We start from the raw sequence: 144179 nt of genomic DNA on the forward strand, positions 1-144179 counted from the left end.
GCTGTATGCCTATGCCAAAATAAAGTGGACTCTATTATGTTGTTGTTGCTTATTTGTTCAGTCGCTTTCGACTCTTCTTGACTTCATGGACCAGCCCATGGGAATATATTATAGCACTTTTTAAAATGTAATAACTAATGAATGGCATACAAATCTCCTAAACATCCATACACAGTGGTTCAACAGGTACATAATTTGGTGATGTCTCTGTACATATGTATTTATTTGTGTAAATAATTTGTTTATTACCTCTCAATCAATCAGAACTTCTGAGGTGATGAACTTTGGATGAAAACTGTTAGAACATTAGGTACATTTAATATTGTGTCCTAAATTCAACTACAGTAGAGTCTCACTTATCCAAGCCTCGCTTATCCAAGCCTCTGGATAATCCAAGCCTCTGGATAATCCAAGCCATTTTTTGGTCAATGTTCTCAATATATCATAATATTTTGGTGCTAAATTTGTAAATACAGTAATTACAACATAACATTACTGCGTATAGAACTACTTTTTCTGTCAAATTTGTTGTATAACATGAAGTTTTGGTGCTTAATTTATAAAATCATAACCTAATTTGATGTTTAATAGGCTTTTCCTTAATTCCTCCTTATTATCCAAGATATTCACTTATCCAAGCTTCTGCCGGCCTGTTTAGCTTGGATAAGTGAGACTCTACTGTATTAGTCTGAAGTAGAAGAAACATGTTGAATCAGTATTTGAATGGATAGTCAACACATCTGTAAATCCCACTGATTCAATGGGTCTACACACGCTGGAACAACCAATTGGAGTTAGCCATTATATCTATTGTATCAAGTGGGGGAAAAGCATATGATTGCATTCACTGCCCGTTTCTATATTTAATAAAGGAACATTTTTTAAAAAGTTTTGCCACACTTTAGTTTTAAATGTCACTTTTTATTAGTTCCACTTTGAACCTTTGCTCCTTTTTAAAATCAAGTGTAAACATTTTCATTGCACATTGCCTTCAACATATGCTAGGTGGAAGGTGAAATTTTATACATTCAATAAATAAATAAAATTGTTCTCTGTCAATAGAAATAGTGAGAGGAACATCCATCCATCTTGTTCATTGTCTGGTTTCCCTATTCTCTTCTCCTAAACAGAATGAATGATGGAACAATATGCTTTCAGTGTGTCTTTTTCAATTTACCTTTTTGTATATTGGTGAAATGATGCCCTTTAAAAGGTGAAATGCCATTCTTGCTAGTTCTCTTTTTCTTCTTCATACCCCAAGATATATGATCATGCCTTAAAAGCAAGGGATAGCAGTGGGGAGCTGGCTTCCCCGTGACTCTACCATATAATTAAATCATAAATGGGATTAAATGGTTTTCCATGGGAATCTCACACCTTCTCTGTGGGAGCATTTTGCTTTCTCGCAGCCAGCACTGTATGCATGTCGCTTTTTATTAATAAATGTGCTTCTGTTTCAGATGCTAAGCACACATGTCTGTGTTGCTTGTCACACTTTTTGTGTGGCTGCTTTTTATTCTGGTGTCTTTCTTTGCACTATTCATTTTACATTTATTCTGGGCATATTATTGCCAGGTGCTCATGCAAATCTAAAAAGCTAATTCATATATAAATTTGAAATGGGTTTCAGAGAGCACACTGGAATACATTAAAATTAACATTTTCTTTTTATAAACAGGAGGATGTTTATGCCATGGAGCACTGTGATTTCTTAGAACACTCAATTTGGAAGTTGTCATGAGGATTTTGTCAAACAAAAACTTTAGCCTAAGCTGTTATGCTTTCCTAATAGATGATATGAGAGATATGATTGTAAAACTGTTGAAGTTGTATATTGATATATGTGTGTGTGTGCACATGAGATAAAGAGAGATTCCCCATTGGTAGACCATGGGATTAGAAGTATCATCACATTAAACTCTATCCCAATAAAAATTGCCATTCAAAAAGAGCAATTATCTATAAACCAAACAAGCATCCAACTTCAAGTGGCCCATGTTTATTCAGTGCCACAAAATAAAATGAGACAATGTGCCCATGTACATGTACCATATACTCCCAGAACTGATTCAGAGTGGGATACTGTGGATAAGTGCTAGGACGGTCCATACAGCCAGCTTCTGAGCTAGATCGATGGCTGGTGGATGCCTACAGTGCACGGCACTTTCTCCAGTAACTCTGATGCTCTAGTCAGCATTACTACATGTGACAAGCAATGACCACCAGCAATTTCACACCTGATGGTCACCCCTAAGTCAAGGACATGATGGGGACAGTAAGTATCATCCCCTATTCCTGGACTATCTGATCCCAAGGGAAATGGGATGGCCATGTAAACTGCCCCAATTATTCAGACAGCCCCAAAGTGCAGCCTTGTCCTTCTACTTTGTTTAATGCAGAACAAGGCATAGTCAAGAGGCTCTGGTGGGCATTCAAGTGGTCTTGTGTGTCGTATAGGCACCAGAAGTCCATTCATCCCCCTGCCCCCAAACCATCTCATTTGGCCCATGCAGATGGACCTGATGATAGACCTCTGGAATAGGCTAGGAAAATCCAGCAGAATCTAGAAGGTCAACCACCTTTGCTCTGCAAACCATGGAGTGGTTTCAAACGCTCTGAGGATGAGAATGTCACTTGCCATGAAATCTTTCAGAACCTTTTTTTTCTTCTTTCATCACAGAGGACTGCACTGGGGAAAGAGGAAGAGACTTCATTTTGTAAAACTTTGGACAATGAATAACATTCTTTGTAGTTTCAAAGGATGAAATTGATGAAGCATGGTCTAATCCAACTATTTCTTGCAGATGTGAGGCACTAAGCACGCATGGGCTTCTTCCATTTGCTAGGACATGTGGAGATGACACCTCTCTGTATGTATCTTGTACTCTGGATTGAAGTGAACCAAGAAGCCTGATTGTGCTATGCATTCAGAGCCTGTTTCTGGGCTCGGATAAAAAATGTCATTTAAATAAAAATAACAAACTGAGTAAAAAAATAAAAATGCTGTCATTCTTGCATCAGGACACAAGGATGTTTTCTTCCAGCATTCAGAAACTTGATGTTTTGGGGTTTCATTCTCAGTCTGAAGATTAGATCTAACTACTACAAACAATCTTGAAATTATTTACAACTGTTCTGCAAACAAAAGCAGCTACTCATGCTCTCTTCCCTATCTATTTCCAAGCCCTGCTTCCGATTATTGTTAAGGCTTTTCCTGTATCTTATTTGGCAAATCAAAGCCTTGTCCAGGTTCGTCAAGGGTAGGAAAGAAGAGTGCCTCTGTCATTTTCTGTGCATATGTTTTAAAATCATCTGTCAATCTAGAGCAAGTTCTTGAATGCCTTTCACGTATTTTGGAATTCTAATTTTTATGACAAGTCCAAATCTGTTTGCTGGTAAGAACAAACAATTTTTGCCATAAAATAGAAAGGAAGAATGGAAAGGAAGTTATATATTATTTGTATAACTGTAAGTAATCTATTATTGCCTGACATAGGATATAAAAGGTAGTACATATTTATCAAAGTTCATAGGTAGAAACAATAATGTTATTGTTGTGTGCCTTCAAGTCAATTCTAACTTCCACTGACCCAAAAGTGAAGCTATTGTGTGGTTTTCTTGGCAAAATTTGTTCAGAGGGGGTTTGCCAATGTCTTTTTCTGAGGCTAAGAATATCATTTGCCCAAATTCACCCTTTATGGCTCAGCGGGGATTTAAACTCTGGTCTCCAAAGTCATAATCATCATAATCATAATTTGTATTTATGCGTGTTTTATTGTAAGCCGCGCCCTGAGTCCCCTGTTGGGTGAGAAGGGCGTGATATAAATGTTGTAATAATAATAATAATAATAATCATCATCATCATCTCATCATCATCATCATCATCATCAAATGCTCAAACCATTACATCATGTTACCTCTCTTTTTTGATATACAGGATTTCGTTGTAAATAAAATCTGTCAATCCATCATTACATAGAACTCCCCTATTTGAAGTCTGGGTATAAAATAGAAAAACTATGAAACAGAAACAGGAATGATATGTCCATATCCAAAATTATTTGTTATTAAAATATCCTGTGGATACAGTGACTCGTAACACCAACAAACATGTACAGGATCAGACCAAAACCAAATCAATTACAATCTAAACAGTAATAGAATGCTTTGGTTTTGGTTTCACACATAAAGCAGAGCTTAGAAAATTACATATACTATGGAAATTAAAAACACATGTAGTTTTTTTTCGTGTCAGGAGCAACTGGAGAAACTGCAAGTTGCTTCTGGTGTGAGAGAATTGACCATCTGCAAGGATGTTGCCCAGAGAACGCTTGGGTATTTTGATGTTTTACCATCCTGTGGGAGGCTTCTTTCATGTCCCCACATGGGGAGCTGACAGAGGATTCAAAATGGCAACTTTCAAGTCAGCAACCCAACTTTCAAGTCAGTAGTCCTGCCAGTACAAGAGTTTACCCATTGTGCCACCGGGGGCTCCATATGGCCACAAAACATGTAGTGTCCATACGTTACTAAGCAGTGTTACTATTATGTCAAACTGAGAATGTTGCTACAATCCTTGATCAAGCCAGATGACCCAGTAACAGGAACCTAGCATTAGAGACATATGACATTAGTAAGGAAGGTAGTTAGATCAAAGAGAGAAGAAAAAACAAACAATAATTTCCAACCAACTAAGGGAAGGTTATAGCTTTGCCTACCTATAGAGCAGATTAGTAACACCCTTAGCAAGGCATTACTTGCATTGTATTCATGTGTTATAACTTTCTAATGTCTTACAATCAACTCCCATGTTGGCAAGGGAATTCTGGAAGTTGCCATTAAATATATATATATATATATATATATATATATATATATATATATAACAAGTTTTCCTTAATGAATACACTTTCTGTGTTATATGGATGGACAGTGTTACCAAGGTTAAATTTGGCACCTGTTTTCAGTGGTAAGATCCATCTGTAATATATCTGAGCCCAGCAAAGTACATTTTCATCACCTATGAATAACTAACTATGGCTGTTATTCCCATGGAAAATATAATAACATAAAGACATGGTGTGTAACAGAAAGGAAGGACAGTGTTTTGTGTTATATCTGAGCTGTAGTACCTGTTCTTTAAGCACTGATATAATTTGAATTGCAACAGCTCCTACATCACAAATATAACCTGTAAAGTGCCCCCTAGCCTTCATCCATTTCATGGTGTGCTATATATTTGGGCTTCAAATTTTACTGCTTGATAGAGCTGCGAAGAGACATCTAACTGCTCTTTTACATTTACCAAAGACTATTTTTGCCTAGTAATAGATTCCTATTTCATTTTAATGCATCAGTGACTTACTGCTGAAGTTAGACACCTGTGCAGTAAATGAAAAAGTATAAAATGAGATATTCTAACGAAAAGAAATCCCTTGCAGTTTTCCACAAAAGCCATCAGAGTTTGGCACGGATGTAACAAGTCTATGAGAATCCCCCCACTCCTACCTTTGCACCACTGTAAAATTGAAATAAAGGTAGTTATCTTCCTTATCAGTGGTCTGTGCAGCATTTTAGCATCATTCAAAACTTTCACACAGTGAAAAAGAAGAAACCTCATTAAAATTGTTCAATGCATTAAAAAGACATGGATAGGCAAAAACCCAAACACTGCATCAGATTACTGCACTTAACACCTGGCAAAGAGAAATATTATGCCCCTAGATTTATCTACCTGCTGGATAATATGATAAAACCCAATTTCTCTCTTGTTTAAATAATGGAGCTCAAACATGTGTAACACCTTGAAACTTCTAGACTACTAGATTTAAATTCCACAGTTTATTGATTCGGTTGTATTTCATGGAATATTGAATGCTACCCCAGTATGAAGTCCCATTTATTCAACAGGTAAGTTAAGCTATCTTTTGTATGTCTATATGCTATCCTGTCTCCATTTGGAATCGGGGATCCTTCACCCCATCATTCTTTTAATTTACAATGACAAAATAGTATAGCCAAGATCTAATCAGCATTGGTGATACACTTAGAACATTAAACATAGATTTAAAGTCCACTAACATCATCAGTATTTACAGTACTTTAACACACGAGGCCATGAAAGTAGGTTCTGGCATCACAAACACATCCTTATGACAGCCAAAACATGCCAAGATAACCACTCGTCTTCTCAGACTGGTCTTTGCTGAAAACACTTTCAATGACACTGGCCAACACACATCTTGGTGCCTCAAATGTTAGCCCTGATGTTGAGTATATTTGAACTGCTGATTCCAAAATTGGCACCCGTTTTCCCCTATTAGCTCTAGTTTTTGAGATAAAGAACATAGTTTTTGAGATCTAGTTGCCATCTGCTCACCCACAAAAAACCATGATAACCATATTTAAGAAACTAGAGTTAATGCAGTCTATCCGATGTAATTTTCTGAATCAGCATCCAAAATATCCCAGGCACAGGACTAAAAACCAAAACACCAAGGTGTTTTTTGTTGAACTATGTAATCAGAAAGCCCTTTCCCCTTACCACAGCAATTCAGCCATAGCTCCTCCCAACATATGCATTGCCCCTATTTGTTCTACCTCTCCTTTTACACAGAAAAAATGTACCTTCAAGATTTGACTTGATCTTGCAAGACTTCACCATTACATCCCTGTAATTCAAAAGTTGTTTCTTTTTTAATCAATGTGCTTAAAATGGGAAAAGAGTGATAGGCGTGTGAGTCAAATTCAGTGTGCATTAAATCCTTTGAATAATGACCAAACTATAGAGAATAAGAAAATGTTATCCACTCACCTTATCAAAAGCAAAATACTGATTTGCCAAGGAAAAAACTTTTAAAAAAATGTTCATATATCAAAATATACTAGCAATTGATTAGTTAAATTCACTCACTGTCATAGGATGAAACATGTTTGTAAAAGTATTTGTCAAAAGTGTTTGTCAGGAAGAAATGCTCCATGGATTATCAGATAAACTTTCCTGCAAACCAGTTTATCTGAAAGACTGATTAAAATATGCTTGTGCAGAACTGCCTGGGAACTATGTTGCAGTTAATATAAGGAAGCATGTCTGCACCAATGGCCTTGATACAAGTGATTCATAATTTCCCACAGAAGGGTTTCCTCTTTAGGATAGAAAGCAAACATGTAAAACAAGCCACATGTAAATATTATGGCATACATATTTGTTCACAAGCTGCCAATTGTCAACAAAGCCAGAGCAGTAACACAGACAAATTCTGTTGCCTCTTGTAATTGAGACACCAATCATTTTGCTTTGATAGCTGGATGAGAAAGTATTTGAGCAGATTTTCTAGCATAAGAGGACTCAGTCAGATGTTGCATGGCAGTTGTGTGTAATGACAACCCTTCATTGGGCGTTAATATATTATTATTTTAGAGAACCTTTGTTGGATCCTGTAAATTGATGCTGATGTTTGATGTTTATGTTTTATGTTAGATATAATTTATTTGATAGGTTATGTTTATTTAATTTTAGGTATTATGTTATAGCTTGCTTTTATATGTTGGATTATTTTGTGCAATCATGTTTGTGAAGCTTTTGCTCTGCCTTTTCCTCTACTTTGCTTCAGTTCCCCCTGTTTATAGGTTTTCCCAATAGTGTAGATACCTCACTTTGTATTAGTTTTTGGGTGGAGCATAAAATCCCCCTAGAGGCCATCCTTAGTCGGTCAATTCCATTTGCTAGACTCCTCCTTTTTCTGCAGTACAGCTATAGCACTACAGGCGCTACAGAGCTACAGGCCTGGTTTTTGTCTGGAAATCAACCTAGCAATCCGAAAACAGGCAAAATTAGCACCATATACACTGTATCTAGCAGTATTCTTATACCACAAGTCCCAGAAACAGCAGAAGCCTTTGACCAACTTAGGCTTCACAAAGAAAGAAGATTGAGACAGTCTTTAGGCTCCAGCTTGTGAACCATTGCTTTACAGCAGATACAGAGGACTTTCAATGGCTCCAGAGAGATGACTGCAATCAGCATTTTCTCCTTTTGTAATGTATTGTTATAAGCTATTTTTCAATAGCCCAGGGTGGAGTTATTCATCTTGTTTTCAGTACAACTCATTTTGATTATCTTTTCACCTTGCCTAAGGGTCTTGATTTTAACAGAAGTTATACAGATATCCCCCCCCCCCCCGCCCCCCGAGTAAAGCCAGACACTATAGTTTTTACCAAAGGCTTGGGCATGCCATCACAATGTTTGTATTTGTTGTTGTATTGAATGTTTGCCTTTTTTGCTTGTTGGAATATGCTCTGAATCCCCTCGGGGAGATAAGGTGGAACATAAATAAAGTATTATTATTATTATTATTAGTTGTAGTAGCAGTATTCCGCTTTTTCTCGCTAAAAAGAGACTCAAAGTGTCCTTCAATATTACCCACACTTAAGCTAAGACATTTTTCCTAGAGCAGCAAATTGTGGGCCCAGCAACCTCTGTTAATGTATCCAATATTAAAAACTACACAAATTATTCTGGTGCATGTGGCACAAATCCTACAAGCAACTCTCCCCATAGCTGTTAATATAAGCACAACAAGCTCAATAATTAGCAATTTGCTCTCCTTTTATGGGACTCAGTTTCTGTTCCCACACTCCACCAAATCACAGGATCATTTGACCCCTGTGTGGTTTCTGTGATTGGCCTGTAACACAGCTAAAACTGAAAGCAGATTTAGGGATTTCAAGGTGACAAGGAAAAGTCTTCCTTTCTTACCATTTCAAAGAACAATGTGCTACTATCTGAGATGGTTGTCCTCTTTCACTGAACATACAACCACTTCCGAAGTACCAAGACCCTTACATAGGATCATATATTTTGCTTTTCATACTTTTTTACTAAGGCTTTTCATGTTCTAACTTTTATACTAAGTAAGTAGCACTTGCTGTGACAGATCTTTGCTAACAACAGTCTGGATAAATGCTGGGAAGCTGGGAAGAGCAGAGACACAAACAGGCATTGTAGCCATTAATTTCTATCTTCTTGGCAGACTGAATTAATTGGCCCTTATGAAAAACTGCCTCTGCCAACTTCCTAATATTGATATTCTCCAAACAGTTCTAGATCTTCCAGCGCCACATTGGACTGCTTTCTATTATCATTTTAAAACTGCCTGTGGACAATTTATGGAGCCAATGCGTTTTCAACATGTGCATTGCACGCCATATGAAACATGTGGGGGACACATGTTGGAGAAGCCACAGTGAGTGGTAGCTCATTCTTCATGCCAACTTTATGTTTAGCAAAATCAAAAAATAACCTTCAAGCAAGGCAGTATGCCCATTGGCCCAGTGGCACATGGTCTTCATGGCATGCTGCAAAACTAAAAGCAAGTTGAAGTTCTATGGAAATGAACAGCAAACCCCTTGCATCTGCCAATCTTTCTTTGTAAGTCACAAGGCTATAACTTTCCAAAACACAGGAAGACAAGACTGCATTTTATTAATGATGATAGCCAGAAGGGGAAATGTTAAACAGCCACCTCCATGACCTTTTAAGAGCTTCTCATATCTGATAGGGGATTAGAAAAATACTTGGCAGGTTTTAGAGATCACTGTATTGCTTCTCTTTTTATGACTGGGACAAGGGAGTAATGAAGTCATGGTGAAGTCATTCAGGTTTAGCTTGCTGCAGCTGCATCTGTAGAATATTAAATGCACTTTCCTCCTTTCTATTTTTTCACCATACCATTGGCGAGCCTTCTTCAAGCACTCAGGGCCAAGTTTAGATTAGTATGGAATGTTTCCTGTTTAGATTACACCAGACTAAGAGGGAGAAAAGACATGGGATTCCCATTTTAGAGATTCTATTCTTTTTATAGCACCAGTTTTATCCCTGAGGCTTATCTGTTGTTAGCCTGCCATAATAAATACCATTATTCTTTAACACACTGCAAGAAAATGGGTTGTTGTGCATTTTCCGGGCAGTATGGCCATGTTTCAGAAGCATTCTCTCCTGACATTTCGCCCATATCTATGGCAGGCATCCTCAGGTTGTGAGGTATATTGGAAAACTAAGCAAGGAAGGTTTATATATATAAACATATGGTTACATATATAACCATATGTTTTATATTTTTATATTGTTTTAATTGTTTTAATTGGATTTTCATTTCTATGTTTTAATTTTGTGTAGGCATCAAATTGTTGCCAATTGTGTATGCCTCCCTGAGTCCCTTCAGGTGAGAAGGGCAGGATATAAATGTTGGAAATAAATATATATCTGTGGAACGTTCAGGGTGGGGGAAAGGACTCTTGTTTGTTGAAGGCCAGTGTGAATGTTGTAATTAATCACCTTGATTAGCATTAATAGCCTTGCAAGCTTCATTCCTATCTGGGGAAATCCTTTGTTGGGAGGTGTTAGCTGCCCCTGATTGATTCATGCCTGTAATTCTTCTGTTTTCAGAGTGTTGTTCTTTATTTACTGTACTGATTTTAGAGTTTTTAAAGAGTCCTTTCCCCCACCCTGAACCTTCCACAGATATATAGACCTCCCTTGCTTAGTTTTCCAATATACCTGACAACCTCTGAGGATGCTGCCATAGATGTGGGCGAAACGTCAGGAGAGAATCCTTCTGAAACATGGCCTTACAGCCTGGAAAATGCACCCCAACCCAGTGATTCTAGCCATGCAAGTCTTCAAAAACACACTGCAAGAAAATATATTGCCCAGTCTGTAGTGGTGAGATCAGGAGATAGAACAGCAAGCACCTCTCCATATTCTGCTTTGGAGCACTGGATTTAGATCTGGGCACCACAGTTTACGAAGGATGGCAGAAAGCTAGAACATGCCCAAAGAAAGGCACTTAAGTTGATAAATGTTCAAGCAAGCATAATCTATGAACAGTTGAGAAACTGGGTGTGTTTAGCCCCAATACTGAGTAATACTATAACAGTAAAAGATAAAGGTTTCCCCTGACATTAAGTCTAGTCATGTCCGACTCTGGGGATTGGTTCTCATCTCCATTTCTAAGCTGAAGAGCTGACATTGTCTGTAGAAACCTCCTAGGTCATGTGGCCGGCATGACTGCATGAAGCACCGTTACCTTCCCGCAGAAGCGGTACCTATTGATCTACTCACATTTGCATGTTTTTGAACTGCTAGGTTGACAGAAGCTGGGGCTAATAGCAGGAGCTCACCCTGCTCCCCAGATTCAAACTGCCACCTTTCAGTCAGCAAGTTAAGCAGCTCAGTGGTTTAACCCGCTGTGTCACCACGGGCTCCTGGTGATAATATAATGAACATCTTTAAATGTTTGAAGGGGAATGTGGAAAAAAATTGAAGGAGAAAGCTTTTGTTTCTGTTGCTTCAAAGGACAAAGACACAAGAAAATTGATTCAGATTACACGAAAGAAAATTCCAACTGGCCAACAGTGGAATTGACTTCCCATATGTGGAGGGTCTATATATTCACTCATTTCAGACAGATCCAATTGGAGCAGTTTTTGCTTCCAAAAAAACCCACATCTTGAGTTATCTTAGTAAACATGAAATCTTGCAATCATGCTTCGGTCAACTCTTGAGAACATAACAAGTGCCAGCAACCACATTAGAATACTGATACATTAATATCTATGGAAGCAGCTGAATAGGGCTCGTATTTTTCAGCCAGAGTGCAGACATGAACCTAGTGGGCAAGGAGTGGATCAAAGGCTACTGTTTTCACAGAAACATCACAACAGTTGAGTCAGGGAGCTTTCTATAAATAATTCTTTTTTCTCATGTTGTTATAGCCACTCAGCATGACTAGGGCTTAGCTAGCATGAAAGCAGCAATTTTGGGATGACTTCCTCTTCTAACTGGAAATGTACTGCCATCTGGCGGCTGTTCATATGCAGGCCACCAGAGTGAGAAGCTATTTCTTTCTTTCAATTAAGGTAACTGTTCATATCCCAGGTTTTCAGTTTAGAGAGAACTCCATATAGATATATTTGTTTCCTAATCCCAGAAGCCTTTCAATCATGAAGAGGGAGATGGAATATTCCATTGTTGTTCATACTACTACTACTACTAATAATAATAATAATAATCGATTGAATAAAGATAAAAAAATCAGCTAATGACCCAAAATACAGACTGCTATAAGAAAATCGCACAGACAAACAGAGGCACAACTATGTGGCCCAAATGATTCATTGGAATTTATGTCACAAATACCATCTGCCAGCAGTAAAGAACTGATGGGATCACAAACCTGCAAAAGTAGTGGAAAATGAACACACAAAAATATTGTGGGACTTTCGAATGCAGACTGACAAAGTTTTGAAACACAATACAGTACACCAGATCTCGCAGTTGTGGAAAAGAAAAGAGTTTGGATTATCGATGTCGACATACTGGGTGACAGTCGAATTGACAAAAAACAAGAAAAATTAAACCATTATCAGGACCTCAAAATCAAACTGCAAAGGCTCTGGCATAAACCAGTACAGGTAGTCCCAGTGGTGATCGGCACAATGGGTGCCGTGCCGAAAGACCTCAGCCAGCATTTGAAAGCAATAAACACTGACAAAATTATGATCTGTCAACTGCAAAAGGCCACCTTACTGGGATCTGCGCGCATCATCCGAAAATACATCACACAGTCCTAAACACACGGGAAGTGTTCGACTTGTGATTTTGTGATATGAAATCCAGCATATATATCTCGTTTGTTGTATCATACTCTTATTATTATGATAATGATAATAATAATTTTATCCTCTCAAAAGAAATTAAACTCTCCCAAAAGAAATTAAAACAGTTTCTTCCCTTTCTACTTTCAGGAACCAGTTATTAAAAACTTTCCTGTTTAAACAGGCCTTTAGTGAAGGCAACTAAGCTGGAGTGATAAGAAACACCATAATGTTTATAGACTGGAACGAAGTGCAATATGATCTGACATGTAAAGGAATGTAAATGTATATTATTGTTGTTTTAAACTGTTTATTTTATGATGTTTTATACATTTATTGATGCATTTGGACTGTTGTTTACATGATTTTAATACGTTGTAAGCCGCTTTTTGTCCTGTGAGGGAGAAAAGTGGGATATAAATAAAGATATTATTATTATTATTATTATTATTATTATTATTATTATTATTAGCCTCTCCTCATGACTCAAAGTGGGTTACAACACAGCTAAAAAACATAATCATAAACATTATATAAAACCCACATATTAAAATGTATTTATACATATTACCATACATATATTTAAATATACAGAACAAATATTAAAATAATGAACACAAGATATGAGTTTAAAATTCATAGCTAAAACTGGCTGGGTAGGCCTGCTGGAAGAGATGTGTTGTATGCTTTCAGGTCATTTCTAACTTAGGCACTGCAGTAGTGCAATGGGTTAAATGCTTGCGCCGTCTGAACTGCTGACATGAAGGTTGGGTTGCTGACCTGAAGGTTGCCAGTTCAAATCTGTGAGATGGGGTGAGTTCCTGTCTGTCAGTTCTATCTTGCGGGTACATGAGAGAAGCCCCCTAGCAGGATGGTAACACATCTGGGCGTCCTCTGGGCAATATCTCTGTAGACAGCCAATTCTCTCACACCAGAAGCGACTTGCAGTATGTTCTCAAGTGGCTTCTGACATGATAAAAACAATCTAACTTGTGGCAACTCTAAGGTGAACCTATCACAGAGTCCTTTTGGTAGAGTTGGGTCAGAAGGAGTTTGCCATTGTCTTCTCTGAGACTTGGAGAGTGTGACCTACCCAGGGTCACTATGGCTGGATCTACACTACCTATAATTCAATTTAAATCAGATAATCTGGATTCAGAAACTGGATTATATGGCAATGTAGATGAGGCCTCAGTGGGTTTCCATGGCCAAGTGAATTTGAATCCAGGTTTTCTAGTATCCTAATCCAACACTCAAACTACTAGACCAAGCTGGCTCCCAGAGTACTCAATACTCAGTTTTAAAAGAAAACCTAAATGCAGTAGACATTATGAAATCTGAGCAGGATAAAAAAACAAGAGTTCATGGCCTATACAAACATTGAGCAGTGGGGTATACTGGGTTGATGTAACTGTACATGAAATATGGCACAGTGCCAAACACATTTGAATCCTCAGAGTGGTTTGAATCCACCACCCACAACTCCATAGAATATTTGGACAGTGAAAATAGAGACTGCCAAAGTGATTTGTTATTAGAGGGATAATATTGCTCCGCGGGGCAAAATCCTCTGGTTCATCTTGCTGTGAATAATTAAATCAAGGGGATATACAAAGGGGGAAATGTTGCAGTAATGGTGACTTCAAGCTACTCCACAAAGAGACTGGATAAATGTTTGTTTTGCTCAAGACATAGAGATAAACATTCTAGATATACTAGAATCGCTTAATAATATTAGGCCATGGAACTCATTAGAGAAAAGACGACCCTGGTTATTATAGGAAGCAATGCTCAGGACATAATGCCCTGTGAATCAACTGCACACATTAGTCTCAGTGCTCTCAAATTCAATTCATGTGGCATACATTGCTAGGGAACTCCAGCATATTTGACATGGGGGCGAGGGGGTTTGAGGAGATTAATTTAAAACAGAAGTGTGAGATGGTCATATTCCTCCAGAGTGCTTCGAATTACTTAAAGCAAGCCATCAAACCAAGAGAGTAGTTAAGAGCTGTTTTTTGGTGAAACATTAATTTTGTCTCAATTAGGAAACAGATGAGGGGGTGACTGAAAAAGTGAGAAAGATCCTCTATGTATTCTCTGAGAAACCTAGCTTTAAATCTTCCATGAAACTTATGTCTTAGGTTTTGCTTGTAGGTTTCCCAATGACCTTGACAAAATTCAAGGTTCTTAACGGGTCATTTGTCTGAAAGGGCCCAGGTCTTTTATTTCTTTTTGTTTTCCAAAATTCAGTGCCTCAAGATACATGTACAGTCTCATGGGTGCTCCTAGTGCCAATGATTTTTTTTTTTTTTACTGCAATACTACCAGCAGGCAAAGCTGTACCACTCCACAGCCAATCATACACAATGCCATAGTAATATAGTGCCTTCTGTGTGATGTATTGCAAATGAGTCATTCACTCAGATAACTTTTCCCACCTGAGAAACTAGAAATCGTATGTCAAGAGAGAATGTAAATATGCCCATTCATAAAGACATCCATTCTGTTTTCCATTGTATAAACACAATTGGAATTTAAACTGGATAAATGGTAACATTTAAGGAGACAGAAGGAAGGAAAGAAAGTCAACATATAATAACATATAAAATAAATAATGCTCTTCCTTACAAGCGTAGAATGCAAATCACTTGACAGCCTGCTGTGAAGAATTTGTAAAATAGTTTGCGAATAAAAGTGCGCTGACTTGGATACTCAATACAGGTCTATCCAGTAATCTTGGCTCCTATTTGATCTCTGTTATTGGACTAGTATTAAGTTAAATTAGGTTGTGTTATCCTGTCAAATGTGTTTTGATGTATTGTCTGTATGGTTTTCTTTACGGCTATTGAATGTTTGCCTTATATGTTGGAAACCGCCCTGAGTCCCTTCGGGGAGATAGAGTAGTATACAAATAAAGCTTTATATTATTATTATTATTATTATTATTATTATTATTATTATTATTATTAATGGAGAGGTGAAAACCACCACATGCATAGTGGACTGATGTCCTTCCTGGTTCATGAGAGCAACCAGAGGGAGAATGGCCCAATGGGTGAATGAAATGGTGAATGCTTCTCTGAAGCAAGCCTAGGCCCATCCTTTCTAAAGAGGGCAGTGTGAGGCCTTTACTGGAAATAACCTCTCCCCTCAACCCTGCCATACTAGATAATGTACAAATTTCCAATTTTCCTTTTCTATGCAAGATTCTGGAGGTTATGGTGGCCTCTCATACAATAATTGTGAAAGGTTCACCGTAAGTCAGAAATATCTTGAAGGCTCACAACAACATATACCTACACTTTGTATATGCTTGTACATACTAGATACATATAAAGCCATTTTAAATCTGCAGGATTTCCCTTTTTACCTGCACAATTGGCTTCAGGTCTGAGTTATTCTGGCTCCCAGTCAATTAGATTTAATAATGAAAATTTATTTTTTATATTATTTTAAAATTTTACATGGATAGTCTTCATTTTAGCACAGATTAGTTTTTTTCTTTAGTTTCAGTCAAAAATTTGGTATCAGTAGTTTATGGTCCATGCCACAATCTGCTCCTGATCTTGTTTTTGCAATAAGAATTTAGCTTTTCCAACTTTTTTTTTTTGCTTTCAATGATGTAATCTATTTGATTTCTATGTTGACCAGCAGGTCATGGCTATGAATACGGTCCCCTCTTGGTTGCTTGAAGAGTGCGTCATGAACAAACTGTTGGTCTCACAAAATTCAGTCAGTTGCTCCGCTGCTTCATTTCTTTATCTTAGGCTACATTTTCCTGAAGTCTTTGGTTCTATTCTGTTTCCTTCTTTTCCATCCTAATCACCTATGATTAACAAGAAGTCCTGTTTTGGTGTATGGTCAATTTCCTCCTGGACTCCATAAACTGAAATTATAGCTTTCTCTGAAGTCGTATTGATATCGCTAAGGTACTATATAACTGCCATATAATCCAGTTCAAATCAGATAATCTGGATTTTATATGGCTGTGTAGATGGGGCCTAAGACCTATTGAAATATGGCTGTTCTGTTCTGATTCGGATTTGCATGTTGTTGTTTCTTCAAATAATAAGTAATAATATTCTCTGTTTTAATAAAATAATTCTGAAACAACGCTACCATTTCCTGGCTTTTGTTTTATTTATCTCTTCAAATCATATGGTGCTATGCCTTGCTTAGCTTCAGTAGAACTTCGACTAATCTGGGGATCGAGGGAAAGGTTAGGCAACCCTCACTTAATTCTTCATGTATCCTTCACATTTTCTGCCTATGTGAATAAGTTTTTCAAGTGTATAAGCTTGAACTAGTCAGTTCTAAAGAGCAAGCCCAATAAAGGGACTGCACAAAGTAGAAACATTATGCAGTTACTCTTTATCAACCAATTACTTGCTGGCATTGGTGGCTTGGGGCAACTTTCCAGTGAGCCTGATAGCTGGCACCATGACATTTTACATGGCAAGCTTGGCTGACCTCAAGCAAAAGGCTATAACAAGACTTCATCTGCAATTTCCAGACAAAATACAATGCAGTTGCTTGTATGTGAATTATGGAACTAGGCTAAAAAAGGATATGTGAGGAGGTGGAGAAAAGGGCTATGCTATAACAATGCTGGTATTTGCTTTGGTTGTTTCACAAAAGGACCAAAGTAGACTGTTGAGGCCTAGCCAATTGTTCCCTGACTCCTACCTTAGCCACATTCATGTCTCTGTACTAGGAATTTACAGGATTTATAGGATTTGCAGGCCTGATGGGGAGGGAAATAAAAAAAAATAGGGAGGAGGCAGCTTTTGTCCTGTAACCCTTCATCACATAACTTAAATTCCACTTAGTTCTACACTTAATATCTGGTATACCACTGGTTAAAGTGCAGTTTTTTAGTCTTTTAAATGTTGAGGGCAGCATTGTTTTCCTACATATCAGGAAGAGGTGAGGAAATGGATTTTTCTCAAAACTCTGGATGTTTTTACCAAATTTCTAATGAAGCAGCACTCATTGCTCTCAGGTTAGGATCACCCAATATGTGGGAGGAGAAACTGGGGGAGGAGTCAAAATAAATGTTTTTGGGCAATTTCCTTTTGCTCCCCAAGCAGGAAGATTTGGTTGTAAGCTACCTCATAATGCTTCTACTTTGCAAAAAAAATTAAATTGCCTTTTAGGGTACGTTTATTCCTTATTTCCAAGATTTGTCTGTGTCCTGTCGTTGGAGGGCCAGTGCTGTTGCCTTTCCAAATGGGTTTCCCTCCCATCCCTTTTCTCTCTCTCCTTCCCTGCTGTTGGAAATTGTGGGAGTTGCAGTCCAAAAGACCACCAGAGCCATTGCTGCTGCCATTCCAAATGGGTTTCCCTCCCATCCCTTTTCTCTCTTTTCCTCCCTGCTGTTGGGAATTGTGGGAGTTGAATCATAGAATCATAGAATAGTAGAGTTGGAAGAGACCTCATGGGCCATCCAGTCCAACCCCCTGCCAAGAAGCAGGAAATCGCATTCAAAGCACCCCCGACAGATGGCCATCCAGCCTCTGCTTAAAAGCCTCCAAAGAAGTAGCCTCCACCACAGTTCGGGGCAGAGAGTTCCACTGCCGAACAGCTCTCACAGTGAGGAAGTTCTTCCTAATGTTCAGGCGGAATCTCCTTTCCTGTAGTTTGAAGCCATTGTTCCGCGTCCTAGTCTCCAGGGCAGCAGAAAACAAGCTTGCTCCCTCCTCCCTATGACTTCCCCTCACATATTTGTACATGGCTATCATGTCTCCTCTTAGCCTTCTCTTCTGCAGGCTAAACATGCCCAGTTCTTTAAGCCTCTCCTCATAGGGCTTGTTCTCCAGACCTTTGATCATTTTAGATGCCCTCCTCTGGACACATTCCAGCTTATCAACATCTCCCTTCAACTGCGGTGCCCAGAAATGGACGCAGTATTCCAGGTGTGGTCTGACCAAGGAAGAATAAAGGGGTAGAATGACTTCCCTGGATCTAGATGCTATTCCCCTATTGATGCAGGCCAGAATCCCATTGGCTTTCTTAGCAGCCGCATCACATTGCTGGCTCATGTTTAACTTGTTGTCCACAAGGACTCCAAGATCTTTTTCACATGTACTGCTGTCTAGCCAGGCGTCCCCCATTCTGTATCTTTGCATTCCATTTTTTCTGCCAAAATGAAGTATCTTGCATTTGTCCCTGTTAAACTTCATTTTGTTAGTTTCGGCCCATCTCTCTAGTCTGTCAAGATCATTTTGAATTCTGCTCCTGTCTTCTGGAGTGTTGGCTATCCCTCCCAGTTTGGTGTCATCTGCAAACTTGATTATTGTGCCTTCTAACCCTTCGTCTAAGTACCAAAAAGCACTGAGAGGGATGGTGGGCGGGGCCAAATGTCTGCAGTGTGGAAACCTCTTCATTGAAAAATATGCAAGACAACTGAGTGCACTAAACAGTGTGATTATAAGGTAGGGAAAAACTCCATTTTATTACAAAATGGAGTTAGACTGAACTCTCTTCTTCTGAACACTTCTGAACACTTCCCAGCATAATTTGATGAAGTTCTTAGTGTGATGAAAGCTTGTCCCCCCCCCCCGACCCTCAATATATTGAATAGTAAATACCGCATATGAACTATGTCACAACAAAAAAAATTAACATAGCATATTTTGAACAATTTTCTGTAACTATTTTCTGTTTTTCCAAAGGTATTTTAAGATGAAGATCATAACTGTTTTCAGGCTTCAAATATTTTGCTGAAGATTACTGCTCAAAGAAGAAAAAGTTGTCCAACGATTTTTCTTTTTTGTTTTCATTGTAAGTGGGTTATTCCTAGTTGGAGAAAATTCAACACAACCTAAAAATACCTGTCTGTATTAGGGCATGGCCAACATAATCCAAAACCTTGAAAGAAGAAGCTGTACCCAAACCCAAAATCTGTAAACATATCACAGACGCTAACAAAGTTCCCTACCATATTGTACATTCTGTCAAGCATCATGTGGCAAGTTACGATAGATTCTTTGCATTCACATCAGGCTTCCATTTGGGGTTTATTTCTGAAGAGAAACAAGGAATAATGGTGCATGGCTAACTATTGGTAGCAGTTTTATAAACTCGGGATAGAAAGTGATTAATGCAGCTTCTACAGGGCAGTTACTACATAACCTAAGATGCACATAATAACCCTTGAGATTTCCCTGGAGCAAAAATGTTGTGTCTTGCATGCATTTAAGCAAAGAACTAGAAGAGGAGCGAGGCATGAACTTTCCCCATGTGCAAAATGCACTTCACAAAGTCATCCAGAAGAGCTGGCAGGTGACTGAGTGATTGCGTCCTCTACCATATCCTAATGCGCAAACACCTCACAGGAGTTAGACACAGGAGTAGACAGGTAATTAAATAGACTGATAGGCCTTGGTTTCTTAGAGAACAACAGTATCAGCAGAGACATTAAGTCTGAGAAATTGGATTCCATTCCACATCTCAGCAATAAGGACAGAGAGGCTTAAATGCCTCATGTTGAAATTTTATTTGTGAAGCCTTGGCATGAAAGGCAGCTCCTTTTAAGCCAGCTGATAGAAAACTGAAATCAATGGGGTTACTGGATAAAAGGACTGGCAGAATCAACTACAGAGCTGAAGAAATTTCAGCCACTTTATTCCAGTCATTTTAGACTCTAACAAATAACAGAACTGTGAAATTAAAGGGAAACTAACAGCATATTGTTCCAAAGCGAACTACCACTACAATCCATGTGAGCTATTTTTGAGCAAAATAATGTCTGAAATTGCACTCTAAATGGTGTTATGAGAAGCATGCAGTAGTTGCTTGTGGCTTCTATGTCAGTGTGGTGGTACCAAGCTACCAAGCATCACAAAAAGGTTTAACGTCTTAGATAAATGCTATGAAGCTGTCGAAAACCTAGAGTGGACTCACCACTCAACTAACATGGGAGCCACTATCTTTCACTGGGAATCAGGGCATGGTTCCCAACTGGATTTCAAGCCTATAAGGCATTTAGATTTGGTAGGCTTCTGTACAGAGTTCTTTGAGCAAAATACAAGATCAAATCAGCATTCTTTTAAGTGCCTTTGTTGTTTTGTATGGCCCCCAAATGTGCGAAGGTCATTGCAAGACTCCCTGTGGCTACCTGAAACTGTGGATAACAGTGACCCTATCTTTTGACTATATTTAGGCCAGAAGGATATCATAGAATTTCACTGGAGGACCTAGTGAAGCTCGTCATCACTTCCAGGGATGGAGTAGGTTGGAGCTTGCATAAGTGGTACCATGAATATCAAATCCATGGACAAGGGGGCTGTACTGTTCTAAAAAAGTAATCTAGAAAGTAATGTTAAACCTAGCAACTTGTTTCCTCGTCCAATCTACATGGCATTCATGCTCATAATCTGAAACTTCATCACAACTAGGAGAAATAATTGACAGTCTCAGGTGGCAATCCATCTTCTCCTTCACTATCTGAACTTTCCCTGAAGATTTTAGCATAGCAGCTACACAATCCAACCTAATGCCATTCCACGTATTACCACTTTGTTCTTCTGTATGAATCAAATTGTTAGCCAGTAGTTCTTCATGAAGTCGGGACAGCAGCACAGGTTTTGAGAGATTTCTCCATTCCTGTGATTTGCCCTTGTGTTAGAAAGGCAGGATATATTCCCTTTCCTTCTCTCTAGGTGGCTTACAGAACCTATTAAATGCATAGAATAAAAAGAAATTTGGACATTCCACTGGGGTAAGTCACAACTGACAACTGAATGTGATCCAGCAACTAAAAGATAGAAATTGGGCCTCAAATCAAAAGCAGAAATTGGAGAAGTGAAATGTTTTTACCCAAAGTCACAGCCTGGACAAGGATTCTTTGTTATAACACTCATGTCACCATTCATCATCTTAGGTAAGTAGAGCACCCTTGTAGCTGGAAATGCTTTACTGTTCAGGAAGAATATGTCAACCTCCAACTTGAGTAGTTTACTATGTAGAGGAGATATGATAGGGCCAGCATCTCTCCACCAAGTCCTAATAAATCTTTGTTTATTTATGTAAACTGGAGGAAAGCAATGCTCAACTAAATGAAAGATAACACAAAATATGTATTGGCGAAGGCTTTCATGGCTAGAATCACTAGGTTACTGTGAGTTTTCCAGGCTGTATGGCAATGTTCCAAAAGAATTCTCTCTTGATGTTTCGCCTGCATCTATGGCAGGCATCCTCAGTGGTTGAGAAGTCTGTTGAAAACTAGGCAAGTGGGGTTTATATATGTGGAATGTCCACAGTTGAAAGAATCTTGTCTGTTTGGGTCAAATGTTGATGTTGTAATTGGCCACCTTGATTAGCGTTGAATAGCCTTGCAGCTTCAAAGCCTGGCTGCTTACTGCTGGGAGAATAATTTTTCGGGAAGTGTTAGATGGCCCTGTTTGATTTATGCCTGGAATTCCCCTGTTTTTCTGAGTGTTGTTCTTTATTTACTGTCCTGATTTTAGAGGGGTTTTTTTATACTGGTAGCCAGATTTTGTTCATTTTCATGGTTCCCTCCTTTCTGTTGAAATTGTTCACATGCTTGTGTATTTCAATGGTTCTCTGTGCAGTCTGACATGGTGGTTGTTAGAGTGGACCATTCTAATATTAACACTTGCCTCAAACAAACAAGTTCTTCCTCCCACCCTGGACATTCCACAGATATATAAACCCCACTTGCCTAGTTTTCAACAGACCTCACAACCTCTGAGGATACCTGCCATAGATGCAGGTGAAATGTCAGGAGACAATGCTTCTGGAACATGGTCATACAGCCCAGAAAACTCACAGCAACCAATGATGTCAATCCTCAAAGGAAACAGGTCTTGGTAGTAGGTGACTCCCTCCTTAGAGGAACGGAAGCCATCATTTCCAGACCGGATGGGATGGCTCGAGAAACATGCTGCCTCCCGGGGGCAAAAATACACCATATCACTCAGAGGCTCAGCAGGCTCCTAAAGCCCCATCACCCTCCCCACCTTATGTTGATTCATGTAGGTACCAATGACACCGCTAGGCATACTTTTCAAAAGATCACAAATGATTTTCGAGCTCTGGGAACAAAGCTAAAACTGTATAATGTACATGTGATCTTTTCATCCCTCCTCCCCGTTGTAGGACATGGCTCTACAAGGGCCGGAAAAATAGTACAGGTCAATAACTGGCTCAGAAAATGGTGTCAAGAGGAGCATTTTGGCTTCCTTGACCATGGTCTACTCTTCCAAGAGGATGGACTACTGGCAAGCGATGGGGTGCATCTCACACAAGTAGGAAAACATCTTTTTGCACACAGACTCACAAACCTCATCAGGCGCACTTTAAACTAAATCCACTGGGGGAGGGGAACAACAGCCTGGCGAACACTATATTACCCACGACCACAGGGAACCGCCGTAAGGCTAAACGGAGGGCTGCACAAACACAGCAAGGACCAAGTACAGAGAGCACAATAATCCCAAATAAACAGTTCGAGGGGAGGTCACAGAGGCTTACATGTCTTTACACTAATGCTCAGAGCATGGGAAATAAGCAAGACGAACTCCAACTCCTAGCACAGCACCACACATACGATGTCATAGGCATCACTGAAACCTGGTGGGATGACTCCCATCACTGGAATTTAACCATTGAGGGCTATAACCTCTTTCACATAAATAGAACAAAGGGGAGAGGAGGGGGAGTAGCTTTATATGTCAAAAACAGTTACGTTGCAGAAGAAATGCAAGACTGTAATCCGGGAAACCAGCTTGAAAGCATCTGGATAAGAATCAAGGGAACCGGGACTCAAAAAGATCTTGTCGTGGGTGTCTACTACAGACCTCCGAGTCAGGATGAAGGACTTGATGAAGCCTTCTGTCAACAGCTGACCAAACAGGCACAAAGAAGAGATATAGTAGTCATGGGCGATTTCAATTATCCCGATATCTGCTGGAAAACAAACTCAGCCAAGAGTACAAAGTCCAACAAATTCCTCACTTGCCTTGCAGATAATTTTATGGTCCAGAAGGTAGAAGAGGCAACAAGGGGATCAGCAACTCTTGATCTAATCTTAACAAATGTGGAAGACCTGATCAATACAGTTGAAGTGGTTGGATCCTTAGGGGCAAGTGACCATGTGCTCCTGCAGTTTGCAATACAAAGGAATGCTGAAACTAAGACAAGTCAAACACGCATTCTGGACTTTAAGAGAGCTGACTTCCAAAAAATGAAGGAATTACTGAGCGGCATTCCATGGACGCCGATATTAAAAAACAAGGGAGTTAAGGATGGATGGGAGTTTTTCAAAAGTGAAATACTCAAGGCGCAAATGCAAACAGTGCCAACAAAGAAGAAAAATAAGACAAGTGCAAAGAAGCCAGAATGGATGTCCAAAGAACTTCTAACTGAGCTAAAGCTCAAAAGTGACATGCACAAGAAGTGGAAAAGGGGAGAAATCACCAAAGAAGAATTCAAACGTATAGCCAACTCCTGTAGGGAAAAGGTTCGCAAGGCTAAAGCGCAAAATGAGCTCAGGCTTGCCAGGGACATAAAAAACAACAAAAAAGGTTTTTTTGCTTATGTTGGTAGAAAAAGGAAGAAAAAGGAGGCGATAGGGCCACTGCAAGGAGTAGATGGGGTGATGGTGACAGGGGATAGGGAAAAGGCAGAACTGCTTAATGCCTTCTTTGCCTCGGTCTTCTCACAAAAAGAAAGCCATCTTCAACCTCAGCAACATGGAATGGACGAAGGATTGGGGGAAATCCAACCCCAAATAGGGAAACAAGTTGTCCAGGAACACCTGGCCACTCTAAACGAATTCAAGTCCCCAGGGCCAGATCAGCTACATCCAAGAGTATTGAAGGAACTAGCGGAAGTTATTTCAGAACCACTGGCAATCATCTTCGAGAGTTCTTGGAGAACAGGAGAAGTCCCAGCAGATTGGAGGAGGGCGAATGTGGTCCCTATCTTCAAGAAGGGAAAAAAGAACGACCCAAACAATTACCGTCCGGTCAGCCTCACATCAATACCAGGCAAGATTCTGGAAAAGATCATTAAGGAAGTGGTCTGCAAACACTTAGAAACAAATGCGGTCATTGCTAATAGTCAACACGGATTTACCAAAAACAAGTCATGCCAGACTAATCTGATCTCTTTTTTCGATAGAGTTACGAGTTGGGTCGATACAGGGAATGCCGTGGATGTAGCATATCTAGATTTCAGTAAGGCCTTCGACAAAGTCCCCCACGACCTTCTGGCAAACAAACTAGTAAAATGTGGGCTAGACAAAACTACGGTTAGGTGGATCTGTAATTGGCTAAGCGAACGAACCCAAAGGGTGCTCACCAATGCGTCGTCTTCATCATGGAAAGAAGTGACAAGTGGAGTGCCGCAGGGCTCTGTCCTGGGCCCGGTTCTGTTCAACATCTTTATTAACGACTTAGACGAAGGGTTAGAAGGCACGATCATCAAGTTTGCAGATGACACCAAACTCGGAGGGATAGCTAACACTCCAGAAGACAGGAGCAGAATTCAAAACGATCTTGACAGACTAGAGAGATGGGCCGAAACTAACAAAATGAAGTTCAACAGGGACAAATGCAAGATACTTCACTTCGGCAGAAAAAATGGAAATCAAAGATACAGAATGGGGGACGCCTGGCTTGACAGCAGTGTGTGCGAAAAAGATCTTGGAGTCCTCGTGGACAACAAGTTAAACATGAGCCTACAATGTGATGCGGCAGCTAAAAAAGCCAATGGGATTTTGGCCTGCATCAATAGGGGAATAACGTCTAGATCCAGGGAAGTCATGCTCCCCCTCTATTCTGCCTTGGTCAGACCACACCTGGAATACTGTGTCCAGTTTTGGGCACCGCAGATGAAGGGAGATGCTGACAAGCTGGAAAGCGTCCAGAGGAGGGCAACTAAAATGATTAAGGGTCTGGAGAACAAGCCCTATGAGGAGAGGCTTAAAGAGCTGGGCATGTTTAGCCTGCAGAAGAGAAGGCTGAGAGGAGACATGATAGCCATGTACAAATATGTGAGGGGAAGTCATAGGGAGGAGGGAGCAAGCTTATTTTCTGCTGCCCTGCAGACTAGGACACGGAACAATGGCTTCAAACTACAGGAAAGGAGATTCCACCTGAACATCAGGAAGAACTTCCTCACTGTGAGGGCTGTTCGGCAGTGGAACTCTCTCCCCCGGGCCGTGGTGGAGGCTCCTTCTTTGGAGGCTTTTAAGCAGAGGCTGGATGGCCATCTGTCGGGGGTGCTTTGAATGCGATTTCCTGCTTCTTGGCGGGGGGTTGGACTGGATGGCCCTTGAGGTCTCTTCCAACTCTACTATTCTATGATTCTATGATTCTATGAACTTACAAAACAGGCAGGACCAGCTGGTTTCCACAACACTAGCCATACTCCAGAATTTATTAGTAAAACAAAATCCATTGATTTAGAACTTTATTTAGAAACTACTTCTCAAAAGAAGAAATCTACTTTGTTCCATGTGCTTGGGAGACTCCTACATGACAGATGACTTAGTAAAGATGATCCTTTGAAACTGGCTGAATACATGAACATTTAGTGATTTACCAGTTTCTTTTCCATAATGTCAGGCCAGTATGCACATAAATGAAGTGTTGTCTAGATGGCAGTCTACGTGGTGAAGACAACCACATCTTTGAATACTTCCACAGGTCAGAGCCTCCCTACACATAGTAATTTGCCCATGCAAAACGTCTGTACACATAGGAAAGATGTACAACAGTAAATTGGCCAGACTTCTTCCAGATAGGACAGCCTTCTGTGGGCAGGTGCATTTTAAAACAAGTCAGAAATCAGTAAAGCAGTCTGTGATCTGTACTATAAGGTAGTTCAGTTCCAGAAGGTTGGTGACATTTTCATTTTTGTAAGGTTCAGATTCATCATTTGTATTTGTTTCTACCTTAAAATGTTGAAGCCATTCTACAAAGGAACCAACAGAGGGAAGCACATCCTAGTTTGTATTATCAATTCGGGAACTTGCTGTTATCACAATTATGTAATACTAGCTTGGGGACCCAGAGGTGCCCAGGTTATCAGAAGAAGGCATTGTTTGTTTTGGGATGTTAGATAATATCACTGAAGTTTAGTCCAGATCCATTGTCGAATGGGTTCAGGGCTCTCTGGATAAAGGTGAACAACAACTCCCAGATCTGAGGTCAATCACCCCCAAACCAGGCCCGTATGCACAGTTGGCCATGTTGGGTCTGTGTGCCAAGTTTGATCCAGACCTGACATCAGCTGGGTTCAGTGCTTTCTGGATGCAGGTGAGCTATAACTTCCAAATCAAGGTCCATTCCCACTAACCTCTACAGTATGTTCTCTGAGTCAAGTTTGGCCCCAGTCCATTGTCGGTGGGAGTAACAGTTTCTCTGGATGTAGGTGAACTATAACTCCCAAAATCAATCCCATTGTTAGTGAAGGTACTACAAGTTCCATTATCCATGGCAAGTTTGGTCCAGATTCACTGTTGGTTGGATTAACAGTGCTCTCTGGATGTAGGTCAAGTACAACTCTTGTAAATTATGAATTCTCCCCAAACCTCTTGTTCAGTTGCTGATCAATTTCTCTGTTAACTGTGTGCCATAGGAAAGGGTAGGAAAGGGTTAAGGGTTAAGGTAGAAACAGTGGCTGGGGTCATGCAAATTAAGGAACAGAATATCTAGGATGAAATTGTTCCTTCATGAAAGCCTTCACTTGGGTGGAGGGGGGCAGAATGGTGTTTGTGGAGGACAATTGAAGGGTTTGAGCTACATGTTCATGGTGCTCACCATAACCTGCATGTAGTGGAGGGAGGGCCATTGGTGTTTTCTGCTCAGTGGGAACGATAGGTGTTTGTGGAGGTGGGAGGCTGCCTGTGTAAGTGGACACCTCCTCCACATACACACATACAAATTTTTCACTTTTATTATGTGTATAGATATGTATCCCAGAACATGGGATCATTATGTTTATGTTATCAGTTATTGCTGATGGCATTTATTTATTTATTTACTGTACCTATACCCCCCCCCCCCCCCCGCCCTTCTCATCCCCAAAGGGGGATTCAGGGCAGCTGAAGGAACGATAAGCCTTTCTCTTGTACAGACTCTGAGAGTTTACCTCGAGGTTCTGGGAGTTATAATCCTAAAAAGTAACTTAAAATAGCAGCTAGCTTTCCGTATCTGGGGATTCTATTAACATATTGATAATATTTTTTAAAAGTAAGTGCAGGACATCTCATTTCTCCTCTGTCCCATCTGGTGTCCTCATGAAAGAAGAAGCTGTTCTGCTGCAATCCTCTGCTGAGGATGAGGAAGCTGCTGATCTGGGGTGGAGAGGAAGAGAGAGAAGCTTGATGGGAGGAAGAGAGGAAAGAAAAAAGAGAAGAGGGCACTTGGTGCAGAATACCAGCAATCTTAAAAATAGTTGGTGAAGGCTGCAAAGTCACCAATTAAAGTAAAGCTGAAGAAGAACATTAACTCAGTTAACCTGAAGAACATCCCTGTAGAATTTAAAGATCATGTACAAATAGATTTGCGATGTAATGCCTAATTGACCAAGTGTTAGATGAACTCTGGAATGAAGCTATAGACATTGTCAGCAAAGAATACAAACAACACTATTTGCATCCCAAAAAAAGAAACAACCCAGTAGATGACAGATAAAAATTTTCTAACAATTCAGAACGGACAAGAAGCAAAACATTGTGACAGAAATAGGGTCAAGATCCTGAAAACAACTGTTCAACGTGTGGAAAAGGACAAAGAGAACTATTATAATAATCACTGCAAAGAAATAGAAGATGACAACAAAACGGGAGACCTCATTTTCCAAAATCTGAGAAATCAAGGAGAAATTTAAACTGAAAGTGGGAAGACTATATAAACAGCAGGAGATTATTTTGTAATGTATCTTCATTACACACACACATAAAATAACTACCTGAACTTTCCAGTGAATATAACACAGTTTTCCTATCTGTCTATGCCAATGTTATCAACATGTAATAATATAATGGCATGCAAAATGTATGATGCTGGAAGATCGCATGAATTGCATTTCATAGTTGTGCTGGACATCATTCGTATTGTGTTACAGGGAAGGGGATTAGGTATTATCAGAAAATTAAGTATCTAATCATTTGCTGCTTTGAATCTTCAACATTAATTGAATTCCAGATTGGTTAAAATATTGGCTCAATTTATTAACCATCAACATGCCATTGTTTGTGTTGGGCCAGGACCTTTGTCTGTGAAACAATGTCCAAATGTGATTCGTATTTGATGGATCCTGATGGAGCAAACTAATTGTTTTTCTCTCAACTTCATTTATTGCTGCACACTTTGTATGTTTCAGCTACAGGTTTGCGAAGAAATCACAGACACTTTTCTTTGGATATCACCATTCCGCCACCAGGAAAGACTCTGAAGAGCGTCTTATCAGAAGATGAAACATATGTTTCAATTTTTTCAAGCTCTTTTCCCCCATGACACAATGCCATCTTAAAATGTGGAGGCAGGAAGATCACGTAATAGTGTAGTATGGATAGTTTATAACTTTTTTCTTAATTGATTCAATGGCACGAATCTAGATTTTAAAAAGAGGATTTAGACTTTATATCAAGTCTGCCGGGTTCAATATTATTAGGCTGTACTGGAAACAAATGGCTCTTCAGGGTTTGGGAAGGATCTTTTTAATTTTTCCATTAGGTCTCTGGCATTTCCTGGTGGTTTCCATCCAAATGCTAACTAGGCCCAATCCTACTAAATTATGTTTCTATCATGGAAGAATGATTATATAAAATAGGCTACGTGTTAATAGGCTGAGATAGCTTCAAAGACATTGACTTTTTAACCATACTATACTTTTTGCAATTCTAGAGCAACAAATCAATCACTAGCAATGTTAGCTCAATCCATTTTGCTAATCAATTGATTTTTAAAGCAATAGAATACTCTCATTAATGTGTGAGTATATCTATATCATCTATTTATATATAGTGCATATAGACATATGTGCACTTGTATACTTCTTCCATGTATTAAAAAGAAGTAAGTGGTTGTGAAATCAGTTCAATTATTAATTTTCTACTGCTTCCAAAATGACAAAAATATTAGTAAAAACAAAATTGTATCAATATGTATAGCCACTAGAGGGGAGCATAACATAAGCAATGCACAAGAGACATGCACAATGAGACATGCACAAGAAGTGGAAAAGTGGAGAAATTACCAAAGAAGAATTCAAATGCATAACCAACTCCTGTAGGGGAAAGGTTCACAAGGCTAAAGCGCAAAATGAGCTCAGCCTTGCCAGGGATATTAAAAACAATTAAAAAGGCTCTTTGCTTATGTCGGTAGAAAAAAGAACAACGAGGTGATAGGGCCTCTACGAGAAGAAGATGGGGAAATTGTAACGGGATAGGGAAAAGGCAGAACTATTTAATGCCTTCTTTGCCTCAGTCTTCTCACAAAAAGAAAGCCAGCCTCAACCTCAGCAACATGGATTGGAAAAAGGATTAAGGGAAGTCCAACCCCAAATAGGAAAACAAGTTGTCCATGAACAGCTGGCCACGAATTCAAGTCTCCAGGGCCAGATCAACTACAACCAAAAGTATTGAAGGAACTAGCAGAAATTATTTTGGAACCACTGCCAATCATCTTGGTCCCTATCTTCAAGTCCGGTCAGCCTCACGTCGATACCAGACAAGATTCTGGAAAAGATCGTTAAGGAAGTGGTCTGTAAACACTTAGAGAAACAAATGCAGTCATCGCTAATAGCCAATATGGATTTATCAAAACAAGTCATGCCAGACTAATCTGATCTCTTTTTTCCATAGAGTTACAAGCTGGGTAGATACAGGGAATGCCGTGGATACAGTGTATCTGGATTTCAGTAAGGCTTTGACAAGGTCCCCCATGACCTTCTGGCAAACAAACTAGTCAAATATGGGTTAGGCAAAACTACGGTTAGGTGGATCTGTAATTGGTTAAGCAAACGGACCCAAAGGGTGCTCACCAGTGCTTCCTCTTCATTTTGGAAAGAAGTGACGAGTGGAGTGCCATAAGCAGGGTTCCATCCTGGGCCCGGTTCTGTTCAACATCTTTATTAATGACGTAGATGAAGGGTTAGAAGGCATGATCACCAAGTTTGCAGATGACACAAATTGGGAGGGATAGCCAACACTCCAGAAGACAGGAGCAGAATTCAAAATGATCTTAACAGATTAGAAAGATGGGCCGAAACTAACAAAATGAAGTTCAACAGGGACAAATGCAAGATACTCCACTTTGGCAGAAAAAATGAAATGCAAAGACACAGGTTAGGGTTAGGGCTAGGGTTGGGATATGGTTTTTGGTAGGGTTACGGTTAGGATTAGAGTTAGGATTTATTATTAGTGTTAGGGTTAAGGTTTTTGTTAGGGTTAGGGTTTGTGTTAGGATTAGGGTTTGTGTTAGGGTTAGGGTTTGTGTTAGGTTAGGGTTAAGGTTAGGGTAAGGGTTAAAGTTAGACTTTGGGTTCGTATTAGGTATAAGTATTTTTTTTTAGGTATAAGTAATTTTTATTATAATAAATACGTACTACAAACACATTTGCTGACAATTACAGTCAAAAACAATAAAAAAGAAATGCTAAATTTTACAATGCTTGCAACAATTAAATTTTTCCTTTACAGTTGCATGACCGATTTTTGTCTTTCTTTACATTTTTCTTATTCTTTGGTTTCAATTACAAATACAATTACAAATACATATATACATCTCAGTTATTATATATCAAACTATTTTTGTATTTATTATGGCTATCTATATATTCTAACTGCAAACACTTTAGGTGATCCCAGGCATGGTCTCTGCCAGCCAGGGCCAGAACTTCTTCCATTGGCTAGAAGGCATCCTGCCTCATTCCAATTTACTCAGGGCTCCTATTTTCTCTGCTACCCAATTCACACTAGAGGTAACAGTTGCTGGCTTTTGAGTTGTTATTTCTCTGTTTCTCTGGAAAACCAGGGCCAGGAGAACATATACATTGATTAACCTTGTAGTTGACCAAGGAACATCCCAAAAGGCCTCCGGGGTGTCCCCCTGCTGTCCCCTCTTCCTCTTCCTGCCCTGGTATCGATGCGGTCCCCGGATCCCAGCCTCCGGCTCCAGTCCAGAGGCCACTACCTCCCAAGGCTGAAGCACTAAGTTTGGCCAGTCAAAAGAGACGGCCACCTTTTGCCAGGTCTCTTTGGCTGAAGGGCAATCCCTGATGAAAGTGGTCTCCCTAGGCTTACTTCCAGTGACACAGACATGTTTCTGGCACAGAAGTCTGGGACAAACTTGTTCTTCTCTCTTTCAGCCATGGTCAGTTGCCCTTCAAATAGTATATTTGATGGTAAAACCTCCATCGAATGGCCCACAGACCAAAAGGAATCCTCTGGTCCATGAAATATTCGATTTTTTCTGATGTTTCTTTTAAATAACTGGACAAATGTTACTTTCGGGCATTTTTTCCCATCTGTGGCTGAAAGAAAACCACGCCCACCGTCTCCCAGTAAACAAACTGCTTCAGGTTGTTTATGACCCCTCTCTGAGCCCGGAACCACTCCGCCAGTACTTTATTTTGTTGGATCTGTCCATAGACCTCTATCAGGAAATCAGGCCCAGCGTGCTTTATGGCAGTTGTCACCCGAAAAAGCACCGGTTCCTCCCCCCACCACTTCTCTGCCCAACTTTCATTGACTCAATGCTTTCCAAAAAGGGCAAGCCACCCCTCCAAGCCATCCTGTTGGTGAATCCCTTGGCCATATTTTCCAAAATTCTGGCTAAGGAAAATAGCCAAAAACTTCAGCCGCAAAGCTGGTAAATCGAGGCCTCCTTGGGTTGTCTTCCTATAGGCCACCGCCCTGGCCAGAGGGAAATTGGCTGTTCCCCACACAAAATGGAAAACCAGTTTTTCTGCTTCCCTTAAGACCTTCTGGGGGGAGGGTAGACCGCGGCAAAATTTAAGGCCAGGGGCATGATATAAGTCTTCACGTACACAGCCTTTTGGTAAGCATTTACTCGCCATGGTTTCCATTTATCAAAATATTTTTTGATCTATCCCCCTCCCCCACACAACCTCAATGGAACCCCCCCCCAACCTGGTCCCCACCCCCCAGGGGATCCGGCTCTATAAGAACAGTAATAATAATAATAATAATAATAATAATAATAATAATAATAATAATAAGTTTATTTGTATCCCGCCTCCATCTCCCCCGAAGGGGACTCGGGGCAGCTTACAGCAAAATCAAAATACAAACAATGATAAAATATAAAACATCAGGACAAAAACAAAACCAATAAAAAATATACACAATAAGTTAAAAAACACAACGCAGAATTAAAACATCAGGTTAAAAACAATGAGGTTGCAATAGTGGATAAGCAAAGTGTACGGTGCACATTATGGGTAACAAATTCATAAATAGATAAAGTGCATTAAAATCATTTAAGGTCACATTAGGTACGGTAGGGAGGAGTCCTGAGTAATATCAATCAATCAGGAATTGGGAAGAGCGACCAGTGCAAAAGGTCGAGAAGCATAATAATTGTGATGGAAAAAAGATGATCTTAACCAAAGGCCTGAGTGAAAAGCCAAGTTTTCAGACTCTTCCGAAATGCCATCAAGGTGGGGGCTTGCCTGATCTCCCTAGGCAGCGAATTCCATAACCGGGCGGCCACTACAGAGAAGGCCCTGTCCCTCGTCCCCACCAACCGCGCTTGCGATGCTGGCGGAAGCGAGAGGAGGGCCTCCCCCGATGACCGAAGAGACCGTACAGGTTCGTAGGGGGAGAGACGATCCCGAAGGTAGATGGGTCCCAAACCGTTTTGAGCTTTATAGGTGATCACCAGCACTTTGAATTGGGTCCGGAAAATAAGCGGCAGCCAGTGCAGCTCCTTAAACAGGAGGGTTGACCGCTCTCTGTATTGGGCTCCCGTTAGAACCAAGGCTGCCGAGCGTTGAACTAATTGAAGTTTCCGGGCCGTCTTCAAAGGCAGCCCCACATAGAGCGCATTGCAATAATCCAATCTAGAGGTAACTAAGGCGTGAACCACTATGGCCAAGTCAGACTTTACGAGGTATGGTCGCAGCTGGCGCACAAGTTTTAGTTGTGCAAAGGCCCTCCCGGCCACCGCCGACACCTGAGCATCAAGTGTCAGCGATGAGTCCAGGAGGACCCCCAAGCTACAGACCTGCGCCTTCAGGGGGAGTGCGACCCCGTCAAGCACAGGTTGCCACCCAATACCCCGATCAGGCATGCGACTGACCTGGAGGACCTCTGTCTTGTTGGGATTAAGCTTCAGCTTATTCGCCCTCATCCAGCCCATCACAGCTGCCAAGCATTGGTTCAGTATCTGGGGGGCTTCCTTGGAGTTTGGTGGAAAAGAGTAGTAGAGTTGGGTGTCATCTGCGTAGAGATGGCACCGCACTCCAAAACTCCGGATGACCTCACCCAGCGGTTTCATGTAGATGTTAAAAAGCATGGGGGACAGAATGGAACCTTGCGGGACCCCACAGGTCAATGGCCAGGGGTCCGAGCAGGTGTCCTCCAGCTTCACCAACTGGGAATGGCCCTCCAGGAAGGACTGGAGCCACTGCAGAGCCCAGCCCCAAGGCCCATCCCGGAAAGCCGTCCCAGAAGGATACCATGGTCGATGGTATCGAAAGCCGCTGAGATGTCCAAGAGAACCAGCAGGGTCACACTCCCCCTGTCCCGCTCCCTGCGGAGGTCATCCACCAAGGCGATCAAAGCCGTCTCAGTACTGTGACCAGGTCTAAAGCCAGACTGCGATGGGTCCAGAAAATCAGTGTCATCCAGGAAACCCTGAAGCTGCGAGGCAACTGCCTGCTCCAGGACCTTGCCCAAGAAAGGGAGGTTTGAGATAGGTCTGTAATTGTTTAAAATGGTCGAATCAAGGGAGGCCTTCTTCAGGATTGGCTTCACTATGGCCTGTTTAAGGGAAGATGGAAATTGAAAGAATTTAGTCAACTCCCTAAATCCAGACGGCTACCAGAATTTTCATCTGACCTAATATCTGGAGAAGGGGACAATTGGGGCCTATTGGAGGGGGAAGGTCTTTCAGAAAAGCTTAGTAAAGTAGAAGACATAGATTGTTGGTAGGGTACGGAGGAGGGTTGGGCCGAAATATTTAAATGAGACTTTAGCATGGGCGAGGACTTACACAGAGGGCTAGGCAACCCATTATCTTTAGGCCTAGCGGGGGCTTGGACATATGAAGACAGGTTGGCCATGAGAGGACGAATCAAGGGGTCCACAATTACTCTTCTAATGGTAATACCCCATGAAATTAACCGAAACCTAAGACCCCATAGTTCATCTATTATAGATCTATCCTCAAAGGTGGTAATGAGGCATGTCAAGCGATCATAAGTTTGGAAGTCCTTGTAGAGCCACGTAATGGTCTTCATCTTGACTTTAAACAAGTTCCTTGAGAGAATTTGGGCCAAGGACTTCTGGATCGCTCTTTTCGAGGTCCATCTGCCTCTATTCAGTTGAGAGTCTCTAATTTCAAGCGCTAGTTGTTCCAATTGCAAAAGATATTCGTAGTGGCACCCTCCATGCGAAGGCGAAAGGTCCGTCTCCAGCGGTGGGTTCATAATCTGAGTCGCCACACCCAAGTCTAATTCCATATTCCCATCTCTTCTCTGGCCAATTTGATCACCAGAAAGACCACTCTCTCCCTCAACATCCCCATTTTCCAATATTACTTCCTTGCTACTCTTTTGTTGCCCACCCTTTCTTTCCACGGCAAAGTCTGAGGGCCCGATGACCTCTGTTGAATTATATCCAATATTACATTTTATTTATATATATATATATTACACACACACACACACACACATATACACCTTTGGCAGGGACCCACTGCATTTGGTTATTTTACTGTAAAATGATGTACATTTGATGGCACAACATAAATAAATGATAATAATAATATCATAATTTCTCAACCTGGTCTGAAAACAAAGATGATAAAAGCAGGACTGCGGGGCATGTTCCACAGAAATAAAGAATTCCAAGGATGGGTGTAGATCCAAAAATCTATCAAGGAATAGTGTGGACAGGGGAGAGCAAATGTTCTTCATGAAATTGAGATAATTAAATGATGCTCAGGCTATAGATTCCAAAATTAAGGGTGATAGCTCAGCAGTAGCAAATATTCTGGCATTAAAACACTCTGGCACCTCAAAGACTAATTGGTTTATTTTGGCAATAAGCTTCCAAGGACTATGTTTTGAATGAGGAATATGATGTATAGCTATAGGAAACCAATGAAAGGTGGCTACAAATCATTTTGCGCAGAAGACTGTATTAGATGATTGCTGAATATTTCTTTACCATTTCTGTTTATTACTTTGGCTCAAGAAAAGGGAAACAGCAGATGTTTGCTCACAATAATTAAATCTTCCTTTAAATTTCTTTTTAATGCAAACAACTAAAGAACTGAAAGTTGTATAAAGTATATAAAAGCACTAATAGATTACACTGGGAAACACACATTTTGGTGCCTCAGATGCTAGACCTGTTTCCGGATATATTTTACTTGCTGATCCTAAAAATGGAACCAGTTTTCCCCTAACAGTTCTAGTTTTTGAGATGCAGAACATATGCCTCTCAGGTATTTCTTCAACCTGAAGCTGAGTTTGTCAGCTCAAACCTCCAAGCAATATTAAAGTGCTGTCTATAGTATGTGTGCAATACTTGCAATAAACAGCAAATGCGAGAGCTTCTTTCCACAAGGTTTTATCTTTCGTTGCAGCTATTTACAGTATTCACAGCTCTCTCCAAAATCCTTCAATTCACCATACATCATCACAACTCCCAACACCAACTTATTCTGTTGGTGTTCTTATATACACTTGCATGATGTAATGTTCCATTCATGCTTTCATTATCTTATACACCTGATGCAAACCTAACTTCAGGGTTTTATTATCCTCATGCTTAATCACTGTAACTGTGACTCAGCATTTCCAATACTTAAAGTAACCCAGCATTTGATCTTCAAAATAGGTTAGTACAGTAGAGTCTCACTTATCCAACACTCGCTTATCCAACATTCTGGATTATCCAACGCATTTTTGAAGTCAATGTTTTCAATATATCGTGATATTTTGGTGCTAAATTCATAAATACAGTAAGTACTACATAGCATTACTGCGTATAGAACTACTTTTTCTGCCAAATTTGTTGTCCAACATGTTTTGGTGTTTCATTTGTAAAATCATAACCTAATTTGATGTTTAATAGGCTTTTCCTTAATGCCTCCTTATTATCCAACATATTTGCTTATCCAACATTCTGCCAGCCCGTTTATGTTGGATAAGTGAGACTCTACTGTATATTGTAAAACTCCAACCATGCCATATACCAGTTTTCATGTGCTCACCCATAGAAAACCATGATAATAACCATATCTTGGGGCTCTTCCCCTGTCGGAGTTTTAGCTGTCCAAATGATGCCTCAGGTAAAAGCAAAGTAATTTGACAAAGCAGGAAACCCCTGCTTTGTTGTGAATGGCTTTGATACTCCATTAGTCTTCCTGAAAGGGCCAGGTCTAATGGAGTATAGGGCTCTGTCGGGAATGACACCTGGGTAGTCCTGGGACCACCAAGGGATCAGTTCCCATGCCCATCTCACTTCTTAGGGCTTCCAAAAGGGGAGGAGCCCCCGCCAACCCCCCAATAAGCCTTAAAAATAAACTTACTGGGTCACCATTAGGCTTCTCTGCAGGCCTCCTGGAATGTACCAATGATGCGCTTGGATGTGGGGAGAGGATCACCCTTGGCCCTCCCCGTGTCCTAGCATATCATTGGTACATTCCAAGAGGCCTGCAAAGAGGGCTAATGATGATCTGGTAAATTTTACTTTATTTTTAAAGGCTTTGGGGTTTTTTTTGGGTGGCCAGATGCATGGGAACAACCAACGGGCAAAGCTTACCCCCCCCCCCCGGGTGTGGGGGACTTAAAACCTGCTTCAACCCACCACACAAGTGGTTTTAATTTATGTCTGGAAGTGCGCTAAGAAACTAGCATTGAAGTGGTCTATCAAATGCAATTGTCTGAATCAGTGCCCCAAAGAACCCCAGGAAAAGGCCTAAAAATTAAGGCACCAAGAATGTTTGGCCGGGGGGGGGGGGGGTGTGGGTTAAGCTGTGTTACACACATTTTAAAGTCACTCTGGAAGACATAGATCTTCCTAGAAATGTGTTCTCTCAGATAAAAAAAGTATTTTTATTCATTGTTTTTCCACTTTCAAGGCATCCTGTACTCCTAACCCCAGTGAAAGTGGAGGGGCTCCTGTATTATGTTAATGACATTTTGAGATACTGCCTCTAGTATAACATCATTGGGATTGGATTTTGTTTTGCTTTTTTTCCAATTTTGGACTGTGAAACTTGAGGGCCTGGCCACCTTAATAATTGAGCCACCTCACACAGCTGATTTTGGGTGGTGTTATGAAAGGTCAACAAAGTAATTATGGTTAATTAAGTAATGTATCATTGTTGCATTTTTTACTATGGAAAACGGGAGGAGGCAGTTAGGAGATTTTCCACCTCAACTGCCAAAATAATTGGTGGTTTGTATGTATGTGTGCACGCGCATACTGTGAAAAATGTATATATGCCCTCCATCCTTTTTGGTGAGGTAGAAGAGAATTTCCCTTGTCTAGTAATCAGCAGATGCCGCTACCATTGTGTTAATTGGATATGGACATGTGGAATTTGTGCCTGAAGCCTTTTGGAGAGGAGGGAGGACAGCTTTTGCAATCCCCCCTGCATAACCAAGTAGCTTCAGGCCCCAATGTTTGTGGTTACACCAAGTTCAGACAAAGCTCATTACTCCAAGCCAGTTCAAGTTATTAATTAAAGGATTCAGATACAGAAACCTGCAATTGCACAAAAAGCGATTATAACCAATTAATTTGGAATAGTTCTATACAAATACGGGACCTAAGGGGGTTCGGCGGCACTTATAAAACTAACATGGGAATATAGATAGATGGGATTCTGTTAGAGCCTGAGGCATTCAAGTATGAATCTTTAGCACAGCAGATGCAAAAATATATTTAAACCTAAATATTTTTATATTCTATATCACAAAGTAGCAAGTTTCTGATTTCACTTATTTTATTGAAAAATAAATTTACAAAATTATGAGTAGGGGTGGAGCAAAGCCAGCATTGGCATAATGGTTTGAGTGTTGGACTAGGACTCCGAAGCCCAGGGGTGCATCTATGGCCCCATATACACTGCCATATAATCCAGTTTCTGGATCCAGATTATTTTATTTGAACTGGATTATATGGCAGTGTAGACTCATATAATCCAGTTTAAAGCAGATAATCTGGATTCAGAAACTGGATTACAGTATATGGCAGTGTAGAACTTGTGAAAGTACAACTCCCATAAGTATAGATAGATACACGCCAGGATTTGAATCCCTACTTAGCCATGAAACCCACTGGGTAATCTTAGGCAAATCATACTCTCATAAGGCATATCTTGTTGGGTTATCTAAGCAATCATGCATGCATTTTCAATGTGGGATGGTTTATGTAGTTAGTTTTGTTTGTTGCTTAGTAACCTGAAGCCAAGTTGCATCCAAACTTGATGACACCATTTAGGGGTTTTGCATGTGATGTGGGAAATGGGAGTATCCTTTCTGGGGACACATAGGAAGTGATGTACATAGAATCATAGAATAGTAGAGTTGGCCATCATGGGCCATCCAGTCCAACCCCCTGCCAAGAAGCAGGAAATCGCATTCAAAGCACCCCTGAGAGATGGCCATCCAGCCTCTGCTTAAAAGCCTCCAAAGAAGGAGCCTCCACCACAGTCCGGGGGAGAGAGTTCCACTGCCGAACAGCCCTCACAGTCAGGAAGTTCTTCCTAATGTTCAGGTGGAATCTCCTTTCCTGTAGTTTGAAGCCATTGTTCCGCATCCTAGTCTGCAGGGCAGCAGAAAACAAGCTTGCTCCCTCCTCCCTATGACTTCCCCTCACGTATTTGTACATGGCTATCATGTCTCCTCTCAGTCTTCTCTTTTGCAGGCTAAACATGCCTAGTTCTTTAAGCCGCTCCTCATAGGGCTTGTTCTCCAGACCCTTGATCATTTTAGTTGCCCTCCTCTGGATGCTTTCCAGCTTGTCAACATCTCCCTTCAATTGCGGTGCCCAAAATTGGACACAGTATTCCAGGTGTGGTCTTACCAAGGCAGAGTAGAGGGGGAGCATGACTTCCTGGATCTAGATGCTACACCCCTATTGATGCAGTCCAGAATCCCGTTGACTTTCTTAGCAGCCGCATCACATTGTTGGCTCATGTTTAACTTGTTGTCCACAAGGACTCCAAGGTCTTTTTCACATGTACTGCTGTCAAGCCAGGTGTCCCCCATTCTGTATCTTTGCATTCCATTTTTTCTGCCGAAGTGAAGTATCTTGCATTTGTCCCTGTTGAACGTCATTTTGTTAGTTTCGGCCCATCTCTCTAGTCTGTCAAGATCGTTTTGAATTCTGCTCCTTTCTTCTGGAGTGTTAGCTATCCCTCCCAGTTTGGTGTCATTTGCAAACTTGATGATCGTGCCTTCTAACACTTTGTCTAAGTCGTTAATAAAGATGTTGAACAGAACCAGGCCCAGGACGGAGCCCTGCGGCACTCCACTTGTTACTTCTTTCCATGATGAAGACAACGCATTGGTGAGCACCCTTTGGGTTCGTTCACTTAGCCAATTACAGATCCATCTAACCGTAGTTTTGTCTAGCCCACGTTTTGCTAGTTTGTTTGCCAGAAGGTCGTGGGGGACTTTGTCAAAGGCCTTACTGAAATCCAGCATTCCCTGTATTGACCCAGCTTGTAACTCTATCGAAAAAAGAGATCAGATTAGTCTGGCATGACTTGTTTTTGGTAAATCCGTGTTGACTATTAGCAATGACTACATTTATTTCTAAGTGTTTGCAGACCACTTCCTTAATGATCTTTTCCAGAATCTTGCCTGGTATCGACGTGAGGCTAATGGGACGGTAATTGTTTGGGTCATCCTTTTTTCCTTTCTTGAAGATAGGGACCACATTCGCCCTCCTCCAATCTGCTGGGACTTCTCCCATTCTCCAAGAACTCTTGAAAATAATTGCCAGTGGTTCTGAAATAACTTCCGCTAGTTCCTTCAATACTCTTGGATGTAGCTGATCTGGCCCTGGGGACTTGAATTCGTTTAGAGAGGCCAGGTGTTCCTGGCCAACTTGTTTCCCTATTTGGGGTTGGATTTCCCCCAATCCTTCGTCCATTCCATGTTGCTGAGGTTGAAGATGGCTTTCTTTTTGTGAGAAGACCGAGGCAAAGAAGGCATTAAGCAGTTCTGCCTTTTCCCTGTCCCCTGTCACCATCACCCCATCTTCTCCTCGCAGTGGCCCTATTGCCTCTTTGTTCTTCCTTTTTCTACCAACGTAAGCAAAAAAGCCTTTTTTGTTGTTTTTTATGTCCCTGGCAAGCCTGAGCTCATTTTGCGCTTTAGCCTTGCGAACCTTTTCCCTACAGGAGTTGGCTATATGTTTGAATTCTTCTTTGGTGATTTCTCCCCTTTTCCACTTCTTGTGCATGTCACTTTTGAGTCTTAGCTCAGTTAGAAGTTCTTTGGACATCCATTCTGGATTCTTTGCACTTGTCTTATTTTTCTTCTTTGTTGGCACTGTTTGCATTTGCGCCTTGAGTATTTCACTTTTAAAAAACTCCCATCCATCCTTAACTCCCTTGTTTTTTAATATTGGCGTCCATATTAAATGGCGTTAATATTGTTTTTTAATAATGCCGCTCAGTAATACCTTCATTTTTTGGAAGTCAGCTCTTTTAAAGTCCATAATGCGTGTTTGACTTGTCTTAGTTTCAGCCTTCCTTTGTATTGCAAACTGCAGGAGCACATGGTCACTTGCCCCTAAGGATCCCACCACTTCGACTGTATTGATCAGGTCTTCCACATTTGTTAAGATTAGATCAAGAGTAGCCAATCCCCTTGTTGCCTCTTCTACCTTCTGGACCATAAAATTGTCTGCAAGGCAAGTGAGGACATATGCCTCTTCCTGCCTCTTTGTCTCTTTTTCTTCTTCTTCTCCTTCTTGACCATGCTATGCCATGCTGATGTTGCTCTTGGTTAAGAGATATATAGTATCCTGTACTGTATTCTTTTGTAACTAAGATGTTTTTTACCTGTATGACCATCATCATACAATATTGTGAGTAAACGTATTTTTACTATTTTATTTTGATATCTCTGATGTTTATTTTTATGTACATGACTTTTTAAAGGGAAATGGAGTCTGGCAATTTTGTTTCTTTGTATTCTTTTTTAACCTCTGCTCACATAAACCCCTAGTCTTCTGTGTTTTTGCTGCTCTGCACCAATATATAACCATATTGGATTCATAATTCTAACAGGTTATGAATATATATTTCTATTATATCTACAGACCACAAAGCCTGTAAATGGAGGCTAAATAACACAAGGAGCTGATCTGGGTTAGCGTGGGCCAAAGAGGCTTAATTCAGCATTGAAAGTCATTAATCAAACTTGTGGGTTGCTTTAAATTCTCCCCCAGAATATGGACCAAATAGTGACTTTGGGCCCATGTAAACAGTTGGGCTTGTCTCCCTTCCCATTCCTTTCATTGTGATGACTAGTGGGAGCTAAATGGGTCTTACTGGTTGGCTGTCTCCTGGAGTGGGCGATTCCTGTATTCCCTCCTCCACTGACACCTTGGCTGACATCACTCCAGGTGACAATCCACACATGCTGCCCACTCTGGTCGAGAATGGGAGAGGATGGTAGGTTGGCTGTCTGATGGCACTGAACTGGGTTTGGATCACTGGAGAGTCAGGACTGTCTTTCTCTGCAGCAGCTGGGGGGCTGTGCCAGTCTAAATCAGGCATGCACAACTTGTGATCCTCCAGGTGTTTTGGACTTCCAGCTCCCAGAATTCCTGACCATTGCACATGCTGGCAAGGGCTTCTGGGAGTTAGAGTCCCAAACATCTGGAGGGTCATAGGTTGTGCACCACTGTTCTAAACCATACAGGGGGCTGATCCAACATTCACTGCTCCAGATCAGCCTTGGGATGTGGTCAGTGTTGAACTACCTTCAGCCTCAAAGAAAGGGAAAGGCAAACCTGAACAAGTCTTGCCAAGAAAACTCTGATAGGTTCACCTTAAAGGGTCACTATATGTCAGAAACTGTTAATGTGGGATTTGTGTATTGGTAGTGTTTAAATGAAATTTGTGTCTTTCCTGTATTGCATCATCCAGAGTGTACTATAGTCTGGAAAGAGTTAATTGCTGAGAAGCTGTGATGACCTTGATGTGTGGCTGGAGCTGGGGAGTGTCCAGACACAAGTGTATGCATTACTGATTGTATCAGTTCTGTTCAGTTCTGAGTTGAGTGCTGTCTGCCTAGAGTGAGAGTTAAGTCCTGTGTTCATCTTTTGTCTGCAAGTCTGTTTTGAACAGTAAAACTTGTATATAGTTTTACCAATGTCTCTGATGTCTCTTCGTTCTGCGTTCCACTGATTCCATCCAACTACTGCTGTGCTGCAAATTACTGTGACAGAAACAACTTGAAGGTACACCACAACAATGGGTAGGGCAGTCATTCTATCTATCGTTTGTATGCAGATGATGTCCAGCTCTGTCACTCCTTCTGGCTACTGTGTCGGACTGGATGAGGGCTAACAAATTGAAATCGAATCCAGACAAGACAGAGGTCCTCCTGGTCAGTCGTAAGGCTGAACAGGGTATAGGGTTACAGCCTGTGTTGGACGGGGTCGCACTCCCTCTGAAGACACAGGTTCACAGTTTAGGGGTTGTCCTGGACTCATCGCTGAGCCTGGAACCCCAGGTCTCAGCATTGGCCAGGGGAGCATTTGCACAACTAAGACTTGTGCGCCAGCTGCTCCTGTACCTTGGGAAGCTGGACTTGGCCACGCTGGCCCATGCTCTGGTCACATCCCGCTTGGATTACTACAACATGCTCTACGTGGGGCTGCCTTTGAAGATGGCCCGGAAGCTCCAATTAGTACAACGGGCGGCAGCCAGATTAATAACTGGGGCGGCATACAGGGAGCGTAGTACTCTCTTGTTAAGCCAGCTCCACTGGTTGCCGATATGCTACCGAGCCCAATTCAAAGTGCTGGTCTTGTCCTACAAAGCCCTAAACGGCTCTGGTCCAATTTACATGTCCGAACGTATCTTCCCCTATGAGCCCACGAGAACCTTAAGATCATCTGGAGAGGCCCTGCTCTCGGTCCCACCCGCCTCTCAGGCACGGCTGGTGGGGACATGTGTTAGCTTCGACGCGTTCTGAATTACGGCTCTTGTCTGGTGGATGAATGGCATAAGCACTTTGCATTGTTTTAAACTTTGTATATTGTATTTTATGACTGTTTTAACTGTTTTAACATTTTAGTTCATTGTATAACAGTGTAATGGCATCAATTGCCACTTGTAAGCCGCCCTGAGTCCCCTCGGGCGAGAAGGGCGGGATATAAATAATTGAAATAAATATCTATCTATTTATCCATCTATCTATCTATCTATCTATCTATCTATCTATCTATCTATCTATCTATATCTATCTATCTCCTCACCCAACCACTTTTAGGCTGAGTTCAGGGTACAAGGACTGACAAACAGGCCTGAAGTTAGATATCCAAACAAAGCTGGTCACAGCAGCCTAACTACTTTGGTCACTCTGACCATTGATCTGTCTCAGAGAAAAGATAAATGGAACTTATTTTCATGGGCAGGGTATTTTTTAATGTTTACAATCAAAACACAAATCGGTCAATCAGTATGAAATAAGATGTTACTTAGAAAGATTATGAATTGTTATTCTGCTTCCAATAATACAATAAAACCATACTTTTAGTGATACTTTTCTAATTCATAAATCCAACGAATTGCAATTAACAATAAGCATAAAAGCCAGTGGATAGTGAGTGTGAAATTTGTAGAATTGTACCTGTTGTTTGTTCTTTTGTTAGTATAGTTTGTGTGAGGCTTTTATGTTTTATTAGTGTGCTTATTTCTGATTTAGTTTTGCAGTTTGTTGTAGTTGTTAGTTAGCTGTGTAGTTTTAAAACTATATATTATTACAAGAATTCTGCTTTTTGTATTCTTTTTGCTTTTTTACTGTGATTCTATTTTTCTGAATAAAATTAGTAAACAAAAAAGATTATGAATTTTTAATGTATTGTTGAAAGCTTTCATGGCTGGAATCACTGGGATGTTGTGTGGTTTCCGGGCTGTATGGCCGTGTTCTAGCAGCATTTTTTTACTGACATTCCCCTGTATCTATGATTGGCATCCTCAGAGGATCTAAAGATATCAGCCAAAGATGCCAGCCACAGATGCCGGTGAAATGTCAGAAAGAAATGCTACTAGAACACAGCCATACAGCCCGGAAATCACACAACACCCCTATGAATTTTTTTACTTTTTGTTTTTGATCAGATATAGAGTTGTCAAATCACAGTAATACAAAAATATTTGATTTTATATTTTTTTAAGCTGAGAAACTTAATCCAAAGGATTTAAAACAGTGGATGCAGCAGTCACCATAGAGGTTGAGCATCCTATACTTGGAAATCAGGAGTGATGCAAAATCCAAAATTATTCACATGGGTGGCTGAAATATTGACATCTTTGTTTTCTGAAGGTTCAATGTACACAAACTTTATTTCATGTACAAAACTTTTTAAAATTTTGTGTATAAAGTTGTCTTCAAGCTATGTATATAAGTGTATGTGGAACATAAAATAATTTTCTGTTTAGACTTGGTTTCTGTTTCCAAGATAGCTCATTATTTTTATGTAAACATTCCAAATTCAAATCAAAATCCATAAACACTTCTGGTTACAAGCATTTTTGATATGGAATACTCAACTTGTATGAGGAATCCACAAATGGATCATGGCATGATTCCAAAGCCTCAAAAGCTAAGAAGTGCTGAAATGACTCTGGTGTTGGCACAATTCAGAACTCCAAGTAGAGCAGTGCTTCTCAACCTGGGGTCCCCAGATGTTTTTGATTTACAAGTCCCACAAATTCCAGCCAGTTTACCAGCTTTTAGGATTTCTGGGAGTTGAAGGCCAAAAACATCTGGGGACCCCGGGTTGAGAACCACTGAAGCAGAGGGTATTTCACATCGAGGTGCCATAGCAGAAAAGGCCCTCTCTCCAGTGCCTCCACATAATATATTGCTTCTCCTGGTAAGACACAGAGGAGGGCCTGCCCAGCAGATCTGAATGGCAGGGCAGATATATTTATATGCATTTATTTATTTTATATTTATTTCACAAGACAATTTTATAAACAGGCATCTCAGCTGGTCCTCTGCATTAAGACTGGTTGAATGCTTCAGTCTGCAATGCAGTAATGCAGTGGAAGTTTTCCTATCCACTCCCCCTCCTCTCCCTTGCGGAATCTGATGGAAAGAAGCAGAGCAGGGAGTTACGCAGATACCCCGCAGGCGTATTCCTCTGTCCAAGGTTCTTGGGGTTTACATGATTCATCCATTTTTTTCTGCAGCTGCCTCATGTGTGTCCTTTTTTCAAGTCTGAGGAATGAGGACTAGTATTGGAGACCCCCCTGCTTGCATTCATGTGCTCTAGAGAAACCAGCAGCCTAGCAGTCAAGACGCATGCTTCCCCATCGGGCACGCCATCCGCAAGTGTGCCTGTTTCCCTCTTTTAAAACTGTTGATAAAGCTATGCTGGGTTACTACGGCTGGGGATTCAGTTCAGTGTGCAACTGACTCGGTTTGAAATAACATGAAGAAGGAGGTGTGTTTTTTGGGGGGGAGGGGTTGGAAGATTGGGAAAAATAAATGATGGAAGGCTTTCAAACCTTGGGGGCTGAGCTTTATGTGACGCTTCAGTGGCTGGTGCTTTTTTTAGCTGCGCTGATTCCATCTGTGCCTACTTATAGCTCTGCCGTTTGTTTGCTTTCCACCCAGATGAAAAGGCTGTGTGGGGAAGAGCTGTCAGCCCTGGTTTTGAGAGCCCTCCTGCGTCCTTGTGGCATGGTCACAAAGATAAATCGTGCACAATTCTAGTTCTGCCACCAGATGCTTAGGCTGTCGAAGAGGCCCCTTTTGCACACACACTGCCAATGTACTCTCCAAGGCCCGAGGTTTGCTTTTGCTCCTGTGCTGCCTCTCTCTTATTCCTTCCCCCTTCTTTCACTGCCTGAACACAGATGGAGTCGCCTTCTTCCCTCCCTCCCCGCTTCTTCCCACTCTCTCTTTGCATCACTGTCAACGCCATGCAGTTTGCTGAGTTCACACAGAGCAAAGGGGAGGGGAAGGTTTCCTCCATGACTCACCAGAGCTTTTCCTCTTCATCAAGAGAAAGACCCCTGCAGGCGGCTGCCCCAAATATCCCCATACCAGCTTTACTAAAGGGCTACATGGAGGTCTTGAGTCATTCTTTTTAAAGAGCTTTTGTTCTTTGCGAACAGGGTGGCCTTTACATTTGGAGAAAGGGCCTCAACAAAGCGCTATTTATGCCCTATTTAAAACAGGGCTAGTATCTTCTTGTTATCAGTAAGATGGCTCTTGTTTATGTGGAACAGGATTTCACTGGGTCCGAGCTGTTGATTGAGGAGCAACGCCCACTGAACTCAATGAAGCACAATTCCTCATTTGGAAGGCTTGCTCTTTCATGTTGCAGAGTAAGGTGACTGCCTCAGGTAGCAGATCTTATGGAGGAAAAAGCTTAGGAAATTGTTCAGTGTTTCCGTTGTTGTTATTATATTTTTCATTACTGCCAAGTAGAAAGAGGGAAAGAAGAGCTTGTGCAATGTTCTGCCTCTTGTGTTTGAAGTAACATACCCCTTGTGTTACTTCAAACCCAAGAGGCAGAAGGGATTCACCTTGCTTGGGTTGGGGTTGGTGGGCTTTTGCTGTTCTGTCTCAGGCAGTGAGGTTTATTGGGCTATTGCATGCTTCTTTACAAAGCTATGCTGATCAGTCACTGACTGCACTTTGATGCAGCTCAGAATTGCACAGGCCTTTTGGGCTGCTGCATCATATTGTTGACTCATGTTTAATTTGAGGTCTACTGAAACCCCTGGATCCTTTTCAAATCTACTTCTTTCAGTTCATCTACTTCACTGACATGGAAATCACCTTTGACCCACACTGCACTAACCAACCTGAACCACAGTACAAGAAGGATAATGCAGGTTCCTAATATTGGTCAGTTGCTGATTTGACATGGTGTATGACGTTGTTTCCCAATTAGATACTGAGTAAAGGGAGAACTGAAATGCTAGTCATCCAATTAAAAAAAGGATTTTTGGAGAAAGAACAGCATGTTTTCCGCCCACTACGATGAGCAAAGCTATCGACAAGAGTAGGATTCAGCATTTAACATTGGATTTTATGATGATATTCTGTCTAGCAGCATGTATATTTTTAGGCAGAGTGGTGCTGTATAATGTTACTTTCAAAAAAGCAAAAAAACAACAACACATTTTTCTTGACAAAGAGCAACTAATGGAACCTCAAACTGTTTTCCATTACAGTAAAGTACTTTCTATGAAATATTAGCTAATTGTCTGCTAAACTCAATCTGAATCCAGCATTTAACTTTAATGACTGGAGACATTCAAACAAATTGTTACTCGTCGGGAACCATTTGTACTGACTAACCCATTAGCTGACTGCACTTTTGCTTGCCTTTAGCTTCTGAAAGCTGTGTTTTTGAGCCAAGCTGAAATCCCACTGGACCGGCTTTGATCATGTGTCTGTGCACATATATGAGATTGGTTTATCTTATTTTTATGGCCAGGTTTTTTTGTGTATCAGTCTTTTAGTCAAACAATCAAACAAAAAGCCCTGTATCACCTTTTCCACAGCTTATTGTGAGGACTGTATCTTAACTTTATAAAAAAAGGAAACATCCCTTCTCTAAGTAGAGTAGCAAAATGTGAGAGCTTATTCTGTCCTGGGATAACATAAAATAAGCACCAGCCTGAATTTAAATGAGATATTCTAGGTGTTGAATCTTATTCCCCAAATAGATTTACCAACTTGAATAGCTCTGGCTTAAACCTGGAGATGACTTAACTGCATCACTGACATAGAAACCACTACTTTCAATCGTAGCTTTCTATTTAAATATCAATCCCACTTGGGTAGTCTTTTCCTCTTTGGCTGTGGCTTTCAAAATACTGCAGATAATGTATCTAATGGCTACACATTGTCACCAGGGGATAACAATGCTTCTTTGTTATTTGCCTTCATGTGACTTCCAGTACATGTCAATCCTAGCATAAAAATTTCTATGATTTATTTGGAGGAGGTTTGTCAATGTCTTCCTCTTGGGTTGAGGAGGGTGTGACTCATGGGATGGGCAAAGCATATGGGTGTCCTGTTAACAATCCGTCTCCTCTCTATTATTGTTTTATATCTTATTATTAATAGGCAAGACCAACCAATAGCTCCAAATTCTGCAATGTTCCTATCACCTACCTTAATGCAATAGGTCCATTCCAATTTTGGCCTGGCGTGCCAGCAATAAAATGGTATCAGGAAGTCAGATTCTCCTCCTCTTCTTTCTACAAAACTGTCCGTTTTCCATATATATTCATATTTGCCTTTTTTCAAGTTAGAATTACAAAATATCTCTAAAATAAAAATAAAATATGGAACAGCAATAGTGGGAAAGGGTGGGGTTATGTGGGTATTCAGAAGTATGATTACAGGATCATGAATTGTTGGAATGGCACAAATTCATGATTGGAGAGAGGTGTTCAACCTGTTATGTATCGATTGTTAGTGATAGCACAGCTACAGCAGGTTTGTAGTGTATTTCATCACATTGCGATTCATTCCATCCCTGACATGAGCAGCCAGTGAGCTATAATAGTAGTGGGTTAAGCTTTTAAGAAGCTTTGGTTTGTTTTTAATGACTGATGCTTTGTGTGTGTGTTTATTTAAAAACCAGCCTTATCAAATGCAATGTTTGACTGCGTATTTCATGACAAGATCATATTAATATGTGGTGCTTCAGTTAAAGGGCACTGAAATTGGACCTAGTATTTGCAGGTCCATTTCTCCTCCATGATAATGTAAAGTCATTTTCTATTGCTTTTGTATGGCACTTGGACAACTTTGGTGATGTGTTCAAATCTGGACATTTGTTAGTCTGGTTTCAGACCAAGTCACCATAATGAACTGACCTTAATTGCTCTGATTGATGACTTACTCTGGGGTGGAGGGAGAGACAGAAGTGTTTATCTTTCTGGATCTCTCAGCTGCTTTTGACATCATTGGTCATGGTATTTTTTTGACCTGGCTTTGTGGAACAGGAGCAGCAGGTTTTGTTCTGCAGTGACTACATTTGGCTCTGGAAGGCTGGTTCCAGATGATTGGTTCCCGAGGACTGGAGGGTTCCTATTAAGCCCCGTGGCTATTAAGACATTTTACTCCTCGTCCTCTTCAATATCTACATGAAGCTGCTAGGGGAGGCGGTAAAGGGGTTGGAGGGGAGTGTCATCAGTATGCATTCCAACCATGAGTTGTTCTGCTTTTAAACCAGAGTATGTTAATGGGGGTGGGGTGGGGGCATCATGATGCAGTGGTTTGAGGATTGAACTCTGAAGACCAGGGTCTGAAGCTTCACAAAGACACGAAACCCCGCTGTGTGACCTTAGACAACTCACACTCTTTCAGTCTCAGAGGATGGCAAAGGGAAACACCCCCTCTGAACAAATTGAATCCTGTGATAGGTCACTTTAGGTTATCATGAGTTGAAAACAACTTAAAGGTGTGCAATAACAAAAACAATTTTAAAAATAGGCATAACACACTGTTCAGGGCTATAGCTGAGTTCATTGTTACCACTGGTGTGACCTTTACTGCTCTGTCTCAGCTACTGAGTCTTCTTGAACAATGTTCTTTCCTTGTTTTTTTGGCAAGGCAGGACACAAATGTAAGATAAATGTCAACTATTTTTGTGGTTGCTATGAGAATGTTGAATTAAAGACAATCATGAATCACATTTATATTCCTTAGGGATCGTTTGGACTTGGATTAGGCTTTAGACTATGGGTAAAGTTCTGAGGCTACTTGTGGTCCTTCAGGGCTGTGTTTGTGGCTCTCAAAAACAGCACAATCCCCAAATCAACCCTTTAATTTGCTTTATTTGTATCGGTGGCATCTCAGTACATAGAATTTGGAGGGCTGTATGCTGCTGGGGCACTGCATTATAGATGTACATATTAAATGGAGCTAAGCTTCCCCTAGAGTCCAAGCTGCTACAGAGCTGCTATCAAAGCTTCTCGCTGCCCCTCATCCTTGGTATCTTTGTGGAAACAGATTTGGGTCGGGAATCATGCTGGTAGGATAGCTGCTATGCTCCATCCTGCTCTTGACAATACCATTAGGCACCTGATAGAAACATGACAGATTTCCAAAGGATTCAAATTGTCAACTACCAGATTTTGAAGGTCCAGATGTTTTGAAACAATCAGTTTTATCTTATCCATTATTTCTAATTAAGCAGTGGCATTACACTCCCATAATAACTTATTGCATCATTTCCACAATGAAGCTATTCTATCATTAAGGATTCAGGTTGGAGGCCCGGTGGCGAAGTGCGTTAAAACACTGAGCTGGAGAGTGAAAGGTCCCAAGTTCAAACCCCGGGAGTGGCATGAGCGGCCGCTGTTAGCTTCAGCTCCTGCCAACCTAGCAGTTCGAAAACATGCCAATGTGAGTAGATCAATGTGAGTAGCTCCGGCGGGAAGGAAACGGCGCTCCATGCAGTCATGCCGGCCACATGACCTTGGAGGTGTCTATGGACAACGCCGGCTCTTCGGCTTAGGAATGGAGATGAGCACCAACCCCCAGAGTCAGACATGACTGGACTTAACGTCAGGGGGAAACCTTTACCTAAGATTCAGGTTGCCAATCTGGTTGGCTTTTTTTATTTTTATTTTTTGCATGGAATGGAGAAGCTGCCATCTTAGGCAGCAAAATACTTTAAGCCAGACCCAATTCGATTTCAGTTGTGGTGACAAACACCAGTATGGTCTAGTGTTATATTAGAGGCAAGACGGAGATGCAATGTCAAATTCCAACTCAGCCTTAAGACTCATTAGGAAGCTTTGAGTCTGTCTCTATTTTTCTCACTTTACTTTGAATGTGCATGTATGTCCGAACGCATCTCCCTCTATGAACCACCGCGGAGATTGAGATCTTCTGGGGAGGCCCTGCTCTCAGTCCCACCACCGTCATAGGCAGGATTGGTGGGGATGAGAGACAGGGCCTTCTCAGTGATTGCCCCCTGGCTATGGAACTCCCTCCCTGGTAAGATTAGATCAACCCCCTCCCTCCTGTCCTTTAGACCAGGCTGTGGGACCAAGCCTTTGGGGCAGTGCAATAACGGCAGGAATAGGAAATTTCACCCTGCTGACTGGAACAGTGCAGCTGTCTTGCAATGGTTTTAAATAATGATTTTAATGTGAAGATAACTGATTATAGTGTTTATGTATATTTATGGTTTATTTTATGCTCTGGCATTGAATGTTTGACGTATATATGTTGTGTTCCACCTTGAGTCCCCTTCGGGGTGAGAAGGGCAGAATATAAATGTTTTAAATAAATTAAATAAATAAATATGTGTCATCAAATTACCTGGTAACTTAAGGTTACCCCATGTACTGTATTTCACAACATTTTCTTAGACAAGCAATACTCAGAGGTGACTCAGCCTTTTATTTCAGCTGAAATATAGCTTATAGCACTTAGTATCTATCAGCAGTGTTCCATCCAAGTACGAACTAGGGGTTGTCCAATTTAGCTACCAAGGTCCGATAGGATTGAGTTCCTTTAAGGTAGTTAGGCCTCCCTCTGTCTAACCAAAGATACGTTGTATGGATAAAGAGGGATAAGAATGATACTATGTATGATATACGGATATACTCTCAGGGCAGGTCTAGACCTTGAAGTTTAGCCTAGTGTAAATATGTCCTGGAGCAGCCCTAAATGCAGCATGTTCATAATCTGGGGGGTCATTGTTCATATGGCTGAAGAGTGCATCCACTCCACTCTGGTGACATACATCTCACCTTCTTTATGTCATCTCAGGAGTTGTTCGTAACTGATCACAGTGCTCTGAATGAACACCTGCCTGCCACGGGCATTTCTGCTGACATCAGAATGGCATGCCTATGCAACCCCGCCTTCTTCCTGGTCATGCAAGTGCCCCATTCTTACATTGTGATGTGACCCCGAAGAAGGAAGAGAGATACATTACTCCTTCATGCATGTAATGCTGGCAGCCTGTTCTGGTGCCATGTGAGCTCCTGCCTGTGATGGGTTGGAACTCACATGGAGCTCCATGACTAGCTACATCTAGCCAGTAGCTAGGGTATGCTGATGCTCCATCCCCTTTCCTTGTATTGATGAGCACAGGGAAAGGGGGATATGATGTGATCCAGCTATCCAGGCTGCCCTGGAGTTTCCAGTAAATTCCAGAGTATACCCTGACTTTGCCCAAAGTGGGGCAAAAATGAAGTTAAAGAAGAAAAAAAACCTCTCGGATACTGACCAGATATAGCCATGTGTCCTGGATGCAACCAGTCTTCCATTTAGGACAGAAGTCCCCAAACTATGGCCTGCAGACCGCATGCAGCTCCTTGAAGCCATTTATCTGGCCCCCATAGCGGCGGATCCCTCCTCCTCCGCTGAGGAAGGCACATGCGGCGCGAAGGCGAAAGAGGGAAAGGCGTGCGCCTTTTCCTCCTCCCTTGCCCTGCGCACACCTTTCTCACCCCTGCCAAGGAAGGCACGCACGGGGCGAAGGAGGAGGGAAAGGTGTGCGCTTTTGGTGCACAAAGACAGAAGGGGGTTGGACTAAATGGCCCAAGGGATCTCTTCCAGCCCTCTTTATTATTTTTATGATTGTGATGATGATGATGATTAACATTGAGGCTGTATTTGTCCCCGTTTTGTTTTTACTTCAAAATAAGATATGTACAGTGTACACAGGAATTTGTTCATAGTTTTTTTTTTAACCTATAGTCCAGCCCTCCAATGGTCTGAGGGACCATTAACTGGCCCCCTGTTTAAAAGGTTTGGGGATCCCTGATTTAGGAGGTAAATCAACATTGGTTGATATGTTTTCTGCCTAAGTCGACAACCCTTAGAGCAGTTATTCAATAAATGAAATGTAATATCAAGGAATAATAATTCAGGATATATTTATGTTGCCATGGAGAAAATCCTGGAAGCTTTCCCATATGTATTATGTTCCAGGAGAGTTTTGAGGCAACTTTCCCAGTACCTCATGTTCCTATTTCTCTGAGAAATACCCATCTGTGCAACCTGCGGATGTGACATATGCTGTCATGGTGATTTCACCAGCCTCCATCTACAGGGAAGAAAATAATTTCCTCTATCATTCCATGGTGATGTGTGTTCCAGATTCTCCCGCTCTGCCAGCTGAGAAAGCCATTCTGTCAAGAGCAGAATTGGACTGTTAGCAGGGTAGGTATGAACCCCCCTTCTAAATACCCAGCTGACTCCCCAACATGCCTTCCCCATTTCTGCATCTTCTGCACCAACTCTGGCTGTGTTTGACGTCAGCAGTGGTAAAAGCCAATAAGAAGAGACCCCCCTTTTCTCTCCTTTCCCCTCAGAAGAGCGTGCTGCTGGAGCTGAGCAGTCAGGCCAGGCGAGCTGTCATCTATGCTCAGCCTGTGTGCCTGATGCAGCCGAGCGCGCTCAGTTGCTAGGGGACCCTGTAGGCTTGGGAGCAGCCGACACACCAGCTAGTTCCCATGCAGGGAATGGGGACCTTCCGGCTGGGGAGAAGGACTGTGATGTACACTGTGGAAACCATTCCTAAAGGGAAGAACCGAGTCCTGGGGGTGAGTGACACAACTGTGGGGGAGTGCATGGAGTGGAGTGGAGTGGAGTGGAGAGGAAGGAAGGAGGAAGAGAATTGTGGCATATGAATGTGGGAGGATGGAAGAGACCAAGAGCCCCCCACAAAGAAAGCTCTGGATCTCCTAATTTTGGGGATGATGCCATTCCAGATTTCTCCTGTGTGTCATTTGTGCTGTGCGTGTGTGAAAAACAGAAAGAGATGGCAGGAGCAGGTAGCAATAGAAAGAGTGGGGGGAACTGATGTCAAGACAGATCTTTGTAACAATCCCCTGAAGTAACCTAGGAATGCATCGTGCAATTTCTCTCTCAGACTGGGGGTAGGATTTATGCCCGTTTTGAGGAGAGCAGCTCATTCTAAGAATGCTTTTTTACTGGTCTTTGTGTGCATGTGTTCGTTTCTATGCTAAGCATTCCCACAGATCAGTAATTAGTTTGGTAGCCAGCAAGAAAGGAGACCAGGGAAAGGTGCTTCTGACCCTCTGCTCTTTCTGGAGTGCCCAGTGCCCTGCTCTGTGTAGCTGGGGCACAGCAGACTTTAGTACTAATTTTAGGACAGTGGAGGGAAGGCTGAGCATTGTCATCTCTATGCATAAGAGGAAAGGAGCAGCATCACTCCAGGAGTAGAGTGTTAAAATAGAAAGTCAGGCAGAACTGTAACAACACCTCTGAGCAATCTCTACATGAGAAAATGAATTGCATCGAGTCGTGAGCTTCAGCAACTAAATAGAACCTCCATATGCCAGATACTGAGGACAACCAACAGCAGAGCAATAGCACATTTTTGCTTCATTGGAGGCATGGAAAAAAAAATACTGTATTAACTGGGTCTTTGGTATGATCCTGCATGGGTCCACCCTATAGGCTGATGGTGCCACTGCACTGTTCAGAAACCTGACCACGAGCCACAGGCTTTTGTGTTGGCATCTGTGGTCTCTGTGCACAGGCCTGGGGCTGTTCTCTTCATTATTAATACACATGCCCCAATGAGAGTTCATCCCAGCTATTAAAATGGTTTCCTGGGCTGTATTGTGAGTGAAAAATAAGCTTTGTTACTGGTCCTGGAAGCAGTATCTGACGTAACATCTTCCACACATTAAGAACACAATAACAACAAATTTTTACTTTTTTGCAAATAATAGTGAGGAGTAGCATCAACCCCCTTCCCCTCAAAAACTTTCCCAACCCCCATTCCTCATGGCTCTTCACAGACCCATGGATGGATGGATCGAAGACTAAAGTAAAAGAGGGGGTATTAGGACTGCTCTTGAAGACTACATCACTGGGTAGATGAGTCCAATGGCATGAATGTAAAGGCTGGATTCTGGACCATGTTGTCTCTAATTTTATGGCAGTAAGCCAGCAAATGTACATGGCTACTTTTGAACCTAAAACACAAGGGTTAGTCTAGGCTCATTTGAACGTGTATAGAAATTATGCACATGTATGTATCAGTTTGGCTTAGGTTCAAAGTAGAGGACATGTCTACAAAGGTGGATTTCCATGGTTGAGTTCATGCTTTAGTACTACAGAGAGTGTTTATTAAAGGAATTCCCCACCTTTGTGCTATAAAGAGATGTGCTACTATGCTGAGATTTACCAGCCCTTCAACATGCATGCTCTTTGGAAAGACAGCATAGACCTCCAACTGAAATAAGGCTATATAGACTTTGTGAGGAATGGAGACCGTCAGGCATCAAATATCCTGTACAAGTGCTTCGTGTCCTCATGAAAGAGCCTTGCTATCAGAAGAAACAGCATCAGTGTGCATTGCCTTCTAGGTTTCTTTGGCTGAAAAGAACTATATTTACTTCCCAGTTCCACCACCAACACTACTACTAAAGGTGGCACATATGAAATTAATACAGTATGTCTGATCTGACCTTTAAATACACAAATGCATTAAAGTCCATATTATATTTAGAAAAAAAAACTTGGATACTTGTGATAGTCTATTACAGAATCCAAAATTGTCCATATGGCTGGCTGAGATAGTGACATCTTTGCTTTCTGAAGTTTCAGCATGCACAAACTTTTGATTTACACAAACTAATACTTTACTGAGTAGGAACAAAATCATTAGAGTGACCATATGGGTATTGCCTGTGCCATGGATATTGATTTGTACTTGTTAATTCATTTGTATAATTTTATCTTTATATATCTCTGTCTAAATATACATATTGATAAATAATTACTGTGATTAAAATTTTAAAATGCAGCACACGTCATCATGATGGAATAAAGCATGTCCTGGTAACAGGGTGCCTGCTTAGTTTGCAGTTCAGTAGCTTTAGGACTGATGGGGAACTTCAGTGTCTCTGTTCTGATGGTTGCTTAACATTAAACCAGTCTTGGACTGGACAGTACTTAAGATGAAGGAAATCTTCAAAGAAAGGATTTTTCCATAGACTACTCTTCCAACAGGGGACTGTCCACTATAAAGTTGGACTCACAACTACCCCAGTTACCATGTGGCCTGGCTCATTTATTCTTTATGGCTTGACCTTGCAGAAACACCAGCAAATACAACTGTGGTTCATTCGTCAAAAAACTAAGCAGGAAACACAGAGTGATTGCTTTATGTTGAGCTTTCCATGTGTTGCTATGTGGGTAACTGGACTAAATCTCACCACACCAATATTCTCATGTGGCCCTACCCTATACTGAAATCTTGCGTAGTTTATCTCAATTTGCACTAGTGCTTTTTAAAGAACTGCTACCCACTCAGATACCTTTCCTTCTTTGGGTTTTGGAAAAATTCTTGGACCTGAACCTTCAGTAGCTTGTCAGCTAGTACCAGGACTGGGGAAGAAACAGTCCAAACACAGTTAGCCCCAAGAGACAGACAGACACAAGCTTGCTCCTCAGAAATCCTTTACATCACCTCTGTTGTTTTCTCACAGGCTCTAAATAGCAGCATCTCTCACACGTGGCCCTACCTGGTGTTTATATGTGAAAAAGTCAAGCAACTTATGTTACTACAAAGCCACAGTATTCTCAGCTATAAAATGGTGGCAGAGTTATCCATTGCCTTCTCTCTGAAGATGAGAGGGTCAATATTGGTGTTGCAAGGGTAAATCTGAGTTGAACATTGGATTCAAACAAACATCCCTTTAATCTCAAAATATCTAGAGGAAGAGTAAACCACGTGAAACTGGTCAAGCTTCAGCTGATGTAGGAAGAAAGGGGAGGGGGGAAAGAATGGATGATTTGATATCCTATAGTATAAAAACTATGAAGTTATCGAGTTGGAAGGTGCCATGGGTCCAATAACTATCTAGTAACTTATTTCAAAATAGTCTTGCTCAACTTAAAGCTTATCTGAATGTGATTTATAAAATATATTTTTTCAGCCAAGTGCTTGACATACCACTTTTTGCTGTACCAGGCAAGTTTAACAAACTGGAAGTTTAGAAAAAGACCTTTGATAGACGACCATCACGAGTTGAACCACCTGAGTCCAGTTTGATGGGTCACACTATATTCTACAGATTCCAGGGTTGTTGTGTGTTTTCCGGGCTGTATGGCCATGTTCCAGAAGTATTCTCTCCTGATATTTCGCTCACATCTATGGCAGGCATCCTCAGAGGTTGTGAGGATGCCTGCCATAGACGTGGGTGAAACATCAGGAGAGAATACTTCTGGAACATGGCCATACAGCCCGGAAAACACACAACAACCCTGTGATCCCAGCCATGAAAGCCTTCAACAACACATTCTACAGATTAATTTTGTAACTTCCCATAATTTTTGGCTGGCCTGAATTAAACTAAAAACCTTAAATCAAAAAGATTTCATTGTGTTGTGTATGTCAAAGAAACAATCAGATCATCCAACAGAATTATCTGCGGTAATGCATCTACCAGCCCTCTACCCCTATTCTTAGGTCCAACTTGATCCATCCTATCCAATTGTGAATTTTAATTTAGTGTTCTCTTGTTCTGCTAGTATCTGAACAACACAAAAGTACTAATTGGAGCAGATGTATAAATGTCAGATTTAATTCAACTTGCAGATGATAATAACTATTCCTGTGATCATTTGGGAACATAAAGTTCTTTTGCAATAAAAAAAAATCAGTGGAATGGGTGGAAAGTGTGACATGCATTGTCCATGGAAAGATGCTTCAGAATGAACTGTGTGCTAATTAATGGCACCATTAAAAATGGCTTCATCTTTCAGCCAGTTCTCTGGTCTTAATCTTCTGAAGTCAGTGTAGTTTTTATTTATTGAATTTATATCTCAGCTTTTTCTCAAAGTAAGATCCAAGACTGAAGAAGTGTGTGAGGATGCGTGTCCTGAAGGAATGTGTATAGCTAGCATGTGTCTGTGTGAACCTAATCCATCATGTGCCAAGTATTGTTCCTAATTGTATCCACAGACCATCCAGATCATGACTGGCTTCATACACATTAGCTTTGGAATCATTCTCAGCACCCTGACCAGTGTATATACCTCATTCTTTGTGTCGGGAGAGATCCCCTTCTTGGGAGGAGCATCCGTGAGTATTACAAATTGGACCGGACAAATCTCTGGGATAGATAGAAACTGAGATAGAAAAGCAGGCAGGTAAGATTGGAGAGGAAGATTAAAAGACAGATGATAGATGAAAATGGAATGAGAAGGAGGACACCATGCTGCATGCTAGGAGATAGGGATTGTATGGAAGAGGCATCAACAATTTGAAGGAAATGCCCACAGAGCCATCAGAAAGCTCCTGGACAACTGTGATTTGCAGCACCATTCTAGAAATGCTTACATAGAAGTAAACTATTGAATTTAGTGCAACCTAATCTCAGCTAAATGAGTACAGGCAGTCCCCGAGTGTATAGGGTTGCAGTCCTATGGAGATTTCAAGTCAGTGTTGTAAAGTGAAACTTTCAGATACCTCCTGGCTTCTAATGAGAAGACAGATGATCTCTTTCATTTTTCAAAATCCATTTTGAATCTCATTTAGTCTGTTGTCTAAAAATGGCCTGCGTGCTCTAAAATATTTTATGGTATTAGACTTCATTCCTTTCCCTTCTTTCCTTATTTTTTTTTCTTTTCTTCCTCTCTGTCAAAATTCAGTTTGTTTTAAAAATTGAATTCACACCAATTTTTAGGAAAAATGAAAGCATTTTTTAAAAATAAAACCCCCCCTTTCCATTAAAACGTGCTATATACAGAGGTTATTTTTAAAGAAGGAAAGAATGAATACACATGCAAAGTAGTGGTATATTTTGAGTGAATTCCTTGAAACAAATAGACAATTCATTTCTGAATTAGGGTTTTGGATCAGTTTCATACTAGATAAAGCAGGTACTGTCTAGAATGTATACATGTTTCTCTCTAGGTACACCTTTATACTAGACAGATCTCAAGCAGGAATATTACAAACTTCCCAAATTCTACTGTACAGAAAGCAGTGTTTTACATTCTGTCACTTAAACAGGTCTTCCTTTGGTACAATTGTTGTGCCTTTCTATGCAGAAAAGGACAGGGCTGGCTTTATACTGAAAACAAGAAGTGCAGCTCAAATGGAGAATTAATTGCCATGGTCCCATTCTATGCAATCTTGGGATTTTTAGTCTGTTGACCTCTCTGCCCCTCCCAGGATTTCATAAATTGGAATCCAAATGGCCTCAACCCACCTGAAATGTGAAATGATAAACTTAAATGAGACCAAACAACTGTTCTTAATCCCATTCCTTTCCACATTAACAACTATACTTAAATATTGAGATTTAAAGACAGGTTAAATGTGGGACACATACAACACTCTATACAAGTTTACTCAGTACAACAGTGATTGGGTGCATATATACTGTAGAATAATGCAATTTGACACCACTTCAACTGTCATGGATCAATGCTATGGAATCCTTGGATTAGCAATTTGATGAGGCAACAGCACTAATTGGCAACAAAGACTAAAAACATGTAAAACTACAGCTTCCATAATTCCGTAGCATTGAGCCATGTCAGTTAAAGTTGTGTAAAACTACATTAACTCTAAAGTATAGATGTACCCTTTGTCTGAGGAAATGTATACATGAATCTAATCTAAAGAAGACTTACTATATGCTTCGCTGTCATTGTGTTAAATGTCTCTCCTAGTTTCTGCCAATAAACTCCTTCAGTGTAATACTGATTATCAGGTGATGGGCAGCCTAAGGCCCCTTCTACACTGCCATATAATTCAGATTATCAAAACAGATAATCCACATTATCTACTTTGAACTGGATTATATGACTCTACACTGCCATATAATCCAGTTCAAAGCAGATAATCTCGATTTTATATGGCAGTGTAGAAGTATCCTGAATCTTATTGGTAAACTCAATTATAGTAGAGCCACTGAATAGGAGATACATTTTCTCATCACTAAGCATGTAATTCAGCAGGTCTACTGTAGTCTGGATTGCCAGCAGGAGTCAGGACTATATAATATCCACTGCAGTATTCTAAAGTAGAATTTAACAACCTCAGCATTTGTGCACACATATAACTCTAGAATAACAGAGCTGGAAAGGTGCTGATAGGCCACTGAGTCCAATCTGCCAATGTAGCAATTCCAGCTAGAGCATTCTTGTCAGCTAGAACATCCCCATCAAATAGCTGCCCAGCCTCTTTTTGAACTGTACAGAGAAAAAGATCTCCACACTTCTCTAGATAATTGGTTCCACTGCCTAAGTGCTCTTACCATCAAGAGTTCAATCGAAATCTACCCTCTTGTAACTTAAAACTATTAGACTTAATTGTACTTCCTGGGGTGGCGGAGAACAAACTTTTACTATCCTCTCTGTGACAGCCCATTAGATATTTAAAGAGTACAATAATGTCACTTCTTAGTTTTTTATGTTGTATTAGATGTCCCAAAATATATACTATCTTTATATTATGTTGCAGGGTTTTCACAAGTTATTTTTCAGAGTATTAACCCATGAAAAAATTAAAGTGGATTTGCCCCATCTGCAATGTCTTTAAAATTACTATCAGGATCTCTGGTAAAGAATGCATCTCAAAAGGTGGCAAATAGGTGTTAGCCTTATGGATTCACTGGGTTTTGTGTGCAACCACAATTCATACGAATTTCACCCAGAACAACCTTTGCAATTGAGTGACCAAACAGAGGGAATACAAGATCTGAAGCACTTGTGTGGTCATGTCAGCTATTACTACACTTTACAAGTAACAGTGACTTCAGACTTCAAGTGTGAATGCCCAGAGGTTACGAGGCCTCAGGTATATTATTTGCTAAGAGCCAGTGTGGTATATGTAGTGGTTACAATATTGGATTTGGAAAATGTGGGTTTTAGTCCTCACTGGACTATGAAATTCACTGGGTGACCTTGACTGAGTGACCCTCTCTTTCCACCTAACCACAAGGTTATGAAGGCAAGATGGGAAAGGGGAAAGGTTAAGTATACAGTCTTGAATTCATTGGGATGAAGGCAGGATATTAATGCAATTATTAAATAAGTATGTGAGATTGGAATAAGGTAGAATGTATTGAATCAATCCCTATTTCAATCTTCATTCCACAGACAATAACATCTAAGCATAATCTTTGCACTCTTGACAGCAAAGATCTACTTTCACCGCTCATCATCCAATGTGGACAACAAATCTGCTTCCACTGTTCAACCATAATGCAATTCTACTAATTACAATTTGGGCTTAAATTTAAGATAGCTGCAATGAGAAGAAGAGGGGCTATGGGAAAGTAACATAGAGTAGAATACACAAATACTTTTGGAGTGGAAAAGGCCACAGCTTTGTTGATTCCAGCTCTTAGATGTTTGGCAAAGTCTGGATATCAGATCCTATCATTTGTGCCAGTGAGATTATTTTCTCACAGTATCCCATCTGTTAGGTGAACTCACAGGATGACAGTAAATGGGCACAAGTTGCTGTTTGTTTCTTTGCCTTCAGGGAATGAGACAGCGATAAGAACTCCTCGCCCCAAGATCCCTGAAAGAGCCCCCCAAATATGGGGAAGTTCCACCGCTGCCAACCAACACAGCTAGGATGGGCTGGATGGAGCAAAAGTGCTTCAAGGAACCCAGGATACCTGGTGAATAACCAGGAATTAAATAGCAGCTCTCTTACAGCTGTGCTTATTCTGTTGTGGGATCCAGCCAGGTAGAAGTATGTGAAAAGGGATACACGGATGATAGAAGGGATGGAGGAGGGAAAAAGGGGGCAGAAGGAAGAAGGGAAGGTATCTCTCTCCTTGAGCAGAAGGTGAGCAAAAAGTAATGGCAGAGCTTTTTCTTAAAGGGGCAATTCAGCTCCCCCACAAATGGCGAAACAGTTTCATTTTAAACTGAAGAACAGGGGGGGATTCATCACATGACAGAATTGGCCATTTTGCCCATCTCTATGCGGCTAATTTACAAAAAAAAAGGCACTAGCCAGCCAGATTAGAAAGCGTCTGAAAAGATAATCCTTTAAAAACACTTTTAAAATGCCAAGATAGCTGTACCGTACATTTGAAGGCTACGTCATGTGATGAACACAGTAGGTTGCCATTGCTTAAATAGGTAGTTCAGTAGAATTTAATGAATGTGATGAAGTGGTTAATTGCGGTTCAACTAAATGTGAAATGCTCAGCTACATTTTGGATTTTTCTTACACTAATCATTAGTATCAAGGTGTGTGTGCTTATGTTATTTTGATTGTAGTGCTGAGAAAAGTTTAAAACCATGACCCAAACTGGTCCCCTCTCTATATGACTAGGAATGTTAACGAAAAGGTGGCTATCAATGTACTTCTTTGGATGTAGCTCCTAGCTACGTGGAACGGGTTGATATCAAATCTGATCATGTTTGGAGAACATCCTTGGATGTGATGAACAATTACATAATCCAGGCCTTTTTGACATCAGGAAAATTGGGTCAAGGTTAGGCAGAAAAGTATGTATAAAGCTGAACAGATTTGATGCAGTGCTTGTAGAAAGGACTGCAAATCAGGCAGTTTCTGATTTGAATCTCACCTCAACTATTAATGTAATATATGGGTTTAATCAAACCATTCATTCTATCTCCTCATTTGCAATATTGTCTTATTTTGCAAGGTTGTAAAGATTACAGCTAGGTAACAAATATGTACCACTTTGTGCTGCACACTGCCAGTCAGTGATTTGTTATGGCTTCCATGTCAAATACTTTGGTCTTTATTAACATAGACAATTTTCCATTCTGTTCATAGCAGAGTGAAATGTGTGCTTTTGTTTTACCAAATGTTCACCTTTTGTTAAGATTCCATATCCAGAGATTTGTGGAGTATTTGCTAACAAGCATTTTCATACACAGAAATTTTGGCAAAACAAAATATTAGAAGATAAAGGGCTCTGCAATTGTGTGGTGTGAAAGGGTCCAAGGTAAATTGTAGTGACACACAAAGCCCAGCGGGTGCTTAAGCTCACCGTACAAATTCCATAACCTGAGAGAAAATAAGACACATCACCTTGAGTGTTAGTAACTCTGCTAGAACAACACAGCACAGTATTTCAGACAGGAAGTTCCTCTGCTTGTAAACTATTTCAGTAGTGCAAAGATAAGGTGCATTTGCACTATAGAACTAATGCAATTTGACAACATCTTAACTGCCATGGTTCTATGCTATGAAATCCTGGGAATTTTAGTTTTACAAGGCCTTTAGCCTTCTATGCCAAATAATATTGGTGCCTCACCAAATTACAACTCCCATAATTTTACAACATTGAGCCACGACATTTAATGTGGTGTCAAATTACATTAATTCTACAGTGCAGGTGGTCATACAATGTCAAAGCCACTTTGGCAGAACTTTTGAAGTCTTATTGGAAACTGATCTTGGTGACATGTAGAAAATAATTTTAAAATATTATTTTCATTAAAAGAAGAGGCTTCATTTGAAACAGTGTATAATACAGTATATCACTTTTCATATATTGTACATCACTAACATTATTTATACATTTTATTTAAAATTCCCAGTACCATTATCCAGCTGGAGGCCAAAAGGGGGCGCTAGAGAGACAAGGAGAGTCCATTTTATGGGGGGAGGGGGGTTTGAAGGAGTAAAACCATTTCCCTCTGTTTTCCTGTTATCCCCCCCCCCCCCCACCCATGTCACCATTGTGGATACAATCTTCCTTTATGAAATGGGAAGTGGGAGGGGGAATAACCAGTAAATACGGGGGAAATGGTTTTCCTCCCCCCACCATAAAATGGACTATCCTTGTCTCTCTAGTGCCCCTTTTTGGCTTCTGCCTGGGTAATGCAACAGTACCAAATTCCCTTCAAACATTTCCATCTTCCCCACCCCCTTAACTACAACAAACATTAAAAAATTAAAAATGACTTCCTACCTTCTCTTTCAGGATCATATTAAATACAAAGTTATAGACTGTTCCAATTATCATACTATATTTAAGATCTCTCCTGTCTTCTAACTTCAATAATGGCTTCTTCATCCTCAAGCCCCACAAGTATCTTCATAATTCTTTCTATTTGATATAAGACATAAAAGGTCCCAATCAGTTAAAAAGTGTCCATTGAAAAAGTGTTATCTTTTTATCAAGCAAGATAGTTTATCTATTTCTACTATTCCTAGCACCTTTATAGCAAGTAGTGTATCATACCACCTTACCACACAGGCAAAATTGCTTGTCCTATGACCGTTTCACCTCAGTTCAGGGATAGAGCCAGCCAGATCCCATCAGATGACGTAGATTTACTTCTGGCAGGGCTCCATCCCTGAACTGAGGTGAAACTTGTCGTAAGAGGGAGCAGTGAAAATACGGGAGGCTTGAGAAAAACAGGGGAGGGGGGGGCTGGGTGGTGATGCTTCCCCTCGTGGGATAAGGTAAGGGTGATGCGGGTGATGCGGGGCAACAGGTTCCCAATGCACCACACCAGATTTGCCACAATCCATGGCAAATCCCCCCCCCCCCTTTGATCACTATTTTGACCTCAATGTGATGAGGTCCTTAGTTTGTCCCTCACCCCTTTCCTGAATTTTAAAAAATATTACTTTTGGGACCACAACTCTCAGAGGCCCTGAGTGGATTCTGGGAGTTGTAGTTTTTAAAAAGTAATGTTTTCAAGTTCATGTTCTGTTTCATAGAAAATAAATGTTTCCAAAGAAGGGAACCTTTGTTTCCTTTCCTAAGAAGGAATTGTTCTCTGGGGTTTGTGGACACCTTCTTTTCTGAGATGCTAGTTACTATATCAATAATTCATAATGAAGGGGAGTGTAAACATGGGATCAGCCAATGCTAGCACTTACCTGCATGCAAACAGCAAGCACACAGTATGAGCAGAATCCACGTTGAGCTGCCATCTGGTTTGGCCACTGCAGGACTGACTTCATGATGGTTTATGCCATATGTCCTCTCTGCGGCACATGTGATGGCCACACCAACATACTCAGGCAAGAGGCCACTATAGAAATGTAATCCAATAATATGAACTATAAAACAGTAATTAAACCAAAATATAATCCATGTGTTACCAACACACATACATTCATAGAAAGTATATAGAAAACTCTATATTCAGAGTTTGTGGGTCCCACAACTCTATATGTTTTATAGTTCATATTATTGGATTACATTTCTATAGTGGCCTCTTGCCTGTGCATTTCAGGGAATCCTTTCTTTGTATTGTTTATTGCAACTTAGCACGCCAACATACTGCCACCACTACTACCACCACCACCACCACCACCACACAGCTCTGCCTTGGCCTTACCTATTAACTTGCTTCCTTTAATGTAAATCCAACAATAGCAATACTTTACTATGGGTTGGGAGCACTTTATACTGCAGCCTCAGCACGGTTCTAGTAAATCCCATTCTCAGTGTATATACAACCAAATGCAATTTGTTGTCTCGATTGATATTTGATTCCTGGTGAAATCCTATGAGGTCTGCAGTGATTTGAATACTGATAACTAAAAATTGAAGATGACAAAAGGTGGACATAGCAAATTTATGTTTGGCATGTGGCAATTTAGGATTGGCATACAGATCCATCAAAGTATTTTAAAAAATAATAAACATAAAGCAATCAAAATTTAGTCTGCACTCAAAAGTGAACACATCATAATTATGTTCTCTTCAGATTTGATTGAGTAGATTTTTTTTTACAAAATTTGGGTTTTTATTCCAAAACCCCCAGTGTTATACAGTTAGCAGAGCTATTGATCTTTGAAAACAACAAGGTTTTTTTTTCGTGTCAGGAGTGACTTGAGAAACTGCAAGTCGCTTCTGGTGTGAGAGAATTGGCCATCTGCAAGGACGTTGCCCAGGGGATGCCCGGATGTTTTGATGTTTTTATCATCCTTGTGGGAGGCTTCTCTCATGTCCCCGCATGGAGCTGGAGCTGATAGAGGGAGCTCATCCGCGCTCTCCCCAACAAGGTGGAAAAACAGGAATCCAGCAACACATTCCCAAGATGGGGCCAGTGATAACCATTCTCAGCACACACATCATATTTCTTCTGAGAGCATCCCACAAACTATGCAGACTAGAATCTTACTTTTGAACTTAAAAACAAAAATTCTCATCAAGTTGTATTATATTCCTTGGATTCCATAGTATACATTTCAGGAAAAGCATAGAAAGATTAGAGACTTCATACTTTTTGCCTAATCTTTCTGCTCTAGTGCTCTAGCGTGATGCCGCTAGTTCTTTGCATATATTTATCACAAATAGGTCATCTTTGGATGGATGTCAACAGGATGCATGGTTACTGCCAGCTACATGTCTCCCTTCTCTTGGCCCAGCCTCAGTTCAAATCATGTCAAAGCTAGAAACACATGAAGTCACATCATGTTACCAATTTCTGCATTTCCTGCAGCCAACAGTTAACAGAAGGTCTGGTAGGAGAGTATTGAGTGCAGTAACACTGATTTTTGGGGAGATGCAGGTCAAAGCCATCGACATAACTGTCACCTATTCCAGTTTGGCAGGGACAATTCCAAGTAATCCTCTGCCATTCCACTTTTCAGCAGCTTTTAAAATATCCCAGTTCCTTTCTCTTCCTCCCACTTCTCCTTCTACAACAGCTCACTTCAGTTGCTGCAAACTGAGCTCAAACTGCAAACTGCTGTAGCCTCTTCCAGTTTGTGTGTCTTTCCTCATTAAAATGTTTTCTGACCTGACCACATTCTGATGTTGTTTTGTCATGTTCCAGTTGTCAATGGTTATGTCAATTCATTTCCCGTAAAATCTGGTTATTCTCCTACCATTAAAAAAAATCATTTTCTTAAAGGCATTGTTCATACCAGTTTCACTTTTGCCCCACAGTGCTTCATTTCACTCACTTCCTGTACATGTTTGCCCACACCTCCTAGACATGTGGGGTTCAGGATCTTCTTCCTTATTAACTGTTGATTAAGAAGACTGTAGTCTTTTACACTCGAATAAATTTGAGGCAGGGGGAGGGGATGACATTTAGGGAAAGATTGTAAAACAGTTCATTTTGCAAAGCAGATGGGTGAGCTTCTAATAAAAACAATAATTAGCTTAAGAATGATTAAGGTATCTCTGTCGAGGCTACCCCGATGCATTGGCTCAAACTTAGCAACAGAAGTTAAGGAAACTGAGCCAACAATTAAGACGAAAAGTGTAGCATGGGGGTTAGAAAGCCATGGAAAGGGGAAAAACAGCACAAGACAGCCAATTTGTAGGGAAAGTCTTTAAAGCTGGAATGAATACTCTGTGTTCACAGCATTAAAAACAAACATGGAATAGAACACTAAGTTGAGAAAGGTCCCATCTACACTGATCATTTAATGCAGTTTCAAAACAGTATTGAAGAAAGTGATTCCACTGTGCAGATGAGTACATAGGAAATCCTGGAATCAATTTGAGGTCTAGATGGGGATTACAGAGCACTGATGCACATTAAGAATATTATTTTGCATTCTTTGGGTGAGCATTTGTTGTTTGGCTGCCACAATTTGAAGCTATGTGCGAATGACATTAAATGGCCAGTGTAGATGGAGCCACACATTACAGAATGTAATTTTTTCTCATAACTTCTTGGAGCAAATCATGCAAAAACCCTGAATGTGTCCTTATCTCACCGCGTTCAGCAAATGCCCTTTGGGGATATATGGACTAAGGTGATATCTGTGCTCATTCTTCTTACTGTCAAAACTGTGGCCGTCTTTTCAGAGCAGCCATTTCTTCCTCTCCTGCATCTGTGAAATACCACATCCTGATCACTGATCACTAAATCCATGCTCTAATATTACTTTCATTAGTCTCCTACTGACATTTCTCTATGTTGTCTCTAAGTGTTCCTTGGTTAAACTGGCATGAATTCATGAATATAAAACCTCATCTCAGCAGAATACAAGCCATGTTATAAAGGCCTTTCTTTTGCTTTCCCACAGTTAACCACAAGGCTGGCTTGGGTCCTTACACACTACTTTTCCAACACCTCTTATCCACAGACTCAGTACCCACACTTTCCTTATCTGCACGGCAAAAAATATTCATCACCAGAAATGTCTGTGGGCCTCTCTAGGTCCTCCAGTGCAGTTCTATGGTATGTTTCTGGTCCAAAATATAGGGTTTGCTATTGTCAATGGGATCGGGAACCCATGAGCATTGGAACATATCTTCCATGGATAAACAATTTTAACAATATTTTCCATTTGAAGTAATAACATCTAATGATTTGCAGTTAAAGAAAAAACATTTTTAATTCCCATCCAGAGAGTTCTTCGGGTGCCTCTGACCGAAATGCAAACCCTGGGAATTTACAAGATGGAACCATAACAATTAAAGTGAATCATAATGTTGTAATTATGTAGTGTGAACAGCACTTAGATGTTCTTCCGGTGTCTTTCAATATATGTCGCAGCCTCTTCTGGACTTCCTTGCTCTTTTTTCTCATAGTCCACCCTGGAATGCCTGATAGCTCCAACCAAAGCTGAATGTGTCCTTACATTCCCTCTAGTTATGATTCCCCAGTCAATTGACTATGTTGTTGTTTTTTGGTGGAACTATACTTTGAATTTAAATTAAATAAAGTACTCACAAATGGGCTTCTTTGCACATTGCTCCTTCACGAAAAAGCAAAAACCTTATTTGATAGAGTCAGCATCTTGGTAATAAGCAATAATTTAAAGACTTGGTAGACTGCCAGCCAATCTGATACAAAGGTTCTCTGTGCCTTTTTTTTGCTCTAGCCATGAACGAAAGGACAGACTTTTGTGTTCATATCAGTTAACCATTTTCATATGAATATCCGTCCATAGCATTACATACAATATACACGTTTAACTTTCATCTCAGGCAGTTACAGTTTTGTTATGGGCCATTGTGGGAAATTGAAATGGGAACCCATTGGGGTACCCTGCCAGGCCTTGTCTGCTGAGATGATAGTGAATTTGGTTAAGAATGATGACATTTGTAAAGAATAACAAAGTTCAAGAATTATTTATGCCTCACAAAGGAAAGCTTCTTTAACGGATATCTGCAAAACAACTCTCTTAAGCTTCATTGGTTTCCTTATTATGGATGTGACAAGTGTTTCCCTTGAAACTATCACAGCCAAATTACTGCTCAAAATACTCACCTCACTGAATCATTACCATGTTTCAATACCTTTGTGCTTCCTATCTTCAGCCTCATTTGTCGTTTTATCATTTCATCTGATCTGTTCCTGCTTGCAAGCTCACCTTCACATTAGATCTTTGCTTCATAACACCATTTATGAATAACTTGGATGCCTCCCATAGCCATTTCTAGTCTGGATAAATTAGAACTAGGAGTGGAAAACAACAAAAAGCAAGGATAATGACACAAGACAGTGAAAGATATGTGAATGTGTTCACCACAGAAATTGAAGGCTTGGGGCAGGATTGGACCTTACAAAACCAAATATGGAACCAGACAGGATGTTTGTCTCAGCCCTAAAAACCATCCAGATCAAGTATACTGAACACCCTGGCAGAAAATGCATAGTATAGCTGAGATCAATCACTTGATATGGTAGAGACAACACAGCTTCAGAGCAAGGCAAAGGTATCAACCTTCATTCATTCTACACCTCTGTTTCCTTTTGCTCCCTCATAACTATTTTCCTTCAAAGAGAAAGTACAGAAGCAGCCTTAGATCTGAGACCCAGAATAGAAAACTGAAGTAGAAGATTGAGGTGTTAATAAGTGAGAGCTGAGAACATGAACCGTGTCAGAGTTATAAGGTCTCTTATGTGTAGAAGTCTGGCATCTTAGCTAGCTACTGGGGCACTTCGCTGATAGGGCACATCATTTAAAAAAAAAAACACCACCTGGGTTGTTCTAATCTCTGTCATAGCCTTTTAAGATGCGTCCAGCAATGGTGGAAAGTGAGAAACTATCTATAATGTGATTTATCAATTGCATCTGTGTTTCCTTCCTTCTAAATAGTTCATTGTTTCTGGATGCCTCTCCATTGGTGCTGAGAAGAGCCCGACAGAGTGTGCCGTGAGTCAGCCTGATGTTGTTTTCTCTTCTAATTGCACTTTTAACTTGAATTACAGGAAACCTAAAATGTGCAGCAAAGGTTATACATGTATGGGATGACATATTTAGCAGGGACAGTCCTGATTAATCTCCTTTTGTATCACTTTTCCAGCTGCTTCTAAATGTCCTAGTTCCTCTCTCCTCTTCCCACTTCCCCCATTTGCCCTTGGTTACTTCAACTGGTGCAAACTGAGGTTGTGTTTATATGAGCCAAATAATATGGACTCTCAGTTGGCAGTCTACACATCAGAGAGCTAGATTCTCAGCAAAGGTGCTGTATCCAGCCATTAATCTGGCTCAAGGGGAAGTGGGATTTATTCTGGACCTTTCAGGAAACTCAAGTGTTTTGGAGGTGTGGACACTTGAACTGGGCTGCATCTGGATTGATCCAGTGTCTACATGCCCAACAGACCCACCACTGCATTATGGATCACAGGCATTTCCCTTGCAGAGATTTGCTGGTGATGTTGCTTCTGGTGAGGTTACAACTGTGCCCAGACATGTAACCAGGACGTTGCCAGCAAGCCTCATGTCAACTCCATGAGATGGGTTATAGCAGGCCTGGGAGCATTCTCGGAGTTATTTTGGCATCCAGACAGCTGGCCGGCCAGACATCTGACTCAGGCCATGTTTCCACTTACCCAATTAACCTGGGGGAAACTGCTCTGGGGCTTCCCCCATGCTGCCCATGAGTTTCACTGGAGTCCCTTTGGAGTCCAGATGGGTTGGGGGTGCTTTGGGGCCCTTACCATTGCTGCCATGTTGCTGGCCACAAGCAGCTCCCTCGCAGAGACTTGCTGTTGACTTCATTTCTGATGATATCACAACAGGGAACCCAGCCATTTGATCAGAACTTTGCCAGCAAGCCTTTGTGAGGGAGCTGCTTGTGGCCAGTGATACAGCAGCAGTGGCATCAGCCCCAAAGTACCCTCAACCCATCTGGACTCCAAAAGGGCTCTAAGGATACTTTTGGGCATCATTGTGGAAGCTTCAGAGCAGTATTCCCCAGGATAATTGGGTAAGTGGAAACATGGCCTGAGTCAGAAGTGCAAAAGCAGTTTGTACTCATAGCAAAGAGGAAAGGACGTGGTGGATCTTTCCCTATACGTTTAGGAAAAAGCAGATTGATGCAGCCTTTCCTAACTTGTTTCTTTCTCATTAATAACATTTGTCTTCTTGACCACACTGTGATGTTCCTTGGCTGCATATGTTTTTGTTTCATCTGTGAAATGTTAGAAAGTATGGGCTAGTACACTTGAGCATTTATCCACTTTAATCCACTTTAAATGCTTTGACTGCCTCCTGCAGAATTCTGGGGTTTGTAGTGTAGGGAGGCCCAGGACTTCTCTAGATGAGCAGTTTAAAGGCCCCTCCTTAAACTACAAACCCCAGAATTCTGCTGATAGTATGACATAGCTGAGAGTATGGCAGGCTTGACTTGGACTGGGAGACCTAGGTTCAACAACATTCACCAAAAAATTCATTGGATAATGTTGGGTTAGTCACTATTTCTCAGTATAACTCACCTCATAGAGAATAAATTGGGGGCAGAAGGTGATCTATGTGTGTCTCCTTGGAAGAAATATATGATGAAAATATATTGAATAAATAATGGAGTGATTGTTTTAAACACCTCTTCCTTAGAATCACCCCATATATTGCCTTGTGCAGATATGATAAATGCGGCTCCTGTTTGCCATCCATATTGCCAATGGCATCCCAGTCCTACCCTGTGAAATATTATAACTATCAAGCGGTTGGTCTGCTAGCTTAAAGCAGAAGTTCTATCCATCCTCCATAAGACTCACTCATTTGGAATCCATCAAGGTGGGGATGCAAGCTTTAGTTCCTCTAATGTCTGAGCTTTTGCTAGGTCTCCTCGCTTATGCACCTTGGCATCTATGGAATCAGGAATAATTCTGCAAGAAGGTGGGTATGGTTTTGAACCTGAGGGAAATTGCTGGTTCATTGTTGAAAAGTCACATTTTGAATCTACAGTTCTAAAATCCTCCAGTCAGTATGGTCAGTGGATAAAAGAATTCTGAGAATTGCAGTCCAGCCAAAGACAGGACTTTTTTTCAGGAAAAGATGGTTGTGAAACACTGATGTTTTGCTCATTGCTGACATGTTCATATTATTGTTGTTTCTGTTTATAGAATTTGCAGCTATGAAGGCAGTTTCAACAGATACCTGTTTTAGCTATCTGGGTAGAGACACTGGTGAAAAAAGAGAAAGGAAAGTGTATACTACACACAATGATTTCTCTACAGTACTATTGTCAGTTCTCTCAAAATGTGTCATCTGTCTTCTCCCTAACCAGCTTCTGTGGCTGACAGTATCAGTCTTGAGTGCTTCATAAGAAAGCATTCTCACTTGACATTTGAACTGAAGTGCAGAGAGACAGCATCCTCTGAAACTACAGAAATAGAATGAAGCATTATGTAGACTCTCTCATTCACTGGCACTCTGAATCAAGGCAGCTCTTTTCACTTCTAGGGTTCCCAAGTATCCTTTATTGTAAGGGATGCCCTTTTTTCTGAGGGTTGGAAATAGTTTCCTTTTTTTTTTGAAGACTGAATGCAATCCCTTCCCCCTATATTTGGAGTGTGGGCTCTTCATAAAGACATAAATGTTTGCATCAGATAATTTATGAATGCAGGCGATATGTTTATTTTACAGAGCAAGGCTACCTAAAATCCTAACCCTCATTGGATATTTAAGAAGAACACAAACCTGTTGATATTTGCTTCTTAACTGTTGACTCTATATGTCATGACTTTCAATGGTTCCTTATTGCTATTTTAAAAATGCCATGTGACTACCTCCTCCCCTCAGCAATTACCTGCATTGTTTCTATGTTTTTCAGGTGAAGGGTTCTCAAGCCATGAACATAATCAGTGCCATCTTTGCATTACTTGGAATACTGGCTTTTATAGTAGATCTGAGCATAAATGGGCCATTTCATTCTGATGACAGTCATCAGTATTCCCTAGTGATGGTAAGTAATTGTGCCTTAACAACATCATAAGTCTTGTGACCTCACCACATGGGCGAATTTGTCTGTCTTGAGACACTTTCACTTTAGGGACGGAGCCCATCAGATCCCATCATATGACGTACACATCTACTTCCGAGGAGGGCTCCAGACTTAGACACCTTTCCCCACTCCCAATCTCCAGCAGAAATTCCTCTTAATTTTTCCTTTGTCTTCCCTAGGAATGTTTAGGTGTTACCTCAACAGTATGAGCCACAGTAAAGACTAGTAACCATGTTTCCCTTTTCATTTGAGATTGCTAATTTGCTTCACATGCTGATTTCAAATCCTAGTTAAAGGGGAACCTAAGATAACTAATGTAACACTGCTTATTAATTATGTATCTTAACAGGCTCCAGCTAAAGGGAACCAATATGTCTCTGTTTTAGATATTTTCATCATTCTTATTCTTATACACATACATACATCTCTTCAAAGATCTTGCAGAATAATACAAAGAAGTGTGTTTGTCATAATAGTCTAAGCACATAGCCAACTTTCTGTGTACTGATAAGTAAAACCTACGATGTTCAGTATATCCTACTAAGTACTTTGCATAGTATAACAATCTTACATCCAGAAGATTATTTCCTGTTATAGCTGGATATCAAAACTATATCTGAATTAAAACACATTTACACTAGATTTATATTACCTTTTCAATTATTCTGCTTGTGATTGCAAGAAGGAAAGCTTTATGGCTTCAAATGTGTTCGTTGTAATGTGCACACCCAAAACAGGCTAAAACATAATGATTGCATGGATATGAACGATAAAGCAATAGATTTTAATTTGGTCAGCTTGTAATATTGCATTTGTTTTCTTTTGGGAGAAGACCGGCAACAGAATCGCCATAGTATTGTTGACATTCACCGTGGTGGAATTCTGCATCGCATCTGCCACTGCCTATTTTTGGTGCCGAGCGACCCGCTCTGACTCCAATGAGGTGACTGCATAATTCTTATCAGGGTTGTAATTGCATCTCTGTCTGGAAATTTAGAGTGCAGTGTGGTTGCTTTTGATGTAACTCATCAGGTTGATTGAAGTGAATAGATAAGTGGATATGCAAGAAACAATAGTAAAGAAGATGGCCAGGATCAGGTGGGAAGATAATTGGAGAGAAGGATATTTCTGTGGATAGGAACAGGCTTTGTTTGGATAGTGATGACGAAAGGATGCAACAATAATAGGGTCAAGACCTGATCTATCCAATCATGTTATGACATCAATGGGAAATGAATCTGTATATCCGAGTGCACAGCCCATGGGCCGCCTCATGCATTTCTGTAGTTCTCTCAAGACCCTTTGGACCATCTGCAGATGTCCTAAAAAGCACCTTTTACTTTTGAGAGCCAGATTTTAACCTTTGAAACTGGGAAGCATGTGCCTTTCTGTCTCAATCGCAAGAAGATTATGTTTTCTAAGGTAGCAAATCTGCACACTTTCCAGTTTCACAGGAAAACTGTGCATTCTTTAAAGTAAGCAACATTTCTTCACAGTTTCCACTGTGCCAGCAGAAGAGAGGGGAGGAGAAAGCAGTCAAGGGGGCAGTGGAAACAGCATCTGTGGTCCCTAATGAATTTGAGAGAAGATAGTGTAGCTTGCCTGATCCCTAGAGCTGCATCTTCATATCATAGAAGAATGTTGGAATGCACTCCTAATGTTTTCTGTTTTCTAGGCCATATTAATTGAACCAAATGCCATCAGGACAGACACAGAGACTCCTTCTGTTGCAGAATCATCAAGAAGCTATCCACCAAATTCCAATGATGTGAATTATGATCCAAAAGTCGAGACTGTGTAAGAGACTCAAGAAGGGGAATCTGTATGGAGAAATCACACTGGCTGCACCTCTTTTGAGGTGTAAGCGCTGGCCCTTTCCTGCATGACAGAGTTCCTTCAGTTACTGCCAGTATTCTAAATGCCAGGCCAATGAGGTCAAAGGGACTATCTCTCTTCTTTCTCCAATACAGTCTTGGTTTCAGGCTGGGACTAAGAAGCATGTGGCTTGATCTGCTCTGCCTTGGACTAAGAGGTAACGAATGGACTCCATTTCGCATAGGCCGTGTATGGCACTAGCTGTGTGCCTGACACATGGACTATGAAAAGTCTCAAATGTGTTTGCAGATGATCTTGATCTAGTGTTGGGGGTGGTCACAGAAAAGCTGGGGACCCAAATGAGAACACAGAATGGAAGCACACGCAAGTATTGGCAACTCAGTGCTGCTTTTCTGCCTTTGGCAGGCTTTATGGTTGACCTTGGGATGAGAGGTTAAAATCAATCAATCTGTGAGGTTGATATGAATGATTAATGCCCAATGCTGCAACTGGTTTGTAAAGAGTTTTGGTTGAGCTGGAGTCTCATGAGAATTAGCCAACATAAGGGACTACCTTGGCTCCAATACTTGTAATTGTACCCCTTGTGCTTCCATATGGGAGTATGATTTTGATGCAGAACGCTGCATTTGGCATTCATTTGAAATGCACAGCAAAGCTGATTGGTTTTACAAAGCTTATCAGCAATGCTGCATGATCTTAAGCGCTGTTAACTACTACTCTTACTATGACTATTTATATTTCAGTTAACTGTACATATATATCCATTCAGATTATTTTATCCAATCACTCTTGCCCTGGGAAATGTTCTGCCACTTTGTTCTTTGGAAGGGTCATCTCTTTGTGATAGGTATATACCTTGCAGGTATGGTGAGCTAAAATAGCACTTTGTACCTCTACTTTTCATTAGTCTTGCTGGTCTATAAGTAGGCACCCTCCTTGAGGGGGGAAAAAAGAGACAATACCCATTTTACATTCCACATCACTGAATTCTATTCCAACTCTAGTCATTCTGGAGTTATGCACTGCCATCTAATACTCAGAGATCTTATAAGAAATCTTTTTTTTAATGGATAACAGAACACTGTTGATGACAGAACTAATTGGTTCCTTTGACGGACTTTTCATGTTTCCTTGCACCGTTCAAATTTAGCAACGACACTGAAGCAGGCTCAGGAATAACAGCTGGCACAAGCCTTCATATGACAGATCTCTGCTTCATGGAGCAGAGATCTGGAGGGGAACTAGGAGGAGTTGGACCCTTATGGTTTAAAACAGCCTTCTCTCAACCCAGGTCACTCCAGGTATTCCAGGCTTCAGTCCCATCAACCTCAGCTAGTACCAGCACTGATCAAGAATGGTGGGAATGTGTAGTCTAATAAGATAAGGAAGGATTGTAGTAGATGGAGAAGACTGGTTTACAAGAAAGTGAATTTTCCAACCCAAAACTGTTTTCTGGAAGTAGGGAGGCATTACACAGTACCTGTTAGGTGAGAATCCCACTCAGCTAAATACAGTATCAGCAGGTGCTTAACCAAATGAAGAAATGAGCACAGTCCAATCCTTCTGCTCAGTGGCCCGTTGATTGAATATGAGCTGTGCTACAACATGTAGTGCTCTTGGGTAAGTTTCATTTGTTTCAATGAGGCCTAGGACAGAGAATGTCCTGGTGGATCATGCCCTTGGTCTCCAAAAAGGTTTGGTTGGTTTTTTTTTGTTTTTTTGCCTGCATATCATGTAAGTAGAAGTTGGCATTTTTGAGATTTTCTATTACTGTTAAATAATTGGGAATGTCTGGATTGGAATCAATTCCCCTGGCTTCTGAGCATCTTGGTTAATCTCTATTCAGAGCATGTTTTCATGAGAAATTTCTACTATTTAATGCCTGTTTGTAAAACAGGGAGTTCTATTCTTAAGTGACCTCACAGAGGTCTGACTCTTGCAGTTATTTATTTCATCCTAGACAAGTTAAGGTTTTAGATTCTGAAGCTGATTCACTCTTTCTAAAGTTTGATCTTGCTATTCATGGGTATGATTTTTTAAGAAATGAAATGAAATGAAACGAAACATGTATTTGAAACAACACATGTCTGTCTTTTCATTGTTCCCTCCCATCTAACAAAAAGACACACTCGCTGGCGGTTACTTTTGCTGGATAGACTCAATCCAAAATGGAATGGATACTGGAGAACCAACTTACTTGTATGGAGTCTTGTATAAATCTAGAAATTTTAATCAAAAATTTGACCTCCAAAACCTGGGCTGAATTACCTATCAGTTAATGTAACCACTAACTAAAAAAAGGAGCCATCTTCTTCTCTGAGTAGAGTGGGGGAAAGCTTTTCTGAATACCTGAATAAGAAAATGATGGCAGCAGCAACCAGGAGTGACTGCCCTTCTGAGGAGGTGCCAGAACCCCCCCCCCCTTTACAAAATGACCCTTGCAATCTTCCTTTGACAAATACTTGAGATCAACTTATAAATAAGTACAGTAGAGTCTCGCTTATCCAACGTTCTGGATTATCCAACACATTTTTGTAGTCAATGTTTTCAGTACATCATGATAGTTTGGTGCTAAATTCTTAAATACAGTAATTACTACATAGCATTACTGCGTATTGAACTACTTTTTCTGTCAAATTTGCTGTATAACATGATGTTTTGGTGCTTAATTTGTAAAATCATAACCTAATTTGATTTTAATAGGCTTTTCCTTAATCCCTCCTTATTATCCAACATGTTCACTTATCCAACATTCTGCCGGCCCGTTTATGTTGGATAAGTGAGACTCTACTGTATACAGTTTACCATCTTATTGCCCTCTTCAGTACAGTCTGTCCCTTAGAGGCAATTCCCAGACACTGAGGTGAGGGAGGAAGGTATTTTATTAAGCATATTTTATATTTCTACTGAAAGCCTGAATGTTATTAAAGTGAAAAAGAATGATAAAAAACCCAAATGCACCACACTTATACCGAACTCCTGCTAAACTGATAACAAAGAAGCAAAGATGGCTACACTGATTATAAGAAACAATTCAAAATCCATATTAGGACATGATCTCTATTGGGCCAATGCAAAATCTCAAAATAGTGTGCAAGCTTTTGAGTTCTGCAGAATTCTTCATACAATATGGCAAACACCAAGTATTTGAGTAATAGTAAGATTTTATATTTTCAAACAGAGGGCATCTAACATGGCTGTTTCTTTATTGTTGTAGCTTTCTGTACAGTTCCTAACTACCTCACTACTCAATAACTTAACTTGATCTGATCTGATCTGTATCCTCCCTTTCCACATCCCACATTATGTGGGATGTGGGAGGCTCTAACCAATGGTTCTCAACCTGTGGGTCCCCAGATGTTTTGGCCTTCAACTCCCAGAAATCCTAACAGCTGGTAAACTGGTTGGGATTTCTGGGAGTTGTGGGTCAAAACACCCGGGGACACACACAGGTTAAGAACCACTGCTGTAACTAAATGGAGAGCCCATGGCTTGAACATCAGCCATTTCTTCCGCTTTCTTTTGCTTTGGTGGCCATCTTGCCCGATATGTTGTTCTGGGCAACCCAAAAAGCTGCACACTATTTCCTGATTTTTAGTTGTCCTAATGAAGGTATTGTTCTAATATGGTCACTGCAATAGAGTAACAATCAAGAACAAGTATATATAACTAAGTAACATCTTCTGGTCTGACTCTCCCAAACTTGATAGAAACATCACCCATTATCTGATTGCTGGCAAAATCAACCACCTCCTCCCCTTGTTGTTGATGCTCTACAAAGCAGCAGGGTAGCAATGATCATGGCAATAGAATCACAGCCACTTTTATAATATGTCAATATGAAAGCGTTATGAACCTGCTTTATTTATATCTGATAGAGACTATTGGTGTGTTACTAAAGAGACTGCTTACAGACGTGTTACACAAAATAGTGGTCCATGGACCAATGTCAGTTCACAAACCATCAGCTGCAAGTCCATGGAGAATTTCCTGGAAAGAAAGAAAGAAAGGAAGGAAGGAAGGAGGGAGGGAGGGAGGGAGGGAGGGAGGGAGGGAGGGAGGGAGGAAGGAAGGAAGGAAGGAAGGAAGGAAGGAAGGAAGGAAAAAAAAGAGTAATGGCTAAGGGGCACAAATATAATGTTGGGGGGGGGAGGGAGTTGGCCCCCTATATCAGGTAACCTAAGAGGTTTAGGGAATAGTAGAAGATTGTAAAAGTGACTAATGCATCGAAAGAGCTTGCTAGAAGCAGGTTGATTAATATAGAATCACAGGCTAGAACAATATGCAGTTTAAGCTGCAGTGGTTGAGTTTTCTTATCTACGGAGCGATGAGATGGTTTTATTTTTCACACCAGGGATGGTCGTTCTCGGGTTGCTGCAAGAAACACAAAGGAATGCACAGGCATCACAGAAGCTTCATAAAATAGTAGTGCAATGTGTGTGTGTGTTTCATTTGAGCCAGTTGGTAAAGCAGAGGAAGCTGCACTTGTACAATTCAGCCAATAAATCCATGCAGTGCTCAGATGAGACAAGCAACAAAGGAGTTTCTGAGGCAACATTACATAACAACCAGATATAGGGCAATTCAGTACATACAACGTAGTTCCAATGAAATCCTCTCAGGGATTTTTTGTATTGTATAATTTACTGGAGTTCAAGACAGCACAACACTTTAGGAATCTGTCTGGGGCATCTATTGGTGTGCTCTCCCTCAGAAAATGAATCAGGATTGCACAATCTGTTCTTTGGTCTGCCCACTCAATAAGCCTGAAAGGTTTGAAAATATATTTTTTTTTCATCTTTAAAGTCATTGTAATAAAGCATGCCTTCTGAATGAGTGAAAGATCTGAACGTGGAATCTAATATTCTTTTTATTCTTGGGAAAACTGAAACAGAGTTGCCAGAGTTTTTCCTAATCAGGCTGCTTTTCCATTAACAGCAGAAGTATTAGCAGATGGAGTTTTCCATCACCTTGAGATGAAGTGATAGAAAAGGGTTTTGTTATATATCTTTATTAAATTTCTTCAAGTGTGGTTGCCCATTTTCTTTCCTTGGGTTGAATCCAAGGAGCAGGTGGCTGAAACTGCCAAAATATTGGTTGAAATCAAAATGCTCCAAAGCAGTCAAAAGAAAAGAAAAGAAAAGAAAAGAAAAGAAAAGAAAAGAAAAGAAAAGAAAAGAAAAGAAAAGGATGATGAGAAGGGAGAACAACGAGAAAGAGAAGCAGCATTATGGTTCATAGTGATAGTGTCCAGAAGTCTACTAATATAGTTGCTTTTATGTGTTTAACAGAGTGGAGATGTGGGCTGCAATCAATTTAAAAAACAAATTGTTACTCCTTGGTGCTTTCAAAAGAGGAAATTCATTTTGTTCTGCCAAGAAAGGGCACTTCAAAGAATTTGACTACAACATTTTCCCACCTTATCGTATCCAAACCACCTGCTATTAATGGTGTTGAGACAGGGACTACAGAAATGGCAAAAACATGGTCAAAATCCTGGATCAGCAAGACACAGCCAAAGGTTTTGCCATGTTACTTCTCCTACTGCCCCAAACTACACCTTTTATCTGCTGTGGCCACTCCCCCCACCCATTTGGACAGTGTGTGTATCAGAAGAAGAAATGTGGCACATTACTAGATGATGGCATCAATGCCACAGGAACATAGCAGGACACTCTCCTCTGGCAATGTTGTGCAGGGCATGCTGCAGATAACATGTGAGTTTCGGTGCAAATTTCAGTTGTTACGTGATGTCAGTAGAAAATCCTGACCCCTGCAATGACCCAGAAATGACTTATGTGGATACAAATGGGCTTTAAAGGTAAAGGTTTCCCCTTGACATTAAATCTAATTGTGTCTGACTCTGGGGGTTGGTGCTCATCTCCATTTCTAAGCCGAAGAGCCAGCATTGTCCATAGACACCTCCAAGGTCATTTAGCTGGCATGACTGCATGGAGCGCCATTACCTTCCCACTGGAGCAGTACCTATTGATCCAGTCACATTTGCATGTTTTCAAACTGCTAGGTTGGCAGAAGCTGGGGCTAACAGCAGAAGCTCACCCCGCTCCCCAAATTCGAACTGCCAACCTTTTGGTCAGCAAGTTCAGCAGCTCTGTGGTTTAACCTGGTGCGCCACCGGGGGGCTCCTTTAGGTATAATTCATTACCATAATTTTAACATATGCAGCAAAGATGCAACAATATGACCAAACGTATCTGTTCAATCTGCTGTCCCAATGGGCAACTTGAAAACCTCTCTCACTGTTCTGATGGTTCTTTTTCTTTCAACTGGATTCCCTTAAATATGATAGTGAAAACATTTGGGAGTTACAAGGGGTTCAGCTGTGCCTTCCTAAGCAAGCTTGGTGCCTTCCAGGGCAAAGTGGACAATAAAGCATAAACAGTTGCCTGCCTGTTAGCTTTTGTATCCCCTGGTGGTGCATATATGTATGTATACGCCACCGGGGGCATACATACATGTAAACTCAAAGGCAGCTAATATTTTGGCAATATTAGTCACTTGCTCCTTATAGCCACCTGCTCCTTCCTTCAAACTGCTGTGGTTATACTACACATACTGCCAATGTGCACTGCAACATATTTTAAAGCAGGGTGACTAAACCTTTTAAGTCGAGAGCCAGTTCACTGTCCCTCCGCCTGTTGGGGAGCCAGACTCTAGTTTTTAAAAAACATAAACATACATTGCACATGTCTTATTTATAGTTCCAAAAAAAACATGGAAGTAAAATACAATTTATCAAATGAAGAATTTTAACCAACATAAAGATACCAATCTTTCAATGGGAAGTGTGGGCCTGTTTTTGGATGATGAGAGAGTCAAATTAGTTAGGACAGTTGTTGTGTGCTTTCAAGTCGTTTCAGACAGTAGCATATGCTGCCTCAGAGTCTGGTGAAGTCTCCTTCTCTGGAGGTTTTTCAGTAGAGATGGCATGGCCATCTATCTGGAGGGCTTTTATTGTGGCAAGGGGGCTTATAGTTGCCGCCTGGCTCTCCCCTTTACTTCCCAAGGGAGGAGCCACAACAAAGGGTGGCCTTTTTGGAAAACACGTGGTGGCAACACAGGACGAAAGCAGGAAGGAGAAGGGAGGGAAGCCAGTCAGGTGCTCAGCCTCCAGGACCTGCCCCTCCCGGCCATGCAGTAGCTGTGGTGGCAGCAGTGGCAGCAGTGAGCACCTGGGCCAAGCAGGGCAAAATTTGCGGGGGGGAGAGAGAGAGAGAGAGAGACTAGGGGCCATTGTGATGGAATGCCCAAGGCTGGGGCCACCCAAGGAGAAGGCAACACTTAATTAGGGTCAAGGGATACAAGAGGCCACCATCTCTCTTTCTCTTCTCCCAAGGAGCTCTGCCTTTTCTGGGTCCTTGATCCCCAAGAAGGAAGGAAAGAATGAACAAAGAGAGGAAGGAAGTCAAGAAAGGGTGGGAGAAAGGCCTGGAGAAAGAGGGCTGGTGGAAATTTGAGCAAGGGCCACATTTGATTCCCGGGCTGGAGTTTGGACATGCCTGCTTTGAATGCCTGCTGGGTTTAAATCAAAAGTCTAAAATAAACCCCTGAACACACTGCAATGGGTCACAATGTAAACCACATTGCATGGTGAAATCAACTACACAGAATGTAAAACGTTGTGGATACCCAACACAATGATGCATGGTGTGAACTTCAGAACAAACGGGGGCTGAAAATGTCTAAGGGCATAGCTGTGCAGCAGGTGGCCAAATGACCCCCTGGGACAGGTAATCAAATGTCTCCATTCCTACTTTGTGTTTCTTCGTTCCACCTTGTGCCCCCAGAGTACATGGGCGCGTCTCACCAGGAAAAGAAAAACAAATCACATTCTCCATAGCTGTCAAGCTAAAAATATCACACAACCGTCTGTGGTTAATGTAATCACCACCCTGGCTTCAAACCTGTTTCAGAAATGGCAATTGAATCATCCACACAGCAACACCAGTTTTTGGCAAACCAGTTTGGAGCCGACCTTAAATAGTAAGTGTAGATGAGTCCCTTATCAAGCTTTGTTTTATTTATTTACTAGCTTGGGGACCCAGCGGTGCCTGGGTTATTAGAAGAATGTATTCTTTGTTTGGGGACTGAAGTTTGGTTCAGATCCATCGTTGGCTGGGTTCAGTGCTATCTTGATAAGGATGAACTACAACTCCCAGATTCCCAGGGCAATCACCCCCAAACCCTGCCAGTATTCACAATTGGCCATGTTGGGTCTATGTGCCAAGTTTAGTCTAGATCTGTCATTGGCTGGGTTCAGGGCTCTCTGGATAAGGGTGAAGTACAACTCCCAGATCTGAGGTCAATCACCCCTAAACCAGGTCTGTTTGTACAGTTGCTCATGTTGGGTCTGTGTGCAAAGTTTTGTCCAGATTTGCGTCAGCTGGGTTCAGTGCTTTCTGGATGCAGATGAACTATAACTCCCAAGATCAAGGTCCATTCCCACTAAACCCTGTAGTATGTTCAGTTGGTCATGGGGCTTCCCTGCTCCAGGTTTGGTCCCAGTCCATTGTCGGTGGGGGTCACAGTATCAGTGAAGGTACTGCAAGTCCCATTATCCATGGCAAGTTTGGTCCAGATCCATAGTTGGTTGGGTTAACAATGCTCTCTGGATGTAGGTCAAGTACAACTCTTGTAAATCATGGTGAATTCTCCCCAAACCTCTTGTTCAATTGCTGATCAATTCATCTCTTAACTGTGTGCCATAGGAAGGGATAGGAAAGGGTTAAGGTTGAGGCAGTGGGTGAGGACATGCAAATTAAGCAACTCCGGGATGTCCATTCTGGAGGAAAAACAGAACATCTAAGATGAAATTGTCCCTGCATGAAAGCCTTCACTTGGGTAGGGGCAGAATAGTATTTGTGGAGGACACTGGCAGGGTTTGGGCTACATGTTCATGGCACTCATTATAACCTCCATGTTAATGGAAGGAGGGCCATTGGTGTCTCCTGCTCAGTGGGAACTATAGGTTCTTTGTGGAGGTGGGAGGCTGTCTGTGTAAGTGAACACCTCCTCCACATTCACACATACATATTTTTCACTTTTATTATGTGTATAGATTTAGACAATTCCTGTAACTGTGTTTATTTTTTAATAAATAAATCCAAGGCAGCTTCTCAAGTAATACTAAAATAAAACCAGAATGTAAAAAAAAAAGATGTTGCAGTGTACATTCAACTCATTTTTTACCTTTGCTGATCATGTGTTGAACCCTTTATTGGACTTCCTTAGCTCCTCCAAAAAAGAAAGAAAGAAAGAAAGAAAGAAAGAAAGAAAGAAAGAAAGAAAGAAAGAAAGAAAGAAAGAAAGAAAGAAAGACATACGCAAGGCATAGTTGTGGTATTATGTGGGTGGAACATTACTCTCCACCTGCTTGAGGAAGGATCTCACCACAGTTTGTTTCTACTACCCACTATCTAAGTAACATGTAATACTAAAATAAAACCAGAATGTAAAAAATAAAAAATGATATTGCTGTGTACATTCAACTCATTTTTGACCTTTGCTAATCATGTGTTGAACCCTTTATTGGACTTCCTTAGCTTCTCCAAAAAAAAAAGAAAGAAAGAAAGAAAGAAAGAAAGAAAGAAAGAAAGAAAGAAAGAAAGAAAGAAAGAAGGAAAGAAAGACATACGCAAAGCATAGTTGTGGTGTGGGTGGAACATTACTCTCCACCTGCTCAGGAAGGATCTCACCACAGTTTGCTTCTACTACCCACTATCTGAACAAGTAACATGAAAAATAAATAAGGAAATAAGAAAGGCAAATAGTGAGCTCATTTTTGGAAGGGAATTGAAGCTAGAACTGTATCAGGAGAGCGGGATAGAGGAAACAGAAAAGTGAAGACAAAGTACAAGTTACTTTTCCTGGACTGGACAATGAATTCACTTCTTGTCTAGAAGGATGATGGCACTGGTTGTGAAAAGTATCACTGGGTGACCAAATCCAGGGGTCTGTTAGAAATGCACTTCTGACTCAGAAAAGATCTGGACAAATTTGGCAAAGTTTCATGCAGCTTATTGAAAGTTATAATTTTGCAAAATTGGGTGCAACTAATAACTAGTACTACTATTATTAAAGAGATAATAATAAATGCTACCAATCCCTTCCATTTTCCAAACCATGACTCAAGTCATCCCATAAGGGAACTGTCTATTCTTGAGTTTTCTGCTAATACCTCGTATAAGGCTATCCAGTTTTGCCATGCCATTTTACTGATTGCATCAAATTGTTTGTCTGAGTATCTTTCCTCCACAATACCATCAACTGTCTGCTTCGGCTACCCACATTTCCAGCATTTTTCCCTCCAGCAATTAAATAACTATATATGGGAGGAAAGGAGAAGAAACCTATTTTTGAAACTAAAGATCTGTTTCTAAAGAAATGAATACAGGCACTGGATCTTAAAATCTCATTTAAGGGAGAAAGGCTTGCTGACTCAGACACCACTCCTGGAATTTACCCAGTAACTGGGTACTAGGAGCTTGGAGATAAACCAATCTCCAACCATATCAAGATCTGTAGACTACAGAAACTTCAGTGAGGACAGAGGTTGGACACATGGAAACAACATAACGTTGAACCATCAGTGTCTGAGTGGCTAGTGCATTCCACAGAAGACTCCTTGAAAACCAAGACTGAAAAGAAACTGATGCCAGGACCCCTTCTGTCAAAATGGGTAGGCCAGTCCAAATCTGAGAAGGATCTTGGTTCTTGTGTTCTTGAGACTAATAATAGTGACACATATTTAAAGAGAAATCACATGGACAGCCAAAAACTGAATATGAAGAGGTTAATATACCAAGTCATAAAATCCTAGAGTAGGAAAAGACCTCATGGGCCATCCAGTCCAACCTCCTGCCAAGAAGCAGGAAAATCTCATTCAAAGCACCCCCGACAGATGGCCATCCAGCCTCTGCTTAAAAGCCTCCAAAGAAGTTGAATATGTTAAAATAAGTTGAATATGTATTTAATTTATGTTAAAAAACTAACGTAGGTAATTGCGGCTAAGAATGATAGAAGTAGATAATGAAAATGATGTGAATTGAGAAGATTAATCACACTAGGGCTTTAAAGCAGGCAGCCCTGTGTTTATGCCACCTGCAGAATTCTGGGAAATGTAGTTTGGGATGACGAGGACCTCTGTAGCTAAGAATTCAAAAGGCTCCACCCTAAGCTACATTTCTCAGAATTTGGCAGGCAACAGAAATGCAGGGCTGTCCGCTTTAAAGACCTGGAATGAAAACATTGTAATAAATTGAAGATGTGGGAAGAATATCAGCACTTACTATATATCATGTGTTTACATTGATTGAGTATGGATTGCTTACATTTTACTCATAGATCTGGTTACTGTGTAATCAATAAAAATTATTTACCAAAAACATGCAAAATCCAAAACACTTCTGGCTTCAAGTATATTTTTTATCGTTGTTGTTACAAAATATTGAAAACATTGACTACAAAAATGTGTTGGATAATCTAGAACATTGGATAAGTGAGTGTTGGATAAGTGAGACTCTACTGTACTACTACATCTATATCCTGCTTTTGAAAATACGACTCAATGCAGTTTATAACCCTTAAAACAGTAGAAATTACCTATAGACATTAAAACAGAATTAAACACAATATTTTTAAAACAATACTGTCAAGGAAACTCCATGAGGAAAGTTGGAAATTATTTGGGGCTACAAAACATCAACAAATTTATAAATGTACACAGTGCAAATACAGTGTTCCCTCAGTACTTCGTGGTTCACTTTTTGCGGATTCGCTGTTTTGCGGTTTTTCAATAAACTCTAAAAGACTATTATAAATAATAAAAATTATAATTTACAGCCTAAGGAAGGGAGGAAGAAGTCGAAGCGAGAGAAAAGGAGCCCAAGCAGCAACAGGAGGAGAAGGAGGCGATTTATCAACACACGATTGGTTGCTAAAGACTTAAAATAGTGTATATCTACTAAAATAATGTATAAATATGAAAATAAATATAGCGTCTTTACTTCACGGATTTTAACTTATTGCGGGTGGTCCTGGAACCTAACCCCAGCGATAAGTGAAGGAGCACTGTACCAAATACTTTTCAGAGAGAAAGCCTCCGAGTGTACTGTATATATAGCTCCTTCTCATGCTGGGATCTGTCCAGGAGAACAGAGGGGCTCCCTGGGGCTCCCCTGAACCGCACCCCCTCACCCAGCTCATCCCTTTCAAAAACAGCCCCACAGCAACGAGTGCTCTCTACAGCCTTATTGGCTGTCTCCTGAGTTTTACTTTTGGAGAGACAGGATGTCAATAAAGAACTGGTCTCAATATAATAGAATCCTGGAAGCTGTAGTTTTATAAGATCCCTGGCCCTCTTTGTCCAAAAGTGCTGTTGCTCTAGACTTTTAAATGGTTCTCTCTTGTTCTCTCTTGAAGCCAGAATTTACATGTAAGTCTTTTTGTGCTGTCTCTAAAAATAATTTCTGTTCCCAACTAAATCTGTCTGCTGCTTTTGTCTTTTTAAAAAGTTATTTTGAGTATTCCTTCCCTCCCTCCCTCTTTTCTCTGTGTTTGTCTTAACACAAATTTTCCTGTATTGAAAAAAGTTGGAGGTTTTGTTAGTTGCCTTCCCCTCTCAACGAGGCTTGTGGTTCTATTGGTACATGAAAAATCTTTGCAGGCTACCTGGGAGGCTGTGTTTGATTCCCCTGGATCTCCTCAAACTTTTCCCTTTGAGGCTTTGTTCCTCCTTTCTTCCTGAAGGGTTTTCTCTTGCCCCTCTTCCGCAGCTCAGCCTGCAAGGGAGACTAATCCTCTCTGCCTATTTTTTAATTATTATTTGCTGCAGTGGTGGCATTAAAAATCTTTCTTCATTGTATCCCAGGGACAGCTAATCTCTGATCTTTAAGTATTTTTAAAAACAAGTCATCCTTGACTTCCTTTTCCTCACAGATTTTTCATTTTCTCTTCCCTTTTGCCCCATCCTCAATTTTTCCTCCTTATTGCCCTGTTCCCCGAGACCCAATCTTGGAAGGTTGATCATTCTTTTCAAGGGTCAATATGGACAGTAGTAATTAATTTTGCCTTTTTCAAAAACCAGCTACCTGTTGGTTTCTCTAATTTAAAAGTCTTTGGCTTTACCATCACTATCACTTGTATTAGATCCAAATTACAGAACTTTTCTGGTCTTGACATTTTTAAAAGAACCTCCAAAACCCAGGCCATGCACTAGATGGTCCTCTTTCCTTTCGTAGTCATCTTGTTTCAGAGAGTGCTTTCAAACCACATACAATTTACTTATTGCTTCAAATGGACACTAGTGTGAAGAAGGTAAAAGAAACAAATGTGTGTGTGGCATTTCCATATATTTATGCATTATTAAAAGGGGAAAATGCATCAGTAAATGGAAAATAGGTCACAGAGAAGGCTGATAGATCCCTTATCGGTGTGTTTATGTGTGAATCCAGATCTTAATACATTTTAGCACCTTAGTCCACTACTTTAAAGCTATCCAAAACTTGACACGTAGTCACTGGCCCCTTCCACATAGCTTAATAAAATCCCACATTATCTGCTTTGAACTTGAATATATGGTAGTGTGGACTCAGATAACCCAGTTCAAAGCAGATATTGTGGGATTTTCTGCCTTGATATTCTGGGTTATATGGCTGTGTGGAAGGGCCCACTGTCTTACTGAAAGAAGAGATGCCAGCTGCCATTGCAAATAGGATTTCTGTAAACTTAGTATATGCTAATTCACCTATAGTGGTGCAATTCAGGTATTATTAGTTACCAGAATTTGAACATACACAGCAAAGATGCAACAATATGACCAAATGTGTCTCTTCAATCTGCTGTCCCAATGAGCAACTTGAAAAGCTCTCTCCCCCTTCTTATGGTTCTTTTTCTTTCAATTGGACTCCCTTAAAATGATAGTGGAAACACCTGGGAGTTACAGCAAGGGGTTCAGCTGTGCCCCCTAAGCAAGCTTGGTGCCCTCCAGGGCAAAGTGGACCATAAAGCATAATCAGTTGCTTGTCTGTTAGCTTTTGTATCCTGTGTGGTTACATACACATAATACTTTATTCTCACTTGTCTTGCCAGATATGAACAAGGCCTCCTGAAAACCACAAAAGAACACGAAGAGCTGTTTTGTTTTAGAATCTTAAACCCATAATGTAAGTTCAGGAAACTCACCCAACCTCAGTGTAGTCTGATGTTCAGCTCTACAGACAACACATTATTTTAAAAAGTTAACACGCACCAAGAAGCCTTGGGTTTTCTTTTGGAAAGCTTGGAAAAATGGGGAAGGGGGTTGACTACTCTGCCCAGACTTCTTAGTCAGCATGGCCTATGGCTCACATTCCAGAAACACAGTGCTTTCATTCTGATGGATGTAGTCATTGATTGATGAGACACTGAAAAATATGTTTAAAAAATTATAGCTTACAATATGTGAATCAGCCCTCAATTTATTCACAATATGTTGGATATTATATTATGGCTGGTTGCCACAAAGTTTAAACTTGGGACTTTGGGCATGGCACCAGATATCAATCATCGGAGATAAAAATTCAGCAGAATGAGAGCAGGCACCTGTTCTTTCACGAATTATGACACACAATGCATCAGGCATCTCTGCTACATGTCAGTGCCATAGGCCCTTTTAGGCAGGTGTGAGAATCATGTGGCACCGCAGATGCTCCAGACGTTGAACAGCAACTCCCAAACTTCCCTATTAATGGCTGCAGTGGTTGGGGCTGCTGAGACAGGCAACCATCTGGAAGGCTGCACAATTCTCACTCTGGGCTTTAAAGGGAGATTAGTTTGAACTCAGAACATAGTACATCTGATGAATTTGGTATGTTGTTGGTTTGCTGTTAATAGCCCAGATGATTGAAATGCACTTCAAAAGCCCCGTTGCCTGGTGATTGAAAATTCTTTCCTGATGTTTAGTCCAATACAATATTCACTAGCTGATGGGTGGTTATGTGCCTATGCAGCTCAGAAGCCATGAAAAGGTAGTGTTTAAAGGGAGGCTAACCGATCTCTCATCACCTGGGTGGAAGAGAAGCACAAGCCCCATCTACACTGCTATATAAAATTCAGATTATCTGCTTTGAACTGAATTATATGGTAGTGTAGACTCATATAATCCAGTTCAAAGCACATAATCTGAATTATCTGCTTTGATAATATTTAGTGTAGATCCAGCCACACTCTGAACCAGCCTCGAGAAAGGAAATGGTCTGAAACATGTCATTTACATTATGATTTGTTTTTGTTTTGGAATGAATGCTTTGCATTTGGTATTAATATCTTTATTGTGAGATCCGGGGAAGAAAGCAAGAGAAAGAAAGAGACAGACAATGTGTTTACTTTAAAAAGAGCTTTGTACATATGTAAATATGTGTGCACTTCCTGGTAAGCCAATAGAATTAGGCTGGCAAGGAACATAGAAGGACGTACCAGAGGGTTCAGGTTTGTGCAAAATAGTACATTTATATGTATTTTTCAATTACTCTGATTTTATCTGCTTGGATTTTAATGTATTGTCCATTATTTTATTTTGTGTAACGTTGAAATGTTTTAAGTTTTGTCAAATATGTTGTGTTGTTGTTCGGGCTTGTCCCTGTTGTGAGCTGTCCCAAGTCCCTTTGGGGAGATGGGGCAGGATATAAAAATAAAGTTTATTATTATTATTAATTATTATTATTATTAAAAGAATACGACAAGGGAAACCTAAGGTATTCATTTACTGTTGTTTGATTTCTGGTTCTATCTTGTGAGGGCTCAGAAAAACTCTAAATGGGTAGGGTTTAAATGCAGGCAAAATTAGAAAGGTCAGATATTAGGGCCATTCTCTGTTTTTCAGTGGCAATGCTATGCTTTAGCCCAATACAATAATTTTAAAATGAGCGTCCATGATTTAACTGAAGGATGCTATGAACACAGAGATGTAAAGCTCTTTTTGGCTTGAGGTTGTGGTAAAGGCTTTACATGAGAGAACTTCCAATTTTTTGGCTCGGTAATGACAGTTTTTCTCTCTCCAGGGTTTGGTGTACACAGAGTGCTAAGGTTTCGGAAGGTGAATTTCTACTATCGCAGAATAGGAAAATATAGAGATTTGATTCAATATATTCTTCTTTGGGCTCAGCTTGTTTCTTCACCTTTTCTCTCATGCTATTCAGAAGGACCATGAACAGCCAGACAATTTTCAGAATTCTTATCCATCTTTGTGATACACTGCAAATATTTAGTCCTTTGGTCCGCTTTCACCTTCTGCTACAACTGTGAATTGTCAGCAAATCTTTATTGGCTTTGTTAAACTATGCTCTATGTCCTTAGGCAATCTACAGTGGCCCCCTAAGTCCTCAGTGAGTCTGGAGCATAATTGTTCTGGACTGAAGATGGCCATATGCACATGACCTAACCCACTGTGATGCCACATTGGTGCATCATATGATTTAGCTGAACTCATATCGTCTCTGTTGGACTGTCACCTCACCCTCCATGCTGCTGCTCCCACCTTCATGTGAGCCCCTGGCCATTGATGTCAGAATGGCAGGGTGCAACAGCAACATAGGCATGGTACATCCTCTTTCCCTTCTCTGATGAGTGCAGAGAAAGAATGATGCCACCAGTGTCCCATCTGGACAGCAAAATGTTTGGAATTGGTTCTGTCAGAATGTGTAAATTACTCAGCATTTCTTTAAATGCTAACAGAATTAATGACTCGGGATTAACCACAGGTGTCACCGTACTTACTTACTTACTTACTTACTTACTTACTTAGGCGATCCCTTGTCATCCGAGTATGATAGTCCTCCAAGTGTAGTGCCTTGGCGGTGGGTATGTAGGTGACTGTGGAGTCCTATTCTTGACCCGCTTGTTCTTTTACAGTGAAGGCATCAGATTCCAGATGGAAGGCGGTCCCAGTCAGGGTTGGCTTGGCGCGCCTTCCTCTTGGCACGTTTCCCCCTTCCACCCTCCATTTGTGCTTCTTTGAATTCTGCAGCACTGCTGGTCACAGCTGACCTCCAGCTAGAGTGCTCAAGGGCCAGGGATTCCCATTTCTCAGTGTCTATGCCACTGTTTTTAAGGTTGGTTTTAAGCCCATCTTTAAATCTCTTTTCCTGTCCACCAATATTATGTTTCCTGTTCTTGAGTTGGGAGTAAGTAACTGCTTTGGGAGATGGTGATCAGGCATTCTGACAATGTGGCCAGTCCAGCAGAGTTGATGGCGAAGGAGCATCGCTTCAATGCTGGTGGTCTTTGCTTCTTCCAGGACGCTGACATTTATCCACCTGTCTTCCAAGAGAGTTGCAGGATTTTTCAGAGGCAACGCTGGTGGAATCATTCCAGGAGTTGAGTGTGACGTCTGTAGACCGTCCATGTGTCGCAGGCATATAACAGGGTTGGGAGGAGAATAGCTTTATAAACAAGCACTTTGGTGTCCCTATGCATGTCCCGATCTTCAAACACTCTCTGCTTCATTCGGAAGAATGCTGCACCTGCAGAGCTCAGGCGGTGTTGTATTTCAGTGTCAATGTTGACTTTTGTGGAGAGGTGGCTGCCAAGGTAGTGGAAATGCTCAACATTTGCTAATGTTACACCATTAAGCTGTATTTCTAGTATTCCAGAGGGATTGGCTGGTGCCTGCTGGAAGAGCACTTTGGTTTTCTCAATGTCACTGTAATTGGGGTGTGATAGCAAAGTGCTGAGACTGTTGCATATAAGTTTATAGTAATGTGATAAAATTTGATGAAGGTTGGAGGTTGGTGTATGAATATAAGAGAGTGAGTTTGTTTGTGCATACTGTAAATACTGTGCTAGTACTTGTACTATTACTGCAACTTAGGAAAGAAAAGCCTTCTGGTTGAAACAAACAGCTTTTTGTCTCTGTGTTGTTTTTGTTCCTGAGGAGAACACATCACTGCAAGAAGGTATTTGGCTTTCTAATAGAAGTGAAGAGTCCCTTCCGCTGTACAATAGGGAATTTCATGCTGATTTGCACCCCTGACAGGATCTAATCCTATTCTCTAGACTGCTTTGAAGCGATGGGATATCCTGGAGTTACCAACAAACACCGGAATATTCCCTGTCTTTGCCTAAAGCAGGACAAGGCTGCTTTAACTCTGTAAAACCTGCAATACTCACTGGAAGCCAATGAATGTCATGAGAATAGCCAGAAGTGACTTTGAGGTGTGTCCTAGTTTTCTTTTTCTGCCTGTGAAGACTTGTACTTTATTGTTCTTGGCTTGAACCCTACTAATTCTTCCGCAGTCCAACACCTAGTCAGCTTTGGGACTCTAGTGACACACAAGAAATGGGCGCTTAACAACAGTGTTCCTGGCTAGCCTTGAACTCCAGTTCCCAAGTGGCCTCATGACAAAGTACATTATGAACCAATTTAGAACTTTTGAGGAAAAAATATGTTTTCAAAAGAAGCTTGTGATTAATGGCCTAGATAGAATGGGAACAGATATGTTGGCAGTGACAGTAGGTGGGGACACATTTGTTTATTGGCTGCCCCAGGAGAATTGAGAGATTCCTCCATGGCGAAGAAGTTCTACTCTTGTATTGCTAGCCAGCTAACGGTGGTGGTGGTGGTGGTGGTGGGAAGCTGTCCTTTGAGGACTATAACTTCACACATTCAAATACTGGCCAGTGGGGAAATGGGACAGAGAAAGAAGAGGCTTCTTCTTTGGCTTCCCAAACTGATAAGCCTGCATCGGTGCATTTGCTGATCTGGTGCATAGTACCAGGGCTGTTTCATCTGTATAGATTTGGGCAAGGATAACACATGTGTCTTCACATAACTAGTCACTTGCAAAGGCTGCAGTCAGACATTTTTGTGTGTCTTACTGTATAAATCATAGAGTCATAGAATCATAGAGTTGGAAGAGAACACAAGGGTCATCCTGTCCAACCCACTGCCATGATGGAATACTCAATAAAAGCACACGAGACAGATGACTATTGGGCCTCTATGTAAAATGTTCCAGAGAAGAAGATTCCACCACACTTTAATGTAGCATATTTCACAATGGAACAGCTCTTACCCTCAAGGGATTCTTTCTAATATTTTTCCCTGTAGCTTCATGCCCTAGAGTGATTCTACATTGGACACAGCCTCCCAGACCAGATCCAGAGTGTCAAACTCTGGATCGACTCCAAGATGGTTCTTACAGCATGCCTCTGGGCCACTGGGGAGGCAGGAAAGAGTCCTGACTGCCCAGAGATGCCAAACCTGGTTCAGTGCCAATGGACGGCCACCTTACAGCCCCCCTCTTGTTTTTGTTATAATGGTAACCACTGCGTGTGAAATGACCAGTAGCTGTCATTCATCATCTGGAGTGATGTTAGCCAGGGCACCAGAGCTACGTGGGGAAGAGAAGAAGGAACACTACTTTCCCCATCCCTTCTCCAATAGTTGTCCAGGTGATGTGTGCTGACTACTAGTCATTTCATGGCTGGTGGTCACTGCTACTATGAGAATAGAAGGGGACAATAAGTGCCATCCTGTTTCCCTTTGCCACCTCAGCCTAGGCATATGGGATGGCCATGTCAACAATTGCAGCCGGTTTCATTTAGGAACCAGCCAAACTGCTTACATAGGCCCAAAGTCACAGTTTCTGAATGCTCAGGAAAACTCCGGAACAACCCACAGCTGTTGTTAACACAGTTCAAGGTCATGTTAACATTAATCAGCTGCCACAGAGCTGATTCTCCTCACCTTCAGGATTAAGTGTCCATGTAGATGTGTCCCTAGCCTCCAAGCCTCTTCTCACGGGGCTTGGCTTCCAGACTATTTGTCCATCTCTGGACATGTTCCAGCTTGTTAATATACTTTAGATCAGTGGTTCTCAACTTGTGGGTTCCCGGGTGTTTTGGCCTATGTCTCCCAGTTTACCAGCTGTTCGGATTTCTGGGAGTTGAAGGCCAAAACATCTGGGGACCTACAGGTTGAGAAGCACTGCTTTAGATGATGATGATGATGATGATGCTGTTTATTTTTACCCAACTTTTTCTCTTCACAAGGAGACTCAGATTAATAAAGGTGTGGCCTTAAACTCTATTCTTGGTTCAGGTTTTCATGCTGGAGTATGTCTTAACTCACCGTCCTGAGTCCCTTCGGGGAGATAGGACAGTATATAAATAAATAAATAATAATAATAATAATAATAATTATTATTATTATTATTATTATTATTATTATTGTTATTATTATTATTATTGAGATTTTTGCAGAGGGAGCTCAGTATCTGTGGCGCATATATCTGCTGCAGAAAGGAGCCATCACACCACTATTTAGAACAATAGTTTAACATTTTATCCTTGCACTCATTCATGAAGTTAAGCTCTGAGGTGATCCCATGGAGTAGTTATGATTTTTTGAAAGTGAGTGATGTGGTTTTGTACAGGTTCTGTCACTTTGTTCTGAACTTGCCTGCAAAAGCTAGAGTTTACTGGGGCAATCTCGATGGTCCTGACAATATTACTACTGCACTCTTAAGATGGCTTCATTAGCATGTTTTTGGCTACGCCGGATCATCCCCTAAGCTGTGTGCCAGGATCTCTTATCGGAATACAACTGCTGTGCTCTCTATAGATTCCTGCTTCTTCTCAATAACAAGGTGTGAATGCTGACTTTGCCCATTGCACAGGTGAATGTAGCAAAGCAGATGGAAGCTTCACGGTGCAGCCAGGGAACCTAATCTCTTATCTCGCAGGAAGTTTAGAGGGGCTGAAATGTGACCTCTAAGGATGACAAGGTGTGAATGGAAGGAAGGACAAGCCATGGAACAAGTACTAATGATAGGCTGTGCACAGAAAGTGGTTTCAGACATTAATTTAAATTATGTGTATAAATGGTATGAGCTATCATGTCACGGAATATATAGAATCACACATGAGTTTGCTTGGTTTATTTCATTAGGATTGTATGTAAATGATGGCACTATAAAACAAAAACATGTGTAGTGCTTCATAGCTTTTAGGTGAAGCGTCTCAGTTTTTGTTCTCTGGTCAAATCCATAATATCCTGATGCATAATGCAGAGCCTTTTACTTGTCCCATTCTGTCTTGAAATTGCATCTGTCTTCCAATAACAAAAAACATTGTAAGGTGATAGTTTTCATTATGCCAGCTTCAGCTGGTAAATATACACAAGGTTTTCAAATATGTAGTGTTCATTACTGGGCTTCTAGGCATTTAAGTTTTTACAGCTATGCTCCATTCATTATTGAGCCTCTATGGTTGACTGTTCTTACCCTGACTGTTAAAATGTACTGTTGCTATCATCTATTGTACTTTTATCAATTTTGCCAAATACAAAAATACACAAAACATTTTCAATATAATTTAAATTCAAAAATAACAATAAAATTTAGGGCTAAATCCAGTGTTAGTTGTAATCAGTTAAACCTATTGGAATTAAAAGTATCTGTTGCCACAAATGTAATCTCCACTAGTTACAATGGGTTGAGATTACTATTGAAATTAGTTAAAATCATGCCATTTATGGTCCCTGAAAGAGCAACCTATTTATTATGCTTCTCTTGAAATAAAATAATATTTATTAATATTATTGGAACCAACATGATGCCCTGGTTTGAGCACTGGATTAGGACTTTGGAGACTAGGGTTTGAATCCCCATTTGACCATGGAAACCCAGGCCCCTTCTACACAGCCATATAAAATCCAGATTATCTGCTTTTAACTGTATTATATGGGAATGTAGACCTGATCCCCTTCTACACTGCCATATAATCTAGAGCATCAAATCAGATAATCCATATTATCTGAGTTGAACCGAGTATATGAATCTACACTGCCATTAAAAGATAGTGAGTAATATTAATATAAACAATTTAACTATTTTGACTAAATTTCCATTCTTGTCATATCACCTTTGTTCATCAACTCAGTATATCTCCCAATTTCATCCCTTTTAATTTAAATAGATTTTGCTATGCTGTATTTCAACAATTTGTTTCTATACAGTATCTTAATGTATTCTCTCTTTAATCTCAATATTCTTTCACCAATCAACTTCATCTATATCTTCGCTTTGTGGTCATTGAGAAGTGCCATGCAATAAAACATTTTCAAACTCCCCAACAGCCAAAAGAGCTGTCATTTTCAAAATTCAAAAAAAAAAATGAGGGGTTTGTTGTTAGCTTAAAACTTTGCTCACCAATCTTCTCAGTTAATTTCAGAAATAAAAAAGATTTGCCTTTAAATTGAGGAGCTTCCCAGTCTTTACTCTTCCTTTAAGTTAATTTACAGCATAACAGGTCTAGAGGTTGTTTATTTAAACCTAGTATAAAATCAGAAAGAACAGATCCAAAACCCTTAATTACACTAATATCATGCTGTTGCTATGTGTCATCATGCATGACAACTGTACGGCAAAGCTGTCATGGGGTTTTCTTAGCAGAATGTGTTCGTAGGGGCTTTGCCCTTGATTTCCTTTGGGTGGAGAGAGCGTGACTTGCCGCGAATCAACCAATGAGTCTGCATGACTGAATGGGGTTTGTATGCTGACTTCCGGAGTCATAGTTCAACGCTTAAGTCACTATGCCACGCTGAGTCTCACATTGATATAGCATTTATTGATATATGTTTTCTTTCTTCTTTTCATTTCCTTTTAATCCATTTTCTTTTAACCAATCCTTACCTAGTTCAGCTATGACAACAGAGATGATCCTTTCCCCAAACATTACCAATGTACCCCAGACTGACCAGCAGGCACCTGGTTGTGTTTTCATCCAACCACCAGGGACAGTACAATATATAGCATGTGGAGGTTATCAGCTTGGAAACCCTGGCAACCTACCTCAGCAGCAAGGCAACCCACCTCAGCAGCAACACAACCCACTACAGAAACTTCTCAAAGTGGAGACTAAGACTCTGGGGGTGAGTGTGTTTAAGATCTGCTTATATTCCAGCCTTTGGCTCAAAGCGTTCTGCAAATGACCATTAAGATCATTATTTGATCTCATGTGTGGTGTTCCAAAAAATAGTTGTGCTAGTTTGTTTTACAATACAACGGCATAAAGGAATTGAGTAGAACTTTTGGGACTAAATTATTCATGGACTCCAGTCACTTCATCTGATTTCATGGAGTTTCCAGCACATCCTTCTTGTTCTCATTCTTATAGTTTAACAGCTTACATATTTAAAGATCCTTGGTTCTACTCGCTGATTGATTGATTAAAACATCCAAACAAATGATGTACTGATTAGTGACAAAGAATGCTTCCACACTGTAGAATTAATGAAGTTCGACACCACTTTAACTCCCATGGCTCAATGCTATGGAACCACAAGAGTTGTACTTTTATAAGGTTTTTAGTCTTCTGTGCTAAAGAATGCTGCTGCCTCACAAAACTACAACTCCCATAATTCCATAGTATTGGGCCATAGCAGTTAAAATGATGTCCAACTGGATAAACCACATAGTGAAATTACAAGGGAAAGGTCTGATACATTTGGTAGTTTCAAATAGCCTAGTTATTAGAACAGAGGCAATGGAGCATGATAGCAGCCAAAATGCCCACCCAAGGAAAACAAAACCAAAAACAAACAAAACTAGAAATGAATGAAAGGCCCCATCTGGCTTGGAAAAATCCATTTAATTTTTTTAAGTAGGAAGACTCCTAACAAGCTAGATTTTTCTCCCCAGAAGAAACATTATTCTGTGGAGGTGAGGAGAGCATTTCTACAATTTTTGCCAGTACTTGGCTTCTGGGTTTCTAGAAGGTCTGTGCTACTCCAACTGGAACAAGTGGAATTTATTTCACAAGTGGGCATTCTGTCAAGATAGCTGGCAGCCATCCCACAAGGCAATCTCTTTTCTGTATTGGCTGTAGCAGTCAAGGAAGTAGAAAGAAAGAAAACAAGTTGGGATTGCAGTCTGAAGCAACGACCTTTCCTTCCCAGGAGTAGCCAAATGTTCTTCTACAAACAGAACTGCTCACAGACTAATCTTCTGCATTTTTAGTAGGAAGAAATTCCCATGGACTCTAAACAAGGGAGAAGAGGAATTCAAATGTTGGCCAAGATTCTAGATCAACATATTTTGGTCCAGCTAGGAAATTTATTCTCCTGTTGATAGGGGTAGAACATACTGAGATTTCCAATTCCCTCCTTCCAGAGATATTTGATGCAACAGTCAGAAGCAAGATTCCCGTTACGATTCCTCTTCAAACTGATAATCATTGTCAGGAGAGGGTAGAAACGTTAGTGCGTTGCACCATGATTGATAGGAGAGCAGACTGCATAGTTTGAAACAACTGCTGCCTGGTAGAGCAGGATGGGGAGATTTTTGCAATCATGACAATAGTGCCATTGTCATGAATATATATGGACCATGAATATGAATCGATTATGGATGTGTGACTAGGTGCACAGGGAGAACAAAACTTGTAGAAATCATTATAATGCACTAACAGCATATCATGATATAGGCCTGACAATGTGTTAGGCAGGTATTGCACAATGATAGGACTGGAGGACTTTAGTGTGAATGACGTATATTGATTCTGGTCAAACATTTTGGAGACCACATGACTCCTCCTTCTTTTCCTCTCCTATAGCCCATATTTGGGAAAGGAGTGAGGAACAGAAGGGAGAAGAAGGGGAAAGGTTGGATGTTGTGACCTCTCATACTGAATCTAATCATCAGACCACGGATTCCCAACCCTTGGCAAAGGGGAAAAGGCTGAATTAGCTTTCCAGGTTTTAAGTGATATTTCCAGACTGGTCAGAAAATCTCACTTCTTATCAGAACTCAGGGGATTGTTTGGCTTCCTCTGTTTTCTTTTCACAGGGCATCCAAATCATGATTGGACTGATGCACATTGGCCTGGGATGTATCGCGATAGTAATGTCAGGAAGGACTTATATTTCTGTTGGTGCAATATCAGGTTACCCAATCTGGGGTGGAATATTTGTAAGTAATTTTTATACAAGAAGACTTGTGTTTATTCTTATGGTTTGAAATTTAGATCTTGGAAGGAAAGATCTATGCTGAAATTCCTTTTCTTCACACTCCAGCTTTCACAACTATACAGAGAAATTGGAAATTCCATCCATGGACTACCTTGACTTCAGGATTCAATAATATATATTTATACTTTGGAATCTTGTCCATTTCTTTCATAACTGCCCTTCCAAGTTGTAGTCTTCTTCTGATTTCATGATTGCAGTCTCCATTGAAGACTGAGCTTTGAGAAATCTCAAACTATTTCAGTATCTTGCCCTTAAAGGGAGAAATGTCAGGATCATACTATCCAGTTTTTCAGAGTTAGATTTTTCTCTCTCTCTACCTTCTAATGTAAACTACATGCAAATGTTTTTTTGTTTTGTTTTTTGCATAGTTCATTATTTCTGGGTCCCTTGCTGTGAGCTCCGAGAGATACCTAAATGGTTCTTTGGTAAGGTATCTTGCATATTCTCATCTTCCAATGTGCTATTTTAGGCTTCATTTACTATACATAACATTGTTTGTATGACCGGTGTACAGAAAAATACAACCAACCTGGAAGAGGGGGCCGTTGTTGTAATTACATTCAGTCCCTACCCTGATTCCCAGCATTCACCAGCACATAGCAGGCTTTGCCTTAAATCAAACACTTCAAAGAAGACAAAGGAAACTGGGGCAGCTTTGAGGATGCCAACTATATAGTGGTGGCTGGCGTGAGGACAGTGGCAGAACTCCAACTTTTAATCTGTACTCTAAAAGTGCTATCCAAGGTTCTGAAGCCTGTCCATCAGATACTATATTTTTCAATTCTAAGACACACTTTCCCCAATTATAATATCTCCAAAAATCGGTTGCATCTCAGAATTGCAGGTACATCTTATGTATTTTTGTTGTTGGTGGTGGCACAGAAATTAAGGTCTGTCTTACAATTGATGGCCTCTTACAGTTGAAAAAGTATGACAGGTTTTGAACCATTGATATCTCCTTTAAAGTTCAGACTAAATCAAGTAGGTTCACTCTTTTGGAAAATGTGAATCTCCATAACCATTTGGGAAATGGGATTCATAACCTGCACTGTCTTTAATATGAATTCTCTCTATTAACTGAATATTTTCTTTTCTTGCAACAACATTTTGCAAAGCTTCCCACTCATGCATACTTTTGCCTCATTGCAAAAAGTAAAAAAGTTCAAAGCACACCTTCCACTTGTCCAATAAGCATAATATAAACAGTATTCAAATTGGAAAGTGCTTTTAACAAATAAGTTGTGTGTGACTGATGCTTTAGTATTGTGAAAATATAGAAGTTCAGGAATGTGCAGCTTCAAACATCTGAACTCTTGAAGTTACACAGTTCTTATATCTTTTTCTCAGAACACATTCAAAAATGTTTTGTGTGGCAGGAAGAAAGGAGCTAGTAGACATGCTTCTGTCTCAGGCACAATGGGTCTACTATGGCATAAGCTATTTTAGGAGATGCATATTATAATGTCCTTAGTGTTTTTGCTGATTGCAAAGATAGTCTGGACATGTAAATGGAATCTGCCAGGCTGTGTCTGCAAGGTAATGGATGGGGCAGTTACAACAGCCATTGGTCACACACACATAAATATGCCAGAGTAGAAAATACTCTACAGAGTTTTGTTTATTGTTATTAACACTGAAAGTAATTCTTCCTTATAGTGCTTTAGATTTGGTTTTGACATTTCAATGGTTCCATTGTGTACGCTTATTCTTTTTTGTCTTTAATTTATTTTAGTCAGTAGCCCAGCAGTTTCTTCTTACACTATTTCACTTTATGGTAAAATCCACATGTAAGTCAGTAGAGTCTTGCTTATCCAACTTAAACAGGCCAGCAGAACGTTGGATAAGCGAAAATGTTGGATAATAAGAAGGGATTAAGGAAAAGCCTATTAAACGTCAAATTACATTATGATTTTACAAATTAAGCACCAAACATCATGTTTTACAACAAATCGACAGAAAATGCAGTTCAATACACGCTAACATTATGTAGTAATTACTGTATTTATGAATTTAGCACCAAAACATCACAATGTATTGAAAACATTTATTACTAAAACATTGACTACAAATAAAGATAGAATTGCATAAAATGAATTTACAGTAACAACATTGTCTTTTAAATCCATAAAAAGTTCAGTCCTGTGAAGATTTTTTAAAAATCTGTAATCCTTGCCTGCCTAGAGAAACAGCTGTGAATCCAGGCGGGAGGCAGACTGTGTTGGATAATGTAGAACATTGGATGAGTGAAGGTTGGATAAGCGAGACTGTACTGTATCTGTAAATTAGGGATCTGGGGAGAATTTACTTCACCCTCCTGGAACTGAGCACAGATGTGGAAATCATTTGCGTATTTCCAGGCTTGTGGTGTGTTCCATGGTGAAGCAAAGAGAAGACTTTTCACTGAAATGGGTTGCTGTGGGTTTTCCAGGCTGTATGGCCATGTTCCAGAAGCATTCTCTCCTGACGTTTTGTCCACACCCATGGCAGGCATCCTCAGAGGTTGTGAGGTTTATTGGAAAACTAGGCAAGTGGGATCAATATATCTAGAATGTCCAGTGTGGGAGAAAGAACTCTTGGCGGTTGGAGGCAAGTGGGAATGTTTCAGTTGGCCACCTTGATTAGCATTGAATGGCCTTGCAGCTTCTAAGCCTGGCTGCTTCCTGCCTGGGGGAATCCTTTGTTGGGAGGTATTAGCTGGCTCTGATTGTTTCATGTCTGGAATTTCCCTGTTATCTGAGTGTTATTATTTATTTAGTATTCTTATTTTAGAGTTTTTTAAATACTGATAGCCAGATTTTGTTCATGTTCATGGTTTTCCCCCTTTCTGTTGAAATTGTCCTCATTGTCCATGAAATATCAGGAGTTTTGGAACATGGCCAGACAGCCCAGAAAACTCGAAGCAGCCCAGTGATTCTAGGCATGAAAACTTTCAACAACATATTTTCACTGAAGTATTTGTGGTTAAGAAGATCCCTGCCCATTCTGCATTTCTTGCTGCTCTGACTGTTTATCTTTTTCAGGTGAGATGCAGTGTAGGAATGAACATCACGAGTGCTATAATGGCATTAACTGGAATCATTCTATATATAGCGGATCTCATCACAAGTAGAAATTTTTATTATTATTACGATCCTCATGCTTCTTATCCATATTACTATTTTTCACTGGTAAGTGGAAAAATTCCTTGCAAACTTTTTACTCTGTGTGGCAAGATCTAAATGTATGAATTTATCACCCCACCTAGTTATCTATCTTACAGTCTCGTCATCTTACTGTTGGGATCGTGATCCTCTTGTTCAGTTTGCTGGAGTTCTGCATCACTGTATCAACAGCACATTTTGGGTGCCAGGCAGCCTGTTGCACTAATGAGCCAGTAAGTAATTCCTGTTTTATCAGAGGTTTAGCACATCGTGTTGAAAAACCACATGAGAAACTGGCCTGAGAGGTTGGCTTATACACAATGGAAAATGGGAAAATGACTTCTGCATGCTACTATAAGTGTTTTGCAATTCTCTTGGATGGCAAGTCTAATTAGTGCTTGAAAAGGTTACTTTTTGGGACTATAGCTCCATTCTCCCTGTGCTAACACCAGAATTAGCCACATTGATTGCAACATTCTGAAAGCTGGAGTCCATAAATGTAAGTTTTCCAATAACTGAGTTTGAACAAGTCAGTAAAATCCACTCCTACTGAAACATACACATTTTATCTATGCAATGACACAGAGATTTGAGCATTGTTGGAATGGGAGACTATGGAAATACAGAGTGGCTCCACACAGACACTATAATCCAGTTTGGAAGTGCATTGAAACAAACTGCTCTAGCTGTGCAGTACCTACACAAAAACCCAGGAAAAGGGGCCACAGTATCTGCTGATTGCAGAACAGAACTCGACAGTGTCCACAGCTACACAGTTGCAAAATGATTTTTCCTTAACCAGTCTGCTGAGATGCGCTGATGTACTGCATATTGTCAGAGTATATCCTAGATTTGAGCCATGCATGGGATATACTCTGATTGGCTGCAGTGCATTATTTGACTTGTTCTGGATATTATGGTGAGTTTTTTTTAAATGTGCTGTTTCTGGCTTGATGAGTACTGCAGTGTGCATTGAGGGCATGCATTCTGTGGAAGCCCTTGAGCTGGCTTTAACTGCATTATAGTGTCTGTGTGGAACTGGCCATAATCAGATGTCCACATTTGTTGATGTTAGGAGCACAGGGGGAAAAAAACCTATGAATAAAAAAATCTTTTTTTTTATCAGGGGAACACCTCTTTAGAAATCTCTAGGTCATCAAACTGGCCAACCTCCAATGGTAGGTCTTCTAGTGCCATAGAATAGCACTGGTGGACCTTGATATTTCTTGAGATAATATTTCAATCAAATCTGTGAATAATCACATTTGCAAGTCAAACCCACAAATGTGAAAAGGCACCTGTAAGAGCTACATCGGACATCCAGTTGAAGGCCCTGAAAGTTCTAAGACTGCCAGACTCCTTAAGGCTTCAGTGTGCAACAGCTCCGTGTTGACAAGACACTTCCCCCTATCAAGAAACAGCTATTCACTATCAGTATTATTTGCAGCGTCCTGTACAGGGTCATGACAGGCTTTACATCAGGGGTGTCAAACTCATTTTAATTGAAGGCCACATCAACCTTATGGTTGCTTTCAAAGGGCCATTGAACCCACGGATGGAGAAGCCATGGAGACAGAGGGCCAACTATAATTTTTTTTACATAGTAGTTGGTGCTCTTTAGTTTTTACCCAATTTGGGTCCACAGATGTTATTGAAAGACATCTCCCATCACTTATCATTCTCTGCTAGGCAGATTGAGAATAGTGGGAATTGCAATCCAACAGCATTTGTGGCTCAGGTTGGTGAAAGGGTAAAGGACATTTTAGAGTCTGACAACATATCCACAAGCCTTGTATCTAAATCCACTCTCCTGACTAAGCAGAAGTGCAGCTTTCTGGATGTTAAAGTATCACAACACCCATCAGCTCTAGTCATGATATCTAAGGATGAGACATTCAGGAGTTGTAATCCAGCATCTGGAGGAGGGCCACATAAAATGACATGATGGGCTGGATTTGGCCTGTGGGTCTTGCACATGTACCTTACATTGCCATGATGAGTTCTTGGGCTAGACCAGACACAAAGCCTGCCTGGTTTGTTTAGATAGGTGGTAGGGAATATTAGCCAGCACCCCGTTGTAGACTTATATCTGTGGAAAATTGAATTGGGTATTTCTGTAACATCCATATCCAGTAAGGGGCTGCCCTTATGTTACTACATAGGGGAGCTGGCAAAAGTGACCAATGTACCAACTAGGGAGTGTCCATGTACATCAGTAGAGCTGAATTCACATCGGGATACACTTGCTAGTGTCCCATTAAATATTTGTCACAATTCACAAACAGGGTTACTTAGTGCTTCTGATCTGTAACTAAGGATACATAAAATTGCATACCACAGAAAGCTCATTCAGGCCATTATGTCCTCTACTCTTCCTGTGAAGAAACTTCCATAAAGAGACCTCTTGCATACCTTTGGGAGCAGTGACTTTGTTTAAACCCGTCCCAACCTCTCCCCGTGAGTCAGAAAGCCCCAGCAGGCATAGCTGGAAGTTGTGGTTTTTAGACAGTTTTCAGCCCCCAAAGGGTGCAGCCTGCAATGGGCATAATGCCCCTCTGTTTGTTATGTTGGATTAAACCATCCTTTCATTTGAGACTTCTATGCAAAAAAATAAAAATAAAAAATTGAAACAATTGAAGCTTTCAATCTGAGAATATGTTAGCATTGCTCTCAGTATACAAAGTAATTGCTAGGAAGAGGTCATGTCCCATGTAAGGTCAAACAGTGATAGCCTTGTCTGAACAGAACAAAACCTGCATCACACAGGTTGATAAGAACTGTTGTTTTCACAAAAAGCTTTCCAACTAGAAAACAATCTACAGCCCTGTTTCTGAAATTTATTCATTGAATTGATTAATCAACAGCTGTCAGCTACACAATAATTAGAGGTCTCTAGGCAACAAATAAAGTAAGCACAAATTTAAAACCACAATAGTAATGAGATTAATTGTGTGCATGCATTTGGGCCTTCAGAGCATCTGTTGACTGGATTCCATAGGGTTTTTAGACAAAAAATACTCAGAGATAGTTTGCTATTGTCTTCCCTTGACCTGTAGTAACTGGTGTTAGTTGGTGGTGCCCCATCCAGGTATTAACCAGGGCTGATTCTACTTAGTTCCCAAGATCAGGCAGGATCTGGTGCTTTTAGGGCATTTAGGGCAACGAGATGAATTAAGATGCAGTAAATAAGAATTATGACATTATTAATTTTAACAATGGCTCAACTTAGAATCCCTTTTCATTTGCTTGGCATTTGGAAAAGGTGCTGTTTTGGACTATATTTCTTTGGCTATAACCTTACTGGCTGGAGATTCTGGGAATAGTACCCACCCACCCCACCACCACCATCAAAAACGTATTTATAAAGTGTTATATTTTCCCATCTAATTTGGTCTTTCGGTTGTAAAGATGAGAAAATTCCAATAGTGAATGCATTGACCTCATTAATCACTAGTGAGGTAAGACCTACATTACCACAGTTTGCTTAAATGAGTTACTAAGTTGATGTTTAAAGCTGTAAACGATGTTCACATTTATTTCTCCCTCTTTATTTTAGGTTACAGTTTTTGTGCCTTATACTGCCAACTTTGCAAGAGTGGCTCCTCCTGAAAGCAGTCCGACTCCTCCAAACTATCATGATGTAGCTCATCCTCCCAAGATGGAGACAGAGTGATGAAGACCTCAAGAGACATTTTAGGTTGTTATCTACACTATAGACATAATATGGTTTGTCACCACTTTATCTGCCATGGCTCAATGCTGGGATATGTAGTTTGGTGAGATACCAGCACTCTTTGGCAGAAAAGGCTGAAGGCATTGATAAAATTATAACTTCCAAGATTTCATAGCATTGAGTCATGAAAGTTAAAGTGGTATCAAATTTCATTAATTCTACAGTGTGGATGCATCCTTTTGGGTGGAATAGAGTGCGAGGGCCATCTAGTATGTGAGTTACAAAGGAATTTTTGCTGAAAAGAAACTAGGATGTCTAAAAACAGAATGCAACCTTGGGAATTAGTCTAGACAGAAGATGAACTGCTGCTTAACTAGATAACGCTTTGAATGCTTCTACGCATGCTTAAGAAGCTAATGAATATTAACTTTTATGCCCAAGTGGGGTTTAGTAGCCCTTTTCTGTACATGGGTCATATGTGTGAGGGGGACACAAAGGGGGAGAATATAAAATAGGCATATTGGTAAAATTGGACTTCGGAGTCCCTAAGCAATGGGGAAATGAGAGAGGGATCTTGTGGCCGGGAATAGGGAATAAATATATTTATTGTAGAACTATATGACATTCCTTTATGTTGGACACCCAATTCAGCTGACTTACAAAGTAAAGTGCTTGCTTCAATAACTTTGTTCTCTGATGGTTATTTAGCATATTGGATACTTATTTCTCCTTGCATCATGGGAAGGGCTCCATCATATATTGTTCTCTCTCTGTGTTCAAAGTGTCTAGAACAGTGGTTCTCAACCAGGGGTCCCCAGATGTTTTTGGCCTAGAACTCCCAGAAATCCCAGCCAGTTTACCAGCTATTACCCAGGATTTCTGGGAGTTGAAGGCCAAAAACATCTGGGGACCCCAGGTCGAGAACCACTGGTCCAGAAAGGGGGGGCAGTATGGCATAATGTTCTAGATATCATACCTTGCCTTAGTTTTGAGGCAGAGTTTGCCTTGACGTATTTTCTGAAGCCTTGGCTTATTTCACTTGTTTCGGGGACATGGATGCTCTGGCCTGTGAGTTACATAATCTGTAGACGATTCCCAATTGGTGTGCTAACTGTGTGCGGCTAGTTATAACCTTCCCTGCTAGTTTCATCATCATCATCGATGATCACTTGTGTCAGAGTATGATTGTCTTCCAAGTTTAGGGTCTTGGTGGTGAGTCTGTAGGTGACTGTAGAGACCTATCCTTAATCCACATGTTATATTACAGTGAGGACATCGCTTTCCATGTGGAAGGCAGTCCCGGTCAGAACTGGCTTGACGCTCCTTCCTCTTGACACATTTCTTCCTTTCGCCCTCCATTGGTGCCTCTTCAAATTCCATAGCACTGTTGGTAACAGCTGACCTCCAGTTAGAACGCTTGAGGGCCAGGTTACCTTTAAGTCCATCTTTAAATCTCTCTTCCTGTCCATCAACATTCCATTTTCCATTACTGAGTTGGGAGTACAGTAACTGCTTTGGGAGACTGTGACTGGATATTCAGACCACATGGCCAGTCCAGCTTCTTCCAGCACACTGACATTAGTTTGCTTGTCTTCCCAAGAGTTTTTCAGGATTTTTTGGAGGCAACGCTGGTAGAATCATTCCAGGAGTTGAGTGTGACATCACTCAATGGCATATAACAGGGTTGGGAGAAGAATAGCTTTAAAAATGCATCTTGGTATCCTTATGAATGTTCCAATCCTCAAACACTCTCTGTTTCATTAAAAAAATGCTGCACTCACAGAGCTGAGATGGTGTTGTACTTCAGTGTCAATGTTGACTTTTGTGGTGAGGTAGCTGCCAAAATAGTAGAAATGGTTAATATTTTCTAATGTTATACCATTAAGCTGTATTTCTGGCATTGCAGAAAGATTGGCTGGTGACTGCTGGAAGAGCCCTTTGGTTTTCTCGATGTTCAGTGAGAGGCCAAGCTTTTCATAGGCTTCTGCAAAGGTGTTTAGAGTTGCTTGTAGGTTTTCTTCTGAAAGAGCACAGACTACATTATCATCAACATATTGGAGTTGTATAACATATGTTGTTGTGACCTTGGTTTTGGCTTTCAGTCTGCTCAGACTAAATAGCTAGTTTAACTTAAAGAGCAAAACCAGCTGGTAAGGTGGTTATGATATGAAACTGGAGGTTAATGGTTCAGTCACACTTTCCCTTTTCTCATGGAGTCTTCTTCATAGAAGGAACTATTGTGAGAACTCTTTTGGTAAAATAGCTCTTGCAGCCATTCATGGTTATAATGGAAGATTTCAGTTGTCATTCCCCATTTTAGTCTCTCTTCTCCTCATTTCTGCTCTTATGTCTGGGATGCCTTATGACACATTTCTCATGGACTGTGATACTCTGAACAGATTCATCCTGACATTTATCATGCATCAACTGGCTTTAATGCTAGGAGAGAAAAGAAATCTTGACTGGTAATCTTTCCTCAGGAACAAACATTTTAATCATGACAGCATAGACACTAGTTGGGAAAAAGCATCATTCTTCCCACAACCATCCAAAAGACATGAGCTACTAATACCCTACTATGCTGGCTCTATCAGAATTTCCCTACAAATGGTGGGTAATCTATATCTATATAATAATGAAAATAGGTTTTACATATTGATCTATGTACGTATGAATCTTTGCATGTTTGTATGCATTTTCCAAGATGGCTCTTGTATTCAGAGAGACCTGTGACTCCTACCAACAATGTATCTTTATAAACCTTGGCATACATCCCCCTCCCAATGACCAACAGAAAGTATTAGAGGGATTTGGGGATGATTGACCCATAATGATGGGAGTTGCAGTCCCCACACATCCAGAAAGCCCTGTGACACCAACAATGGATCTGGACCAAACTTGGCACACACACCCATCATGACCAATTTTAAATACTGGCAAAGTTTGTGTGGCAATGAAAGGATGATGCAATAAAGGGGGTAAAAAGTAATGGTTTATAGATGTATATAAAGTAGGCTGATTTCTATGTATTAGATGGATTCCATTGCAATAAAAAAGTAGATATAGTTCACTGATAACGAAAGAGACTGTAAACCCCACTGACAATGGATCTAGACTAAACATGGCACACATACCCATCATGACCAACTTTAAATACTGCTGGGGTTTGGGAGATAATTGTTGGAAAAATGTCATCCTGTACTGCTTAAGTCTCTATGGTTAGATAGGAAGCCTAGAAAAGAGTTAGGGACACCTTTCTCCAGTCCTATGCATGCTTTGATTAGGCTTTACTATTGTTTCCTCCTTCCTGTCCTATTTAGGTCAACCCCATCCTTTGATGCTTTAGAAATGTGATCTCTCCTAGAGTTGACGTAACTTCCCCAATTTGGTCTCTGGAATGTTTATGGCCCTAGAGAAGAAGAGACCCACAAGGTTGGTCGCCTTTCCTTTATCCTGCTTTGTTCCAGAGAGAGGATGCACTTTTGTCCCTCTTGTAGTCAAGATGTAGCTATCTAGATCTTTGTTATTTTGATCGGTCTATGTGTTTTTAGATCAGCTTAGATTAGCTAGTTAGCTCCAAACCTTTTCTATCCATCAATGGATTTCTTTTTACCTCAATAAATGCTTTTAAACTTTAAAGCTAACATTGTGGTCCTTTGCCATCCTGAATACACAGAGGCTTTCTTAAACTCACCACGTAAGTCTCACTGCTGCATTTACTCTGCTATTTTAATGGAAATTTACCTCATAAAGGGGGTGATTAGATCCACACATAGCAGTAGGTCTATCCTTATGAATTGATCTTGACACTTGCGTTTCTATCAATCTGTGCAGAGAGGTGGGTAATAAAATTTAATATTATTGTTATTATCATTATTAAATTTCACATGTGCTATTCAAGGTGCTGAACCTTATTAGCATCTTGGCTAGCACCTGTAATGGGTTTAGGAACTTGTATAATGCCTTTAAAGTTATACCTGAAATCAGGAGTGCATTCCCCACCCTACTGACATTTAAGCCTCTAGCCCAGGTATGGGCAAACCCCTTAGGTTCTTTTATCAGGCCCTCATCACTGTCACCATCTTATCTTTCCTTCCTTCTCTCTTTTCTTCCTTTTCTCTCTCCCTTTCTTCCTTACCTCACTCTTTCTCCCTTCCTTCCCTTCCACCCTTTTGTCCTTCCTTGCCTCTTTCTTCTTCTCTCTCTCGCTCTTTCCCCTTCCTTCCCTCCCTCCCTTCCACCCTTCCATCCCTTCTACGCTTCCTTCCTTCCTTCCTTCCTTCCTTCCTTCCTTCCTTCCTTCCTTCCTTCCTTCCTTCCTTCCTTCCCTTTTGTCTTTACTTCCTTTTCTCTTTCCTCCCCCCTCCCCCCCTTCTCTTCCACCCTTCCTTCTTTTCATCCTTCTCTTCCTCCCTTCTCTTTTTCCTTCCTCCTTTCCTCCTAGGAGATGTTTAGCTGGGGGAAGAGACAGTTGAGAGGGAACATGAGAACCATATTTCAAGAGTTAAAAGACTGTCCCAATGAAGAGGAGGGAGGAGGAAAACCGACTTTCTGCTGCTCTAGAGACCAGGGCACAAGGGAGCAATGGGTTCAAATAGCAGGAAAAGAGATTCGACTGAAAAAATTAGGAAAAACGTTCTAGAGAGTGTGGTGGAGCCTCCTTCTCTGGTGGCTTTTTTTTGCAGAGGCTGTCTATTGGGAGTGCTTTGATTGTGCCTTTCTGCATGTCAGGGGGTTGGACTGGATGGCCCTAGGGGGTCTTTTCCAGCTCTAGGATACTATATTAGGAGTAAGCAATATGGGGTCTAATGGATACACTTTTTCTTTCCCATCCAACATCTCATCCTGACCAAGGCCAACCCTTTTGAGACCCAAATGTTTCTTGTCTTTCCGGCCCACCCACCCCACTCTGACCTGCCATGTGGACCCCAAGTTAGAAAGTTTGCCCATGCCAGCTCTAGCCACTAGTACATTCTTGAAAAGAATCTCTGATATATATCTTAGTATGCAAGCAGAATTCTATGAGCAAATATGATCTATTTCCTGACATTTAAGCCCCCTTTTGAATTAAGTCTAAAAAACCTGTACAACTGACTCAAGGCTTGAGTGATAGATTTTTTTAAAAAATTCTGTGCCCTACCACAATCCAGTAAGCTGCATTTTAGTTACAGCTTACAGTTTGTCTTCTGATGAAGCACCATATAAAAACCATGCTGTCATCTACTCCATAGAAAACCAGGGTATAGGTTGCTAATTTGCTCAGAAACATCAGAGACTTATCTGGCTGAGAATTTGAAAAGCCCCAACCTAAACTGCAAACTACAGCATTTCATAGGATGGGACCCTGACAGTTAAAATAGAACCAAAGTGCTGCGATTTTTTTTAGTGCAAAAGAATCCTAGTTCCATACTTCTATCCGGATCAGCCAGGGTCCCAGCTCACAGAATCTCTTCCTTGCCAGCATCATTCCAATTCATTCTCCTTTATTTGTCACAGCAATAAATCCAGAAACATGCTCAGTATTTCTTCAGCCTCCCAGGGATCACTTACCAGAGAACAGAGAGAAAATGCACTACGAATAATTAACATTTGATGACACTTAAGCCTATGTTGGAATATTTGGTATCTATGTCAAGCAGAATGTAAAGTAGTCGGTGCATAGGAAAATAGTACAAAAACACTCACATTTACTGTTTTAGGAAGTCGATCTGTGATAAAGGAGACAAAGATTACCTGTACTTTATCAGACAAGTTACTAAACCTAGCTATCATGTGTGAGTGTAAGCCATCCTGAGGCAGGAGGAAGGGAGAAGTGACATCTGCAGGTAGGGAAAATTAAAAAGGCTTGCATACACAGATCAAAGAAAGAGACTGAGAGGTAAAACAAAAAGGACAAGCATGCTCAGTATAACTCCCTTCATAGAAGTGTTGATGCCTCTTTGTTCCCAGCAACCAAGACCTCCCAGGAGCTTTATGGAGTTGTTGATATCCTGTAGGAAACCAAAGATCATGGGATTGAGCACAAATCACCCTGTGCTACCTTCTGAAACCTCCCATGTAGACAGGATGAAAAAAGGACACTGTGGTCAATGATAGTAAATGCTTCTTGGACGTCTTGTAAGTTCAAGAGTGTTGTACTTCCATCAGCCCATACCCAGCATCAGTAATCCATCCACCAGAGTGACCAAAGCTGTTTCTTTCTGGGGACCTAACTAAAACCCAGACTGGATTAGTTTTAGAGCAGTGAGCAATTTTGATCAGTCGGAGAATCAATTTCCTGCTTCCAATATTTTTCGGTATACACATGCTCTGCCCAAAATATTACCTCCCAATTCAAAATCAGAGCCCATCCCCTTCTATGACATCTTACCCAAAAAGAAAAGGTTAGAGACCATGAAATTGTAGTCCAAATTCCATGAGTCTAAACCCAATAGCTTTAGTGATTATCAGAACTGTTTCTTCAAGGAAAACAAGGAGCATGTCCTATCTCAAGAGATACTTGTTACTTCAGAAATTCAAGTTTTAAAAGCCAGCAACACAGCCGGAAGTCTATGGCAGTTATCCAATAAGCATCCAGATGGAGTCCAAATCTGTCTGTATTCTTACATTGTCACGGGAGGCATACATGTGGCTATTCTTTCTTCCCCACTTCCTTTCTAACCGTATTAACAGCAGTTGCGGGCTCACAGGTACAGTTCCAAAGCACAGAGTTGTAAAAGATTATGTCTATGTTTGTCACCCCAACCAATCTAACAAAAAAACTATGCTGTCATGAACTCACATGTCAATTCTAATTTTAAGCTTCAGTTCCATAACTGAAATTAAAGAGGTTGCAGACAAGAACTTTGGCATCTATATATGGTTACATCTAAAGTTAGAACCAAGAGATTTGTATTAATCACAAAGTACAATGTTCACAAAAGTTTAATTGTATATGTACAATAGCTTATCAAATGTTAGAAAACTAAAATTAAAATGCAGTGGGTGACACTTTCCAAAAGTAGTCAGAGTGAATCAGTATTAGGCCTGGAGTGTCACTACCCCTTTGTATTTAGTACTATTTAAATATTCAGTGTTTTAGCATTTTAAAAGCTCCTTTTTCCAAAAAGCTATCCTCCAGCCCATTTGGTGGGCTAGACCATTTTATCATGATTCTTCCAACATTTAACTCTTCACTCTCTCATTTTTTGGGAGGAAAAAATCTATATTGTCCTTGCCCAAATTGTGGACTTGCCTGATGTCAGTGAAAGATATGCAACCCATATTTTGCGAACTGGGACAGTGACGTATGGAGGACAATGCCAGCAATAAAATTAACTGTCATGAGACAATGTACGCAGCAGTTTAAGGCTGTGGTTTCTCTATAGACGTGCTGAGAAACAAAACCAATTGAACTCTCCAGGACGTAGATCTTTATAGATATTTATAGAATGACACTGTTAGTGAATTGTTCTTTTTACTGTTTCAACTGCTTGGTCTGTTTTTCAAAAGGTCAGGGGAGCAACAGAAGGGCACAAGGATGACATCAAATTAAGTGCTAAGTTATCAGTAAAAGTTGGATTTCTTGTAGGGCACAATACAGAAGTAACTAGTCGCAGCAAGGCATAACAAGGGATACATCTACACTGTAGAAGGAATGGAGGTTGACACCATTTGAACTGCCATGGGTCAATGCTATGGAATCATTGCATTGATTCTTCTCTGTCAAAGAATGCTGGCACCTCACCCAACTACAAATGCCACGATTCCATAGTATTGAGCCATAGCAGTTAAAGTGGTGTCAAATTGGACTAATTCTACAGTGCAGATGTGCTTAGTATACATTTTGGTTGTACTTTTATAAGTCTAAGGGCCCTTTCACACAGCCATATAACCCAGAATATCCACAATATATGCTTTGAACTGGATTATCTGAGTCCACACTGCCATATTTATTATTTTATTATTTATTTACAGTATTTATATTCCGCCCTTCTCACCCCGAAGGGGACTCAGGGCGGATCACATTATATGCATATAGGGCAAACATTCAATGCCCATATACACACAGAACTGAGACAGAGACAGATGCAGAGGCAATTTAACCTTCTCTTGAGGGGATGTTCGATTCTGGCCACAGGGGGAGCAGCTGCTTCATCATCCACTGTGATGGCACTTCCTCATTCCAATGTCGTAAATTAAATTTGCCTCCCCACTTTATAAGTGGTACCTTATTTCCTACTTGATAGATGCAACTATCTTTCAGGTTGCTAGGTCAGCAACGAGCAGGGGCTATTTTTTATTTTTTTTAATTGATGGGTGCTCACCCCACCACGGGCTGGCCTCGAACTCATGGCCTCATGATCAGAGTGATTTATTGCAGCAGGCTGCTCAGCAGCCTGCGCCACAGCCTGGATTTTATACTGCTTTGTGGAAGGGGCCTGAGTAATTACTTTTCTGATATAACAGTATTACTTTTAGATGTGTGCATTCATCATTTGTATTTGTTTTGTGCTGTATTGTTGCACTGTAGTTTTGTTAAGTGTAGTATTATTTTTTAAAAGCTGTGTGCCGTCCGCCGGACAATAAAAAACTATAAAACTGAAACGTGCTGTCCTTTATCCGGGCGAACTGCAAATCCCTATAAGCTGTCCTATAGATATTGAACGACTGAGTCTGGATAACTTCAAAAAAGGATGTTTATTCATACAAGGTTGTAAACCTGGCACAGATCTTAAAGTTGCAGAAAATGAAACAAATTTCTATGGGTTTTAGTCACAGAATTATCCCTGGTTCCAGAAGGCAAAAGTGATTATAAAACCACTATACCCTAATCACGCTGCCTATATTAGAAGGAGAAACTCTTTCCTTCCCTATCTTTACAGCAAAGATTAGTTCTAGAAGCGATGGAATAACTTTGCTCCTCTAACTAGATTTCCTATTCCAGATCAATATAATTCAATACTTATCTAATTTGGATAGGCTTAGATTGGCCTGGTTTTGAGGATGATTTGTCCCAGTTAGCCTTGCACAGCTCCAGCACGTTGGAAGACTATAGCCAGAATGAAACTCTAAAATGGAGACTAGACCCTGGTAAAAAGGGCGGTCCTAAGATGTTGCACTCTTTGACCAATCACTGCAAAGAAAACTGCAGCCAGCTCTTGCAGATTCCAAGCCACTTTTCCTAGGCTTTTGCAGCCAGAGGCTCAAACAAAATGTAAAGGAGGGAAAACAAACAAACGACCAATAGGTAAGGCAAACCATCGTCCTGGGGGACGGAACACTCCCCGCTAAATTCCCAGGATGTGGGAATTTACCAATCAAAAACATACAAACACCTTTGTATACACAACAATAAAACAGTATAAAACTTACACACTTTGGACAAGCAACACGAGATTGCTGGTTGGTCTGTCCAGGACAGACATTTTGTCCTTACTATGAGTCTTTACCTGAACTTTTCTAACCTTACCGTCAGGGCAAGGAAAGGTCTTTAGTGTAATGCCCATAGGCCAGGCATAGCGGGGCAAGTCTTTGTCCTTTAGCAACACAAGGTTTCCCACCTTGAAATTGTCCTCTGGGGTTTGCCAGAGTCTTCTGGTTGGAAGCTGGCTTAAGTATTCGGCCTTCCACCTCTTCCAGAAGTGGTTGGCTAAGGTCTGCACATGCAAAATTGGTGCCACAGTCCGATCGAATTGACTTAATTGGCCCTCTGAGGGCTATGAACCTTTTCAATGCATTTAAAAATGATGAAGTGTCCATCCCTTCTATGACTTCTATATGGACAGCTCGTATTACTAAACAAGTAAACAAAACTGCCCACCTCTTGTTATTTACAACACCACCCCTGGTTTTCCTAGTGACAACCTCCCAAGGACCAAACACATCGATTCCCACATGGGAAAAGGGTGGGTCTGTCAAAGTCCTATCCTGAGGTAGTTCTGCCATCAACTGACTTTGACAGTTTCGTCTGAGTCGCCGACATTTGACACATTTGAAAATACAACTGTTGACCAAACTTTTAGCATTTACCACCCACAGACCTTCATTTCTAAGGGCTGCCTCAGTTAGAGTTCTACCCTGATGATGGATTTTCTCATGGTAGTGACGAACCAACAACAAAGCAATATGGCTATTGGGGGGTACAATGATGGGGTTCTTTGTACACACTTTGAGTTTAGCCTTAGCTAACCTCCCTCCCACTCTTAAAATGCCCTCCTTGTCTAGAAATGGGTTTAACTCACGCAAGAAACTCCGGCTGGGGGTGTAAAGCCCTTGTTCTAACCTGGCTATTTCTAGACTAAACTCATGCCTCTGAACTGACCTGAATATTACTCCCTTAGCCTTCAACATGTCCTGAACTTGCAAAGGCTGACTATCTTTGCAGACTAAGCGATGTATAAGCCTAGCAACTGCTCTAAGAAGACTGTGCCATTCCGAAAAACGTTCAAAATGGTGTCGTTCCAGACAAGATCTTTGGCCCATCTTGATTTCTGTGGTTGATTTGCAGGCTTTCACCTCTGCACTTCGTGAGACTTGAGCATTCATAATGTCCGAAAACCTTTGCTCATCTTTCGAGAGCGCTGTGGCTTCGTCTCTCTCAGAGACTTTGAAAATGGAGGAATACTCTGGAGTTATTGCTTGGCAGTAGACTGAGATGTGACTTAGGCAACTGCGCACAAGTGTAGGACGTCCACCTTTAAGCACCTGTGCTTGATTGGAGTCCAACGACGATGGTGGGTGCATCTTGTTTATGCACACTGGGCCTGTAACTGTCCAGCCTAGTGGTAGCAGCTGAGCAATGGGCGCCCCTGGAGGTCCCTTAACTTGGTCGTTCACATAGAACAAGTTCGGACAGTCCGCACCAAGCAGAAGGGCAATGTCCACATCTGGACGGAAAGCAGGTATGGCATTCTTTAATCGTCGCAAATGTGGATGAGCCTTCACAACTTCTCTAGTTACAATTTGTTTTTTGTTCCGAGGGATGGAGGAACACTCAATGAGGTCTGGCAACTTGAACTGCCTCTTCTGGTCGCAAGAGGAGACAACAAAGCCAGATGCTATGCGACCCTGCAACTTCTTTTTTCCTGCACACGTAGTCATAGTGTAGTCAACCATCTTGGTTTTAAGGTCAAACATGCGGAAGAACTCTGGAGTAGCCAGGGAGGCGTCGCTCTGTGAATCCAGGGCCACATAGAGTCTCTTTCTAAGCCAAGGGCTCTTGGCTGGATATACATCCGCTAGGCAGATAGGATGACAAACTCTGTACTGGTGCGAGTCAGAACACAGCTCTGTACAGGCGACTGCTGAAACCTCCACCTGCATCTCTGGTACGACTGGCTTGTCGGTGTCTTCGACTGCTGACTTTTCTTTTGGTGAAACGTTCCCTTTGGGGTGGGAGATGACACTGGAGTTGTGCATTGCGGTGCAATGCTTGAGGCTGTTGCATTTCTCACACTTGACGTTTTCTTTGCAGTTGGATGCAAAGTGTGGAGTTGCTCCACAGCATCTAAAGCAGATTCCCTGCTTTTGAACTAGCTGTTGCCTTTCTTTGTATGTCTTTCTACTAAACTCCCTGCAGTTGGCCAAGCTGTGAGGCTTTTGGTGAATAGGGCAAAGCAACTCTTTTACCTCCGACCTGGGTTCGTCAGTCTTGTGTTGAGTTTCGACTGCCTTTACGCTGACAGGTCTATTGGCCTCTCTAGGTGGTTTCTTGTCCACTTCAGGTGCCTTCTCTGGCTGGGTCCCTTGGTATAAGGTGGGGAGGCCCGTCTGTGGATCATTCCTTTCTCTGGCTGCCCTGGTGATGAACTGGACCAAATGAGAAAATGGAGGGTATGCCTGGGAGTGGGCCTCCTTGTAGTTGAAGACCTCCTGTCCCCAGCGTTCTTGCAAAGTGAAGGGCAGCTTGGTCAAGATCTGCCTCTGGGACAGGTGCTGATCGAGGCACTTCAAACCGGGCAGTTCTGGATTCTCCTTGGCCGACTCTAATTCCGCAAGGAGATCGCTGAGGTCCCACAAGAGTTTGAAGTCTTTGAGTTTTAAAGCTGGGAACCTTTGGAGCTTGTCCATAAGAGATGCTTCAATCTCTGTGCTGGCCCCATACCTCTGCTGCAACCTGGCCCAGGCCTTTTCCAGGGCTTTGTCGGGATCGGCTACGTGGGCTGCGTAGATCTTCTTAACTTGAGAAGATGATGCTGGACCCAACCAGGCGCCTAGCAGGGTCAGCTCTTCTTCAGGCAACAACTTTAAGTCTCTAATTGCCCTCTTGAAGGTAACCTTCCAGAGAAGGAACTCTTCAGGCTTGTCTGAAAACTTTTCAACTCCCTTGTCTTTGAGGTCTCTTTTGGGACTTCTAAGGATCGAGACGAGTTGGGATTCTGGCGTCGACGGGAACAAGTGTGGCGTTGGCTGCTGTGGGGAGAAATCCCACCATACTCCTTGCGTCGACCTTTGGTCTTTTGGAGGGATGACATCGTCTGTAGATGGACCGATGGTTCCCTTTGGACTTGCTTGTAGGGCCCAATTGGTGGTAGGCTTTGATGGTTTGGCTGACTGTTCAGGAATCTTAGTAGGAGGCACAGGCAACCTGAGCAAAGACGAGCTCCCCGCTATGATGCTCTGAACTTTAGGCAACCCGAAGGCAACTTTAGGGCCCTGTTCTGACCGAAGAGAGAAGTCTTCATGTTCCTCGTCAGAAAGCTGGCTGTTTAAACTATTAAGGTGCACAAGCACCTTGGAGGAAGGGTCCTGCATTGGCAACTGACTTACATTTTCTTCTGTGAGTTGCCCACTTAGGACCTTGGCCAAAGTCTCAGCTTTTACCTTTTTGGCAGTAGCATCCATCCTTATTCTAAGCATTTCTATTTCACATTGCCTTTGGGCCTGTTCTATTTGGAGTCGCTGTTCCTCCTCTTTAAGGTGGAAAGTGTGGTCAGCTGCTTTTGCATCAGCTTCCGCCTCCGCAACCTTGCTCTGTAGCTCCAGACGTGCAGCCTCCTTAATGTGCAAGGCAGCTAGGGAAGAGATGGCACTCCCAGCAGCAGAAGACTTGCTAGAGTGGCTGTGTTTAGACGATGCATGCTCCCTTAGTTTAGATACCTGGCTAGACCGGTTGGACTTAAGACTAAGTGCCACAGCAGGTGATTTTAAAAGATTGGTCTCATGGCTGCATAAGGAAGCTAGGATTGCCCTCACCCTATTTTCTTTCTCATTAGTGTCAGCTAAAACACTCACTATTTCTAACTCTGAATCCTTGGCGTTAATGCGCTCGAGGACCTGGACTATCTTAGACACTAAACCCCTCCAAAGACCGAAGGTCTCTTCGAGGTCTGTCTGTAATATGGATGGCACCCTTGTAATACCCAAGCTCTCTATTCTGCCCATCAATGTTGTGATGCGCTCCCATGCCGAACCTAACCTCACATGGAGGAACTCCTTTTCGTCTATTAGATGGGCTAGCATTTTGGCTGAAGGGTGCTTTATCCTTTGGGGCCTTTCATTCCTACTTTCAGCCTCAGGAGGAGATATACCATCTGTATCATCTTGAAATTGCATAGACATTATATATTCTTAGTAGCAAGTAAATTTACAACAAAGGCAAATGCAATATACCTGCAAGTAAATTTACAATAAAAGCAAATGCAATATATAATACAATGCACAGCACTTAACCATAGCAATATATATCACTAAGTAACTATACTTTACAAAGATTGTGACCTTTGGCGCCAGACTTTGGTGGGCAAGCTGCAAAATGCCAACTGACAGCAACTTGCCACTTGATACCTCCCTTGCCCGAGTGACGTAAACTGCCAAAATGGCGACTTCGCCAAATTTTCAAGCACCTTGTGCTCCGCGGCTCGAGGCCTGCCGCCGAAGGAGCACCGAGGCTGGCTTTGGAAAGGAGGAGAGAAGAGACGCCTCCTCCCCGCTGTGAAGGGAGGTCACCACCGCAGGTCAATGAGGCAGGTCACCACCGCAGGACGATGAGGCAGGTCACCACCGCAGGACGATGAGGCAGGTCACCACCGCAGGACGATGAGGCAGGTCACCACCGCCAGGCGATGAGGCAGGTCACCACCGCAGGACGATGAGGCAGGTCACCACCGCAGGACGATGAGGCAGGTCGAAGCCGGCCGAGTGCTCCGGCCGAACTCGCAGCAGCGTTGCCAGGCCTGTCCAGGTTCTAGCCTGGTTCTGGTGGGCTTCACGCCTCAGAGCCAGCCAAAGAACTGTCGCTGGTGCTCCGCGGCTCGAGGTCTACCGCCGAGGGAGCCCTGGACGTTGCTGGGAACTGCACAGCCTGTGCAAACCCAGAAAGCCACTGGGCCACGTGCGCACACGCGAGCCAAATAGCAAGGAAATAGAGCCCCACTATTTGACTCCTTCAGGTCTGAGAGCGGGCTCCACTGCCTCAGACGCTGGTAGAGTCTTTAGGTATGCAGACTGAGCTCAGGCGGAAAAGCCGCGGCCTAAACTAAACTTCCTAAACTATAAAAAACTATAAGCCGTGCAAGCTAGCTCAAGCGGAAAAACCGCTGATCTACCTCAAAACTGTGCCGTCCGCCGGACAATAAAAAACTATAAAACTGAAACGTGCTGTCCTTTATCCGGGCGAACTGCAAATCCCTATAAGCTGTCCTATAGATATTGAACGACTGAGTCTGGATAACTTCAAAAAAGGATGTTTATTCATACAAGGTTGTAAACCTGGCACAGATCTTAAAGTTGCAGAAAATGAAACAAATTTCTATGGGTTTTAGTCACAGAATTATCCCTGGTTCCAGAAGGCAAAAGTGATTATAAAACCACTATACCCTAATCACGCTGCCTATATTAGAAGGAGAAACTCTTTCCTTCCCTATCTTTACAGCAAAGATTAGTTCTAGAAGCGATGGAATAACTTTGCTCCTCTAACTAGATTTCCTATTCCAGATCAATATAATTCAATACTTATCTAATTTGGATAGGCTTAGATTGGCCTGGTTTTGAGGATGATTTGTCCCAGTTAGCCTTGCACAGCTCCAGCACGTTGGAAGACTATAGCCAGAATGAAACTCTAAAATGGAGACTAGACCCTGGTAAAAAGGGCGGTCCTAAGATGTTGCACTCTTTGACCAATCACTGCAAAGAAAACTGCAGCCAGCTCTTGCAGATTCCAAGCCACTTTTCCTAGGCTTTTGCAGCCAGAGGCTCAAACAAAATGTAAAGGAGGGAAAACAAACAAACGACCAATAGGTAAGGCAAACCATCGTCCTGGGGGACGGAACAAGCTGCTAAAGAGTAACAGCTTTTTTTCATAAAAAAGTTACTGTTTTAAAATGCTAAGGGATCAGGAAAAGAAGATTTTGATGGTTTGTTCTTATGAAAACCAGTTTTATTTTAAAGATCCACATGACAGTTGATACATCTTAAACTATTTCCTGAGAACTCCCAGCATTACCAAGGACTTTTCATTCCTATTTCTCAGGTCAGTTTAAATTGATCTGATGTTTTATGAAATGCAGTGTATCTCTGCGTGGCTTTCTGTTTGTATTATCCCAGAATTATTGACTTGGATTTATTTTTATTTTTTTTGAACAACAGCAAAACCAAAACAACATTTGATGCGGGATCTGTAGTCAGGTTTTTCTATTTGCATAGTAATTAGTCAGTTGCTTATAGAAAGCCTAATTATTGCACGTTTTGGAGAGCCAGAAGCAAAGAGAAGCTGTCTGAAGACATAAGGGCTGAACATCTTCAGTGAACTTTGACTGGCTGAGGAAGACTTTGGTTCATGGGTGCCATGATGGAATTTTGCAAATGTGTACATTTATAGCATCGAGAGCAGTCTATCCTTGTAAATGAAATATGAAAAAACCAAGGGTGCGTCAAAATGTGGGCCAAATAAGTGGGGTAAAAACCGCGGGACCTGACAGCAAGTCCAACCACAGGCCTTTCAGTTCTGGTAAATGCTGACATCTTGACTTCTTGACATCTAAATTTGTAGCAGATTTTATAAATCTGCAAGATGGACAAGGGACATTTAATTTACTTTAAAAAATTTTAATAAACTCTCCAAGATACACTAGACCTTATATGCGCTGATGCAGATACACACTAGCAGATTTCTTATTATCTCTCCTTCCCCTACTGTGAATTCAAGCTTTGTTTAATTTCATAGACATCAGAACATTTTCCTTAAATGTAATTTAGCGTTGCCCTTTTATCCCAGTTTCTACCGCATTTTAGGGCCTGTGTAGAAGACCTCCGAGCTATTGATATGCAGACAGTCCTCCACATTCGCAGGTTTAAATCCTGTAGACTTGGAATTTGACCATAGAATTGTGCTGAAAGACCTCAAGGTTTCTAGACAGACTTTTCTCTTGGCATTTATAGTTCTCCAGTGCAATTCTATAGTTTCTGACAGATGTTGACCACAAGGTCATGCTAGAACAGTGGTTCTCAACCTGTGGGTCCCCAGATGTTTTGGCTGTCAACTCCCAGAAATTCAAACAGCTGGTAAACTGGCTGGGAATTCTGGGAGTTGTAGGCCAAAACACCTGGGGACCCACAGATTGAGAACCACTGTGCTAGAAGAACTAGAGATTCTTAGAGAGGTGTTATCTCAGATTAATTTTTTTAGCATTTTTACTCAGTAAAACAGAGATGTCATTGTAAAAATGACAGTTGGAATGAAATAAAAATCGCAACATCCTGATATATTTGGTCTTTGGAGGAATATATTGCTTCCTTCCTGTTCCCCAAATAACAGTTTTAAATGCTATCATGGTCATAAAAAATTCAGCATAATTAGTTGCATTTAGGACCTCTGACCCAGTCAATACTAGGTTGAAGCATCTTTGGCAGCAATTCATGCTGTGAATCTTCTTTGACAAGTATCAACTTTGTAGACAACATGGATCCTGCCATTCTTGGTAAAAATTTGTCCCTCCCTGTCAGATCGGATGGAAATCGTTGTTGTACATTTATGTCTTGAATTCCTATGCCCTTCCTGCAGAAATGCACATCACAAAAACGGCAAGGACTGGGAAAGGGAGGAAACAGGAAGCCAACAAAACTTCTGGCGGAGAAAATGGCCACTGGAGGACTGCAATAGGAACATCACAACTCTAGAGGCCACTGCAGTGTAACAAAAAAGTAAAAATGATTTGCATGATTACAAAATCCCAAAAAGCAGAAAGAAAAGAGTTTTCAAAGGAATAGCTATGTTAGTCTGATGTGTGTAAAAAGGTAAGAGGGAGAAGAAAGAATCTTGCAGCACCTCTAAGACTGGTGGGGAAACAAGGAGGGCCCTTCTAACAGATCAGGAAGCCCCAAGTTACAGAAAAGATGGTTTTTGTAGGTTTATTCTTAAGTTGAATTTGTATGTAAGTTGGAACACAAACATTTTTAAAGTGCAACTCCAGCCACACACATAAACATATGTATATGTGTGTGTATTTATATATGGGTGTGTCTGTGTGTATATGTGTGTGTGTGTGTTGGTTAGGTCTTGTTCAGAAGATTGCCCATTGTACAGTGCTCCCTCTTCACTTCCAGCAGGGCTCCACGGCACAAGTGAAGAGGGAGCGTCGTAAGCCATCTCCACGGCAACATGGAAGTTTCCTGTGTTGCACAAGCAACAATGTGGGGAAGCCGGATGGCGGATGCTTCCCCCTGTGGGATGGGGTTAGGGGGAACCTGGACAATGTGAGGCATGGGGCAACAGGTTCCCCACACCCCATGCCGGGCCCCACTGGATTCGCCACAATGAAGTCCATGGTTCCACATCTTTATTAACGACTTAGACAAAGGGTTAGAAGGCACGATAATCAAGTTTGCGGACAACACCAAACTGGGAGGGATAGCCAACACTCCAGAAGACAGGAGCAGAATTCAAAATGATCTTGACAGACTAGAGAGATGGGCCGAAACTAACAAAATGAAGTTCAGTAGGGACAAATGCAAGATACTTCACTTCGGCAGAAAAAATGAAATGCAAAGATACAGAATGGGGGACTCCTTGCTCAACAGCAGTACGTGTGAAAAAGATATTGGAGTCCTCATGGACAACAAGTTAAATATGAGCCTACAATGTGATGCGGCTGCTAAAAAAGCCAACGGGATTCTGGCCTGCATAAATAGGGGTATAGCATCTAGATCCAGGGAAGTCATGCTCCCCCTCTATTCTGCCTTGGTCAGACCACACCTGGAATACTGTGTCTAATTCTGGGCACCGCAATTAAAGGGAGATGTTGACAAGCTGGAAAGCGTCCAGAGGAGGGCAACTAAAATGATCAAGGGTCTGGAGAACAAACCCTATGAGGAGCGGCTTAAAGAGCTGGGCATGTTTAGCCTGCAGAAGAGAAGGCTGAGAGGAGACATGATAGCCATATACAAATATGTGAGGGGAAGTCATAGGGAGGAGGGAGCAAGCTTGTTTTCTGCGGCCCTGCAGACTAGGACGGGGAACAATGGCTTCAAACTACAGGAAAGGAGATTCCACCTGAACATCAGGAAGAACTTCCTCACTGTGAGGGCTGTTTGGTAATGGAACTCTCTGCCCCAGACTGTGATGGAGGCTCCTTCTTTGGAAGCTTTTAAGCAGAGGCTGGATGGCTATCTGTCGGGTGTGCTTTGAATGAGATTTTCCTGCTTCTTGCAGGGGGTTGGACTGGTTGGCCCGTGAGGTCTCTTCCAACTCTACGATTCTATGATTCTATGTTCCTATACGTTGTATTTATCTATGCATCAATTTATCTATTTATTAAAATTATATCCTATCCTCTAGCCCAGTGATTCCTAACCTGATGCATTAGACCTGTGGGTCCCCAAATGTTTTGGCCTTCAGCTCCCAGAAATCCTAACAGTTGATAAACTGGGTGGGATTTCTGGGAGTTGTAGGCCAAAACACCTGGGGACCCACAGGTTGAGAACCACTGTTCTAGCCAAAGGTCTTAGGATAGTACACAATGTATACTTTCAAAACAAGGCAAAAAGACTGAAAACATATCAAATAGTTTAAGGTGTCAAAAGAAGAGAGATTAAAACCAGTTAAAATGTTTTAAAACAATTTAAACCCATACACATGTAGAGATTTTAGACCCAAAAGGCTTTTTAAAACAATCATCTTTGTACTTGATGTGAAAATGACAGTAACATAGGGACCAATGGGGCCACTAAGGAGAGGACAGTCCATAACTTGGGAGCCACAGCAGAAAAGGCCCTTTCTCATGACTTCTGATAGTATATTATCTTGCCTGATAGGACACAGAGGAGGGGCCCTGTAGCACATTTCAATCCTCAGGTAAGTATTTTAAAGGAGAGGCACTCCTTCAGATATTGAGATTCCAAGCTGATAAGGACTTTAAAGGTCATTATCAGACCTTCAAGTCAGACCAGAAATGTAGTGGCAGTCACTGCTATTTTTTAAAAAAACAGTGTCTTCTGGTTTCTGTATGATATTCCGGTCAGCAATCTAGCAGCTACATTTTGAACTAACTGTGATTACTGCATCATCATCCATGCTGTTTTCTACACATAAAATACCACAATCGGGTTTTGCACAGTATAAGTCCCAAACTGAACATAATCATTAAAAAATTGCATAGTTTTTAGAGCCATTCTCAGAGTAGAAAGAAAATTACTGTTTGCTTCCTTCAAGAACAAAGGTTACAAATAATTGCACGCCTAGGTGAATCATGCCCTCAATGTACATTTGGAGTACTGTGTATAAGTTCCTGTTTCTTTTATAAATATGAAACTTCTTTTTTATAGCAGGCATGGGCAAACTTTGGCCCTCCAGGTGTTTTGGACTTCAACTCTCACAATTCCTAACAGTGGGAGTTGAAGTCCAAAACACCTGGAGGACCAAAGTTTGCCCATGCCTGTTTTATAGTTTTTTAAATCTAAAGAAATAATGTATTTGTCTCCTGAATGATGAAGTAATGGAACAAAAGCCTAATCATTGGTTAATATTTTGTTTTTCTTTACAACAAGAAAGGTTACAAAGAAACCATTATCTCATAGATTATAATTCTTCCAGTGATTTGATTCATTATTGTTTGAAAACTCTGTTCATGACTCACCCAGGACTGTTTTATTACTGATAGCTCATTGCCATTTGTGTAAATACTCTCTGACAAGAACTTGTTGCAAGAATCTGGCCAGAGTTCTCAATAAAAACCAGAAGCTAGGATAACTAGATCTACATTTCAATAAAATAGGTAACAGAAATAATGCTGCTGAAAAAGGAACTAAAATAGCTAGGTGATATGTCTGTCTTCAATGTAACTGGTATGATTCTCAGATGACCACTTAACCATGCTCAGAGAGCTAATGTGATGCAGTAGAGTGTTGGAAAATGGAGATATTTTTGTGGAAATTTCCATTCTCCCATAAAATTCCCTGGATAAACTTGGGTCAAGTATACATTCCACAGAGGCTTTATTTAGTGATGTTAGTAACATGCACATCCTCTCTAACTTCAAGAATTAGAATGGAATTTGGGGACACATCGATGCTAACGTTCACCTCAGGCAATGTTTCTGCTATACTGTGTTTCCCCGAAAATAAGACAGTGTCTTATATAAATTTTTGCTCCCAAAGACACACTAGGTCTTATTGTCAGGGAATGTCTTATTTTGCTGCCTCCTCCTCCACCGAGGAAGGTGCATGTGGCATGAAGGAGAAGGATGGAAAGGCACACACCTTTCCTTCCTTCTCCTTCTTCTTCACTTTCCTTGGCCGCCAAGAAAGGTGCATAAACACGCCTTTCCTTCCTTCTCCTTTTCTTTCCTCGGCCATCAAGGAAGGCACGTGCGGCACTAAGGGGAAAGCGAGAAAGGCAGGTGCCTTTCCCTTTTTCTCCTTAGCACCGCACACGCCTTCCTTGGCGGTGGCAGCTCCCTCCTCCTAGGTCTTACTTTTGGGGGATGTCTTATATCTGGCAATTCACCAAAATTCTTCTAGGTCTTATTTCCAGGGGATGTCTTATTTTACTCCCTCCTCCTCCACTGAGGAAGGCGCATGTGGCATGAAGTAGAAGGAGGGAAAGGCACATGCCTTCACGCCACATGCACCTTCCTTGGTGGAGGAGGAGGGAGCCGCCACTGCCAAGGAAGGAGAAGGAAGGAAAGGAGCATGCCTTTCCCTCCCTCTCCTTCACCTTCCTTGGCAGAAGAGAAGGGAGCCGCTGCTGTCAAGGAAGGTGAAGGAGAAGGAGGGAAAGGCGCACGCCTTTCCCTCCTTCTCCTTCATGCTTGGTGGCGGCAGCCCCCTCCTCCTAGGTCTTACTTTCAAAGGATGTCTTATATTTGGCAACTCACCAAAACCTCTACTAGGACTTATTTTCATGTGATGTCTTATTTTTGGGGAAACACAGTACCAACCACTTCACAGGTCTGGCAGATTTTCTGACAAATGTATGGATCAGATATACCCCAGACCTATTCAGAGCAGCATACTAGAGCCAAATTGTCATGCTTAGTCCCATTTCAAGCAACAGGACAAGTCTAATATAAGCCCCATTCATTTAAGTATATCTGTGCCTAAATCACGGATCCAACTCAATGATATTGGAATATTTTCAGGCAATAGGGCTTGGTTCCAAACCTTTGGGCCTTCAGGTGTTTTGGACTTCAACTCCCAGAAATTTCAGTCAGCTTACAAGATATTAGGAACTGTGGGAGCTGAAGTCCAAAACACCTAGAGGCCCAAAGGTTGGGAACCACTGCAATAAAGGGAAAACAGCTTAGTCATTCTCCTCAAACATGAGATTTCCTACTCAAAAAGAATAGTGTAAGAGCTACTTACTTCAAACAGGAGGCTCAAAAACAGTTCTCAATAGATGCAGGGAAAACAACATAGGAAGGTTTGAAAAAATGAGTGAATTTTCTACTCACAGGAGGCTTAAACTGGGTTTTCTTTTTTTCTCATACAAATTTTACTTGAAAGCTATAGTCAAATGACAAAGTAACAGGTAAGGGAAAAGTCACAGTTTGTTTTTCGTAACACCCTGGTTGCATAGTTTTCTGTTTTATTACTTCCTGGCAATCTGAGAGCAAGCGCATCTAAGAGAGTAAGGTAAGTCCTTCTGGAGGGATTCAACTATTTTGGGAATACTATTTAATTTAACCAAGAGTTCAGAACTGAACATGAAAAGAGGGCTTTCCCCTCACTCCTGGATATCCAGAACCTCTACAAAGAAGAGATTTATCATTGAAGTGTATTTGTTTAGCTAGCCATTAGGTGAACATTTGTCTCTATGCAGTGTTAACATTTCACGTATGTTTCATATATGTCTTCAAACATTTTTAAATGGTCTCCATATCCTTTGGATAATGTGGTTGAAATTTGGCACTTCTGATACTGTGGGAAATAAGAGACCACTACAGTAGTTAAAGTAGGTTAGTCAAGATGAAGGAAACAGGTGGCTGATCTTTCCAGTTACAGCAATGGGAAGCGTAAAACTCCTCCTGAATTGTTTTGTTGAAGACTTTCATGGCCACGATCACAGGGTTGTTGTGTTTTCCGGGCTGTATGGCCATGTTCCAGAAGTATTCTCTCCTGATGTTTTGCCCACATCTATGGCAGGCATCCTCAGCGTATTCCTCACAACCTCTGAGGATGCCTGCCATAGATGTGGGCGAAACGTCAGGAGAGAATACTTCTGAAACATGGCCATGCAGCCTGGAAAACACATAACAATCCCCCTGAATTGTCTTTAAAACAGGCAGCCTAAAGCCCCATCTAAACTACCATATACAGGAGAGTCTCACTTATCCAACATAAACGGGCCAGCAGAATATTGGATAAGTGAATATGTTGGATAATAAGGAGGCATTAAGGAAAAGCCTATTAAACATCAAATTAGGTTATGATTTTACAAATTAAGCACCAAAACATCATGTTAGACAACAAATTTGGCAGAAAAAGTAGTTCAATACGCAGTAATGCTATGTAGTAATTACTGTATTTATGAATTTAGCACCAAAATATCACGATATATTGAAAACATTGACTACAAAAATGTGTTGGATAATCCAGAACGTTGGATAAGCAAGTGTTGGATAAGTGAGACTCTACTGTAATTCCATTTCTGACTGCAGATTAACTACATTGAACTGAGTTATATGGCAATCTAGATTCATATAATCCAGTTCAAAGCGATTAATCTGCATTCTGAAACTGGATTACATGTCTTTAAGCCAGGGGACAGCAGGGGAATCCATCTGGCAATGGGGCAAACTGGTGTTAAGAGCCCCGCATTACTCACATCACCCCTTTTCAAATCAGACAGGGGAAATCATAGCTGCCTGGCTTCCTCCCACACTGTTTCCGGCTTAGGTAATGAGAACACAGGTAGCCACCCTTGTTCTCAAAGCTCAGTCCTATGAGGCTTCCACAACGGAGCCTGGATGGAGCCCTGCTGGAAGTAGCCCTGTGCCATGTGAAGGGCTCCCTTGGATTCCATTGAGCTTTGTTCTGGCTCTATCCTGGCAGCATCGTAGGACGGAGCCAGAAGTCCATGAGATGAGGTCCTAAGTCTTTATCTGCCTTTAATATAGCAGCTCTGCTACTCTGTGTCATTTAAAAACATTTCCAAATGTGAAGCAATTTGTGATGAAAACATGGAAGTTCAAGATAGAAATTGCTAGGAACCAACTAAGTAATAGTTATACTTATTACTATACAAGTTATAGATTAAATTTTCTAACATAAAGGGTCTGAGTAGTTAAATTTACTTTTTAGTAAAGGGGAATTTCAGTTAAATGTGTCTTTAGAATCAGGCTATTGATTACATGAGCCACAGTAGTAAAGGTAAAGGTTTTCCCCTGTCATTAAGTCTAGTAGTGTCTGACTCTGGGGGCTGGTGCCCTTCTCCATTTCTAAGCCGAAGGGTAGAATCCTTCAAGGTCATGTGGTCGGCATGACTGCATGGAGCGCCATTACCTTCCTACCGGAGCGTTACTTGTTAATCTACTCACATTTGCATGTTTTCGAACTGCTAGGTTGGCAGAAGCTGGGTCTAACAGTGGGAGCTCACTGCTCCCCAGATTTGAACTGCCAACCTTTTGGTCAGCATGTTCAGCAGCTCAGCTATTTAATCTGCTGTGCCATCAGTTATATCACACATTATATTAATAGAGAACGCTTTCAGTTTTACTAAAAGCCCAGTAAATATTCACTGAGATGTATGCATATAAATATGTTAAGATGCGTTAATTTTAGCTATTGTGAAAAATGGCAATGAAAAAACAAAATCTGTGGTGAGTCTTAAACTATAAGGCAGATATCTGTGAGCCCATAACTGCAATGTGAACAGATTTAATTTACACTTCTCTAATGTAAAATAACAGCATCGTTATGAATCATGGGAGGTTCATGGTGAAATTTTGGCAGGGGTGTAGCCACAGAGAAGAGGAGACTGGGGCCTAAACAGAAGTTCTACCTCCTCCAAATGAAAGTGTTTTTCAGTCACCAAAATTATACAACTGCAGAAAGCAAGATAGCTAAAATTGATCATACCAGATTCAAAGCTGCCTTGATAACTTTGCTCTTTTTCCTTGAATGCTTAAACTGTATTTCTAAATTCTCACCTGAAGTTTTACATTATTGCAATGGCAGGAATTTGAAGACGTGTGTGGGGGGAGGGGGGAGGGGGGTGTTTCTTATGGGGGAAACAATATCCTTATTGTTTCCTTCCCACTGTTACACTCATGAGCTGCTTTTTAGAGCCAAGAAACTGACTGTTTAGCTTGATCAACCTCGCAAGTAAACACAATGGGGAGGAAAAGAGCTCTGCATATCACCTTGAGCACATTGGAAAAAAGGAAGGGCAAAAATGTAAATAATGAAATCACAGGAGACTATCAAATTACTACTTACCCTGGCTACAAATTCTCCACCCACCAGTGAATGCTAATTTTATCACATGATAACACCTGCCATCCCTCGGAGATTGATAGGCAAATCATAGAGGAATAGTTTTTGAAAGACCGAAAAATCCTGTGTTTATTGCTGTATTTTAGAAATGCATTATTTTGTGTGTGATAGATCAAGCCTATGGGGGAAGAGTGAATATGGGAAAGATGAGATATTCTTTTCCTTTCTGGGAACCAAACAAAATTTCACCTTTTCTCTTTGCCTCAGGTGCAAAGATAGTGAATTTACAGTTTGACGCCCCTTTAGCTGCCATGACTCAATGTTTTGAATCTTGGGAGTTCTGGTTTCACCAGGTTTTTAGCCTTTTCTGCTCACTCAGAAATTTCATGTATAAATTAAACAGTGCTGGGGGGACCCCAAGGAAATCTTCAAGACTGTGGGCAAAGTGTTGAATACTCCAGCAGCAATTTCTGAGTGTGCACCTCCAAGGACTGTGCCCATCCTAATCTCATTTCAGATAGATGCAGGGCCGGACCAAGGTAATTTTCAAGTGTAGGCGAACAGAATTTTGGTGCCCCCCCCCAAACCAATAACTGAAAAATAAAAGCATTGGATAAGCAAAAATGTTGGATAATAAGGAGGGATTAAGGAAAAGCCTAAATAAAGAACAACACTCTGAAAACAGGGGAAATCCAGACAGGAAACAATCAAAGCCAGCTAACACCTCCCAACCAAGGATGCCCCCAGGGAGGAAGCAGCCAGGCTTTGAATCTGCAAGGCCATTAAATGCTAATCAAGCTGGCCAATTGCCACATTCACACTAGCCTCAAACAGACAAGAGCTCTTTCTACCAACCTGGACATTATTGCACAGATATACAAACCCCACTTGCCAAGTTTCCAACAGACCTCACAACCACTGAGGATGCCTGCCATAGATGTGGGCAAAATGCCATGAGGGAATGCTTCTGGAATGGCCAGACAGCCCGGAAAACTCACAGCAACCATTTAAATCCATAAAACATATAAAAACATTGGTATACCACCAGCATCCAGGATAGACAGCATCATAGGAGGAAGTTGGCCTTAGAGGACCTACAAATTGCTAAAGGAAACAAATTAATTCAATCTGTAAATGATCAAATCTGCAACAAACAAATAAACAAACAAACCCACAATGGCAGAAGGACAACTGCATTTTGGCATCCACACAACTCCCCTGCTAAGTAGGCCATTGTGATTTACTCTTTATTGCAAATTGGGGCAATAAGGGGATGATGCACTTAAGGTCAAGGGGAAGGAAAGTGATAGAGGGTCACCTTTTGGATTTTGAATATATATCTATAGGTGTGTGTGTATAACATTAAAAATCTATTTAAATGTATAGTCCACTGTTTTCCCAGTCCTGCGACTCTGCCATTGTTATCATCACTCTGCTCTTATCTTGATTGAGATGCAAAGTGGCTCACAACACTTAAAAAAACAGTGCAGTTTTAAACCCACAGTACACAACTATTAAAATATAATTAAACATACCTGTCAATTAAAATCCCTTAAAGCATTTAAAATTAAAATAATCAAAATACCCTAGAGCACCTCCCTGGTTTGCTCCAAAAGGCAGCTTTTAGAAGCTTCAACCGGCGGGAGGCAGCCTCCTGGAGAGCACGCACGCCACTGCTTCTGGTGGGAGGCAGTCTATCACACCGGCCGGAAGGCCCAGACTGACCCGAATGCTCTGCAAAGCGGCGAATGCTGTCCTGCTCGTCAGGAAGGCGTTGGGCGCTTTGCAGAGCAGAGAAGCAGTGCTTCTCTGCTCTGCAAAGCGGCGACGTCCTTCCTTGCAGAGGCCGGCACAGTGGCAGAGGCAGGAGTTACCTCAACGGCGCCCCCTACAGGATGGCACCAGAGGCAACTGCCTAGTTTGCCTGGCGGTTGAACCGCCCCTGTATAGATGGACCAGAAGATCACCATGGTCTATGGTATCAAAAGTGGCTAGCACAACCAACTGGGAACCACTATCCCATTCAGGTTGTACTACAGATCACACATTAATGTGACCAAATGAATGCCATATATGCTATGTTCAGGCCTGAAGCCAGATTTATATAGTTTTCCCATTGACCCCTGGAGCTGGAAGACATTCACATGTTCCAGAAACAGTGCTGGAATAGTGCTTCTCAGAATATTTGTTGCACAGGGCTGACAATTATATATATTTTATTGTTCTTAGAATTGACATTAAATTTGTGCTCATGGGGTACAATAGCTTCTTATTTTACCTTGAAACTTACCAGGAACTGGCAACCAATGGCTCAGGGACTAGCGCCAGTCCAGATGATGATGATGATCATCATCATCACCATCACCATCACCATCACCATCATCATCATCATCATCATCATTTATACCACATCTCCCCAAAGGGACTCGGGCGGCTTACAACATGGATAAATATATTAAAAATACATCTATCTAAATCTAAATCTAATTCTAATTCTAATTCTAATTCTAATCTAAATCTAAATCTAAATCCATAATAAAAGTGAAAACCCGTATGTGTGTATGTGGCAAGCATGTCCGCTCACACAGACAGCCTCTGGCCTCCACAAACAGGCCCACTGCTCAAAACCCAGCAAGTCACTACTTTGCACTGACATTGAAGTTACAGCGAGCACCATGAACATGTACCCCAACCCCTGCCAATGTCCTCCCCAAACACTACAAACCACCACCCAAGGAATACTTTCATTTGGGGACAATTTCATCCTACATTTTGCTATTTCTTCCACCACAGGCAGGCATTCCAGGGTTCTCCATTGCTATGGAATTTGCATGACCCCGCCTACTGCCCTTGCACCACAGGCAAGCATCCCAAGGTTCTCCATTGCTGTGGAATTTCCATGACACCGCCTACTGCCCTTCTCTTTCAAATCTGTCTGCAAAACAAACAACAGAATTGAGCTGCAACTTAACTTACTGCAGGAGTTTGGGAGATTTAAGTTGTAATTTAGCCTGCATCAAGTCAGACCATTGTGACTCCTACTGGAGCATTTATAGGAGTTATAGTTCACCTACACCCAGAACGCTATAAATTTATTTATTTATTTATTTATTTAAAGCATTTATATTCCGCCCTTCTCACCCCGAAGGGGACTCAGGGCGGATCACATTACACATATAGGCAAACATTCAATGCCTTTTAACATAGAACAAAGACAGGACAAACATAGGCTCCAAGCGGGCCTCGAACTCATGACCTCCTAGTCAGAGTGATTCATTGCAATGATTCATTGCAGCTGCTCTCCAGCCTGCGCCACAGCCCGAGCCCATTGTTATAAACTCAAACAATGATGGTTCTGGACCACATTTGCCATCCACACCTGATATGCCCAGATTTGACTACTGGTGGGTTTTGAGGGGAATTGACCTGGACATTTGGGAGTAGTAGGTACTGGGATGTATAGGTCACCTCCAATAAGTACTTCGAACCCCACCGATGATGGACCAGGACCAAACTTTCCACACAGAGCCCCCATAACCAATACAACCTATTGGACAAGTTGGGGGGAAAGAAAGTTATAGTTCACCTGCATCCAGAGAAACAGTGACCCCCACCGACAATGGACCACGACCACACTTCGCACAGAGAACCCTCGTGACCAACTGAACATACTGCAGGTGTTAGTAGGAAGCCAGGCAATGACCACCCAATGACATATCTGGATCACACTTGGTACACAGATCCAAAATGCCCAACTTTTCATACTGGCAGGGTTTTGGGAGGATTGAGCCACGCTTCTACGAATTGTAGTTCACCCACTCCAAACACAATACATACAATTGAAAGACAAATAAGGCAATTCTCAAATGACCCGGGCACCCCCGGGTCCTCAAGCTAGTAGCAATTAAAGAAGAAACAAAATAATAACACATCAGATCAATATAAGACAAAACAAAATAAGCCAAAGCAAAAATTAAACAATAAGCATTATAAAACATCAGTTAAAATCACTGTCATTCCTATGAGTTAAATAAGAGCCCTACTACCCGAATAAAAGTATATCCATATAAACAGGGACCTTGTCCACATTAAGAGGTGTTGACTAATCATTGCCAAAAGCCTGTTTGAACAGACAGGTCTTCACATCCCTCCTAAATGTTGTGAGGGTAGTTGCTTATCTAATCTCCCTGGGGAGGCCGTTCCAGAGCCGGGGGGTGCCACTACTGAGAAGGCGCTGTCCCTCATCTTCACTAGCCTCCTTTGTGATGGGGGTGGGATTGAGAGGAGGGCCTCCCCAGCTGATCTTAAAGCCAGAGTACGACCATTTTGTGTTGCACTGCTCTAGAAGAGTGGTTTCCAACTTCTCAACCTCTAAATTTTTTGGAGTTAAGCACTTAGAATTCTTGATAGTTGATCAAACTTGTTGAGTCTTCTGGGAGTTGAAGTTCCAAATACCTAGAGGACCAACGCTTGGGAACCAATGTTCTAGCATATGCAAAAATGGTGGGTTACAGGAAACTGTGTGTCAATTATTTTATATGTTGGGATTTGTGGGGTGGAATTCTGTACAGGGGGAATGTAAACGTATGATGTAAAAAGTCTTGCTCTTGATATAATTCATTAATTTTGCTACTTTCCAAGTATTTGAAAGGAACATCCTGTGGGAAGATGACACTTGCCTAAACCAAAGGGCAGGAAATGTTGAAAATAGCATTATTTAAAACATGGTAAATAAAATCCATCTTGCCATAGGTCAAGACAAGGAAAAATGGAATGAAGCACTTGCCATTCCAAAGGAAGTACTTGGCATAGCTGCCTCATTACTACATGCATCCTTAAACACACACTCCAGTATAGATGAGTTCAATATATGGATGAATACAGCTAAGCATTGAATTGGCTTAGTTATCCTCTGTTTTTAAATCTGTCATTTCCATTGCAAGTAAGAAATGACAAGGTTCCATGTATCTGGGGGTATAGCGATTAGGGGAAGATGACAGCATTTCTCCACACATGTATTCTGTTAACCCCAATTGATTTTTCCTTCATTCACCAAATTCCTAGCAATGCAATAATCACTCACTCTTGCCTCACTCTTTGATTGCATGTAGAGACACCCAATAGCTGATTCTCGTGTAGATTCCATTTGCTGACATCCTGTAGTTGGTAAGCAAATAAATGTCTGATGCCTAGAACCATTGCCCTGTGTAGTAGCAAGCTGATGACAACTATAACCAATACGGTTACAGTAAAGATAGTTGTTTTATGTTATTTTTTCTGGTTGTAGTTTGACATTATGGTTTTATGGTATACAGATGAGCAGTATTATGTATCCTTGCATGGTTTTTAATATCTGTCCAAATCTGAGACAGTGTTATTCATCTGTTTATTTCCTTGACATTTTTGCAGATACCCTAGCTGTGACTGGCTTGAGAGATCTTCGAGAATGGCTAGTGGAACAGTAGTACTCCTTCCTCCAAATGGTGCCAATATATATACCAAGCAGCCCCAGGGGCTCCTGGTACTACTGTTATCCAAGCACCAGGGACAGTGCAGTATGTGCAATATGGTGGCCAGCAACTGGGAACTTCCAGCAACTCATCTCAACAGGACCCTCAAGTGGGGCCACTTCGGAATTTTCTCAAAGCAGAGGCCAAGACTCTGGGGGTGAGTTTGTTTAATATCTGCTTCAGTTGAGATACCTGATCCAACATGTATTTCCTCCAGGAGTGATGTTGCTGCAGGAAAGGTTGCCAACTGGTCCAATTACAGGGGGGAGTGTTATTCTGCCATTATGAGTAATGGCCCCATTTGGACCCTGGACCACTGCTGGGAAAGGCTACACTGCAATCTTGCTTTACAAAAGTTGTGCCAGATAAGATAACCCTCCTTTCTTTCCTTCCTTCAAAATTCATCATGACATCACAGCACTACAGGGATCCTTTAGATTCACTGGCCAATAGAATATCTAATTTGATTCACTGATGTGTTTTCAAATGGAATGCTCAAAAATATATTTTATTTAAAAACCCACATGGGTGACAGATGGAAAACATTATGGGATGGCAACCCACAACCAACCACAATAAGGAGATGAAGCTAGGCACGGCCCCACAGTTTCCCCCACTGCCCCACACGTTTGGCGCGCTATCCCCTGTCTTCTGGAACTCCATCTGATTAGGTCCTTGTTGCTTCATGCTGACCTCCTCTTGGTCTAAAATGGGCCAGAAAATACCAAACTCCTGGCAGAAGGCATTTGGGGGCAAAAATATTTCTTATATTTGGCAGAGTTATGGGCCCTCAATAGGGACCTGTGTGGCACCACAACTCTTGAGAGTTGCCCGCCATTCTTGAGAGTTGCACCTGTGTAAGATCTGCTTACCTAAAGCCTGAGAGGCAACCAGAAAGAAATAAAGAAAAGGCAAGTGGAAACACTCTCATGAATTGATGCTTCAACTACCAGTTCTTTTCCAGAGTCATGGGCACACAAAGTTAACCATATTAACATGTTCTAAGTATTATTTATTTATTTATTTACAGCATTTATATTCCACCCTTCTCACCCCGAAGGGGACTCAGGGCGGATCACATTACACATATAGGCAAACATTCAATGCCTTTTAACATAGAACAAAGACAAACAACATAGCTCCGAGCGGGCCTCGAACTTATGACCTCCTGGTCAGTGATTCATTGCAGTTAATTGCAACTGGTTTGCTCTCCCGTCTGCGCCACAGCCCCGGGCTAAGTATGCCCTTTCCTTAGACAAATACATTTAATTTGTCTATGTTTAACAATTTAATTCATTCATGTCTATTAAATTAATATATTAAAATTAATTTAATATTAAATTAATACAAACCCACTAGTAATATTAGAACAAACAATCTGACCATTTCGACTAAAGTTCAATTCTCATAATTTCATCTTTTATACATCACCCAAATATTTCCCCTATTTTTCCTGTTAACCTAATCTTACACTGTATCCCAATATATTTATTTATTACAGTCAATGACCAGCATCAAAAAATATATAATATTTCTACATAATATCTTATATAGATGTCATATTTCACGTCCACTCCCTACATAAAAGGGTTTTATTTTTATTTTTAATTCTACCAGACTTCCCATTTCATTTATCACAATCCATTCTCAATATTCTTATCATAGACCAAGGCTTCACTTAAATAGTCCTTTGGATTTGAGCATGTTTTCCCCATCAAAATGGACTTTCATATACTTCACACAGGCTTTGTCTATCTGTTTGGACAGAACAAAGGCTTAAACGTCTCTTCCCCTGTATTTCCACATGGATTTTTTTTCTCCACATTCACATTTAAATATGCAATCTGTTTATGGTAATCTGTGTTTCCCAATTACGTTGTTTTTGTTATTGTCCTTTCTTTCCTTAGTGATGATGGGTTTTCTTGATCTGTTTGCTGTACTATGCCTTCTATTCCTTTTCATGTTTAGTCATTTGTTTTGTGACTCCCAAAATTTGCTCTGATTCTATTATTATATCCTTAAGGTTTCACTCAATTCTGATTTCAGATTGAGTCAGTTCTTTCATAAGTTTCAATATTTATAGTTGTAACACCTTTCAGTGCTTTTTAGAAACAGCATAGTAGGAAAAACTCCAGCAAAAAGTTAATATGACTTTACTTTCCACCAGCAAACACTGTAAATTACTGTATTTGCTTATTGAAATCTCTTATCTCTGATTGGAATATGGACTTTTCTCTCTCTCCTTCATTTGATTATTGGTTTGTTTACAGTCTTTATAGTTCCGAGTATTTCATCTTTATCTTCGTGTTGGGGCTGTCAATCATTGATTTATTTACTTATTTATTGAATTTATAGCCCACCTTTCTCTTAGAATATGATTCAAGTTAATTTACATTTTTTTAAAAAACAAAACCACAAAAGCAATTATTTTACAAAAATGAAAAAGGAATTATATATTACTAAGATATATACAAAGCAACTATAAATAGATATTATCTATAATCTATCATCATCAACTTGACGTTTACATGATTTCCATGAAATCAAATGTGATTTCCTTAATTTCCTTGATTTATTGCCATGAAAGAATTAACTGTTTTTACTTTTAAAACGTATTTATTCAGAAAAACAGTAACAACATATAGTAACTTAAACATTATAGCAACAAAACAAAAATATTAACATTAAACAGAACATGAGTTATATTTTCATCATCTCAAAACATAAAATGAATTCCTCTGTAATTATTTGTTCTCTTGGATTAATCCTTTCCAGATGGACCTACGAGTCAGTGCAATATGGCTTTTTCCCTCACCAATTTGATTTAACATCTTTATTAGGGATAATGGGAAAATTTGGAACAAAAAAGCTTAGTTTAAGGAATGCTGACATTTTAACAGTAGCCACTTGTCCTAACCATGACTTAACCATTAAGTTTTTTATTTGCTCTATTAAAACATTATAATTAGGTTTTATGGAGCTTAGTAAGGGACTTGAAGATGGGCTTACCTAAATATCTAGGTCTAGGAACTGTGGCAGATGGTATCCACTGAAGGGAAGGCAAAGCTGACTCTTTCTTTAAAGATGATATGCCACAATTTGTTAATAGCAGTGGGCCATTTATAGGGAACGTCTCCATACATGTAAGGATATTCTGTCACAAATAATGGCAATAGCTGGTATTATTCCTAAACATGGTACCAATGGCCTTTTGCATCCAAATTGTTGGGTTGAACCTCACGGAACTTGTGCTTTTCGTTATAGTTGTTAAGATGGCAATGTCTGAGCTTGCCCTGCTCTTGTATTTAGAAATACGCTAAAAGTGTCACCAAAGTAAGAAACTTTTGGTGTCCCAGAAGAATGGATCACAAGTAGGCATCACTTCACAAGCCCAAGCCCAATTTTTTCATAGTGTGGGGAGGAAATTATTTTCAGTGTTTGAATGCTACTTATATTAGCAATAAACTGCCTTAGAACTGGTGAATTTATTTGCCAACTGCTTTATTTTTATATTAATATAGAAGGGATCAAAACAGATCAAGATATGGAGTCACCCAGTATTTCAAGCAATCATTTTAAGAGTTTGCTAAAAAGTCTTTCCATGATCCTGGGACCTGATATATCTTGTTTTGTGCATTTTCTTTCCACAGGCCATCCAGATCTTTATTGGATTGATGCACATTGGCTTGGGTTCCATCTCGGCTGTTTTTATGACTCAAAAATACACATTTTTTGTTGTTTATACAGGATATGTGTTCTGGGGTGCAATATTTGTAAGTAGTATGTTTTGTTTCTATGCTCAAATACTCTACAGATTCCATCTGATCTTGGAAGCTAAGCAGGGTCAACTCTGGTTATTACTTGGATGGGACACTGTCAGTGAATACTGGGTGCTGTAGACTATATTTCAGAGGAAACAACTGGCAAAAACCACCTCTGATTACACTATATATCACAATTTTTGTTCCTGGGTTATTAATGTCATTTCCTGATCAGCTTTATCATAAAAACATGGACAATGTTTATTAAACTGCAGAAACTTTTTATTTTTGTGGGACATCCTGCAGCACATTGTGCTATAGTTTTTCAGTAGTATCTCAATCAATTCAACATAGTTGTGGCAGTCATAAAACAAAGTTTCTGGAGTATAACAACTACTTTCAAATTAAATGCTGTTCAGTTAGACAGTAAATAGTACTTTGCAAGGCTTTTTTTTTAATTTGTCCACCCTTAAGAGTTTTTTTAAAGATTTTTTTCTCCCTAGGTAATTTTATAAACTTTGAAGTTCACAAAGTTCAGTGAAATGCCCATCCTGTTTATTACTCATAACACCCCTTGGAGAACTGGTCCTGCTTTTATGTAGTAAAGATGCAGGCGATAGAGATCTCCTCCTTTGAAGATAGTATTACTTAGCCTTCAGGAGAGAAATTCCCAATTCCAGAACCCAGTTTTTCTAAATATGGAAAAATCTTATATAAAGGTTATGTGGACTGTATCTAATATGCATTTTATTATTTTTTGGACAGTTCATCATTTCAGGATCCTTGTCTGTATCAGCTGAGAAACATCTAACCCCTGGACTGGTGAGAGAGAGGGAAGGAGGGAAGCAAAGAGATTCCTATTAAACTGGAAATGCCAACAAATGAATTACATTGACATGAGACTTACAACTTTTACCTGCCACACCAGCAGTGAAGATTGCTACCCCCAATGTCACTGGCATAGTTAAAATGTTCTGGGGCAGCCCTCTCCTAAATACTCTAAAGGCATCAAATCACCAAATCCTATCTTACCAAAACCATTGTAAAAAAATAAGTGTTCCAACAATTTCATAATTGTTATTTACTACATTCTAGTTCATGGATAGCCTAAATGCCCTAAAGACACCAGATTCTGTCTGGCCTTGGAAGCTCAGCAGGGGTAGCCCTGTTTAGTACTTAGAGGGGATGTTGGTACAAATACCAGATGCTGTAAGCTATATTTCAGAAAAAGGAACTGGCAAAACCACTTCTGAATATTCCGTACCTAGGAAAATCCTACGTATAAAATTCATGAGGTTGCCATAGATCAGACTTGCACAATATGCATTCTGCGGGCTGGATGTGGTCCACAAAAAAGTTTGTGCAACCCTCAGAGGGATGAAACAGGAAAAGCACAGCACCGTCACCATCCTCATCTCCATGTTCCTGGTACACAGGACTTTTTACCATCTCCTTGCCATTGTGCTTCCAGAAAAGGGGAAGACGACAGCTGGGGAGTCTGGACTCCAGATTTGTATTTAGTTTTTTTCTCTCTCTCTGTATGGATGGGAAGATGGGAAGAAGGCAGAAGTAGGTAGTGACTGGGTGCCCATTTCTCATGGCACACAGAGCTTCTTCCTCCTATCTCCTGTCCCTGTGCCACTATGTCTCCAGAAAGAGAAGGAAAACAGGGAAGTCAGGTGGATGAGGGTTACCCTATTAAATTTTTGCCCCTTATTACTGCCAACATGTGCAGGCCTGCCACAGATCAACATGTGACCTGAATGCACATGCACACACATATATTTGTCCAAACTTTAAATGAGCTACCCAAGTTTCTGAAGCTGGTCAGTGGATAAGGTTCTGCACCTGGGATTCAGTCCCAACCTTCTAAAGTTGGGACTGAATCCCAGGATGTATTCACTGACTAAAGAGCCTCAGGTCATCTAGGAGATAAGTACTATGTGTTTATTCTCATTCTACCACTTCCTTAGTTTCTAGGCAGGGTGATCCTACTGATGAGCAAAGGGGATGTATTACTGCATCCCCTTCTATTGTGACATGTGGTGTCTGGCATGACCAAACAGATATTTAATTCAAGAGACAAAACTTCTTTAACTGCTACTTTGTTTTGCTTTGAAAATCAAAATGAAACTGCCCTTTGCGATCTTTCTGTAATGTAATCCAATTTCTGACTCTTTCAGGTGAAATG

The 144179-nt window shown here is 40.9% G+C and overlaps 2 protein-coding genes across 5 annotated transcripts; both read left to right on the plus strand.

Moving 5' to 3' along the window:
* Positions 1 to 54392: 54392 nt before the first annotated feature.
* Positions 54393 to 78110, plus strand: LOC103279649 (membrane-spanning 4-domains subfamily A member 12). 3 transcript variants are annotated; one of them, XM_016995552.2, is made up of 6 exons: positions 54394 to 54641; positions 59042 to 59161; positions 71060 to 71116; positions 74022 to 74153; positions 75025 to 75135; positions 75868 to 78110. In XM_016995552.2, the coding sequence occupies exons 1-6, from the start codon at positions 54552 to 54554 to the stop codon at positions 75991 to 75993; spliced, it is 636 nt and encodes a 211-aa protein (XP_016851041.1). In that variant the 5' UTR covers positions 54394 to 54551; the 3' UTR covers positions 75994 to 78110. The 3 variants fall into 3 exon arrangements, with proteins under 3 accessions (XP_016851042.1, XP_016851041.1, XP_062823499.1); XM_016995553.2 differs by lacking the exon at positions 71060 to 71116 and having other exon boundaries at positions 54393 to 54641; XM_062967429.1 differs by lacking the exon at positions 59042 to 59161 and having other exon boundaries at positions 54395 to 54641.
* Positions 78111 to 78248: 138 nt separating this feature from the next.
* On the plus strand, positions 78249 to 111507 carry LOC103279650 (membrane-spanning 4-domains subfamily A member 8). 2 transcript variants are annotated; one of them, XM_008115826.3, is made up of 7 exons: positions 78249 to 84032; positions 98724 to 98958; positions 100874 to 100996; positions 101424 to 101480; positions 104076 to 104222; positions 104300 to 104428; positions 107752 to 111507. In XM_008115826.3, exons 1-7 carry the CDS (start codon positions 83965 to 83967, stop codon positions 107866 to 107868), a joined length of 876 nt encoding a protein of 291 aa, XP_008114033.2. In that variant the 5' UTR covers positions 78249 to 83964; the 3' UTR covers positions 107869 to 111507. The 2 variants fall into 2 exon arrangements, with proteins under 2 accessions (XP_008114033.2, XP_008114034.2); XM_008115827.3 differs by having other exon boundaries at positions 104315 to 104428.
* Positions 111508 to 144179: the final 32672 nt, after the last annotated feature.

This window comes from Anolis carolinensis, chromosome 1 (genome assembly GCF_035594765.1).
Source record: "Anolis carolinensis isolate JA03-04 chromosome 1, rAnoCar3.1.pri, whole genome shotgun sequence".
NCBI lineage: Eukaryota > Metazoa > Chordata > Lepidosauria > Squamata > Dactyloidae > Anolis > Anolis carolinensis.

Coding starts and splice junctions, on each gene's coding strand:
- LOC103279650 (XM_008115826.3), top strand. CDS start 83,965: ATGGCAATTGAATCATCCACACAGCAACACCAGTTTTTGGCAAACCAG. Junction 98,959..100,873: donor TGGAGACTAAGACTCTGGGG/GTGAGTGTGTTT, acceptor TTCTTTTCACAG/GGCATCCAAATCATGATTGG. Junction 101,481..104,075: donor GATACCTAAATGGTTCTTTG/GTAAGGTATCTT, acceptor TATCTTTTTCAG/GTGAGATGCAGTGTAGGAAT.
- LOC103279649 (XM_016995552.2), top strand. CDS start 54,552: ATGCAGGGAATGGGGACCTTCCGGCTGGGGAGAAGGACTGTGATGTAC. Junction 54,642..59,041: donor GGAAGAACCGAGTCCTGGGG/GTGAGTGACACA, acceptor TTGTATCCACAG/ACCATCCAGATCATGACTGG. Junction 74,154..75,024: donor ATCAGTATTCCCTAGTGATG/GTAAGTAATTGT, acceptor TTTTGGGAGAAG/ACCGGCAACAGAATCGCCAT.